Here is a 144,179-nt window from a genome sequence, read left to right as displayed (position 1 = left end):
ACCTCTGCTTTAACTCCACTAGCCCTAAGACTTTTTATTTTATTTTATTTATTTTTATTATCAGTTTCAGGTATATAAAATAACGTAGTGATTAGAGATTTTACACACCTCACAAAGTGATAACCCCAACAAGTCCACTATCCTTCTCATGCCCTACACAGCTATTACAATACCATTGACTATATTCCCTATACTGTACTTTACACTCTGTGACTATGTTTTAAATTATAGTTGACATTCAGTGTTATTTTATACCAGTTTCAGGTGTACAGTATAGTGGTTAGACATTTATATAATTTATGAAGATCCCTGATAAGATCCCATCTGACACTATACATAATTTTTACAATATTAATGACTATGTATGTATCCTATACTATATTTCACATCCCCATGACTATTTTGTAGCTACCAATTTGTACTTACTTATCCCTTCAGCTTTCTCACCCATCCCCCCCCAAAACCCCTCCCTTTTGGCAACCATCACTTTGTTCTCTGTATCCATGTGTCTATTTCTGTTTTGTTTGTTCGTTTATTCTGTTCTTTAGATTCCATACATAAGTGATATCATATGGTTTTTGTCTTTCTCAGTCTGACTTATTTTACTTACCATAATACCCTCTAGGTCCATTCATATTGTTGCAAATGATACAATTTCATTCGTTTTATGGTAGAGTAATACTCCATTGTATATATGTACCAGAATTTCTTTATCCAGTTGTCTATTGATGGGTACTTTGGTTGTTTCCATATCTTGGGTATTGTGAATGGTGCTGCTGTAAACATAGGGGTGCGTATATCTTTTTGAATTAGTATTTTGGATTTCTTGGGATAAATATCCAGGAATGGAATTGCTGGGTCTTAAGGTATTTCTATTTTTAAGTTTTTGAGGAAGCTCCGTACTGTTTTCTATAGTGGCTGCACCAATTTGCAATCCCACCAATAGTGCATGAGGGTTTCCTTTTCTTCACATTCTTGCCTTGTTGATTTATTATACCACCTCTGACATGTGTGAGGTGGTATCTCATTGTTGTTTTTATTTGCGTTTCTGTAATAATTAGTGACATTGAGCATCTTTTCATATGTCTATTGGCCATCTGTATTTCCTCTTTGGAAAAATGTCTATTCAGGTCCTCTGCCCATTTGTTAATTTTTAATAGATTGTTTTGGCTTTTTTTTTTGGTTATGAGCTGTATGAGCTTTTTATAAATTTTGGATATTAACCTCTTATCAGATGTACCTTTGGCAGATATCTTCTCTTATCAGATGTATCAGAATTATCTTTGGCAGGTATCTTCTCCTATTCAGTAGAACGTCTTTCTGTTTTCTTGATGTTTTCCTTTGCTGTGTGTGTGTGTGGGGGGGACCTTTTAAGTTTGGTGTCATCCCATTTGTTTATTTTTTCTTTTGTGTCCCTTGCCCAACGAGATATATTAGTAAAAATATTACTAAGGATAATGTCTAAGAGTTTACTTTCTATATTTTCTTCTATGAGTTTTAAGGTTAAGAGTCTTACATTTAAGTCTTTAGTTCATTTTGAGCATATCCTTGTGTATGGTGCATGAAGGTGGTCCAGTTTAATTTTTTACGTGTCAGTATTCCCAGCACCATTTATTGAATAGACTGTCTTTATTCCAATGTAAATTCTTGCTTCCTTTGTCATAGTTTAATTGACCATGGAATTATTTCTGGGATCTCTGTTCTGTTCCATTGATCTATGTATCTGTTTTTATGCCAACATCGTGCTGTTTTGATTAGTATGGCTTTGTAGTATAATTTGATATCAGGTAGTATAATACCTCCAGCTTTATTTTTCTTTCTCAGGATTTCCATGGCTATTCAGGGTCTTCTATGGTTCCATACAAATTTTAGGATTATTTGTTCTAGTTCTGTAAAAAATGCCATTTGGTATTTGATAGGGAATGCACTGAATCTATAGGTTGCTTTAGGTAGTATGGACATTTTAATTATATTATTTCTTCCTACCCATAAGCATAGTATATGTTTCCATTTATTTGTATCTTTTTTAGTTTCTCCAAGGTCTTACAATTTTCTGAGTACAGGTTTTTTACTTTCTTGCTTAATTTTATTTCTACATATTTAATTTTATTTTTCTTTTGATGCAGTTGTAAATGGGATTGTTTTCTTAATTTCCTTTCTGATAGTTTATTATTGGTATATAAAAATGCAACCAATTTCTGAATGTTAATTTTGTATCCTGCCACTTTACCAATTCATTTTCAGTTCTAATGGTTTTTGGTGGAATCTTTGAGGTTCTTTATATGTACTCATATAGTATCATGTTATCTGCAAATAATGACAATTTTACTTTCTCCTTTTCAATTTGGATGCCTTTTATTTATTTATTTTTCCTTGTCTGGTTTCTGTGGCTAGAACTCCCAGTAGTATGTTGAATAAAAGTGGTGAAAATTATCTTAAGGGAAATGCTTTTAGCTTTTCCCCATTAAGTATGATATTAGCTGTGGATTTGTCATATATGGCCTTTGTTATACTGAGATATGTTTCCTCTGTTCCCACCTTGCTGAGAGTTTTTAATCATAAATCGATGCTGGATATTGTCAAATGCTTTTTCTGCATCTATTGATGTAACCATGTGATTTTTATTTTTCATTTTGTTTATGTAGTGTATCATGTTAATTGATTTGCAGATATTGAACCAACCTTGCATACCAGGAATGAACCCACTTGATTGTGGCTTATGATCTTTTTAATGTATTGCTGAATTCGATTTGCTAATATTGTGTTGAGGATATTTACATCTATGTTCATTAGGTATATCGACTTACAGTTTTTTTTGTTGTTGTTTTGTTTTGTAATGTCTTTGCCTGGTTTTGGAATCAGGATAAAGTTGGTCTCAAGAAAGGATTTTGAGAGCTTTCTATCCTCTTGGATTTTTTGGAATATTTTGAGAAAAATAGGTGTTATTTTTATTTTTTTATTTTTATTGTTTTTTGAATATTTGGAAAAATTCACTTGTGAAGCTAGGACTTTTGTTTGTTGGGAGCTTGTTATTCACTGATTTGATTTCAGTAGGAGTAATCAATTGGTTCAGATTTTCTTTCTTCTTGATTCAACCTTGGAAGATTGTATGTTTCTAGGAATTTATTCATTTCTTCCAGATGTGCAATTTGCTGCTGGTAGTATTTTCTTAATTTTTGTATTGCTCTTGTGTCTGCTGTCATTTCTCCTCTTTCATTTTTGATTTTATTTAATAGGGGCCTATCTCTTTTTTACTTGCTGCATCTAGTTAAAGGTTTGTCAATTTTGTTTATCTTTTCAAAGAAACACCTCTTGGCTCTTGGTTTCATTGATCTTTTGTGGTTCTTTTTTTTTTTTTTTTTTGCTCTATTTTCTTTATTTCTGCTCTGATCTTTATTATTTCCTTCCTTGTACTCACTTTGAACTTTAATGTTGTTCTTTTCCAGTTCCCTTAGGTGTAAAGTTAGACTGTTTCTTCGAGATTTTCGTGTTTCTTTAGGTAGGCCTGCATTGCTATGATTTTCTCTCTTAGGAATGCATTTGCTATATCCCATAGATTTTGGATCATTGTGTTTTCATTTTTGTTTGTCTCATGGTATCTTTTGATGTCATCCTTTATCTCATTGTTTACCCATTCATTATTTAGTAGCATGTTGTTTAGCTTCCATGTGTTTGTATGTTTTCCAGTTTTTTTCTTGTAATTGATTTCTAGTTTCATACCATTGTGATCAGAGAAGACGCTTGGTATGATTTTAATCTTCTTAAATTTATTAAGTCTTATTTTGTGGCCTACCAACTAGTCTGTCTTGGGAAATGTTCCATGTATACTTGAAAAAAATGTATATTCTGCTGCTTTGGGGTGAAATGCTCTAAAAATATTAATTAAATCTATCTGGTGTAATGCATCATTTAAGACTGCTGCTCTTTCTTTGTTGATTTTCTGTCTGGAAGATCTGTCCATTGGTGTCAGTGGGCTGTTAAAGTCCCTTATTGTGATTGTATTACTGTCAGTATCTGCCTTCATGCCAGTCAATGTGTGTTTTATGTATTTAGGTGCTCCTATGTTGGGTGCATACATTTTTACTAGGGTTATGTTCTCTTGTTGGATTGATCCCTTTATCATTATGTAATACACACACACACACACACACACACACACACACACACACACATGTCTTATAGTCTTTGTTTTAAGGTCTATGTTGTACAAGGTAAGTATTGGGACCCCAACTTTTTTCTTGTTGTTGTTTGCATGAAATATCATTTTCTATCCCTTTACTTTCTGTCTATGTGTCTTTTAATTTGAGGTGGGTCTCTTGTAGACAGCATATGTAAAGGTCTTGTTTTCTTATCCATTGAGCTACCCTCTGTCTTTGGATTGTAGCATTTAATCTATTTACATTTAAAGTACATAGCCATTGCCATTTTGTTACTCATATTTTTGATCCTTTTTTTGTCTTTTTGTTTTCCCTCTTCTTCTTCTTAAAGAAATCCCTATAACATTTCTCTTATTTCTGGCTAAGTTATAATGAATTCCTTTAGCTTTTTCTTATCTGGGAAACTCTTTATCCCTCCTTTATTTTTAAATGAAAGTCTTGCTGGGTAAAGTAGTCTGGTTGGAGGCCTTTGGTTTTCAGAACTTTGAATATTTCCGCCACTCTCTTCTGGCCTGCAAAGTTTCTGTTTAGAAATCAGCTTATAGATTTTTGGGAGCTCCCTTGTGACTAACTAGTTGCCTTTCTCTTACTGCTTTTAGGATTCTCTCTTTGTCTTTAAACTTTGACATTTTAATTATAATATGTCTTAGTGTATGCCTGTTTGGGTTCATCTTATTTGGGACTGTCTGTGCTTCCTGAGCTGTATGTCTATTTCCCTCACCAGGATAGGGAAATTTTCAGTTATTGTTTCCTCAGATAGGTTCTCGATCCCTTGCTCCCTCTCCTCCACTTCTGGTATTCCTGTGATGTGAATGTTGTTATGCTTGATGTTATTCCAAAAGTCCCTTAAAATATCTTTGTTTTTGTTGATTGCTTTTTCTTTTTGTTGTTCTGATTGGGTGTTTTCTGTTACATTGTCTTTTAAATCTCTGATTTGATCCTCTGCTTCATCTAATCTGCTACTGATTCCTTCTATTCTTCATTTCAGTTATTGTATTCTTTATTTCACACTGTTTCTTTTTTTGTGGTTTCTGTGTCCTTCTTTATGCTTGCTATCTCTTTGTGGAAGTTCTCACTAAGTTCCTTATACATTCTTATAGTCAGTGTTTTAAACTCTGTCTCTGGTAGGTTGGTTGCCTCCATTTCATTTAGTTCTTTTTCTGGAGGTTTCTCCTGTTTTACTATTTGGGACACATTTCTTTCTTTCTTCATTCTGGCTGCCTCTCTATATTTGCTTCTATGTATTAGGTAAGTCTCCTGTGTCTGTTGGTCTTTGTCAGGTGGCCTTATGTAGTATTTGTCTTATGGGGTCCAGTGGTGCATTCTCCCTAGTCACCCTAGTCACCTGTGTGTGTGTGTTCCAGGAGTGTCCCTTGTGTATGTTGTGTGTATTCTCCTGTTGTAGTTGAGCCTTGCTTGCTTTTGGCACCTCAATAGGTGGGATTGACTCCCAGGCTGACTGGCTCTGCAGATTGACTACGCCCACAGTGTATGATCTGCTGTGTAGGGCTGACCCATCTGAAGGGGATTCACCTCAGTAGGCTCTTGTGCCTATTGAGACCACCTCTTGGGGTGTGCTGCTGGTGAATCTAACTGTGTAGTGCTCTCGTGTCATCTGAAGCTAGCCTCTGGGTATGCTTTTTATAGTGTCTCTGTGCAGGCCAATTTCAGTCTTGTTTGTGACCAGACTAGTGCTAACTCGCAGGAGCCACAAAGCTATATGTAGTTGGTTGCTACCTGTGCTGGACCGGAGGCATGTGGGGCTGGCCTCACTGTGAACTGAGGCTGGCTGTCACCACTATTGGGCCTGGGGCAGCTTAGCAAAGGGTCGAGGGCCCCCTTACCTGCTGGCTGTCTGTAAGTCTCAGCCATTGAAAGAGTCTCCTTATGTGTGTGAACTGGGCTGGTTAACCTGTTGTTGAGGGTGTCCACAGTGATATAGCAAGTAGCTGGGCAGGGTGGCATCCCAGGGATTCACGAGGTGCAGCTGGTAGTTTTCACAAAGTCAATGCAGATTCACCTCCTGCGACAGGTCTGGGCATGTGACCACTTTTCCATATGCCCCAGGGACACCGTGGCCAGCCTACGCTTGCCTCAGGCCCACAGATCCCTGAGATCTGACCAAGAGACCCTGCAGTGCTAGTTATGGTTGACTGCTTGCCACTGAAAGTTCCCCAGGCCATTTTGGGCTGTAAAGGGCTTTTGTAGCTCATGGGGCAGGGTTGGCCACCCAGGAGACCAGAGTGCCAGGGTGATACAGAACTAGCTGAGTGGGGAAGGGACCCAGAGCATTACCAAGGTGGTACATATGTGTGGATTTTACCAGACCAATGCAGTCTCAGATTTGGCTCTTTGGGGAGGGTTCAACATAGAAAAGATGGTGCCCTCTTATAAGCTCCACACATAGGCAGGCTCCACACAGGGACAATGACAGCTGTCCCTCCAGCCCTTGCCTTGAAGACACACAACTCAGTCTTTCCCCATATGTCTCTGGTACCTCTTGAGTTGTCACCTCTCCACCCAAGCCCAGGTGAGTGTTTGCAAGTGAGTGAGTCTATGCATATGCCCTTTAAGAGGACGTCTAGGTTTCTAACCTCCTTCTGTCTTATGGGGATCCTCACGGGGACCAACAGACAGAGTTCTCACTGCTTTTAATTGTGAGACGTTGTGGGGATTCCTCTCCCTGGCACAGGACCACTGGGCTGGGGACCCTACTGGGGGCTGTGGCCCCTCCCTCTACAGGGAGGACTTCACCACTGAGGTATCCCTCCTGGTGTTCAACTACTGCCTATAGGTTTGGGGTCAGCCTGTTTCACATCTCTGCCCCCCTACCAATCTTGATGTGGCATCTTCTTTATATTCTTAGTTATAGGGGTTCTGTATAGCTAGTTTTCAGATGATTCTTGAGCTTGGTTGTTCTATAATTTAGTTGTAATTTTGATGTGATCCTGGCAGGCAGCAGGCACAGTGTTTGCCTAATCAATCATCTTGGAATGCCTCTAGCACTAAGAACTTTAAGAAAGCAAGGTACTCATTTATATGATTTTTATCACCTTTTAAAACGGGAGTAGATAACAATATTTAAGATGAATTGTTATATTAGGATCACCAATTAGCACACTGTGAAAATTAACATCGTTTTGCAATCAAGACCCCTACGTTTCTATCATGTACCTCCCTGTTACCTTCTCCTTGTTCCATCCCTCCCTGCATGGTGCATACACATCTTTGCCCATCTCATCCCTTCATTCTTTTTCATTCTTCCAGTTTTTATTTTAAAGCTTTAGTGATGAAGAATGCGTCTGAATTTGAAGGCTTGCTTTGCAGCTAAGTTTTAGCTGTTTCCTTAGTGACTGTAGGCACTGAGTAAGTGCTCATTAAGTCACACAAAGGACAACTAAATGTTCCAGAATCAGTGATCCTGATTCTCCCTTAGGGAGACTAAATTGACAATGGGATAGAACTTAGATAAGCTCTGCATATGCAGTTCATGAAAGTTCACATGACTGTATTCATCAGAAACAAAACACTTTTAGTAGAATTATCATGAGAAGTAAGCTTTTCAGATTTACAGATTTAAAGTTATATTCTTCAAATATATAGAAGAGCTGCTGTTGTCTAAATTGTGTAACCCCCTCTACGCAATTAATATGTTGGAGGCCTTAACCCCTAATGTGATAGCATTTAGAGATGGAGCTTTTGGGAGATAATTAGATTAGATGAAATAGTGAGTGTAGGGCCTCTATGATTTGATTAGTGACTTTATGTAGAAAGAAGAGGAAGAGACACCAGATATCTCTCTCTACCATGACTGTCTACAAGTCAGAAAGGGGGCTTTCACCAGGAACCCAATATGCCTTGATCTTGGCACCTTGATTTTGAACTTTCCAACTTCCAGGACTGTGAGAAGTTGTCTGTTGTTTAGGCCATCCGGTCTATGGGATTTTGTGATAGTAGCTGGAGCTGACTAAGATAAGAGCATATGAATAAAGAGCTATGGCTGTATAACTTCTAGAGCATTGGATCCCAGTCTGTCGACAGAGGACTGCTGGAGGCCTAGATCTATTCCAAGGGATCTACAAATCCATATGCACCCACACTTTGAAATTATGTTTTACTTTTTGAGTACCTACTAGGTACTCAATAACTGGCATTCAGAGAGTGAGAGGTCGACCACCAGATGATTTTCAATTTTCTCTAAATCAATTATTTCCATTTGGACATTGGGGCTGTGGATAGTGGACCCTGCTGAGTAGACAGTGGTCAAGAGTTGTGTCTACTCTGGTGGCAGGAAGAACAACCTCACTACTTCATCTATCTAATTATTTCCCAAAGGCTCCACCTTCAAATATGTACTATATCACATTAGGGGTTAAGGTCTCCAACTGGGGGGAAGGGGTTACACAATTTAGACAACAGCAGCTCTCCTATATTTGAAGAATATAACTTTAAATCTGTAAATCTGAAAACCTTACTTCTCATGATAATTCTGCTAAAAGAGTTTTGTTTCTGATGAAAATAGTCTTGTGAACTTTTATTAGCTGCATATGCAGAGCTTATCCAAGTTCTATCCTATTGTCAATAATTCGGTTATTTCAGGACACAATTTTAGAAGTTTTTCAGGTTCGAGTATTTTGGATTTGGATTATTGCCATTCTCCAGGTAATTGCCATTCTTCACTCCTCCTGGTGTGTGTAGTCTTGGGGTAGAGTTAATTGGAATCCTGAATGTAAAAATATCACTGTTGGAAATTGAATTTGTTTTCTAAAGTATGAAAAGTAAAATAATTTTTTTACTTTTTTGTAAATAAAATAGAAAGGAAGGAAGGAAGGAAGGAAGGAAGGAAGGAAGGAAGGAAGGAAGGAAGGAAGGAAGGAAGGAAGGAAGAAAGAAAGAAAGAAAGAAAGAAAGAAAGAAAGAAAGAAAGAAAGAAAGAAAGAAAGAAAGAATTACTTCTTCAGCAGATGGCTGAGCCCTTCTCTTTGCAACGCTTACACATGAGTTAATAGGGATAAACTGGACACCATTTTGTTTGCCTTTTCGGTTGTTCTGCATTCTCTCTCAGCAAAACCCAGTACAAAAGAGAAAGCTACACACACACACACACACACACACACACACACCTTTTGCCCCAGCTCTAAACCTAATCTAATTATCTAAACAATTCTCACCCCAGTAAAGTGCTCATGGAATTGTCACACGTGCTCATTCATGACTGAATAGGATTCAAACACATTTGCTACATCTCATAAATTTAGAAACTTCAAGAAATCTCTTGTTTAGAAAATTGACCCATGGGAAGGCCTGAGAAAACTCACTTAGGTTTTTCAGAGATTTTGCCAGCTCTGCACGTAAGTCAAAGACTGCATGACAAACTGATGCTGTATTATTGATGGCCTATATATTTTGCCACTGTTTGGGCCCTGGTTCAGTAGGATGACCACAGAGGTTTTTGAACTCCAACAAAGAAGTGTAAAATGTAGCTTGCAAATTTGTAATTTTCTACAATTAGAAAATAGTGTGTAGTCTACTACTAGAAATGGTATATTTCTAGTCTACAACTAGAAATAGTGTTGGTGGCTGTCATGCTGCTTTTGCTTTTCTACATTTGCCATAGAGGAGAGCCAGACTCTCCTGATGATCTCGTGGTTTGGTCTCATTTTATCTTTCAATACTTCTTTACATTAATTTTCATTTCAATAGCTCCATAAGAATTATGACAGGTCTAAGAACATGAACATTAAAAAAATCCTACACTATCAAGGTTGCATATTTCCTACTGATTAGTGCTTTTCTCTTAATTGAATTATGGATTTTTAATACAAATCCTCCATTTCTCAATAGTAACACATGAGAGAGTCATCCCTTGGTATAGACCAAATGCATTTACAGGTTCTGTCTGGACATATACTGAACTGCTTTGAACTTCAGGCTCTCTGTATTGAAGAGATCTAAAGTGCTTAATAAACACTTCTGTTACAATCTCTTACTTTAGCTCCCTGAGGGGAATAGTAATCTTATCATTGTTAACCTAGTGAAGGGAAATGGAGACATTGAAGGTGAGTGGCTTGCCCAGGGTCAATAAGGACCTCCCTTTCAGACAAGCAAAGTAACCAGGAGATCTAAATCCCAGACTAGGGTTATCTGCAAGTATGTTCTATTTCCAACTGGTTCACAACTAACTACGTGGGGTCTCACTGTTGTGCACTTTTATTATTTCTTAGCACCAAACACTCAAACATATTGATCATTTTATTTTGGCTTCTATAGTGTCTTCATCTCAGTAACTTCTTCATGTTTCATGGAGTGCTCAGGGAAATCTCAGCCAGAGTTTTGAACAATTTATAGATAGTAGACAGTGAATGGTACCTGAGGGCTTTCTTCCCTCTGATTCTCTTCTGAATTTTAGAATGCTGCATGTTCAGAGTAAGTGCTGAACACAAAAAAGGGGATTTTCAGAGTAATTTAGGGCAAGTTGTTACACGTATTTTTTTCTATTAGTACAGATTTTCTTAACCTAACTGGAAATCCAGACTCTTTTTCTGGTCTAAGGCTCTTTGCATGAGTGTAAGAGTTTAGCAGGGAATCTCTACATACAGGAATTCTGAAAGAGGGCATGAACCAAGGAAGTGTCTTTGTCCTGCCATGGACCAGATTACCCAATGCTTGGTATCCTGAGGTTTAGTTGGAAGGAGGCAAATTGGGCTAATGTGGGAGACAGCTCTGAATTATTGGTATGGCCTTCAATTTGTCTCTCTGTGGTTTTCAAATAAGGTCACATTCACAGGTGCCAGGCCTTAGAACTGAAACATGTTTTTTAGGTCGAAACACTGCAACCCCTAACAGTGGCAAAACATAATTCTCACAGAAAGGGTCAGAATAACCAGTAACATAAACTTTCCCCAGAATTTCAAGGAAATGGCAGGTCATGGCTTCAAGAGTGATCATGGGCTTTTTTTTTTTTGTCTCTCTGTGTCCATCCTTGGTCCTGCTAGTTTATATTCTACCTTACAGTCAATGTGATCCTTTTAAAATACAAGCCTTGTTAAGTGATTCTCCTGATTAAATTTTCTTATACCCTGTGTTAGTCAGATTAAAACTAGGTTATGCTGTGGTAGCAAATTTACTGAAAATCTCAGTGGCTTTGTAAAGCAAAGGTTTAAGTTGTGTTCATTTTACACGTTCCCAATGGTTCAGGAGCAGGAAGTGAGTGCTCTGCCTCATAAAGTTACTCAAATGTTCAGGCTGGTGGGGGCTCTGCCATCTGGGTATTGCTGGTAGCTACAGCAAAGATAGGGAGCATATGACGAAGCCACACTACACTTCCATGCTTTGGACCAGAAGTGATATATAGAACTTCTGTCATAGCCCATTGACCAGAACGACTCACATAGAAACCCCCTCCATCCCCTTTAATTTCAAGGTGTGGAAAGTATAATCTTCCATGTGCCCAGATGGTGATGAGAACAGATACTGGTGAGCACTGGTTAATTTTATCACATTCTCCATTGCCCTTGTTAAGAACATTTTTCATAATTTGGTCCTTGCTCTCTGCCTTCCCTCAGCCCCAGACTACACCCCCAGCCATCCTTACTTCTTAAATTCAGTCATACTGAACTTCTTGCAGTTCTCCGAATGTGCTGTGCTATTTCTCACACCTTTGTTTCTACAGATACAATTTCTATTGCCTAAATTCTTTTGCACTCTTTATATTCAGTTCTAGAATTGCTTCCTCTGGGTTTGAAGATTTTTTCGGACCACCCCACCCTTAGCAGGGGTCATTTAGCTATTTTCTTGGTTCCATAACACACTGTACTTAACATCTGTACAGTATTGATAATATGACACTCTAACTGTGTATTGCTCACTTTTCTTCCTATTAGACTGTCAAAAGGTGTCTTGGGAACAGAGATCATGCTTTACTTAAACTTGAGTCTCCAGCATTCAACACTTGGCACATAGTAGGTGTTCAATAAATATTTGTTAAATGAATACATGAATCACAGACCTTGCACCTTTGTTAGTAGGTCAAAACAGAGGATACATTTGGAAGCTGGGAAATTAAAAAAGATTTCTACAAAAAATATAGTAACTTTTTGGATGTCCATATTCAAATAATCACCCTCCTTTTAGAGGAATTTTTATAATTATCTTGGATAAAATTTGTGCTCAAAAAGGATTACATCATCTAAGTGAGGATTTCTTTTTTTCCTTAGGAATAATCTTTCTTTAAACCAGTTTACAATTTTGACATCCTTTACACCTGTGTTTTCTATTTGTATAATTGGAGATATGAATGTAAATTACTCAAGCCCATGATCACTCTTGAAGCCATGACCTGCCATTTCCTAGAAATTCTGGGGAAAGTTTATGTTACTGGTTATTCTGACCCTTTCTGTGAGAATTATGTTTTGCCACTGTTAGGGGTTGCAGTGTTTCTACCTAAAAAACGTTTCAGTTCTAAGCCCTGGCACCGGTGAATGTGACCTTATTTGAAAACAGGGTCTTTGCAGATGTGATCAATTTAAGATGAGGCCATACTGAATTAGGGTAGGCCATTATAAAAAGAGGGGAAGAACGGGCTCCCAGGGAGGATGTCACGTGATGAGGGCAGTGGCGATCGGAGTGGTGAAGCTGTGAGCCGAGGAGTGCCAAGGCCTGATAGTCATCACCAGAAGGTAGGAAACGGCAAAGAATGATTCTCCCCAGTGTCTTAGAGGTTAGTGTGGCACCACTGGCACCTAGGTTTCAGACTTCTAGCCGCCAGAATTATGACAGAATAAGTTTCTGTTGTTTTAAGGCATTCATTTTGTGGTACTTTGTTGTGGCAGTCGTAAGAAACTAGCACAACCTCTTGCTATGTTTTTTTTGTCTATAATATACAGAGTATGTACTTGTATTCAAGTCCAGGCTCGCAAGCTAGCATGCAAAAACAAAGCAAATTTGTGAGACAGTGAATATATATATATATATATATTACCATATATATATTGCCCCCTTCTCCCTCCCCCACAAGAGTCTGTTGTAAATAGACTGGGAAAGAAATGTTTGAAAATAGGGGAAACAATGAAAAAGAAATAACCATTTACAAAATACCCTCATACCTGAGACTGTGATTCTTATCTACATAGCTTTGTTTAAGATAAAGCTGAGGAGAAGGCTGGAATCCTCCTGCTGGATTGACAAGAAGTTCTAGATGACCAGGTGACTAAGTGGCTGAACTATTGCTAGATGTGGACACCCAAGTCTTGTGCTTACTCTTTTATGTGCTTTTCTGTATTTCACAGGCTGGAAAGTTAAACCACCGAGACTGTGGGGTGGAATGGTTGTGATCAGAAACTTTCTATGGCTCCGCTAAAAAAAAAAATCAAAAAAAAAAAAATCTCTACTCCTTCAAGTTTCAGGGCTGGTATAACTAAAATCTGATCTTATGTGTTGCTCAATTACAATAAAATTTCAATTCACAGCCGCACTAGATTTGTTTGTTTGGACACTGGTTGATTAGGAAAGATGGACATTAAACATTGGTATGGGGATGTTTGACTGGATTCAAATGAACCTGGGTAGCCTGAGCAAGCATACTCTGAGCCTCTATTACCATCAGAGGCAGCCCCTCCTTCCTGCCTTTGGGGCTAGTCCTGTATTCATTGAACAAGCTGTGATGACCTCTCCTGAAGCAATTACCTTGAAAGGACATGTCAGCTCTCCATATACAGTATCCCTACCATTCTTCAGTACATTGACAGTCAATTTCAGCATTTTCCAGGAGCATGTACAAAGTGATCCAGAGGAAAAGGCTTACACATGAAACGCATTGCTAACTATTAGCAGAAACCTGGATTATGTTTAAGAATGGGTTCTAATTGTGTTAAACTAGAGAGGAGAGAATATATCTTTATGTAGGGCTAAACTTAAGAATACAGGTAAACTTACGAGAGATTCTGAATTCAGTGTGCTAGCTCAAGGAGACTGGAATTGTTCTAACAATGTGAAATGGCCATCACCTGGTACCTCTGAATTTAGGTGTAGAGGATCACTAGCTGCTCCCAAGCCTCATAATTGCAACAATATGATGGATGGGCCAATGGTCTTAAGTACCATTGTAGTTTAAAAGGTTAAAAATAAATGTAGAAACCTCACCAACCTAATATTTTTACCTGAACTGAGAGTTTTCTGTTTGACCCCAGATATTTTCAGTGGCACATTATGGGAGGCCATCCTGCTGCAGGAAATTAGCTTCAGACAAGTTAAACCCTTATCTTTTCCTTGGTTGATTGACTGAAACCTGAACTCAGTGCAGGTCAACACCAAATAAAGTTGCCTTGACAGATATTCTGTGGAAGAAAGAATGCAAAATTGGAGTGATAAGAGTATTGAAACATATGTACCATTTCACTCATCTTTCTCCTGTGTCTTATGAAAGGGCTCAGAGGAAATTCCCTTCACAAAGGCACTGAGAAATACATTGGTTGAAGGTAGTTTTTCAAAAGGATCCATGAGTCAAGCAGCTGTGGGTGTGAGAACTCTCTCAAATCTGGTATTTGAATAAGGATCTTTGACTCTACATTATGTCAACTCAAGTCAGTTTCCATTCACCAGATCTTAAGATTTTATTTTATTTGTTTTAGTTATAAAGATTAAACAGGACCTTAATAGCCTGCTCATTTGATTCAATGAGGAAACCATGATCAGTTAGTCCCCACAAAGATCCCAGAAGTCAAATCACCATGATAATTATCCTCATTCTGCTCCCTATTGAATTGGCTGAATTCTGTTCCTGTCCCCCAAATTCCTAGTTGAAGCCGTAACCCCCTAGCACCCCAGGATGTGACTATACTTGGAGGTGGGGCCCTTAAAAGGTGCTTAGTTTAAAATTAGGCCTTTAGAGTGTACCCTGATCCAATCTGACTGCTGTACTTATAGGAAGGAATTTGGACACACAGAGAGACGCACTCAATGAATTAATGATTCTGCACTCAATGCCAGTGTGTGGGTTTTTCCTCACACCACCAAGCAATTATGTGACACGAGACGGGTGTCCTACAATTCAGCTCAATTCTGACACTTTCTACTCTGAGATAGCATCAGATTACACAGGTTAAGGGCTCAGTCCCACAAGATCCACTACAGATGCCAATCATAAATCTAGGTTATCAGCTGTACTTTTGACCAACTGGCTATAGATGGGAGGTTCCAAAGATTCCCTCCTTGGGTTTGATTAATTTGCTAGGATTGATTCACAGAACTCAGAGAGAAACATGTAGTTTTTAACTATTGTTTATAATTTTGATTTTATATCTATCTATCTATCTATCTATCTATCTATCTATCTATCTATCTATCTATCATCTATCTATTTATAGAGAAGCCAAAGATAGGGACTATGCAGGATATCATTTCCAACCCTGTCTGACTACCTACAGGGGGCTGGAAAGCTTAAAAACCAGATCTTTCTGCCCCATTTGCTTCTAGGATTTTAGATGCAGGTAAGATTCCACGAATTTGGATTGTAGACACGAGATAGATGCTTCTTTCTGATGCTTCTTGTGGAGGCAGGCAAGATTGTGGAAACATGAGGCAATAGGAGCCAGATTCAAGCTTCTAATTGTCATTCACGGACTTGGGTCTAGAGGCGGGGGTAGAGATAGGTGGATTTAGGGCCTAGTCAGCAGCTTCCTGTGTGTCATGAGGCAGTTGTAGATGCAGTAGCAGCTTCCTGATTCTAGATCGCAGCTCTAGAAGTCAACTTTTGAATTCAGTCATTCTTATACTCATATCCCTCCAGCCCTTCTAAAGATTTTGTGAGCATCTAATTCCTTGCACTAAGTTCCCTTCTGCTTAAAATACCTAGGCTAATTTTAACTTCATGCACAGAATTCTGTGTAAATGGAGGTTTTCTGGATCTATGTTACTGTCTGCATCTTAAACTTTCAGAGGTACTCGAACAATTTTTAACTTCTTGCCTTCACCATACTTTATCCTAGCAAAGAACAAAACAAAACAAATGGAATGTGAAAAGAGGCCCAAAACAACTGTCTTTATTCTGTTTGATGATGCCACAAGTGAGGCAGTTTTATTAGATTAAGGCTTCATCTTTCTTTCTTTCTTTCTTTCTTTCTTTCTTCTTTCTTTCTTTCTTTCTTTCTTTCTTTCTTTCTTTCTTTCTTTCTTTCTTTCTCTTTTTCGTTCTTTCTTTTTTCTTTTTTTGTAGAAATTTAAGGAGATTAAGCCTGAGGTAGCAAAATGTTGAGGGAATAATAATGGCTGTAAAACCGAACACTTGCTGAGTACTTAACATATTCTAGGCATTATACGAAGCATATTACATGCATTAGTTAATGATCACAGCAATTCAGTCAGGTAGGCTCTTGAATTATTCTCTCTTTAAATTTTTATTGTTGTTGTTGTTGAAGAAAACTGAAGCTAAGAGATAATTGAGTGACTTGCTGGGGATCGCACAACTAAGTTGTGGTGCCAGGACTCATCCAGAGAGTCCAATTCCGAAACCTACAATCTAACCACAATACTGTAGTGCTTTAAATTTAGAAAATGGGGACTCCATTCCTACCTCTAACATTTAGCAAATTACTCATCCAGTCTTTACTCAGTCTCCCTTCTGTAGAGATTCTAAAACCCTCCCCAAGTTGCGATAAGAATCCAATGAGCTAGGGTGAATGAAAGCAGTTTGTAGCAGTAAGAGAAGTTAAAATAGTGTTGTTATTGTCACAGTACTGAGTTATCAGATTTTGTTCCCCCAAACAAGCAAGAGAGTGGAAATATTTGAAGATACTGAGAGACTTGGAAAAGAAAGGGATCAATTTTTTAAAAGAAGAACAAGGTCTCTGACTAGAGAGGCTCAGGATAGTAAGGACTCCACTTATCTAGTTGACATCGTTGGCTGCCATTATCCCTGAATGTTTATATAGAGAAGTATAATTGGGCTCTATTAAGTCCTCCTTCTGTTTTCTTGTGCGTTGGGAGACAGAGAGCTGCTCTCTATCTAACTCAGATTTAACATTAACTAGGGCCATATTTTTGGTGGTACCCAAAAAAAGTCGATTAGACTTTCTTAATAGATATTTGTGCCCTGTGGCGTTTCACTCCATTCTGTCCACACCTACTCATGTGGTCTCTGGTCCTCCTTTGTCCTCTCATTTAATTATTATGGTTTATTGTATCTCCTTAGAGATGAAAGTAGTTTTAAATAACAACTTTTGTTTTTGAATGAACCTTCCTCTGTAACTCATTGTAAATGCAAAAGTGGTTAAAAGTGATTTTTAAAAAAATCCTTTTGGTCTCCTGCATACTCATATAGAACGTTTTTAACCTTTGTCGAGAGAAATACTGGAGGCAGAGTTCTGTTATAGTGTGTTCAATGTTTACATGTTCCAATGTGTGTGCCTTTTCTGTAAAGTATGGTATTTGTGTTCCTGGAACGGTTAATGGATCAAATTCACTGCTTTGCAGCTTATACTGGAGAACGGCACAATTCATAGATTTGTGAAAAAACAGAAATTTCTGAAACTTCCATTGCTAGCATGACAGTCTGTATGATATCAAAATCCAGTTATGAAAAGTCTGGCAGTCTATTTTGCAGTCATATTAATGGTTTTACCACTGAAATACGAATGACGAGCTCTTCATGTTTTTTTTTTAAGAAACCAATAATTCGCAAACCTCACAAACAAACCTGTGTGCCATCTCAATCTGTGTTTTTGGCACATATATCCCTAATTTATATTTATGGTTTTAATGGAGTTACAGTTCTTATTGATTCTTCAATTTCATTCCTTAATATAAATTATCTGAAGTCAAATTTTGTCAGAACCAGTTCCTTTCTGATGGCTTCTTGGTGTTACACTGGACAAATAAAACCTCAAAAGGGTATTTTACATGACCCAGTTACTTACCTTTGAATTTTGGGGGCACTTGTTATCATTCTTTTGAGTGTTATCTTTTAACTTTACAGACAAGTTTATTTAAGAAAGTGAGATGAAGAAAGAGAATAGGATAAAGTGCTCTTTAAGATTTTCTTTAACATGTTTTCTAGTCTTATTTGAACCACGATCAAAAGGAGTGGAAGGTCTTAAATCAGAGCCATTTTCATATTTTTTATGGAGAAATACACTTATATTGTTCAATGGAAAAGGTTATTTGTATCTATTAGAAGCCTTGGTAGAATCACTCTTGAGTGTAAATTATATAGCTTTTAGCTTTTAAATGGTAGAAAACAAGTTCAATTTTTGTTAGATGGGCAGGCAAAATGGCAGCCAATTTTCATAAATCACAAAAGAAGAGAACTTTTCCTGTTCATGTGAAATAACTTCAGCCAAAAGCCTGGGTGAGAAAGGAGGCAGATTATTGAATTAAATTTAGGTAGGGTGAGCTGAAGTACTGTATTTTGCCGTGTATAATGCACACCACGTTTTTGGCCCAAACTTTCAAGGAAAACATTTTTCATTTTAATTTCTTAATTCAAATTTTTATTTGTTTACATTTAGGTACTTGTTTTTTGTATTATAAAGGAATTTTAGCATTTATTTTTAAACATATTATGGTATAAGAAATATTATGTAACAAGTAATTACAAAACACAAGAACAGATACAAGGTACAAGAAATTTTATGTACCGGTAACAAATTTGTGATATTTACGCATCATAGAATGCCAAAAACTCTTTGTCATTGCAAGTTTGTCGTAAGTTCAACAAAACCAATTACTATATTTCAGGGTATTATTTTGCATATGGATATCGTTATTGATTTCTAGAATTATACTTTTAGCTCATATAAGCATAAGTAAAAGAATTAAAAACATTTATATAGACAAGGAATTAGTGCTACCCATGTATAATGTGCATCCTATTTTTCCCTCACAAATTTGGGCAAAAAGTGCACATTATACATGGCAAAATATGGTAGTTGAGCAGGAGGATAGGATGGCTCAGGATTAATTGATGAATAAATATGGGGATAGAACAGTAGAATGCAATTACTTGAATGCTATCAGATTTTCCTCTCTTTGTAAAACAGCAGTAATTAATTCTTGTAGTACCTCCTGCCTTGCTTGTTGCAGTGGTCTTGCCCTAACACTTCTGACAGGTGTGAAACATTAAACCCTGTGTCTTGAATGTGAGAGGACAAGTATCACCTTCTCCAAGATGTGCTCAAAGGCCTACTTCCATTTCACCATGAGAGTGAGGGCTGATGGAGGGAAAATGCCACAGAATTTTTATTTTTTCCAAGGAAATTATCTTCTTTCTTCTGGCTTTAACTTAAATTCTTTTTATACGTTTTTAGGAGGCTGAAGTTCTAAAGTTTGCAAAATTGTTTTTCAGTTATCTTTCGTAATTTTTATGTAGTTGCTCTAGCACCTGATTTAGAATGTGGGACTACTTGCCATCTATTATTTCCGAGATATTTTGGGTCTCAGATAAAATAGAAATAGAAACTTGCCCATTTTTAACTTTTAATTTTACCAGTACTTTCATTTCAACACTTTTTTTTTCCCTAATTGTTTTAAGGACATTTTTGTCTTTAAGAATTTTTGTCTTGAAAGTCAAGTATAACTCATTAAAAGCAAGCATCATATTGTTAGAAGAAAATATTCTTTTATAAACCAAACCATTCTTCCTACCCAATTCCACCTTTTATTCTGGCATGTCACTTAGTTCTAAATAAGTAATTTGCAATTGATTAATTTTGGAATGGACAACCCCACCACCAGTTATTACACTGATACAGAGGAAAGGAATCAATGCATATTTCTACAGTTTGAATGCCAACAAAGATCCATTTGGCAATAGAAAAAGAAACAATGAAAATGAATGAGGATAGAAATATATGAGGCATCAAATTTAGCATATCTTTTGCTTCTTGTCTTTTTAGATATGTTTTTCCTTTTTGTTCTTTTTTTAAAATTCCAAATCATTTGACTATTCTAGATTTGTTCTTTACTAAGATATTAGCCATTTTACAGCTGACTTTGCTTTGTCTTTCTACTTGGATTAATTCTTGATTATTTGTGTCAGTTTATTTCTTCTATTTGTATTAACTTCTCTTTGCTGATAAGTCTTTGTTCTCACTCTTACACTGAAAATGAGCTTCGACTAAGAGACCGGTTGAACACGTTTCAGTTGACAGCCTCAGATGTACTTAACATTGCTTTTATCAGTATTTTATAGAGCATATCTATATTTAGTTTCATAATTTGCTTTTGGAAACCTTTCTGTCTATATGTTTTGGACAAAGTCTAAATATGCTGTTTTAATAAGATATTTTTATTATAAATAATACATGCTTATTGTAGAGAATATGGAAAATATATAGAGAAAATAAAACCGGCTATCATATAATCACACAGAGATAACCCCTATTATCATTTTGGTGTATTTTCTTCCAGTCTTTTAATGGGCATGTTTAACAAGAGTATTCATACTGTATGACCTGACTCATTTCTATTTTATTTAATTTTGTAGGTTAGGTTCTAGAATACTGTTAAATGTGATGATTATAGGCATCCTTGTGGGCTTCCTACTTTAATAGGAATGACTTTCTCAAAGCACTCAGTAGAATATTAATAGGTGAAATAAGTGACAACTGTTTTGTGGTCAAGTAAGTTAGAGAAACACAAGGTTAAACAAAATTTATTTTCTTTAACTGCAGGAATTCCCAAGGCCTTAAATATGCCTCTGTATTGTGACATGCAAAAGGAGTGTTTACAGTATTCAAGTTTTCCAAACGTATGTGAGTACAGAATCCTCTATATTTTTCAAAAAACTCTTGTATGAAATACACTTTGGGAAATACTTCTCTTGGGTTTCACTTTTAAGTATGATGTTGTTCCTGGCTTAGAAAGATGATAATAATATATTCTAATAATTCTACCAAATAATACTATTTCTAGTTCATGAAGTTGCTTTAAATTTTTAAAATCAGGAATGAATGAGAATTTTATTAAGTGCATTTTATGGGCATCTATTGCAATGATTATATGAATGGTTTTTCTACTTTGATCTATTTGACATGTTAGTAGATTTCTAAGTATAAATCTAATTTTATTTTACTAGCTTATGCTTTGTAAGCCTCAGTCTCTGTGTATATAAAGTAAAGAGAGTAATGATATCTCCCTCAAAGAGATGTTAAAATTAAATAAGAAAATGCATGTAATGTGCTTAAGTACCATTCCTGGAAAATAGCAAGCTATTATTATGATGAAAATAGCTTTGGCTATAACCCATAAGCTTTGATAAGTAGTTCTCTTAATTTTTTTCTACATGACATATAATTGTTATTTTAATTTGCTCTTTAAGCCAAGAGCTAGGTAGGTGGATGTTTTACATTTTCATTTTGATTAGTTTAAAGAAATTATTAATTTCTTGCTCTATGGCACTGTGACCATTAACTGTGGTTTGAATAGTATTTGCTTTAGAAATTTGAGATTTCTCTATTATGGAGTGATATAATATCAGTTTTTGTGTATGTGTTTTTTTTTGTTTTGTTTTTTTTTAATCATTCGTCTAATACACTAGGAAAGATATCTTCTTTTCTAGGCTACAGAGTTTATAGTTATGGAATTAAAATTATTAGTCGAATTATTTGAATTCCCAATAAGAAATGGTACTTATGAGTGTATGTTTGTCCCAAATTGATTTTGTCTGAAATTATCATTCCAACTTGCTTATTTCCATTTGTCTGCTATTTGTCTTCCTTTCTTTTTTTGACTCCTTGATCTGCCAAAGGTAAGGTATCCCACTACAGTTGTGTTTCTGTCAATTTTTCTTTTAACAGATTGAAGTTTATATTTGACAATATATTATTTAGCACTTCAAGGTTTATGACTGTTGTGTCTTTGTTGTGGATTGTATCTTTTGATCAGCATAAAATATCATTTGGCTTTATTTTTAATTATCATTTAGTTTATCTGATAATTGGTGTTAACTTTTCTGAGATTACTTTGTTGACTGCCAGTTCAAAAAAAGACACTCAAATGGCACATTGTTCAACTGATGATGAGTTTATTACTTACTGCTATATGGAAGAACACCATGTATGAGTTTTGTGGTTTGGTTTAGGATGGGTCTTCAATGCAGAGATTTGAGTAGGATGGTGCCAAGTTTTTGATATTGTAGTTTATGCTTGGTAGGCACAGTAAGGTGAAAGTTTTCAAGCAAATCTTGATGAGTAAACTGTTGTTTGATAACAGAGAAGTTTGTCTTTAAGAAATCTCTTCCCAAGAAGGGGGTTCTTCACCCTAATGCCAAAAGGGAGGCAAGTTGAGCAGTCAGTTGTTTGGATTTTAAGGAGTTCGTGAAGCAGTTACATTACTTTTAACTTTATTTTCCTGGGCAAGAATTTACTGGAATAGTAAAATTGTGCTAATGTAAGACAGTCAATACTTGATCCTATTAAATTTGTGGTTACAGGCTGTTCTCAATTTGATAAATCCTGTCTCTCTTTTAAAAACATTTTACTGTCATTTTATTGTAGGTACATGTCTTAGTAGCAACACATATTTAGATTATGTCTTTTAATTCAGTTTGAGAATCTTTATATTGTAATAAAAAATAAGCTTTTTATACTATACTCAAATATTTTGTAAATCGATCTTTTTTTTGGTCTTTTCTTAGTCTTATAAAATGTGGCTGTTTCTTTTAATTTTATCTTTTCTAGCTGTATTCCTCATCAATGCTAATCTAATCTAAAACAGCCATTTTTAACTGGATACTTGCTACCTTTCATGTGTCTTCTTTCAATGATTATTTTTGATATTTGTATTCAACATTTTATTCCAAATAACAGCCCTTACTTAAATTTAGCTTTGTTAAACTATTCTCAAAGTGCACTGTTTATGTTTTTGTATTCTAACTATCCCATTCTTGAACTCTTAATTTTGACATCTTTAGGAAATTTTTAGGAAGGGTACAGAGAGGTTATATTTTTGAGCTCTGTGTATCTGAGAGTCTTTCTGTTGTTTTTTTAAAAAAAATGTATGCCATTTGGCTGGACCTAATTAATAGGTAACAGTTCTATTTCTTTAATAATTTTATACATATTGCTTCGTTATGTTTCTGTTATGTAATTTTAGAGATGTAAGAGTCCACCTGGTTTTTACTCCTTAGTGAATAATCTGTTTAGTTTTCTCTGCTTTTGCTTAAATTTTTCCTTGATTGTGTTACTTGAAAAAATTGCCTGAATTGTTCTAAAAAAATGGTCTCTTTTTATTATTTTTCTTGGTTTACATTATTTTTCAATTATGTCTTGGTTGTTATTTTGATTCCAAATATTCTTGTTTCTTGGAAATACTCATAATTGCTTTGTTGATTTTAATTCTATTTTTTTCTTTCTAATGTTTCCTCATATCATTTTCATTTTATTTCTTCACTGTCAGTCATGTTCTTTAAAAAGTGTTGGGTAGATTTTTTATTTGGCTAGTATAATTTTGGTTTCCTTGAAACATCTTTTGTTCTTATTTGTCTCCCTTTAAATCTTATTTTGTTGTCTTTGTGTCTCCTCATTTAACTGTCCTTCCATTTTATTGTTTTATTTTCCTTAGATTCATTGACCTTGTTAGCCATTTTTTATTGCATTCTACTGAAAGTACCATGAAGTTTTCTGACATGTTTGATTCCTCAACTAAATCAAGTACACTGCTTTGCTCATTTTCTGAGTCTTCCAAAAAAAATTTCCCTTTCCCAGATTATGTCAACTAAATTTTTTTTTTTAATTTATTTTAAGTGTGTCTTTTCAGGACCCATCAGCTCCAAGTCAGGTAATTGTTTCAATCTAGTTGTGGAGGACACAGCTCACAGTGGCCCATGTGCGGAATGAACTGGCAACCTTGGTGTTAAGAGCACCGTGCTCTAACCAACTGAGCTAATGGCTGCCTCAGATTATATCAATTTTTTAAAGCCACCTCTATCTACCATGTCCCCTCCCCCCAAACATTCAATTTCTTATGAAGAAAAAAATATCAATACTTTCACATACCAACTTGTATTTGGCTTATTTTGGCTTCACTATCTATTTGGGTGGCTGTTGAAAATGTTTCTCAAAGCTATTGGACTTGCCTTCTTTCCTACTTCTAATTCCTGATTCTCTGAAACATTGAAATGACAGAGTTTTTCAACATCAGTGATCAATTACTTTACTTAAAAAGCACACATTTCTCGACTTCAAATCTGTAAATTCTGTGCATGTATATGTGTGTTTGGGAGAATAATGGAGCAGGGCTTGGAAACCTGTATTTAAAAACCAAATTTGATTTGACAAACCTGGAGCAGTTCATGTCTGCTGCAGTGTTGCCACTACAGATCAAGAAAAAAGCACCGTGGTGCTTTCTGTCTGATTGTAGCAGCCAAGATTTAAGGAGAAAACCATGGTAAAACAGAAAAATATGAAGAGAGAATTTTTGCTTCTCAGAAATAACCTTATAATAAGCAAAGAACATGTTTTATTCCAAAAACAATCTAAAATTTGAACTAAAAAAACAGATTTAAGTACTGGTAAGTACTGCAATTAGTACTATATTTTTCTCAGCTCCCACCAACTTGCTTTACTTTTGGAGACTATTCATTTTGCGCAATGCTGGCTTCACAGGAGAGCGACGTGTGCGTTTTCACAGGCCCTATGCTCAGTGGGCCCCATGCTTGGTTTACTTCTCTGTTGTCTCTATTTTGAAATTTTTAATTTTGTCTTTGAACTTGTGTTTTGTAAGTGAAGTTCAATGGGACTCTAGAGCATTACATGAGCAGAGGAGATACGTACAGTATGCACATCTGCAATTCCTCACAGTCGCATTTGTGTATTGCCTTTGTGATGCCCCATTGCATAGAATTCTGGTGGGCTCACAATGTGTGGGATTTTGAAAGACTCAAAATGAGTACCTTTGAAATTGAATGTGTTAATTTCCTATTGCTGCTATCACACATTACCACAATTTAGTGGCTTACACTACACAAATTGATTTTCTTATAGTTCTGGATGTCAGAAGTCTGAAATGTGTCTTATGGGGCTAAAGTCATACATTCTTTTTGGAAGCTGTAGGAAACAATCTATTTCTTTGCCTTTTCTGGCTTCTAGAGGCTGCCTCATTCTTTGCCTCATGGCCACATCCTGTGCTATTTTTACAGCCAGCAGTATAGCATTTTTCAATTTCTTTCTCTGCTTGTATTATCACGTTGCCTTCTCTGACTGATCCGCCTGCCTTCCTTGTATAAGGATTACACTGGGCCGACTTGGCTAATTCAGGATAATCACCCCATCACAAGATCCTTAACTAAATAACATCTACAAAGTCCCCTTGCCATGTGAGGTAACATATGCACAGGTTTTGGGGATTAGGAGGTAGACATCTTGTGGGGTATTATTTAGCCTGCTACACTGAGGATACTATGTTTTCTATTTGAGCTATTAGGTTGGCGCCAAAGTAATTGCGGTTTAGAAGATTAAAAACAAATGCAAAAACAGCAATTACTTTTGCACCAATCTAATAGAACTTGCTACAAACACAGACAAAAAGCCAATGGAGTTTCTAAGAAACACAGGAGACCAAGCAACTCTATCACTTCTTACTCATGTTGCTTCCCTGTACTAGTCAAATGCTTGTGTTCAAAATGATGCCAAGCAGCAAAGAGAAAGAGGGTAGCCTACAGTTTCTCTTACTTTTACTCCTTACTCATCAATAAATTAAAAGTAGTGTATCATAGAATGTGTCTCAAGAATCAAAATAAAAATAGTGGCAGCCTTTCCAATATTATGGTGAAACAGAATACTTATGCATACATTTTTTATTTTTGGTGACTACACATGAGTTAAAGTCTCTTAAGTTTGTGTTTAAAACTGGCACTGTACGATATAAAAATGCACAGTAAAATTCCTGTTAATAATTTAAAATTTTAATTTTCTTTTCTTAGAATGACAGTAAATAGCAACAAATACTAGATTTTGTATGTGTGTGTAAGAGAAAGAGAGAGAGAGGGAAAGAGAAAGAACCATTGAAGAAAGAAAAATATTTTAGTACCTTTAACAGCACTTTTTTCCCTGCTTTCTGAATAAGGGGCTCCAAATTTTCAATTTGCACTGGACTCTGAAACATGTGGCTAGCCAGCCTGATTTCAGGATCAGAGAACTTGTGTTCATCTTCCTTATTTCATACATATGCAGACACACACACCCACACACATGTGCACATAAGTGTATATTTATGTCTATGCGTTTGTGACAGACAAGTTGAGTTGTTTTCCCTAAACTGAAAGGGCATAGTGGTATACTGGTTAAAAGGAGGCAGAAGAAGAGGCAGCAGTACTCTGACGAGGGATCTTTCCTCCTCTTCTCTGCTTCTCTTCACAGTGTCTATTCTGATTTCTTCATATTAGCAAGTTTCACACTTTTTGGTCTTAGGACCCCTTCCCTTTATTATGATAAAATTTATTGAGGATAACAATGAGCATTTCTTCAGGTGTTATAGTTATTGACGTTTATTATAGTTAGAAATGAAAACTAAAAAAATTAAAAAGTGCTTATTGATAAATTCCTTAAAAATAGCATTTTATTCTTAAATAAGAATTGACTATATTTTTCCAAATTAAAAACAAATAACTTGTAAGAAGAGTGGCTTTGCTTTACGTTTCTGCAAATTTATTTAATATTTGGCTTAATAAAAGACATCTAGATTTTCACATCTGCTCCTGCATTTAATCTGTCGTAATATATGTCATGCTGTCCTGGAAAATTTCACAAGAGAGAATCATAGTTGGAAATGCAAGTAACGTATTATAAAAATACTTTTGATTATTTGCATAAGGTTCCTGACCACACTGTGAGAAATGCTACCTTATATCATGCTTTCTCTTGCCACAGGGCCTTTGCATATACTCTTACCTCTGATCAAGGCACTGATTTTCTCTTTTACCAGTTCTTCCTTTCTGAACTTGAAGAGCATTTGCCTAAGGAAGCCTTCTCTCATTTCCTCCAAAAGGTCATATTCTGTTACTTTAGGCTTTTATAAGGCTGGGACCTTCCTGTTTATTTGTCACAGTTCCATGTACGCGTATGTCTGTGTAATTATATTTCTGCCTCTCTCATAAGACTAAAAGTTTCAAGAAATAAGTCTGTGTATAACCTCTGTAACCCCAATCTATAACATAATATCTGGTCCATATAGGTACTGAAAATTGTTGAACAAATAAATGTATTTATGGTAGTAATATGGTAGAGTTACTGTCTATCATAAATTTCAAAACATTACCAATGTTAATTAATAAAACACAGTTTTCTCTCAAGACCAGGACATAGGAAATTATAAGCATTATTCTCTTTGCATCACAACAAAATAAGAAGAAAGGAGGTGATCAAGTTAAAGCACGAAGGATTTGAGTTAAAGGAATTTTTTGATATTTAGTTTTTTCTAAAATTTTAGGATGGCCATTAAGAGTTGGTCAGTCATTGAAATATTTTAGTGATTGGATGCCAAGCATTTGGCTACCTCTAGGTATTATAGAAACTACCTGATGATAGATGGACTGTTACACTGACACTCAGGTGATTAGTTGGTGGACTAATTAAACATCTGCATCTTTTAGTATTGCGCAGAATAGAGGTCTTAGAAGAATCAGTAAATATATCTTGTTTTGGGTTTTTCTGCTGATAATGTTAAGGAGATGATTCCAGTGATTTAAATTTTTTGTGTGTGTGTGAAATCTTATGGGTATAAGAAAATGTCTCTTTTTAGAATCATAAAAAACAAAACAAAACTACAATTGAAAAGATCATATGCATGGTCAATGGGTTGCACGGTTTTGAATTTAGGGTAAACTTTTGTATTCGTTTAAAGAAATAGATGGGTTTCTAGTTTCTTAACCAGAATCTTTGGTGGATTCTATGGCTAATTTGATGTCAAGGTACAGGTCTCCCTCTTTTCTGTTCCTGGGCCCGGTCCAGTGCTTGGACAAATGGTGCTTAGTATGAATGCGTCAATTGATTCTTTAAGTAAACTTCTTTTCTTTACCTAACTTTCTAATAACAGAACTGAATTATTTGTTGTATATAGTAAGAGTGGCTTGAGTAACCTTGGTTATTTAACATTAAGTTTCTAATTTATTTTATTTTATAGGATTATATTAATAATCCTGTTCTCTTATTGTCTATTAGAGATGGAGAAGGAAAAGTCATCTAACTGGCTGAGGAGAAGTTATTAACACTGTCTGTTGAATAGTTCAAGGACATTTTCATTTTTATGTTCCCCACTTATTATACCAATCCAGCAGGCAGTCATCTCCTTTGCCTCCTCAGGTATGAAATGGCAGCTGCTACAGAGACACAGCTTGGTCACTGTTCACACAGTGGAGCAGAAGTTCATCACCATTTGAAAACAATTGGCTGACATTAGCCCAGAGAGTTAATTAAAGGGAAACTGGTTAGACAAGAATTATACTCATTTTTAAAACGTTTGCCTGTATGACTAACGTTGAAATCATTAAGAATAAGAACCGAAAGTTAGATTTCTAAATTCTAACAAATTCTATTTACCTAACTTTTAGATTGGCTTAATCTAAATTTACTTTGTTCCCCTCTTTATAATGCACTTTGCTTTGAAAATGATATTACACTGTTCAATGTCATCTGCTTTTTTACAGTTGTAAGACTTTTTTTTTTTTTAAGTTTTAGCTTCTCATGCCTCTTTAGAATAAATTTTATCTTTCTCCCAAGGCCTACTATCCAAATTCACTGAGTAAAGACCCTGTAAAATCTTCTGTGGGTTTTAAGTTTTTGTAATTTTAAATCCATTGACTAATTTAGTGCCATTGAGTTCTCAATCTTCAGGGGAAATTCTTTTCATTTAATGGTCTTGCTTTCATTGAGATAAAGATATCTATTTTTAAAACACCTTTAATGCCAAATGAAATTGAAATGATTAATTGAATTGTTCTGTATTTCCCTGTACAAAGGATTTTCTAATCCTATACTCTGTCATTTGAGTGTATAGAAAGGACTAGAAAGGAGGTTAGTAGGAATGATCTACATTTTGGAATTAATGTACTTTTTTTTTTTTTGGAAATACAGCATCTATAATTTCAAGGTCAGCTTAGGGAGAAATAATACTGTAAGAACAATATTTTTCCTGTGCACAAAACTTCATGTTTTCTCCCGATTGTTACCTTATTTGATTTTGGAGAGAGAACATTCTGGTATAATACAGTGCAACAGATTTTTGCCCCCGGGGCCTAATTTCCTGAGTTCAAATCTCAACACCATGTTTTCTAACCAAGTGGTTTTGTATGAGTTACTTAGTTCCTAGACGCCTCTTTTCTCATGTCTAATATGATAGTAGTAATACTAACATCTATCTCATTGGATGTTGTGAGGTTGCAGTGAATTGCTTTAAGGATTAAGTACATTTTTTAGAATAGAGCCTGGTCTAGAGTTACACATACATTATCATCATCACCATCATCATCGTTCAAGAACACAGGTTGAAGTATGACCACAATTTACATTCCTTGAACTTCAAATCGTTGTAGAGTTGCGATAGATACTGTTGGATACTCACTCCAACATTAGTTTCCCTTTCTTCCCTGTTAAGTGAATGCTGTTAGCAAAGTACCCTGTCATGGGGATAAATTGAGAGGTGCAAGCCAGTCATGGTTCTTGCAGTTTTAGCCACTGAGATGTAATAGGAAATTTCCTGGGGATTTTCTGGGAAATATTTTCCTCCCTGTTAAGTAATAGAGCTCATTTGTACGCTTCTCTCTTTTCCTGCTTTGGATGTTGTGGTCTGAGAATATGATGCCTACTGGTGTGGCAGCTATCTTGTGATCATGAGGCTACAGGCCTGAATACTCTCAGTTCTTGTTGATATTTTTGAAAACAGGACAACATCTAGACTTGTTAACAATAAATATTTAAAATTTAAGAGATTGTTAGTAAATTTTTCATATCTGTAATTGAAAACAACTGATAGTTTAGCGATGGATTGTTTTGGTTGAAATGTCAGAAACCCAACTCAAACAAGGGAATTTATTCAGGCACTGAGAATAGTTCATTCAGTCAAATGAATTGTTATAAGAACCATGGTAGTTCTAACAACCTCAGAGATGGAAACGAGGACCTTGAATGCCATTGCCCTCTCCATGTCTCCTCTCTGTTTCTTTCTGTCTCATCTCATTTGTTTCTACTGCAGATGAACTTTTTTTCTGGTGGCATTGGTGCTCAATTAGAAAAAAACAAAACAATAAAAATAGCCAAATCTCTCTTAGCTTCTGTTTGAAAAAAGAAAAAGCTAGGAAATAATGCTAATTTGATTTTTGCACCAATTGCTACAGCCAGGAGAGGAGGTTAGATCAGCCCACTGCTTTGACCAGGAGAGTGAAGTGTCTTTCTGGTAGACTAAGTGGGATAATACACATATGCTGGATGGACAATTACCAAGGGACAGGCAGCCACCTTATGTATTTCTAGTATAAAAATTTAATAGTTGTGAAAAAGATTTTCCCTGGGGCTGCTTGGATTATAGTTTGAATTAGTTTGGATACGATGTCTACTGGGGTCATTTCTCATTTTCCTGGACTAGCTTGACCCTGTTTGTATGTGACCAAATGAGAAACTCAGACTCTGGAATGCTGTGAGGGAATGCTCAGGTCGAATTTGCTAATGTGCCTCACATTTTCATTGCATAGAGGCTGCTTGCTCTGTGGGCTACACTGTGCTGAGATTTGAAATGGGCTAACAGTCAGATGACGTATCATGACTTCTTCGGTTCTTGCCAGAGCCTATTAACGCTGGGTCCTGACCCCTTATGAAGAATTCTTCTTCATCTCTCACAAGTGCTTACCAGGAGCCATGTGGCATTCCCTGAGTGCCACTCCATACTGGACATGGCTGCTGGGTCCCTTGCTGCCTGCCGGGGTCCCTGCTGCTGCTAGACACTGCTGCCGCTCCTCAGAACTGCTGTGTCGCGGACACTGCTGATCCATTCTCTCAGCTCTGCTGCCATACTTGGCCAAGTGCTGTGGTTTCTCCCTGCCCATGGCAGCTCCTTCTTTGTCTCCCACTGGGCTCCACTCCCACCGGCAGGCTGAGGGCTCTGAGGTAGCATATGGAAAAGTAGGGGCAATGCCTCTGCCCCCTTTATGTGCTACACTGCTAAGGGTTTTTCCAAACTGCACTATCTTACAGAGGTTTTAATGAAGACCTTGGCTCTTCTTACTTCTTGCCTTATGACCAGCCCTTTTCTCTTCCTTTCCTCTCATACCCCTGTGCATGGCACCTACACTTAAAAGTCATGCATGGAGCTGTGCCAGGGCCAGACATATGACAAACATCAGAATCACCCTCCACCTTTTACTGGAAGAGGGATTTGCTGCTTAGCCTCGTTTGTCCTCTTGACATTTTTTCCTCTTGGGCTGAGTTACCTACCAGGAGTTTCTTCAGTTTTGAATGAAGATTTCTGGCAAGCTTATTCCACCCACCATTTCACCCTGCAGGTGCAGACTTGTCTCAGCTGAGAGGTGGTACCACGAGGCCTGTGGTTTTCAGAGTCTTGGGCTTAAAATATCAGAAACATTTCAGAAAAAGGACCCTGCTATAGGAGCTCCAACTCTATTTTGCCTGAAATAGTAAAATCCAAAATACTCTCACTGCTACTATTTACTATTTCCATTATTTCATAAGTTGAAAAATGTAAAACTTATGACAAAAATGTCATTTTTTAGAAAAAAGTATTCTGTTTCAGAAATATGCATTTGAAAGTATATCTACAGACACATTCAGCAGTATCTAAATCTGACTGCACATCATAATACATAATACCCCTATTCACATAGTTTCTAGACTTTATCCCCAGAGATGTTGATTGGCGACGGGGAGCTACACATTTAAAATCTCCCCAGGTAATTCTAATGCATCCACTCAGATAACATGTGGACTATTTTTCTCTTTTCCTTTCTCCCCCCATGAAGTGGTAAAAAATCCATCACAGATCAGCAATGGTCTGTAGACTGGCTCTTGAGTACCATATGACTCAAATAAAATCTGGAACCCTGGTTAAGAGTTCCCTGAGATGGTAATATGCTTTCTTTCCTCACTAGATGTAAGTACTAAATGGTAAAATGTTACAGGTAGGAAAATTATGTGACTTGATCCAGGTCAAGCATGACAAGTGTTAAGTGATAATGAGGTATCCGTCAACGGCAGCGACTGTTAGAATGTCATGCTGCAAAGGGTGCTAAGGATGAGTCCCAGCCCAGAAGAAATCGGTACCATAATGATTAGCAGTGTCTCTTCAGGATAGGAGAGGAGTGTGGTGGCACATGTGGCATGTACTTGCCGTTGTTAGTCTGGCTCCTTGTAGATGTATGTATAATGTTTGAGAAAATATGAGTGGATTATAATGGTTTTAATTGCTCTAGCATTCTCTTTATTTATGATAGTACAGTAATAGTCGAATTGACACTGTAGTAAAATAATGCCTCAATGCCTGTCATCTCAAAAGTCTTTGTGCATTAAGAAGTCATTTAATGTAGAGCTGAGTTACAATTACTGCACTTCAATTGAGGCCATACTATTGCATTGCATCTGTGCGGACACTAAGGTACGTTACAATTTATTGAATGAATATTTATTGGGCATTTATTACACACCATTTCTAGGCAGTGAGCTTAGGAAGAAAGAATGGAGAGAGTCCTTACCTGAAGGAAACTTTATATATTGGGGGAAGCAGATCTCTAAATAAATGATGATAATAATAAATATGTACAAAGTACTCCAGAAACAATAAAAAGAGGGATTTACTCTGAATTTTAAATGAAGAAGAAAGACAGTTTGTATTTCAATTGAAAGAGTGATAGAAATTAGCAGAGTAAATTATTTAAAAATTGCTTTGTAGGACCTAGAATATATTGCTGAGTGTGGTCATTGAGTCTTTGGGCTACAGAATTTTATAACATCAACTGGATATGACATTTACTTCTTTGAGACAACATATAACTTAATTTTAGTGTCTCGTGGTGTTTACCTTACATTTTATTAGCATAATTGTCAAGAACCATTCCCCTCAATGGATTATAAGCCGAATAGGACAGTATATCTATATAGGACAGTACATCAAAATAGGATGTAGGAGAATGTCCACACGTTAGTCCTAGAATCCTTATGTGTTAACCGTGTGACCTTGGGCAAGGAAATTTAAAAACAATTCTTTATAACTCCTCGTCTGCTAAATAAGAATGATTATAACTACCATAATAGGTGGTTGTGAACATTAAATTGGGTATGTATCTAAAAGTGCGTGGCAATTAGTAAGTACTCAATAAATTTTAACTATTACTAATATTATTATTTGTCTTTGAGCTCTAAATCTGTACCTATATCACAATGGGCTTGCAGTGTTGTTTGAAATTAAGGACCCTTCCTTCACTTTCCTGAATTTCTTCTTCATCAGTCATTCCATCCATCCATTCATCATCCATCTATCCATCCATCCATCCTTCCATCCATCCATCCATCCATCCATCCATCCATCCATCCATCCATCCATCCATCCAGGTTATCTACTATGTGCCTGACACCACTCAAGACTCATATTCCCAAAGAGCTCAAAATCTTTTCTTCTGAGTCTACTTTCATAACTCTTTTGTTTTTCTTTCCAACTCTCTCCCTAGAGTATTTCAGACTAAGTTAACTGTGAAGCTTTACTAGAATAGCTTAGTCCTAGTTTGAAACTCTGCCTTTCTTATTTCTTTAAGGGAGGAGTGTGTATGCATAATTCAATGTTTGTGTCAGAGATGGTGGAGGAATGGAGTAACCTGGTTATTGCTTTCCATTGAACAACTCCCTGGTTTTCTGGAGGGGATACGATTTCACAATTGGTAATATCGCTAGGTCAAAAACTCATTTAAAAACTCTTAGTGTTTCTAGAATATAATTTTGAGTTAAGTGAAAGTACCATATAAACCATCAAGCTCAATCAAATTAATATAATATATTCTTAGGGTCCTGTATCATATCCAGATATATATGCCAATGATTTCAGCATTTGGTACACCTTATGGGTGTATACTTTTAGTGTTCTCTGACTTCATTTATATTAATGTGTTAGATAAAACTTAAATAAGAGAGAAATTAAGAATAAGGTATTATTCATATGAAACATTGTAGCACCACTATTTTTACCTAAATCTTGGGTGTAAAACTTCTTACAGGAAAGACATCTAAGCTTTTCAAATTATATTATATCCATAAATGGAACGGGAGTCTCAAACAGCATTTATCTCTAAGTCTGAGTTATAGCTCACTTCATTGCTCTCTAAACATCACGTTTTCCACTAGAGATGTAGGACATGCTCTTTCAGCTCAGTATTCTGTGGAGCGCAAGTGTGGTGCATTTACATTGGCAGCTCCTTGGGAAGAAAGAAGTTAGCATGGGGAACATTGAAATCGTACAGTACAGGAGGTTTGAAATACAAACGTTGACGTGCTAAGCTTTCAGAAAGTAGTAATTTCCCTGATTTTTATTAGAAAGAGGATATACAAGCATAGCAACAAATGTTAAATCAGCATCTCTCCCTCTTTTCCAGCTTTTATGATCAGTGTTAATGGCAGCTGCTGTCACACAGATTATGGCTGCTTTATTTCAGAGGAGTCTAAGAAGCAGAGCGTAGTATGAGTATTTTATACACATATATTTTTAAAGTCAGCCATTTGGGTTTGCAGGAATGACAAATGATTCCTAGGAGGGCTGAAACGGAGAGGGATGGAGTAAAAGAGGGAAGGAAGTGGGTAAAATAGCATCATTTATTTGATGTAGAAATTTGGATGTTAGTTATAGTCCACATTTGTTAGCCATTTTATTCTAACCTAAATGGTGCCAGAATTATTTTATTGATCAGCTGCCCTGGGATTGGAAAAGCTGCATTCTGACCAGGGCCATGTGATTTTTACTTCCCATTACAAATCAGCATGGGCCTCCAGAGTGTAGTTAGTTTAACTACGTTTGTGATTATTTTGTGAAAGATAAAATCCACTATCTGTCACTTCCCACACCTTCAAGCCCTTATGTGAGGTTTACAAAGTCATAAGAAGGAGATAATCTCTACCATCTTTCTTCTAGTGTATTCTGTATGTTTGATAAGAAGAGCTAATGTGTACAACTATGGTACAAAAAGTACCCACAGCGAACTGTGTCCCTATTGAATAGCAACAGTACTATTAGCTAGAAAGGAAGCTTTCAGGCCGTTTCTGACTTAAAAATATTTTGTAGATGGACAAGATGTAAAAAGAGACATCAACATTCCTGCTCCATTCTCATCGCCCTATTAGAGCTGCAGCCAAAGAAGACATTATGATAATGTTTGAAGGTTTTAGAAAATGTGTTGGTGCAGAAATGGAGGAAAGAAAGAACCACATAGAGGACCTGGCCCTCAGCCTGTATGAGGGAATAGAGTGACCTGGTGATTACTTAGCCTTTATAGCTGCCTTCTGAATTAAACTCTAGACACTCCAAACTTCTTTTGTTCCTTCACTGCCAAGCTGTTAGGATATTTCTTTTGTTCATTTTTTCATTCACTAACAAATATTTAGTAGTTAATATGGACCAGGCATTCTACTAAGTACACTGGTAAGTGAGATGGAAACAGTTTCTGTCCCTACAGAACACAGATGGAGATGACATAATTAGAAATCTAAGTGCTAGACAAACATAGGACAAAAACACCTGATTTCACCCATAGAGATTAGGGAGGGCTTCCTCAATGAAGCAACTTCTAAACTAATCACTAAAGGATGAATAGGAGTTACATTCTAAATCATATGGTTTCATAAGATAATGTATATGAAATAACTTGTAAATTGCAAAGCGCTGTGTAATTATATTTCATTACTGCTCTTCCTATAATCATGTAATTTTGAAATTATCAGGTATCTAAACGTAGCTAAATATATTTGATATATGTCATGGTGGCAGTATTGTTATTGGAGGTGGGAAGCATCTTATTGTTTATATTACATTGTTTTTCCATACCCGGGTAAAACACATCACTTTCTAGAACTAGTGGTCTATAACTGCCTAAATACATGGTCTACTTAGATTTAGGGACTTAGTTAGCTAGACATTTCCCAGGAGGAGGGGTTGGATGGATAAACAGCTTTTATCCTGCAGTGGAGCTAGTGGGTTATGACTACTGCTTGCCTCATTCGTGGTAGATGGTGTAAGTGTGATAAAGAGTCAGAAAACCTGGGTTCTTGTTCCAATGTAGCAACTCAGTAAGCAAAACAAGTCACTTAATTTCATGTGGTCTTATTTCCTCACCTACAAAATGGTGACCCATAAAAGACAATCTAGGATAAACTTTCCAGGGAAGCTTTTTTATTTTAATTACTAATATTGTCCCCATATTATTTATTGGCGCCCACTCTTCTTGATTTTCTACTAAGAATCTCAGTAGAGCTTGAATCACTTGTTTTCTTCCTTAGTCTATGGAGAAAGTTTGTTATTAATCCAAAGGGAGCAGAAGCAAGTCACATGCACATCTAAGTGTATTCATATGGATATGGGTATAGGTGTGCACAGATTGCTAACTTAAAAATATCTTCAGAGTGAAAAATGTCCTGAAAAATGTCAACACACTGTTTTACTGCCTTTGTTTATTTACTTGAACTCATATAGTTTGCCCCAGACTCAGGGAAAACTATTTTTAAAGGTAGCATATATGGGAACATATATAAACTGAAGCTCATATAATGCACTACTGCAAAATTTAATGTGTAGGAATTTTGATGTATGTCAGAGACTAAAATAAAATCACAACTATTTTATACAGTGAGAAACAATGGTAGGCAAATGTCTGTGGAATAGTTTAGCTAATCAGTGGGGATGTTTCGATGTTCTATCCCCATGGTTGAGAGCTTCCTTCTTAAACCTACACTAGTGGCTTGTTTTGTCACTTATTAAACCATCTCAGCTAAGATAGTCCTACAGAGAGTAAATATATATATATGCCTTAAAATAAATCTGTTGTTCATGTTCTATAAACTACAGATATCTTCACAAATGTTGAAACTTTTGACAATAGTTTCTTTTCTGAAGTTTTAGTGGGGACATCACCCAATCACATATTCCACCCCCTGCTCCCCCTAGCCGTGCTCTGCTTCTGTGACCACCAGTCATCACTTTAGGTTTATAAGACAGTGGAACATGTGAAGAACACATCAAGACAGATGCCTAACAAAGGAGCTGGCATGAAAAAGATTTGATTAGTGTTTTCGTGATGAAAGCTAATTTTGGGGCTTTTTCTGTCCTGACGAAGAGAGACTGCTAGATGACATTTATTTTTATTAAAATTGAACAAACAGCAACCTTAGGTTGATGTATAAGCTGTTGATGCTTCTGTGTAAAACAAATAAACAGCAAGTGAGAGAACAGGCTGCAAAAGTAACAGCAAAAATCTTCCATGCCTCTTACTTTCCTGTGACAATCAAACAACAAGCTGATGCCAACCCATGCCTCTCTGGATTTATGAAAATCCTGAGGGAAGGAAAGAAATCACATTTCCCTTCTTCATCGACTCTTGGACTAGTACTATCAAAATTTTTTCTTCTATTTTTACATTATTAATTTTATTTCTATTACTTTTTATTATTGACAAAGGTTATATTGGTAACAGAAATTAAAGGAGTGCTTATGTATTGTTTCGGTAACATGAAACTTCTTTTTTTTTGTACTTTTTCTAGTGGACAAAAAAAGTGTTCTTGGTTACTGATTATTGATTTTTGAGTCAATGTCTTAACACACACACATGCACACACACGCACACACAATACAGAAAACAGAACATTTCCTAGGGCCCAGACTTCTAGGCTCAATGATGCCTCTCACTAGAAGTGTGCCTAAGGTGGGTGTTACACTGAGCTGACCAGATCCCCTTTCCCTGGAGACTGATGGCTCACAAATGCATCCCTCTGCAGAAATGTTCCTGTCTAGGGCAAAGAATGCCCCTTGCCTTTGATCTCACAGGTCCCTGGAGGAAGCCCTTGTCCGATGACCTGTCGGGTGGTAGATGCAAAGGCCCTTTAAAGGTTGGCAACTGGCCTGCCCTTCACTCTGGCTCTAGTCACTGTTGCCTTTGCATTTCTTCCCAAAATATTCTCTTTTCTTTCTGTCTAAATTCTGTCACTCAGAACACACTGAAGTTGGCTCTGTTTCCTCCATGAAGTTTTCTCCGGCAACTTGAGCACACACTGATTTCTTACTTGATTTTATTTTTCCAGTATCCAAATTTCTACATTTGTTTAAATGCTTTCCAATTGACAAACTACACATACGAGGTCTGACAATTAAGTTCAGGAACTTGTTGCAACGATGTTGCGAATCTTTTTTGATATCAGAGGGATTATTCATTATGAATTTGTACCAACTGGACAAACAGTTAACCAAGGTTACTATTTGGAAGTGCTGAAAATGCTGCGTGAAAAAGTTAGACGACCTGAACTTTTCACCAACAATTCATGGCTCTTACATCACAACAATGCACCAGCTCACACGGCACTGTCTATGAGGGAGTTTTTAATCAGTAAACAAATAACTGTGTTGGAAAACCCCCCTACTCACCTGATCTGGCCCCCAATAACTTCTTTCTTTACCCAAAGATAAGGAAATATTGAAAGGAAGACATTTTAATGACATTCAGGACATCAAGGGTAAGATGACAGCTCTGATGGCCATTCCAGAAAAAGAGTTCCAAAATTGCTTTGAAGAATGGACTAGGTGCTGGCATTGGTGCATAGCTTCCCAAGGGGAGTACTTCGAAGGTGACCATAGTGATATTCAGCAATGAGGTATGTAGTACTTTTTCTAGGATGAGTTCCCAAATTGTCATAGCTTCCATGATTGTATCCTCAAGAATGCTCCATGATTTGGTGAAAACAAGTATTATTTCCACTTTACAGTAGAGAAGCCCAAGGGTAAGAAGAATAAGTGATTTGCTTCAGGTCACAGTGCTGGCATATGATGGGGCTGAGATTCCAATCTGTATAAGATAATTCCACACCGAGTGTTCTTGCCACATACACAGTCCCGCCTTCTCAGCATTTCGTGCTGGCTCATTTCAGTTAACGTGCATCAAGGTATTGATTTGAGCTTCATGCTTGCTGCTGTCATTATTTCTCTCCTCTACACCAAGAAAGCAGTCAGGTCTTTAATTTCTTTGACTCAGGATTCTGTAATAGCATCGGTGTTTCAGGTTTGGTAGGAAATTTGTCAGATTCCTAGAAAAATACTTTCACTCAGGTTTTCAAAAGCACAGAGGCTCCACGGGAGGACTGGGTTGGAGGAAAATTAGGTCAAAATATCAGGAGAGGCAGAATTACCTCGGTGAAGTTGGAGAGAGGCTTTGAGAGTTTTAATCAAGACTTGGAATCTTCCAGTTTCCATTAATAGTGAGGACTAGTGTTTTTCCACTGGGGCTTCCTGGGCACAGGCTGGGCTAGAGAATTTTTAATGCTATGCACCAAGGAGTTCTGGTCTTCTTGCCCAGGTTTCACCCAGAATAATGGTGCCATATGAATTAAGGCCTCTTCAGGATTGTTCAGTGCACATATCATTGGTGACCAGTGTGGGCTGAAGATGTGAGAACTGTGTCTTGAATATTTTGGATTGCGTAAGACTCTCAATTTTCGTGTAGCTATAAGAAGGGGTAGTTCCTCCCAACATTACTGACATTTTCATTTCCTGACATGTAGGCAGATGTGGGCTCAGGGCAGATTTATGTAATTTAGAAAAAATGAAGTACTGTGACACGTCTCCCATCTGACCTTTGTGGAGTGATAGTCTCAGACTCACCTCTTTGCAGGCCGTAGTTATTGGTTTTATTGATTGATAGTCCCCTGGATGAGACTGCAGTTTCTCTCGGGTAGGGGTTGTACTGGGATGTTATGTAGTCCTACATTACTTTAGGCAGTTTCTGTAGCCTCAGTCACTAAAACTATGCAATGGGAGTAGTAGGAACTCATTAAAAATAACATAACAGGATGGCCGGATAACTCAGTTGGTTAGAGAATGATGCTCTTAATAACAAAGTTGCCGGTTCAATCCCCACATGGGCCACTGTGAGCTGCATCCTCCACTACTAGATTGAAACAACTACTTGACTTAGAGCTGATGGGTCCTGGAGAAACACACTTAGATAAATACATGAAAAGTTAAAAAAAAACATAACATAACAAAACATTTAAACTGAGTATTCAAATATAGACTAAATTCTGACCTTGGATAAAGAACTAGTTAATCTAAATACTGACTATTCTGTTAAAGTAAAAATATACTTTCTATTTCTTGATTTTTCTGAGCCAGATTGGCCATGTCCTTGAAGGATTCTTCTCTAGTCATAACCAGAATTGCAGGCTTTGTGAATGCACACAACTCTACGCACTGCTGCTCTCATTTCATTTTAAACCCTTTATCCTGCTTTGTGTTCCTGGCCTTGCTTTTTGTTCTTTCTTGCCTAGATTCTGCTATTCTGCCTAACCTCTTGAGATGGATGGCCCAGTTTTGTGGTCTATTTTGGTTTTGTTTTATTCCCTGGACTTTGCTTTTGGATCATCCTTGTCTCCATATCCTGTAGAATTTGGGCCCTTCTGGCCTTGCGAATGGTTCCCAAGATTTCGTTTTGAGTCCTGTATATGTCTTGGAAGGGACATCAAATTAGCATTTGATATTGTGGATTAAACTGGTGGTCACTTCAAGTACATCAAGTAAATAATACACACATACACACAAAATAATTATATTGTGTTAAATATAACATGTTTTATACAAACCTATTGGACATTAGGTGTGCTGTGCATAATAAGGTTTACAAAAGAAAGTCTTGTATTGTGATTTATTTGGTCAGATAGAATTCTAAGCTTAATTTAAAAAATGTAACCAAAATAAAAATGACAACAATAAAAGCTCTATTTTTGGAATTTGACAAGAATAGAGAGGTATCTTATTTCCCTAATTTATTTTGTTTATGTTTCTTTGAATACAGAATTTATTATTGGCCACTCTTATTCTTCAAATTGATTTAATTTTGCATATGGGCCTATGAATGTACTGGTGTGTACTTATATAGCTATAAATAGAGAGATTCTAAAGGATTTAATGAATTCTTATTTTTTGGATAACTGTTAGTAAGTTCTAGGAGGTTCATTATATATTTATCTCATTTAATCCTCACAGTAATCTGGCGTGGTATGTGTTATTATCTCCATTTTATGGGTAAAGGTGAAGCACCTTGACCAATGCAATGCTTAAAGTCAGTAAGAGATTGAGCTTATATTTTAGCTGAACCTCTTAACTCTGAAGTCTGCCCTCTTTCCATTGCACCATTGACAATTCAGTCAGCCCACACAAATCCCAAATCTAGGATAGTGTTTCTCAAAATATGATGTCCAAGGACTATTTGCATCAGAAGCCCATGTGAATATTTATTAAAAATGCAAACACCACTGGCTGATTTGTGACCTATTGCACCAGAATCTCAAATTCCTTGCAGGCAATTCTTTTCTTTCTCCCTCCCTCTGTCCCTCCATTCTTTTCTCTTTCCCTTCCATTTTTCGTCCCCTGCCCCTCCTTCACCTCTTGTGTTCCTTTGGCTAAAATTGTTTATGAGCATTTCATGCTATATTCAATTGATTTTTTTAAAGTTTTTTTTTTTATTAAAACATTTCAAACATACACTAAAGTAGAGAGAATATTATAATGGACTGCCATATATGCTATTAAGACTGAGAATGACCAATATTTTGCCACTCTAGCTTCATCTATATCTCTTTTTATTTTGCTGAGAAATTTTAAAACACGTTGTTTTAAAAAGCAAAAAGATTTTAAAATAAATACCAGGAATTACATCATTTTATTGTTATATACATCAATATGAATTCCTAAAAATTGATCATCTTCTTACATAACTCAGGGCATTATTACATCTAACAAAATTAATAATTCATGTAATAGCCAATGTATATTAAAATTTTCCTTAGTCTAAAAAATGTTGTTTTTGCTTGTTTATTAAAATTAAGATTCAAGCAAGGGCCACACATTACATTTATTTGTAATGTATCTTCAGTTCTCCTATAAACCATTTCTCCAAACACCATAGATCAGGTTTGAATTTTACTTAAATAAAAACATATATATATATATACATTGTCATGCTTAAAAAATATGTTGTTAAATATGCTCCAGTGAATTATAGTCATTACTCTTTGAATATCTTTCTGATACTCAGATTGTCCCATTTTTGAACAATGGAAGCTTTCTTTGGCTGTATTCTGGATCCTTTGGATAAGACTCCATTAATCTTTGATAGAGTCTTTGCTTTCTGTTAACAATAGTATGTTCCAAATTCATCTTGAACATTTCATATCTCAAATCTGGATTCAGCTATTCTTCTAAGGAACTCTGGTTCCTTTTAGTGGAGATGGTGTTTACATACCACAGTTTGACACTAGAGGTACTCATTCAATTACGTTGAAAAGCTGGAAAGATTTAGTTTTGAAAACAAACATCACATATTTATACAGATATTAGCAATTTAATTGTAAAATTGCAATAAATTTATTCAATATATTTTATTTTATACTTGAATCTTTTTTTTTCTTTTACTGAAAATCATGTTTTCCTTCAAAAATTTTTTAAAAATATTTTTTACTGTGGTAAAATACACAAACGCAATTTACCATCTTGAGCATTTTTAAGTATACAGTTCAGTGGTATTAAATAGATGCACAGTGTGCTGCCATCACCACCATCTATCTCCAGAACTATTTTCATTTTGTAAAAATGCGTGTGGTGTGTGTGTGTGCTTTGTCCGATGTTGGTGTTCTATGAGAAAATGTTCAAGATAGTTTTCAAGTGCCAGGGACTGCTTTATTCTTTTGCACTCCAAATGATGCAGAATTTTTCTTTTCAATTTCTGCACAATATAACTTTATTAGTCAGAGTAACAAGTTCTAGGTGCTGTGGCAAACGATCCCCAAATCTCAGTCGTCTAACACGACAGTAGTTTCTCATTCACAGAAAATTCAATATAGATATTCCTTATTTGGCCAATCTTTAGGCTTCATCCATCTTGTGTACCACATATGGCCATCTTCGCCATGTGGCTTCCAAATTTGCCACAGGAGAAGAAGAGACAGTGGAGAGAGCACACCAGATAATTAAATGCTCATTGCTGCAGTGACACCCTTTAGTTTCCTTATATTCTATTGGCCAGGTTTAGTCACATGACCCCACATAGATTTGAGGGGGGTATCAGTGTTCTCCAGAGAAACAGCACCAACTATGTGTGCATATGTGTGTGTGTGTGTGTGTCTGTCTGTCTGTCTGTAGAGGGAAAGAGAGACATCTAAGGAATTGGCTCCCATGATTATAGGGGCTGGCAAAGCTCAAATCTGCAGGCCAATAGGTTAGACACCTGGAGAAGAGCCCATGTTGCAGTTGAAATTTGAAGGTTGTCTGTCTGCTAGCAGAAGTCTCTCCTGCTCATGGGTGGTCAGTCTTTGTTCTACTCAGGACTTCAACTGATTGGATGAGCCCACCCATGTTATGGAGCGCAACCTTCTTTACTCAAAGTCCACCAATATAAATATTAAATTCATCTAAGAAACACCTTCACAGAAACATCCAGAATAGTGTTTGACCAAATATCAGGGTACCATAGCCCAATCAAGTGGACACATGAACTAATCATCACAGGGAGGTATGTGATTTCTGTCTGGACTATTTTCCAAACCCACCTGGCACTGGCAATTTGGAGCATGAGTCTTTGGTTGCCAGCCAGCTTCTTGCCAAAACACTCCTTTCACTAAAAATGTATATTTTAGAAACATGTTTATTCACATAAATTTTAACTCAGTGCAAGCACTTTTATTTAGCAGTTACAATTTTATTTTCGATGGGATCATAGGATGCAGATCGTTATTTCCATTTTACAGATACAAAACAAAACAAAACTAACATACATGATTTTATGTAAGCATACATGGTAAGGAAATGAAAGACCCAAGTCTAGAAGTTCAGTTTTCACTCCTTTTATCCACCACAGGCACAAACACAATAAAGCAAATCAAAGTGAATACAACAAATCATTTCTGGAAATGAAATGTAGAGAGAAAGATTTAGACTTAACATCATCCACTAACAGGGAAATATGTCGATAGCCTTGCATATGTTTAAAAGACGAAAATTAAAATAATTGGCATAATTTCAGTGATTATCATAAGGAATTGCAATACCATGCAGTATTTTGGCTTTCTGTAGTTTGTATGAGGAATGGTTGATCCAAGGTGACAAGGTGGTATGGTGTTTGAATTAATTATATTTAGGGCTTTTAATAATAATTGAGTTCACTAGCGTGAGTCTCAGAAGAGGTGCACAGTTGTGAGCAAACCCCGTGGATCTGCCAGGCTTTCTAAAGTTAGCACTAGCCAATTGCCCACTTCTGAGCTTAAGAGCCAGCGGCAGGATCACACTGATGGTTCCTGCGTTGTTTCTAAGAGACTGCCAAGGCATCACGCAGTCAGCTGAAGCCGGTCTCAGGAAAATCACAAGCTTTATGGCAGTTTCAAACATACATATTATATAGGTTGAATAGTAAAAACACAGTCTGAGTTCACGGTGGTAACTCTTTGTAATTCCTTTAAAAATAGCATATCCCTGGCACACAGGAAGGTAATGCTAGTGAATCTAACACATGCCAGCAGGAGGGGATTTGGTTCAAAATGACCCCATAGGAGATTTTGGAAAATAGCATGTTTAATAATGATGACAGAAATTTAAAACAGTCTCTTCTCATTGTATCAGTGGAAGCAAGGCGAAAGAGAAGGCAATTGACAAAATATTTCTGTGACTGTAGTAGGAAATAGAGGTTGAACAATTAACCCTCTACATCCTGGCATTTGAATTGACAGTTTTGGGGAGAGAAATGAGACAGAGAAACCATGGGCTGACTAAAAGAGTAAAGCAGGTACTAGCTGCTCATAACTGTGAAGGATGCGATGCTTGTTGGATGGATGATTGTGTGTGTGTGTGTGTGTGAACTATAATACTTATTTGATATTTAAAAAAATCCTCTAAATTTCCTCTCTCCCCCTTTTTTTCTATTGATTCATGTTTGTTCTGTATTTATATCTGCTCTTAAGAATGACACAGAAAGGGGACTATGGATAAAGTCAGTTCTTGGGATTTAAAAAAAAAAAGTTTAGGATTATTTGCTTGGTTGCCAAGTTTCACTGATTCAGAACCACTGGTAGTTTCTCTGTCTCTAGCTTTAATTATGTTTGCTGTCAGAGACATAAGCTGCAGGAAAGGACAGGACAACAACTTTATTTTAAGCTGATTGAATATCACTAAATCTCCCTAATTTCTATCAACTCTAGAATTATAGTTCTTCTCTCTAAAAAATACTATACAGTATACTTAAAGTTTTTTAAGTTGTAAAATTACCATTTTATTCTTAAAACATTAGTCAGAGTGGGGCAGAACTATAATAATTAGATGTCATTTTAGAAGTATACATAAAGAAAGTTTACTGTTATGATAGAAAGTCCACAGATTAAAAACCACCGAGGGTGTACAAGAAGTAAAATATGTGTTAAGTGTTTTATTCACATACAATGAAGTGGACTTCATTTAATAACTTCTGTTTAATACTCACAAGGGAATTATTTCCTTATACACAGAAATCCCATTATACTTCAAAGTATTTGACTAAATAAATGATGTGTTATAAAGATAAATTCACACTGCTTAATTTCATTTTGTGATATATGGTTAAGATGCATGTCCATATTATCTGTTCAATATTTTATTGCTTTATTAAGCAAAATATTTAAAGTATGATTGATTTTTATGGCTTTTCGAAAAATTAAACTGTTTTTCTTTAAATTGGATTATATTAGTCATTGATCAAATATAAATTAAACATTGTTTCTGAAAAAAAAAAATCTTATGATCCACTTGGATGCCAGTGAGTATGAAGAATTGTGCACTTGATTTCATAACATTTTTTTGCTATTTGATGGTTTCACTGATGAAGAGGATATTCTCATTCATATTTCCATCACTCCTTTACCCACTGCTCATTCCTGAAGAGGTGCTACTTGATGTTGTTCAAAGGGAATGTCATACAGAAGGATTCAATATCACATCAGAAAATCACTGGGGAAGCTAGCCTGTAAAAAGTAAATATCATATTGTTAATGCAAAGGCCATATTCAAAGAGGAGCAAGAAAGCCAGTGTGGCTTGAATATAATGAGGGGTAGAGTTTGGAATATATAAGGCATTTAGGCTATGATGAGGAGTTTGCAATTTCTTCTGCATAAGTTGAGAAGCGAAAAGTATTGGCAGGTTTTGAGCAAGGGAGGGAAGCGGTTTGATTTTTTTGTTTGTTTTTAGTGTTTACTCTGGCTACTATGTAGAGAACTGCCTGAGGTGAAACAAAAGTGGAAGAAAGGAGAAGCGATAGGAGGCTCCTGGAATAACCAGTGTTGTGAAGGTGGCTATGGGATGAGACATGCTGGATTTGCAATAACTTTTAAAGGTAGAACTGTCAGGACCTGTTGATGGATTAGATGTAGGATGCAAAGACATGAGAACAAACAAGATGACTCCTAGGTTTTGACCTTGAGCAAATATATGGACTGTGTGTTACTAACTATTAATTATAAACCTAGAATAAAAAGTTAACTGACTTAAAATAGTTAAAACATGCAAAATATCACATTGTTCATTTAATACCACTACTTTGAAAAGCCAGATAGGTGTATAATGTATAGTCAACAAATTATCTTGTATTGACATTAAAACCATATCATTGGAACATTTAAGATGAAAAGATTATTTGAGCTCTAAAAGGCCACTATACTTTCTTATAACACTGTTGATGACACAGTTAAGGGAGACTCCTGAGTAGATAGGCAATAGGATTTATTTAGATAACATTATGGTCTCCATTTCTATCATCCATTAGCTTTATATTCTCCTTTTTGGGACTCTTACATAATCAGGCAGTTATACTTCAGATAAGACCTTTTAGCATTTAATTGTTCTCTATCTGGAAGATTCAAGCTAATAGAAAACAGCTTCCTATTGCATCTCAATATTTCAAGCCCGCACTGCACTGAGCCAAAAATGGCAACAAATTTAGAGGCATTGTAAGTGTCCACATCTCCTGTATTCTGAGATAGATCTTATAATAAAAGAGCTAAAATAGAAATGTGATAGGTCTCCAGTGTTTAATTGCAGAATGAACTGGAGTTCTCAATCCCTGAACTGGTTAATTTTCATTTCTGTCCTCTAATTTTACTTTTCAGTAGAATGGTGACACATTCGAGTAATATGGCTGGCACTATGTGTTCTCTTTCGGGCTTTCTCCAGATAATGAAGAACAGGAAATAGCTCATCTGACCCTACATTGTGATAAAGATGATACACACTGCCTTGTAGTCTAAACATTGATGTGCAGAACTGTAATCACATCTGACTGGTAGGCAGACCAGTTGTCTTTTCAATCTCTCCTGTTGTATTGCTGTGTAGTGCTGTCCCAATGACTGATAGAGGGTTTGAAGCTATAAATTCAGGAGAAAGAATCAGTTTTACAACGGAGATGGTACCTTTCTTTTAGAGTAATCCTTATGGGTAAGTAGAGTGGAAAACCACACACATATGAATGGTTCCAGGGTATAGGAAGACAGCCTCAGTGCATTCAAAAATCTCTTTCTTATTCCCTTGAGGATGCCTGAAATTATACAGGTGAAACTGTAGTTTTTAACTTAAGCCTAAGTAAAGATGCAGACATCTTTACTGAATACCATGAATGAATACCATGTTAAGATCAAATGGCCATGAAGCAGGTTTTGAGATAATGGAAAAAAATACAAACCCATCAGACACTTGCAGCTGGGGAAATGGAATTGTTACCAGAGCAGGAGGAAAAGGCACTGAAGAAGAAAAAATTGCCCACATCACAATTTTGCCTTGGATTTACCCTATAATTTTTGTACAAGTAACGCAATGCCCTCTGAGTTTAGTTGTCTATGCATCTGTGGTTTTATGTTGTTGCTTTCTTTAAACTTTATAAAATGTAACCAACAGAAAAAACTATTAGAATATTTACCTGTACTTTCAATTTAGTCTTTCACCAACAATTTATCTGTTTCTGGCATGTTTTCTATTAAGGAGGAGTCCTTCTAAATATAGTAATGTGGTATACCTTACTAGCATTTGACAAAATTGCTACTTGGCTAGTTCTGGCTGTCTTTGCAAAGTTCTTGAACATTGCCACGATGGAATAAAAATACAGGATCACAGAACCACATATATTTTAGATGGCAAATTAAGTTCATTGAACTTTTTCTCCAGACTTATTCTACCACAGAAGCAGCTTGAACTGATGAAACCTGTTGGTTGGGAGACATATATTCTATTTCCTGGCATACAACTTCAATTTCTACACTTCACCTGTTTAACCTTATTTGAAAAATGAAAATAACTGCTACTCCTCCGCTCACACTGATTTTTATAATAATCAAGTAGAGTTTTTAAAAGTTTATGCAAAGTTAGGGGGCAGGGAATTCTAGATTGTCAGACTAAGGAGCTTGGTAGACTTTTTAGCAAACAATGTGATGAAAATTATATATAAAAAAATTAAGGACAATTTTTAAATTGTCCTAAAGGCATACATAGAATGGGAAAACATTCATTCAGGAAAATCTGTTAAATCTCAGTAAGAAAAGAAAGAGTTGTGGCATTTGAGTCATGACTTTCTCCCTTGCACTGGCCCCCATCACACCCCAGCACTGTGTTACGGAAGCTCTGTCCTACGTGTGTACAGCCAAGAAAACAGAGGCTCCCCTTCCTTTTGGCTCCCAGTGTGGGACAAAATTTTTAACCTTGGAGAGCCAGGCTGCCATTTCACTCCTCACAGCCCCATGTTGCAGGTCAGTGCGCTGAGAGGACTGGTTCTCTTTTGCCTCAGCTAGCTAATGCTTAAAGGGCAAGACTTCTACTCTAACCCAATCCTAACATTCTTTGAAAATGCAAAGAACGGTCAAAACAATTTTGAAAAGGAGTATTTACACTTTGTGATTTCAAAATTTGGCACAAAACGACAGTAATCAAGACAATGTGGTTCTGGTATAAGGATAAACATATAGACCAATGGAATAGAATTGAGAATCCAGAAATAAACTCTCACATTTACAGTTAGTTGATTTTTGACAAGAGTGCTAAGACAGTTCAATTGGGGAAAGAGTAATCTTTCAGCATATAGTATTGGGAAAATGAATATCCACATGTAGAAGAAGGAAGTCGGACCCCTACCTCATACCATATATAAAAATTATAGATCAAAATGTAAAAATTAAAGCTATACATATCTTAGGAGAAAAAAAATCTTCATGACCTCATGTTAGGCAATCATTTCTTAAATACAACACAAAAAGCATAAGTGACAAAACAAAAAACAGATAAATTGAACTACACTGAAATTTAAAATTTTTGTGCTGAAAGCAATGCCATCAAAAAAGTGAAAAGAATACACAGAATGGGAGAAAATTTTTGCAAGTCATATACCTGATAAGTGACTTGTATCCTGTATGTGTGTGTGTGTGTGTGTGTGTGTGTGTGTGTAGAACCATATATATATGTGTGTGTGTGTATATATACATATACATATATATGTATATATACACACACACACATATATATATATATATATGAAGGTATATATATATATATACCTTCAGCAACAAAAACTCCCAAAAACCGAATTTAAAAAATGAATATAGATCTGAATAGTCATTTCTCCAAAGAAGACTCATGGCCAGTAAGCACTTGAAATGATGCTCAACATCATTAGTCATTACAGAAATGCAAATCAAAATTCCAGTGAGATAATGCTTCATATTGACTAGGTGACTATAATAAAAAAGACAGACAATTGCAAGTAGTGCTGAGAAAGTGGAGAAATCGGAACACTTATACATTGCTAGTGGGAATGTAAAATGGTGCGTTTCTTTGGAAAACAGTCTGACATTTCCTCAAAATGTTAAGCCCAGAGTTCCCATATGACGCAGCAATTCTATTTTTAAGTATCAATCCAAGAGAAAAGAAAATATGTGTCCATACAAAAAAACCTGTACATGAATGTTCAGAGCAGCATTATTTATAATAGCCAAAGTAGACACAACACAAATGTCCATTCACTGATGAATAGAGAAATAAAATGTGGTATAACCATACAAGGAAATATATTCGGCAGTAAAAAGAAATGAGGTACTGATAACTGACATATTCTATAAAATGGATAAAATATGCTAAGTGAAAAAAGATAGTCACAAAGGACCACATATTGTACGATACTATTTATTTAAAATATCCAGAAAAGGCAGGTTTATAGAGAATGAAAGTAGATTAGTGGTTGCCTAAGGCTGGGGGTAGAGTGGGAGGATATGGCTTTTTTTCAGGAAATAAAATAATCTAAAATTAGATTGTGATGATGGTTGTATAATATAATAAATATAATAAAAATATATCTGTAAATGTAATAAAGACATTGAATTGTACACCATAAATGGACAAATTATGTTTGTTAATTGTAAAAGAATGCTTTTTAAACAAGTAAAAATGCTAGCATTAAAAAATTTATGTAAGATACTTAAGTTTTTAATATCAATGTACTTTTTGATAATTATATTTATCTTACCCACAGGAGAAAAAACAAAAAGCTATTTTTCTTTCAAAAATGTTTTTTGTCTCCATAAAATAATTATAAGTGATTAAGTTATTTAACTGAAGGAAGTTAATTTAAACCTAATAAGTTCTCTCCTTTGGCATAATTCATATTTTAATGAGGAAGCAAAATTCATTTTTATTGTATAGGAATTTTTTTAAAAACTTCTACATCTGTGTAATTTGGTAAAAAACAGATTTTTTTTACCTATGACATTTTAGTGAACAGACTTCTTGACCTTTTTGTTTTTTTGAGAAAATGAGTATGTGGGAATGTAAAATTCCCACTTTTCATGCTATAAGCAGCTTTATTATTTTCAATTCCAAGATTATGTTTTCACAAAGCTCAAATTGACTAAACAGTTGAAAATGAAAATCTAAATTATAATTCTGACTTAATATGATGCTTGCTATTATTGAAATATGTTGAATTCGCAAAGTTTATTGCTTTAAACCTTACCTTTCATTTCCATTCTAAGACCATATACCTATATTTCTTTGTCAGCCACTACTGCCAGGGGAAAGTGTCTTTGAGTATCAACTCAAGAGTAGGTTCTTTGCCAAGCAAGACCAACTGAAAATTTGAAGAGAATGTATGTGATTTAGGTGATTACGTTTTTAATAAAATTTAACAATTAAAATAGTAGATATTAAAAATAAAGGGAATTACCATTTGAAGAAAAATGACCAAAATAAACTACTTTCCATCTGCAAATGTTTTTAATAATCACTGCTTAACTCAATCTGATTTCTCTGCAGTCTAATTAGAACTCACATTGAAATTTTAGCTGTTGAGAAGAAGATTCAGTTTTAAGCTTGCTTAGAGTTTCCACTTTCCTGATTCTTCTGCTATGTCCTGCTGTTCAAAGTAGTCTTTAGAATAACAGATGGCAAACTTTTTCCTATAAAGGCTCAGAGAGTAAATTGTTTTTAGTTTTGTGGGCCATAAGGTTTTGGTGTTAACTACTTAGCTTTGCCTTTGTAGTGTAAAAGTGGCTATAGACAATCTAGAAATGAATGGGCATGGCTATGTTCTAATAAAACTTTATTTACAAAAACAAGTTGGTGGACATATAGAGTTTAATTTTCTTGCAACTCATGAATTTCTCCCTGTTTTAAGTTACACCTTGCTGGAACTTAGCTCTGTCTATCAGGAGAATGATTGATGTCTTTGAATATGGCACAGGAAGGTGACCACATGATGCTGCTCATCCACTTAGGAAAGCTGGCATCATCAATATACAAAAACAAACACTTTTTTGGTGTTCACTAAGGGTAAGGGGATCTCTTATGTCTGGGTTTTCCTTTAGAATGTTCGTTAATCTGTTCTTCATTTTCCGATTCTTAAATAAATTAAAAAACTTTCAACTATTGTAATTTTTTACTTTTGACCAGAATGTTTGTATTTGTGTTTATCTTTTAGGTCTTTAACAATTGACTTTTTCTTGGATTGCCAGATTTAGCAAATCAAAATATAAGATTATCAGTTAAATTTGAATTTTAGATAAACAATAATATTTTATTATAAGTAAATCCCAGGCAGTATTTGGGGCACCCATATGTAAAAATCTGTTGTTTATCTGAAATTAGAATTTAACTGAGCATGCTGTATTTTATAGGGCAACCATAGTTTATCCTCTCTCCCAACACTTTCAAAACATATTCAGAAAATAAATTTTCATTTGCCAACATAAGGGTTTCATCAGAGTTATTTTTTTTTATTACCATTGTTAAACTGTGCTCCAAATGTCCTTCCATCTACTTTTGTGTATTTTGCTAAAGTATTTCTTTCCATAATAATTTCAGACTACCTACTGTAAATAAAGTAAATTGTACATGTTATCCGCCTTCAAGGAGCTTAGCAACTGTTTCCTGGGTAGGCTTTATTTTTTATTTTTATTTCTTAATTATAACTTATTGGGATGACAATGGGTAGTAAAATTACATAGTTTTCAAGTGTACAATTCTGTAATATATGATCTATATATCACATAGTGTGTCCACCACCCAGAGTCAGTTGTCCTTCCATCGCCGTATGTTTGACCCCATTTACCCTCTTCTACCACCCCTTCCCTAACTTTATTTTGTTTCCTGTCTCCTTGCTTTCCTAACGACCCAACTAACCAACCAAATATTCTCTCACTTTATATGTACCGATGTACTACATTTGCTGTTTATTAGTTTACCCACTGTTGTCTCTAGTATTTTACTTTTTCCTATCTAGACAATGATTTGTACCTCACACCTCCTGCATCTAAGACAAAAGCAAGGCATCTATTAATATTTGAAAGTTTTCCAAAATAGTACATGTACATTATTTAAAAAATAAAATAATACTAGTAGGTTAATCTTTAATAATAGTAGTCTTGCCCCATTCTCTGCTCTCCTCTCCTGATTTCTACTTTGAGATTACCGTGTTCACATATTTTTAGTTGATTGGTTATTCTGATAAATGCTCTCTGTTTATATTGCTATTTCTTGATCTATCTTTCTTTCTTTTCTCTCTCTCTCTCTCTCGCTCTCGCTCTCGCTCTCGCTCTCTCGCTCTCGCCAAAATAAGATTATATTTTGACAGCCATTTGAAAGTCATTGAGTAAGAAAAGATCTAAGACTCAATGGATGTAGATTGCAAATTCATATTCTGTCCAATCCCTAACAATGGACTCTGTCTTGCCAAAAAGTTGCTTTTGTTGGTAATTCTGTTTTTAGCTTCCTGGGGAGCTCTTCCCATAAGCCATCTTTCTTCCTTTCTTTCTTTCCTCCTTTCTTCCTTCCTTCCTTCCTTCCTTCCTTCCTTCCTTCCTTCCTTCCTTCCTTCCTTCCTTTCCTTCTTTCCTTCTTTCCTTCTTTCCTTCTTTCCTTCTTTCCTTCTTTCCTTCTTTCCTTCTTTCCTTCTTTCCTTCTTTCCTTCTTTCCTTCTTTCCTTCCTTCCTTCCTTCCTTCTTCTTCCTTCCTCCCTCCCTCCCTCCCTCCCTCCCTCCCTCCCTCCCTCCCTCTCTCTCTCTCTCCCCCCCTCCCCCTCTCCCTCTCCCTCTCCCTCTCCCTCTCTCTTTCTTTCTTTATAGAGTAGAGATTTGTTTTGAGGAAACAGTGTGTGTCTTGGAAATGGGTATTTAAAAAACAAAACAAAGGTAGATCTAATATGTATAACAAAGTGGGGGACTCTGCTAGTGGTGAAGTGGAAAGGTCCTGTAGTATTTCCTTATCATCTTGCTGCAACCAGAAATCCACATGTGGACATGGCATCCAGGAATATGGTCCTGTACAGAGTTGTTCTGTCTTTGCATCGTAAATACTAATCATCAGTTCTACTGTTAAAGCTCGTGCAGCACGCAGCTCCGCCTCTAGACCTCAGTCTTAGAAAGAGGCTCTGTAAACCTTGGCGGTTAATGTTGACAGCAAAGCCATAATTTATTGGAAAGTGGTTTTCATTTTCTTCCCTGTCATTTAAGTCTGTCACACATAATGTCACTAAGTGAATGTCATCTTCTTGTCTGAGAAGATGATTTACTAAGAAGTTTTTGTGACAACTACCTATCATCACTAAAGCCACCCACGAGGTACACTTCCAGCCTTCCACATTGAGCATGGTCGGTAAAGGATTTTACGGAGTTCATGATAAAGGGGACCTCAGCTTTGGTGTCGGTTCCATCACAATGTGTCAAGCAGGTAGCCCTATTACCTGCATGCTTCTGGACCACAATGTGCCAAATGCTGGCATCTTCAGAACCCAGAATGGAGATGGAGCCATTCTTAGGGGAGGTCACCGCAAGCTCTTTGCAGAACATACGGAAGGCTCTTGGGGTCCCACGTGTTGAACAGGCTGACATCTGAGAATTCTGGCTCTTTCTTCCAGAAGTGAGGGGCAGAGGCCGAGGTCCCCTGCAGCCACACTCACCACCCCTTCACAAGTAGTGGAATAGTGGAGGTGCCGCAAGGACAGGGGCAGGCCCAGGCTCAGGTCCAGGGAGATGGTGGCCTCCCCAGCTGTGGGCCGCTCATCCTGATTTTTCAATTTTATATATTATTTATTAGCCTCCTGCTCCTCTTCTTCTTTAATTCAATATAGTTATAACATTTGATTATATTAACATTAAATATTTACATTTTAATAATAACAAATATTATTCACAGATCACTCTAGAATGTTCTATGATTGCATTCATTTTCTTTTGCTGTTTTTGGAGTTAGTGTCTAATGTTTCATGGAGTTAATGTCTAATGTTATAATTTGTTTCATTTTGCTGTATATGTATAGTTAATCTCCACTCTACAGAGAACTTTTCTCAATTTCTTTAAACATAGCAGATATCTCACCAGCTTTATTTTCATCTTGGAGATGTCTTTCTTGGATCATTTTGGTTTATTTCAATATTTTAGTAGGTTTAGATTAGTGGGAGGTGCCTATGAAACACCTGCATGGAGATGTGTAGTAAGCAATTAGAAGGAGCTGAGGAGTGAGGTTTGTTCTCTAGGCAAGTATTTGTTAATTACGAGTATATAAGCTTGGACATAATAGAGGTCATGAGTGTATACGTACTCACCCAGAGAGAAGGTATGGATGAAGAAGAGCTTTTTACACAGAGGAGAAAAATCTAAATGTATACTGACAGTTAAGGAACTGGAAGTAAAATATTTATAAACTAGGCTGAGATGACCTAGGCAAGAATATTAAGGGAAAATCAAGAAAATGCTGGGCAACTTGAAGCTAAGTAAAACAAAGTGGACACCTGTATAAAAATACTGTTAGATGATAAGTTTTGTTATTTTTAGCAGCATGCAAGTCACTGATCAAACTACATTAGGTGTAATTATGAGGGATAGTTAATGTTTGGGTAATTATAAAATAGGAAAGAATTATGATCATAGTTAAATACTAATGAAGAATTAGAAAAGGAAGAGTTTGGAGATACAGGGAGGAGTGGAGAAAATAAACAGAGTGAATGACAAAGAAAAGGATGGTTATTGCTAAAAAAAATCCAGAACTGAAATATATACTATAATGAAAGAAGAAACAGAGGGAAAAGTCATATTATACCACTACACAGAAATAATAGACAACAACAAAAAGGCAAAGAAACAATGGAAACACAGTATTACCAGAAAACTAAAGATAAAATAATAGGAAATCCTCACACATCAATAATTACCCTAAATGTAAATGGACTGAACTCACCAATTAAAAGGCACAGAGTAGCAGATTCGATCAAAAAACTAAACCCAACCATATGCTGTCTCTAAGAGACAAATCTCAGCTACAAGGACAAGCATACACTCAAAGTGAAAGGGTGGAAATTGACACTCCAAGCAAATGGTACCCAGAGAAACTCAGGTGTAGCCATAATGATATCAGATGAAACAGACTTCAGGGTGAAAAAGGTAACAAGAGACAGAGATGGAAACTTCATAATGGTAAAGGGGACTATACAACAAGAAGACATAACAGTCATCAATATTTATGTCCCCAATCAGGGAGCTCCAAAATATACCAAGCAAACTACTAACAGAAATAAAGGGAGAAATTGACCAAAACACAAGTATACTAGGGGACCTAAATACATCATTGACAGCTATGGATAGATCATCCAAACAGAAAATAAATAATGAAATAGCAGCCCTAAATGACACATTAGATGAAATGGACATAATTGACATTTATAGAGAACTTCATCCTAAAACATCAGACTATACATTTTTTTCTAGTGTATATGGAACATTCTCAAGGATAGACCATAAATTGGGACGTAAAACTAGCCTCAGCAAATTTAAAAAGATTGAAATCATACCGAGCATATTCTCTGATCACAAGGTTTTGAAATTGGATATCAACTGCAAAAAGAAAGCAAGAAAAACCACAAATACATGGAGATTAAACAACATATGTTTAAAGAACAATCAGGTAAAAGAAGAAATAAGAGGAGAGATCAAAAGACGCATAGAAACAAATGAGAATGAAAATACATCTTCCAAAATTTTTGGGATGCAGCGAAAGCAGTTTTAAAAGGGAAATTTATATCATTACAGGCCTATCTCAAGAAACAAGAAAATCCCAAATAAATAACATCACATTACATCTTAAAGAACTAGAAAAAGAAGAACGAATGAAACCCAAGGTCAGCAGAAGAAAGGAAATAATAAAAATTAGAGCAGAACTAAATGAAATAGAGAACAAAAAGATAATAGAAAAAAGTAATGAGACGAACTGGTTCTTTGAAAAGATTAACAAAATTGACAAACCTTTGGCTAGACTCACAAAGATAAAAAGAGAGAAGACACTAATAAACAAAATCAGGAATGAAAAAGGGGAAGTTATCACGGATGCCACAGAAATACAAAGGATCATCGAAGAATACTGTGAAGGACTATATGCCACCAAATTCAAAAACCTAGAAGAAATGGACAAGTTCTTAGAAACATATAGCCTTCCTAGGCTGAACCATGAAGAATTGGAAAATCTAAACAGACTGATCACCAGTAATGAAATTGAATCAGTCATCCAAAATCTTCCCAAAAGCAGAAGTCCAGGACCAGATGGTTACACTAGTGCATTCTACCAAACCTTCGGAAGATCTAATACCAATCCTGCTGAAACTCTTCCAAAAAATTGAAGAAGAGACACTACTTCCTAACTCATTTTATGAGGCCAACATTACCCTGATACCAAAACCTGGTAAGGACAATACAAAAAAAAGAAAACTGCAGACCAATATCTCTGATGAGTACAGATGCAAAAATCCTAAACAAAATTCTAGCAAATTGAATGCAACAATGAATTAAAAAGATTATTTATCATGACCAAGTGGGGTTCATCCCAGGGGCACAAGGATGGTACAACATATGCAAATCCATCAATGTGATACATCACATAAACAAAATAAAGGATAAAAATCGTATGATTATATCAATTGATGCAGAAAAAGCAGTTGACAAGGTACAACATCCATTTATGATTAAAACACTTAATAAAATAGGTGTAGAAGGAAAATACCTTAACATAATATATGACAAACCCTCAGCTAATCTCATAAATAATGGTGAAAAACTGAAGCCCTTTGCTCTACATTCAGGAACAAGACAGGTCTGTCCCCTGTCACCTCTGCTTTTCAACATAGTGTTGGAAGTTCTCGCCAGAGCAGTTAGGCAAGAGAAAGAAATAAAAGGCATCCAAATTGGGAATGAAAAAGTTAAATTGTCACTCTTTGAAGATGACATGATGCTATATATAGAAAACCCTAAAGACTCCACCAAAAAGCTATTAGAAACAATCAACGGATATAGTAATGTGGCTGGCTACAAAATCAATGTACAAAAGTCCATTGCATTCCTATATACTAACAATGAAATCTCAGAAAAAGAAATAAAAAAACCAATTCCTTTGCCATTGCAGACAAAATAATAAAATACCTAGGAATAAACTTAACCAAGGATGTGAAAGACCTATGTGCTGAAAACTACAAGACATTTTTAAAAGAAATTGAAGAAGACACGAAGAAATGGAAAGACATTCCATGCTCATGGATTGGAAGAATCAGCATAGTTAAAATAGCCATATTACCCAAAGCAATGTACAGATTTAATGCAATCCCCATCAAAATCCCAATGGCATTTTTAAAAGAAATAGAATAAAAACTCATCAGATTTGTTTGGAACCACAAAAGACCCTGAATAGCTAAAGCAATCTTAAGAAAAAAGAACAATGCTGGATATATCACTCTCCCTGACTTTAGCTTGTACTACAGGGCAATAATAATCAAAACTGCATGGTATTGGCAGAAAAACAGACACGTAGACCAATTGAATAGAATTGAGAACCCAAAAATAAAATCACATAAATATGGACAGACAATTTTTGACAAAGAAGCAAAAAACATACAAATGGAGAAAAGACAGCCTCTTCAATAAATGGTGCTGGGAGAATTGGAAAGCACGTGCAAAAGAAAGAAACTGTACTGCCAACTGTCACCATGTTCCAAAATTAATTCAAAATGGATAAAGGACTTAAGCATAAGATCTGAAGCAATAAACTGCATGGAAGAAAACATAGCTACTAAACTTATGGACTTTGGGTTCAAAGAGCATTTTATGAATTTGACTCCAAAGGCAAGGGAAGTGAAAGCTAAAATAAATGAATGGGACTATATCATACTTAAAAGCTTCTGCACAGCAAACGAAACCATCGACAAAATAAAGAGGCAACCAACTGAATGGGAAAAGATTTTTGCAAACAGTGCCTCCAATAAGGGGCTAATATCCAAAATATACAGGGAACTCATGCAACTCAACAACAAAAAAACAAACAACCCTATTGAAAAATGGGCAGAGGACCTGAAGAGACATTTCTCCAAAGAGGACATACAAATGGCAAATAGACATATGAAAAAATGCTCACCATCACTAATCATCAGAGAAATGCAAATAAAAACCACAATGAGATATCACCTCACCCCAGTTAGAATGACTATCATCAATAAGACAAATAGTAACAAGTGTTGGAGAGGCTGTGGAGAAAAAGGAACCCCCATACACTCTTGGTGGGAATGCAGACTGGTGCAGCTGCTATGGAAGGCAGTGTGGAGGTTCCTCACAAAATTACGAAAAGTATTACCATATGATCCAGCAATCCCTCTTCTGGGTATCTACCCAAAAAATCTGAAAACATTTATCCATCAAGACAAGTGTGCTCCAGTGTTCATTGCAGCTTTATTTATGGTGGCCAAGGCATGGAAACAACCAACATGTCCTTCGAGAGATGAATGGATAAAGAAGTTGTGGTATGTATACACAATGGAATATGATTTGGTGGTAAGAAGAGATGAAATAGGACCGTTTGTGACAACATGGATGGATCTTGAGATTATAATGCTAAGCAATATGAGTCAGACAGAAAAAGCAGAGAACCATATGATTTCACTGATATGTGGTATATGAACCAAAAACAACAAAAGAGCAAGACAAACAAATGAGAAGCAAAAAGTGATAGACACAGACAATAGTTTAGTGGTTACCAGAGGGTAAGGGGGTGGGGGGGTGGTTGATGAGGGTAAAGGGGATCAAATATATGGTCATGGAAGGAGAACTGACTCTGGGTGGTGAACACACGATGACGATGATGTAATACAGAATTGTACACCTGAAATCTATGTAACTTTACTAACAATTGTCATGCCAATAAACTTTAATTAAAAAAAGAAAAAAAGAAAAGGATGGTTATTAATGCTGGTAGCTTTGTCAGTTTGTGGTTAGAAGGCTTTCCTTGTTATCATGTCTATGATAAAAAAAAAAAAAAAAACTAGAATGAGTCAAGTTGAGATTTAGGGCCAATAGGGTAGTTTTGTGAAGAATGAGAAAGTGACTTAAAAGGAACTATTAGTATTTTCAGGGAGTATAGAAGGATCGAGCTGATGTTGATGAGAACTTTTATAGTTGAATCAGTGTATCTAGTTGTAGGTATTTTATAAGATGAAGCTGCAGGGAAGACAGACACTTTTGTTCATCAAAAGTAAGGTTTTATTGGGTGTAGTGAAGAAAGGGAAAATGAAAAGAGGACCCTGAGAATATTGACAGAAGGGTCCAAAATTGTTAGAATTACTAAGGATCAAAATCAATGTGATCGATAGTCATTAAGATTAAAAGAGGTAAAGTAGAAGGGTCAGTATCCTCGGTGTCTTGATGTGGTTGAAGAATTGGAAAACAGGGAATGATTAAATGAATGAAATTGGAGGATAAGAGGTTATGCTCGGAAAGTGAAATGGGTGAATGCATTATTTCAGAGGAGAAACTGAACTAGGTGATGAAAATATGCATGATGCTTATGGAATGTCGAACGGAAGTGGTGTTGAGACAGTGAAATAACTGATTAGATAGATTGGTGAATTGATCTTGTACATGTAAATTAAGAGCATCCAGGTTGATTGTAGGCTATAAAAGAGAACATGAAGTTCCAAGCATTGTATCATCACATGGCATGGTCCTCAAATATGTCTATGGTCTATGAGGAAGAGAGAGGAGATGATAGACCTGGGATCCAGATTCTGAGGCGTATGTAAATGAATAAACAAACACGCTGCTCATGAGAGTGCTCAATTAGCGCTGTTGTGATTCAGGAGTGTATTAATCAGACTAGGCTAGGTTAAGCTGCTGGAACAAACAGAACTAGATCTCAAGAGCTTATATACCAAAAGCTTAACACAGAAAAGTCACTGTCATATTGAGTGACTCTCTAGACAGTTGTCCTCCATGGGGTGTCTCAATATTCCTGAATATTTTCATATTATGCTACCTGCATATCAAGATAAGCTTTCACAAGCACCACAATAAAGGAAGCAAATATAGAGGGTTACATATTGGCTTTTAAATACTTCTCCAAAGAGATGCAGTATCGCTTCTGCCTACATTTCATTGGACACTTTGGTCAATGTCGCTCAAGCAGTAGTTCGCTGTAATCAGAAGTGTCTGGACGCTGATGGTAACTACTTTGAGCACCTCTTATAATTGCAGAGGTCAAACATGACTTGTATTCATCTTTTGTTACCAGTATATATTGAGTATTACAATTTTAATGCAGTTTTCCTTTCTTAAAATGTGTATACATTGTTTTTTTGTATACACATTTCTTCTCCTTGGCACCTCACAGAGGGTGCCAAGGAGAAGAAAATAAGAAATATTGATGAATATTAGTCATGCCTACTTCAAGCGGTATACAAAAATTTCAGTTAAAACATATAATAAAAAATAAATTTATTAAAGAGGTGAAAGATTTTGGGAAGTTATTATGGAATGCAAGTTCTAGCGTGCATAGTAGATGGAATTGGAGAGGAGCAGTGAAAGACTGTGTTATAGGAGATAAGAACTTATCAGATATAGGATGAATGTATGAGAAATATAAATGTTATTGGGGCCTACATTAGGGTGTTGGTTTAGGATTGTAGGAATTAAAGGCAAGAAAGGATCAGCTAGTCATCAGTTTTCTGAAGATCAAATGTTCTGGCTTCTCAAATTTGTGTACTGAGGTTGGTGTCATGAGCTTTAAGGGATGGAGAGATCCATTGCAAATGTTGTAATGCTTAGGAGTTTGAGTGGGAAGTTTTCAGTATAGTTTACAGGAGTGATATAACTGGTAACTCGGCCATTGTTTATTCTCATAATTTAAAAAAAAAATTTCTGATGTTTCAGTTAGAGTTGACATACAATATTAGTTTCAGGTGTACAACAACACAGTGATTAGACATTCAAATAACTTACAGAGTGATCACCCCAGTAAGTCAAGTACCCATCTGACACCATACATAGTTATTACAATATTACAGACTATATTTGCCAAGCTGTACTTTACATCCCTATGACTGTTTTTATAAACAGCAATTTGCACATCTTAATCCCTTCCCATTTTTCACCCATCCCTCAACACTTTTCCAACCTGGCAACCATCAAAATGTTCTCTCTCTCTGTATCTATGAGTTTGTTTCTGTTTTGTTTGTTCATTTATTTTGTTTTTTAAGTTCCACAAGTAAGTGAAATAATATGGTATTTGTCTTTCTCTGTCTGACTTAATTCACTTAGCATAATATCCTATACGTCCATCCATGTTGTTGGATGTAAGATTTCATTCTTTTTTATGGCTAAGTAATATTTCATTATATATATGTACCACATGTTCTTCAGTTATCTTTTGATGGACATTTAGGTTGCTTTTATGTCTTGGCTATTGTAAATAATGCTGCATTGAACATAGGGATGCAGATATCTTTCAAATTAGTGTTTTGGATTTCATTGGATGAATACCCAGAACTGGAATTGCTGGGTCATAGGTAATTCTATTTTTAATTTTTTGAGGAATCTCCATACTGTTTTCCGTAGTGGCTGCACCAATTTTCAATCCCACCAACTGTGCATGAAGGTTCCCTTTTCTCCACATTTTCACCAACATTTGTTGTTTGTTGATTTATTGATAATAGCGGTTTTGTCAGGTGTGAGGTGACATCTCATTGTGGTTTTAATTTGTATTTCTCTGATGATTAGTGACATTGAGCGTCTTTTCATATGTCTATTGGCTATGTGTAAGTCCTCTTTTTAACAATGTCTGTTCAGGTCCTCTACCCATTTTTTAATTGGATCGTGTGTGTGTGTGTGTGTGTGTGTGTTAAGCTGTATAAATTTAAGTTTTGGGTATTAACCATTTATCGGATGTGTCATTGGCAAATCTGTTTTCCCATTCAGTAGGTTGTCTTTTCATTTTGTTGATGATTTCCTTTGCTGTGCAAAATCTTTTTAGTTTGATATAGTCCCATTTGTTTATTTTTCCTTTGTTTCCCTTGCTCGAGGAGATCTATGGAAAAATGATATTACTAAGAGCATTATCAAAGAGTTTGCTGCCTATGTTTTCTTCTAAGAGTTTTATTGTTTCAGGTTTTTATAGTTAAGTCTTTATTACATTTTGAGTTTATTCTTATATGTGGTGTAAGAAGGTGGTCTAGTTTCATTTTTTGCATGTATCTGTCCAGTTTTCCCAACACCATTTATTGAAAAGACTGTTTTTAAGCCATTGTATATTCTTGCCTCCTTTGTGATAAATTAATTGACCATATAGGCATGTGTTTATTTCAGCTCTCTATGCTGTTCCATTGATGTATGTGTTTGTTTTTATGTCAGTACCATGGTATTTTGATAACTATAGCTTTGTAGTATAGTTTGATATTAGGTGGCTTGATAACCTCCAACTTTGTTTTTTTACTCTCAAGATTGCTGTGCCTATTTGAGGTCTTTTGTGATTCCATATAAAATTTAAGATTATTTGTTCTAGTTCTATGAAAAATGCCATTGGTATTTTGATAGGGATTGCATTGAATCTATAGACTGCTTTGAGTAGTATGGACATTTTAATGATGTTAATTCTTCCTATCCATGAACACGGTATATATCCTTCATGATTTTTAACTGACACACATAAGTGTAGGACCAGCCTGTTCTGTGCCTCTGCCCCTCCTACTAATCTTAACCTGACTTCTTCTGTATAACCTTTGTTATAAGAGTTCTATTCAACTAGACTTCAGGTGATTCTCAATGATGTTTTTTCTGTAATGTAGTTGTAATTTTGATGTGGTTGTGGAAGGAGGCGATCACAGCATTTACTTTTTCTGCCATCTTGACCAGAAATCCCATTCTCATAATTTTTCTGGCTTTATTTCTATTCTGTATTTTAAAATTCTCTTTTCATATACATTTAAAAACACACTATCATTCATTTATTTTTACTTCATTATTTTCAAGTTCAGTCTTTCACTTTTATAATTTTTATTTGGACATTAATTTTCTCTATTCTCCATTTTCATTTTTTTTTTATTGTTCTTGTAGATCTTGGTCCTAATTCTTAGAAGAAATTATTTTCTCCCGTTTTCAGTTCTCCTGGGGAAGTTCTATTCTTGAGTAAATGAAGAGCAAAGTATATTGGCAAATCTTAGTTAGATGAGATAAGCAGACATATGAAAATAAAAAGACATGAATCATGTAGGAGAGCCAAATACTAAACGGTTAGAATATAGGATATTACTCTTTTAAATCAATCTAGCCTCAGTTGTAAGCTTTTTGGTTTGAAAATATATTTCATGACAAGTTTATGCTTTAAGAAAAGAAATGTAAGAAAAGTTATATGAGTCATAAATCATGATATTATCAGCTAAGTCCTTGAGAATCAATATTGCCCTACAATTCTAAAGATAATTGTATACGGCCTACCCTACACTTAATTTAGTACTTCAGAATTTCTGTAGTGATTTTCAACTGTGACAATGTGTTGTTTTGAGGCTGTCACTTGTTAAATGTTAAAATAGAGACTATGTGAAAATCAAATGGCTTCTAAACTGTACCAATTTTCAATACGCATTGATAAAAAATAATTTGTTGTAAAATCCATTAGAATAATGGATGCAAATAACTTGTGACACTAATTTCTTTTATATATTCACTTTAGTTTGTTAACCTGTAACCCATTATCAGTCACCCTAATGGTACAACACGTTAAAAAAAACTCCTGCTGATTAGGTATAACATTATGGTTAGCAGTGAAAATGAAGCTCAAAAGGATACAAGGCAGTGTAGTAAAGTGCCTTGTGCTTGTGAAGTGCCTCTATAGCTCACAGAAGTATAGAACTGTTTCCTGCTCAATAGCCTGAAGTCTGTGAATTCAGAAATTTTTTTAAGTTGTGTGCGTGTGTGTGTTATATGCCATTGAGTCAGTGCGAACTTTTGGAGACCCCATGAATGAGTGCTGTCTACAATGTCCTGTCTTCAGCAGCCCTGCTCAGCTTCTCTAGACTCATGTCTATGACTGCTTTTATGGAGTTAAGCCATCTCATATTTGGTTTTCCTCTTTTCCTCCCTCCTTCTATTTCCCCCAGCATTACTGTCTTTTCCAAAGAACCCTGCCTTCTCATGATGTACCTTCTCATGAAATTACAAGGGAAAAAATGGTGGAAATTAATTGAAAAGAAAAATAATTCAGTTGTATTTTCAGATTTGAAACCAACTTAATATTACTGCCTAAATGGAAATGACTAGAATTAATAATTGGTAGCACATCAAATTGGTAAGAGGCTCTTGGAAAAGGGGTAGATAGCTTATAATACATAAACTTCCACCTAAGTACCTCCAAGTGTTTAGGAGTTAGGATACGTGGGTTTCAGTTCTAGCTCTGCCACTGATGAGTTAGGAGACTTGTTGGATCTTCATGTATCACACCAGGGAGCCATGTGATAACTATAGCCTTTCTATCAACACTTTTTGTGCTTTTATTCCAGGTGAAACACACACAGAGCTGGGCTTTCTGCTAGTCAGAGTGATTTGAAAACATATCTGATCATTTTTCTTTCCCTCTCTTTTCCCTTCCCTTTTCTTCTTCCTTACCTTTCCATTTCTTGTTTGATTCTCTAACTTTCTTCTTTTCTTCTAAAAAGATTTATTGAACAAGTATTTTGTGCTAGGCATTGTGCTAGCCTATGAACATTGCATTTGTTTCTGAAGAAAAAGCTTATCATTGAACATTTATGACACCACTTTTAGTTACTTTATTAGGTAGATGGCATCTCTGTCTCTCTCTCTCTCTCTCTCTCTCTCTCTCTCTCTCTCTCTCTCACACACACACACACACACACACACACACACACACTTATGCACAGAAACAGAATTAAAAGCAGAGCCCTGCTGTTTCTACGATGCAATCCCGCATGATTTATGGGAGTATATTATAATAAGAGATTGTTGCTCAGTCTGCAAGGTAAAGGAATTTATGTAGGACTGGCTTCATATTTGGTAGTTAAAACAATGACAAAGAATATCATTAATCATCTTATCTTCATTTGAATAGTCATTAAAGATGCTATCTGAAGTGCCTGCCACATTCCTAGGTGCACAGTGGGACCGGTGACTACACTTAAACACAATTACTCTGTGGCTTATAACTATACACCACGCTGCTCTGACAGCTGCTGCAGAGCCCCACTCAGACATGCAGGGCTTCATCATTAGTTTTAAGCCATGGGGGTTTTGCTATGATGTGCATCGCATTTGTACTCATAAGCTTGTTTATTACTCATAATTCTGTGATTCTACTTTAGGTTCATTATGACTTGGAGAAGTTCTAGAAATTTATGTTATTTATGTGAGATCCAGATTCCCTAAATAGGGAACATTGTTTTAGGTTCAGTTTTGGATACTTATTGACTTCTTAAAAAGGCCTTTACTTTTTTTCCCTTTAAATTATCTTTATATTACTGGAATGTGTTTTGCCCCAGAAGCAGAATTTAGGGACAGTGTTTTGCATTGTGTTTCAATGAAAATGTTATGTTCTACGGACACTTTCCTTTAAACAGTTATGATATTAATATATAATTAACAGAGTTATTGGCAGTTCACCGTACTGTATTCAACCCTGCAAAACTGTATGATTAATTGCACACTGTGTGCTCACTTTTGTGTATCTGGCCAAGTTCCTAGGTGAGTGGCTTCTTGGTTTTGGATACTGTCTTTTGTCTGCTGACTTGGAAAATGGAAGAGATGAAAAAGACCAGGGAGTTTTCTTCTGGGCCCTAGTCTTTTGTCAGGCCCTGTCGCTCTGCGCTGGTCCGGCTTGGAGATCGCCCAAGACATACAGGTTGGGAAGGGATGCAGTAGTGCTTTAACTGATTTCTTGTGGCATGAATGTGAGGACTGGCAAAGCAATCCATGGCTTTGAGAACTTGCCAGCAAACTGTTTGTGAATAAAATACAAATGACACTGAAGATAATAGCATTTCCTAAATGTTTATTATTTCTTTACATATATTCCTTTATTTAACACACATATACCACACATACACAAACCTTGTGACAGATATAGGATCTTGATCTCCATTTTACAGATAAGGCAATTGAGGCACTTGCAGTTTGAACAATTTGACCACAATCAGCATGTAGTAAGTGTTGGCACAGGGATTTGAACACAGGCAGGCAGGGAAAGCTGCAGCAGCTCAGAACATTCTTCAGAGGCACACAGATATCCCTTCCCTGCTCCTTGTTTTCTGACTTCTGTTTTTCTGCTTGTCTGAGTCTATTTTGCAGTCCGGTGCCTGTGTTGCTGCTTCTCTTGTCCTGTGATTTTCTTCTGCCCCATCCATTTTGTGTTGGGTCATATTTCCAGGTCTAACTTCAGGACTAAGACTACTACTTGCCCATTTAACACCTTTGTTTGAATTAGAAAAGATTCCCTTCCTTAAGTCAAAATGTTTCACATGATTTTACAACCTGAAGAGTCCTATGTGACAGCACGGCTGGCTGTGTGCACACATCCACTCTCTTGTCCACTCATGCCTGTGTAACTTCGGTGTACATACCACTAGCATTGCACACGTTCTTGACATCCCCTCTACGACCCACTTCCCAGCCCGTTTTGAAGATTAGGACCTGGGTTCTGAGACCTCACAGGCAGGTGGGGTCTGGCAACAGCTCAGCTATGCCGGAGACTATGTGTATGCATGCACGTGTGCACATGTGTGTGTACATGTGTGTGAGATCTCAAGTGTGCACAGCTTTAAGGGCCAGCGCTTATGCAGGAGGGTTTATTTCCTCTTCCCAAGACTCACTGGAAGCCTCACAATCTCTACTCCTGCTCTCACACATTCACGTACTTCAGCAAGGTGTGGAGAAGGTGGTACGTTTGAGCGGTGCTCTGCTGGAATGTCTACATGCAAACCCTACATGCCCTCCCTTTGGGGAATTTTCCCCGTGTGCAGCCCAGAGGACAACATCTGTGGCCTGCTATTTTTATAGGCTTCAATATCATATACTCTTAAAATGTGATATTGTCATTCTCATCGTTATTGTCATAAGGAATTCAGTTTAGGTAGCAGCTATACATGCACCACATCATGTAATGTCCAAAACAACCCTGTAGCATAGGGGTGATCCTCATTTTACAGATGAGAAGACTGAGGCCCAGAGAGGTGCCATGAGTCTCCCACAGGTACACAACTAGTGAATTGTGGGGCACTGGTTGAGACCCAGGTTAGTTTGACACCAAAGCCTGTGCTTCAAAAACCTGTACAAAGCTGCCTCCCAATAGTATTATTAAAGTAATGTACACAAATAACCATCTAACTTCCGTTTAAATTCTGTTTCCACAAATTCCCAGGAAGATTTTCTTTCTTGTATTTTTTTGTCAGTCTGAGAGATAGCATGACTAGTTCTTCCATTTCCCCAAAATATGTCAGTAGAAATATAGGATGAAGGCAATCATACATTATGAAATAAAAAACAGCAGCTATTATGCTCTGAACATTAACCGCACATTTGAAACCAAGCGATTATGCTTTGTTAGTAAATAGAAACATCTTACTGAGTGTAAAACTTTTAAACTTATGTCTTCCTCATGACAGAATGTCATTGTGACTGGATAACATGTGTTAACTGAAGCTGGACCTCAGAACAATCCCCTTTGCAATTTATCTGTTGCCCATAGTCTCTTCACAATATCTATCACCCTGCTCAGCAGCCTTCAATGACATATTCCACATCATACACAAATGTGCAACCTAAATGTTTTTATTTATTATTATTATATTCGGGTGAGTTATAAAAAATCTCCCACACTCATCTTGTAGTAAGACAAAGAATATCAGCTTTGTCTTAAGTGGGTGCTTTTCCTGTCACCTTTGAATCTTTACATTCTACTCACCTATTCTAGTTTTTCTTTACTAACCCAGATTTGCTTCTAATTGTACCATCAACTAATATTGAAGCCACTCATGTCTTAAACTAAAACCCATTTAAAACCCAGAAGTCCACTTATAATCCAAAGTTATTGAAACAGTAACAAGGAAAAGGGTAAAGCCCAAATTAATCCGATTGATATTTATTGAACACCACATGTATGGTCAAGTGTGCTAAGTATTACCTGAGGAAGAATAAATAAATGAACAGGGGCTGAGGTCAGATGTGGAAGTGCTGACTTCTGTGATTAAGCTCTGGAAGAAACCATAAATCACGGAGGTGATCAGGTGTTTCTAGAAATGGGAGTGTGGCTGGGATCATGTGATTAATGACATTAAGGGATCCTATTCTATGCACTCAGAAAATTAGAACTACAACCTATACAAAATAATCTCTAATGCTGAAATTGAAAAGGGTTATGAGAGTAAGTTGACTGGAAAAGAGGTGATGTAAATGACGACAGCAAACAGAGTGGAGCAAATAGAGATAGAGAAGCTTGTGGTTTAACATTTCCACCACTCTGTCTGGTGCAGGTGTTTTGTTTGGTGGCATGAGTTACCTGATATGAAGTATATGGACTCTGGAGAAATGGTCCTGTCAAACAACACAGCCTGATAAACCAAATGGAGGTATGAGACACTATGATTTTATATTCCACAAATGATGCTTTCATTATTTATGTATTTTTCTAGATATCTCTCTGAGTCATGCAAACCCATAATTTCCAACTAAAGAATTTTTGCCAATCTAAGGACTTTATACTATAAGATAGTTTCAAAACAAGCATATTTTTGTATGCGTTCTAGTCTAGTTATGCCGCAGTATACTTCCCCCCTTTAATAAACATGAAAAATGTACTACTTTGATATTGCATCTTAGTCTTGATATTGCAATTGTAAAGTCAACAGATTATTAGTTAGACCACCCTTTGTTCCAAGTATCTTAGAAGAAATTGAAGTGTAATTTGTAAGAGCTTTCTAGAGCTAACTGCGCCCTCTCCCCAGAAAAGTTTGAGAAGTTGCTACAGAGGAAGAAACTTTCCCCTGCATTGATTAGCTAATATCAACTCCATTATAAATATACATGCTCCTTGACCTTTTAGTTTGTTTTCTAGAAATATAAACTTAGTAGAGCTCCCATACTGTTGCACATGCTGTGAAAGTATTTTGGGGGCACTGGAACGCTAATGGGCATATCAATCTACCCACTTCATTTCAGAGTCCCTGTATGGAGCCTTATTTCTGGCTCTTCTGTGGAGCTGGAAGGAGCTCATGCCAATCAGCAGGCCTGGGGTTTAAGGATTTCTTCATCTGGAGCACTGCAAGCTTAAATGAAGAGCAGGTTAGAGTCTTAGACAAATAAAATGAACACTGAGTGGCTTACAATGTCTTCCCCCTTTGACTTGAAACACAAATCTGCCGGCATTTGTTTGTTTATTTTTTAACAAAGGTGTTAAATAGGCAAGTAGTGGCCTTAGTCCTGAGGTGGCCTGCATTGTTAGACTGTGTGAATATTGATGCAGGCTTGGATAATACAGCTGCTAAGTGAAGAAAACAAAACAAAATCCCAATTTATTTTTTTCCGTAGACTGAAAAGACTAATTTTCATTTGTGTGATCTTGAAGGACTCTCTTAAATATGGTGCTACCAATCAAAATACAAACTGAGAGATAGAATAACAGCATTTAGGAAGACATGTTCATATTCCTTGTACTAAATTTTACTCTGTATGTTCAGCATTGCTGCATAATTATTGCTTCCATGTGCTGACATGCCAGAGTTAGAAACTATGCTATTGTCTTTACACTTTGTATGTATTATCTATAATTCTCACAACAACCCCACAAAGATCTTATTTTCCTAATTTTAACAGAGGAGACAGAACCTAGAGAAGTATAAATTCCAAGTTCAGATTATGATTCTCTACATACTCTTGGTATAATCTTGAGGGAGTTTCTTCACCGATTTGGGCCTCATTTCTTTATCTCTAAAATGTAGATGGAAGTATTATCTACTCACAGATACGTTGAGGAGATGAAATGAGTTAATTATATGAGTAGACAGATGTTTATATATAAAGCCCTTAAACAGTGTTTGACACATAGTAAGCATTATACAATGTTTGCTGTTATTAAAACTCTATAATTGACTATGTTGTCTATTTCCTGAACATCTAAGAATTTTTCTATTTTTAAAATTGCTTTGCATTAGGTACCTGAGATAGCAGAGAATAAAATGAAACAAACAAACAAAAATTCTTGCTCTCATGAAGCTTCCATCCTAATAGGGATGAAGAGTTACTGAGTAAAATACATAGTTCGTTATGTGGTGAAATTTCAAAAGAGAAAAACAAAGCAGTGAAAGGGGACAGAGGGTCAGAATTGGGGGTTTCTGTTTTTTAAATATGGTGATCAGGGAAAACCTTTCTGAGAAGATAACATGTGAACGAACACTATGCATAAGGCAGTGAAGGACTGAGTCGTGCAGATATCTGGAGGAAGCGCATTCCCGGCCATTAGGGCAGAAAGTGCTCATACTCTGATGGGAAGCATACCTGGCAAGTCTGAGGAGCAGCAAGACACCCAGCAGGAGCATAGGGGAGTGAGGTTCTAGGAGAGAAGGGTCAACGGGAGCCGCAGCATGGGATCCCATAAGGCCTGGGAGGCCGCTGGAAAAACGGTGTCTCTTAATCTTGGTGAAAGGGGAGATAGTAGAGATGATTGAGTGGAAGAGTGATCTGACATAAGTTTTTGTAGGATCCCTGTAGCTATGGTATTAAGAATTCTCAGAAAGAAGCAGGGAGACTTGACAGGTCATTGCAATAATCTATGCAAGATTATTAATGTAATGGTGGTGTGGGCCAGAAGAGTAGTGGTGAAGGTATAAAAACTGCTCGGACTCTGGATATATTTTACAGATAGAGTTGGTAGGATTTGGTGTTGGATAGGATAGGATGAAAGCACGTATATGTGTGAGATAGAAGTGTCAAGAGTAACTCAAAGGTTTTTGGCCTGAGCAAATGAAAGAATGGAGCTGTTCTTCACTAAGAAAGACTGTGGTAGAAGTTTTGGGGAGAAGAATCAATTTGGGAGTTCAGATGGAGTATTTTATGCTTGAGATGTCTATTACAAATGCATGTGGAGATGCTGAGTGGCAATTTGAAGTTGAGAGGTGAGGCACTAGCTGGAGATTAAATTTGGGAGTCATCAGCATAGAGGCAATATTTAAAGCCTTGGACGAAATCACCAAGGAGTAGGCATAGAAAGAAAATAGGTGAGGTTCAGGGACCAAGTTCTGAGCTACTCCATTATTAAGAGGTTGGGGAGCTGAAAGAAAATTAGCTCCCAGACTGAAAGAAGTATCTGGTGAGTTGTGAGAAAGTCAGGGGAGTATGGAGTTTTAAAAACCATGTCAAGGAGGAGTAATGAAAGTCATGATGAAATTAGTCTTGATGGTCCCAAGGCCAGACAGACCATCAGTGTTGAGGCAGGACAAAAGGATGGTAATCTTACCTGTGGTTGCAAAGTTTTGGTGTTTTTACTTGACACTAGGCAATGAGGTGTGAAAGACCAAGGGTTAGGCTTGCTTCTAGCACTTAGGGTCCCTCTGGACCCTGCAGATGAAAAGCCTGAGGAGGGCGAGGGTATTTACTTTGAATATGCAGGCCTCCCTGTGTGAGGCTTCCTCTTGGCTCTTGTTGGTAGGAGGAACTCTCCCCTAACCCAATGCCCCATAGTTCCTCAATACTGTTTTTTTTTAAGGCAAAATCTATAGGTCTGAATAAAACATAAGGGATTTAAATAGTAAAGTAATGCTACAGTAGTAGTGATATTGAGTAGTCAGTGTCTCAAGGCTAATGAAGTGTGTGGATCCCAGGAGCTTCTGTTTTGGATTAATTTCTCCTTTGTACTTATTTGATTCATAGCATGGGGCCAGTTCTTTTCCATTTCAATTAAATTGATTTCCATCATTTAAAGATTACCTAAACAAGACAGATAATTTTGAAGATTTAGGGAAACTCTCCATTATTAACGAGGGACTACGAGCTCTCCATTGAAAGTAGAAAGATTTGATTTTACAGGGTAAGATCTTATATTGTATACTCACTTCATAAAATAGCAGTGTTTTTTATGGGTCTCCATAGAGGAGTGACAATAATATCATTTGATTTTTAAAATGGGGTTCATCACTATGTTCCCTGAGAAGAGGTGATAATAACGATAGCAGTTGTTACATGGGTACCATGTGTCAGATATATTGGCTTCTTTATTCTTTAAAATTATTCTGAGACATGGACATTATTAATCCCATTTTACAGATGAGAAAATTTAAGATCAGACAGATTAGTAAATTGCTCAAACAGCTAGCAAATGATAGAAAAAGGATTTAATTCTAAGTCTGTGCTTTTAAACTCTCCTAATATAGCATTCTTTCAACTCTTTCTACCTTGAACTTCGCACTCTAGACAAATCATTCAGGACAGCTTCATGAGTAAGTAGGGTAGATAATTATTTATGCTCCAAAAATTAACTCTACTTCTTCCCATTTCACCATTATAATTCAATCTTTTGGGTCATGATGTTTTAGTCTTTGAAAATCCATTTGTGTTTGAAATGCTATTACTCGTTGGAAGGGTTATTCATTTAGCCATTATTAGCTAACATCTTTATAGTGAAGTATGTAGCACTAATTACCAGTTGCCTGAGTAATGAACATATTCACCCAGGAAAAGATCTGGAGGTTGGAGAGAATTCTTTGGGAAATGTAAGCTGATTCAGAGGTTATAGGCTTGACATTTACCCACTTCACCATTTGATTGAGTCTCCTCTACCAGGTCACAGTAGAGAATTTTATAGCTGGAATGGCTCTTACAAATCAACACTTTAATAATCCTGTTTTGTAGATTACAAAGCATAGCCCCCGGATGATACAGCAGGATGGAGGTAGAGGTAGGATTATAATTCACAGACCACAGCCCTTCCCATGCTAAGGCTGCCATACTAGATTGTTGTCAAGTCATAGCCTTTGAATCTTAATGTACTTCCTCTCCTTCCCTATTTTGTAGTTTCTTTCCTCATTTTCTTCAGGGTTTCTTTGACAGAAGAAGCACTGAACTGCTCTCTAGTTCCAATCCCTCCCCACCTCTTTGTGAGTCCCCAAATTCAAGGCTACTAATATATAAACTTTACTCCAAGAGCAAAAGAGAATAAATTACTGCCACACTTACAGGTCTAGAAAAAAGGATACAAAACTGAATTGCATGATCTTCCTTGAAACAATTCCCAGCGTCAGTATTAGGGATCCTGTCAACAGTAAGAAAGTGCACAAGCAGCAATTCCAGAAATGCTCAGAGACGATTAACTCACAATCAGCCATCTTAAATTCACTGTCTTTCAATAAGAACTCGAACTCTTCTTTGTTCTCATTTTCTGGCAAGGTTTTGATTTTGCAGTATGAAAGGGAAACAATGACTAGATCATCCTGGTGCTAAATATATAGAAAGTCAGCCTTTGCCTTAGAAGCTATATATGGAAGCCTATAAAATCTTTTAACCAAGCCGTATTAATCATCCATGACCAAAAGAATCCTCTGAACACTCTAAATGCCCACATATGATTCTATTAGTTTCCAAACTTGTCCAAATTCTACCAAACAAATCATTGAGTTGACTCCTACAACCAACCACTATTCATCTAATCAAGTTTTTAAATTCTTCTTCATCTACTGTGGATACTAAGCAAGACAAATAAGTAGATTTAATGTCCTTTGAGGTTATGTGGAGTTTGAAACTGTTGATGGGGATTTACCTATGAGTTAGTCGATAGGTCATTTGTCTGGGGAAGTTGTAGCCAGACAGATATTGACCTTTGCATCTACATCCGGTCTTCAACTGTGAGTCCAGCTCAAAATCAGACTGAATAAATTGACAGGGGAGTCAAGCATCCCGTTGCCATTATATATAGGTGGTTGGCCTGTGTAGAGAAGGGAAGGGGAAAGTCTAGATGTGGACTACAGGCGCTTAAAAAAATGCTTGCCACTAACCCTAATTCTTAAAGACATTTCTGAGTATAGAGAAAAGAGAAGATAGGCTTTTTCTTTGTCCCTAGGAAAAAAATTTCATTTTATTCTAATAATGGTAGGAAGGGGTGTCCGTTTCCTCACATGGTTGAGACAGTTATACAAGTGCAGTTCTAGTTGTGTCCATAAGCCCCAATGTTTCTTCTGCTCACGATGATTTTCCATTTCCTTAGGAGAGTATCTAAGCATGATATGGTGGTCAGCTTGTGACATAGGTCCCAATGAACATTCTCCAACCCTGCCTTCCTGGTGTTCATGGTCTTATGTTATCCTCTCTCCTTGAGTGTGTTTGAACCTAGTGACTTGCTTCTAATGAATAAAATGCTGCAAAAGTGATGGATGTCACTTCTATGATTAGATTACAAAAGACTGTGACTTTCATCTTGCTGGCCTTTTCTCTTGCTCTGTCTCTTGCTCTGATGAAGCAAGCTGCCACATTGCCTGTGTGGCAAACACAAGAAAATGAACAACAAGGGAGGCCTCTGGCTAAGAGCTCATGAAAAATTAAGGTCTCAGTCAAACAAGCTTCAAGGATTTGAATCCTGCTAACAACCATGTGAGGAAACTAGGAAGAAGGTTCTTCTCAGTTGAGCCTTGAATTGACTGCAGCCTTGAGATACGCAGTGCCCGAGAAACCAGCTAATCATCTCCGAGATTCTTGAACCACAGAATCTATGTGACAATGAAGGTTGTTTAGAGCAACTGAAGTCTACAACATTGGGGGTGATTTATTATGTAGTAATAGATAACTAATGTACACTGTAATTAGGATTTTAGATTTCTTGTGAAAAATGTGGAAAATAGAGTCTCTCTCAAAATTCACTTTTATTCCTTCATTTAACAAATGAGTATATTGAGCACTCAGTATGAGTATATGCCAGGCTGTTTCAGATGCTGGATGCAGCAGTGTTCACACAGACGCAAATCCTGTAGAGTGGGCATGATCTACTTAATTCTAAAGGAAAACTTTTGTGGTTATCAGTGTTTTCCTAGATAAATTCAGTTTCTCTTTATTCATTCACCAAACCTTTCATGGATGCCATTTCGAGGAAATCAATGATAAACTCACTATGTCATGTGAGAAATAAAAATTAGCAGAAACAAATTATAGTAAGACAGGTATCATTACAAGCAAGAGGTTCTTAATCTGTTATGGCATTCTGCTAGGTGTTCCTGACTTTAGGAACTAAATAGATGTCATTTTCTGAAAGAGAAACTATAAGGAGAAGAAGAGATTTAGGTTTAAAGAGGATGAGTTTGTTTTTTGATCTGTTTGAATTTGGGGACTATCCAGGTGGACATGTCAAGAAGGAATTCAAGAGTAAACTTTTTGGATTGGAGGTAAATACTTGGAAGTCATCAGCATGTAAGTGGCAGTTGAAAGCATAGCCTTCAGGGGCTTGCCCAGGGAACTATATAGAATGTGAAGGAGCACACAACATATTTAAGGAGTAGGCATTGATGCCTGAGAAGTTTGAATATGTAGGAGAATGGACAGGAAGGAGTGTCTTTATAATTACCAGGGGAGAAGAGGATTTCATGAATGGGCAAGGGTAATGTTCAGTTTTCATATTAGTGATTTCAGAGCATGTAAGATAAGGGCTAAGTCCCTTTCATATAGGAGCGGGAAGAGATGGATGCCCTTAGCTGAGAATAGCTTCAATGGGGTGGTGAGGGGAGAAGTGAGAATGGAGTGGTGTGTGAAGCATAGACATGCGTGAAAAGGAATTTGTAAGATGAAGCTTAAAAAGTTGGATGTGATAATTGAAGGTCTTTATAATTAGTTGATGATGGAAGTCTTTCTTATTTTCTATTTGGATGAAAACATGTTTTTTTAGTTGCAGGACAAATAGAATATAACATACATTTTATTTGAATTTCATGTCTTTTTGAAGTTTGATCTAGCTTCAAAATGCAATATTTTGATTGATGCTTATGTTGAATCATTACATTGACATTTAGGAATGGTATTTTGGCATATGAAGGATGCATGGGCTCTAATCCACCTCCCTGAGTCTATGCTAAATAAAGAGTGATAGGAAGAAAACTAGAAGTTGGCCTTTTTATTCATCTTTAACAAACCTGAATTCATCTCTCTAGGCTGACTGAAATAAACACATCTAGAATAGAAGGCAGAAAATTCTTGAAATTGAAAATTTTTGTGAAATTGTGAAAGATTTCTATGTTTTCTTTCTGTAGATGGAATGTAATTGATTGGACAATGGAGGAGTAATGGTGAAGAGAGAAAGTGGATTTTTAAAGTGGATTTTTAAAAATAAAATAAATACCATCATAAGTCTGCTATCACATGACAGAGAACAGAACTTGGGAGTAGTGGAGACAGTGGCCATCTGTACTCACAAACATCTAACCCAGTGTTCTACAACTAGCTGACATCTAATACTTAGATACTAAGTGATTATTTCCATTTTAGGTGTGTTCTTTGGACCTAAATGGGTGGTAATATGTCACCAGAAATTAAGGGAGAAGCCATTTCTATAGAAAGGTTTCAAGGTTGCTCTGTTGGTCTTTCAGGTCCCACATAGGTGAGGTGATACTGCTGACAGTGTCACAATATGAGGACAGTGAGTGGAGAACCTGGTGAATTAGTTTGTCTGTTAAAAATACAGCTTTTTATTTTACATCTGTGTAAACAAGAATGGATTTTCTCCTGAGAACCTCCCCCTCCCACATCCTGCCAGTGAAAACAGACTCAATGATTAGATAATGAAGGACCTTTATCTTTTTGTGCAAGTAGAGAAAGGAACCAATACCATTATGTCTCACGTAGGAAAGGGGAAAGGTGATCATAGTTCTATTAGGTTGGTGCAAAAGTAATTGCAGTTTAAAAGGTTAAAAATAATTGCAAAAACCACAATTACTTTTGCACCAACCTAATAGAAATGTAAATAAACAGAAGAGACTAGCAAATTTTGGAATTAAAGAGTATATAGATTAAATTATTACTAGACAGAAAGGGAAAAATAATATACATCAAAGGATAGATTTTTGACCTTCCACATTTGCTATAAACCCGGCACTTAAATTTTTTTTTTCTTTTTCTAGCTTTTTTTTTTTTTTAATTTATTGGGGTGACAATTGTTAGTAAAATTACATAGATTTCAGGTACAATTCTGTATCATATCATCTATAAATCCTATTGTGTGTTCACCACCCAGAGTCAGTTCTCCTTCCATCACCATATATTTGATCCCCCTTACCCTCATCTCCCACCCCCCAACCCCCTTACCCTCTGGTAACCACTAAATTACATTCCCCAGATTAATTTTCAAACCCCGTGGCCATCTTGTGGTTACTGATTGTTTTCTAATCCCCTCACCTTCCCCCTTACACCCACCCCCTCGCCCATCTAGCAACTCTCAGTTTTTCCTCTATGTCTCCAAAACTGTTTCTGATTAGTTCATTCACTTATTCTTTTCTTTAGATTTCGCATATATGGCACTTAATTTTAATCACACATAGTTTTGTTCTTTTTAAGTTTTTTCCTTCTCCCTATCTCTCTTCCTCCTCCTCCTTCTTTCTTTCTTTCTTTCTTTATTTTGAAGGTAGGGGTGAGAAAGGCACTGGGATACTAGTTCTCAAAATAAAATAAGACAAGAGGGCAGATATAAACTTTTTTGCTTCCATTTCATTTGACAGAAAAGAATAAAAGGTAGTAAAGAAAGGTAATAATTATTGACCCTCAGTATTAACTTTGTTCTCTTGGGTAAGCACATAATTAGGTTGTTCTTTAAAATGCATATTATGTAGTTGGCAGCAGACTCTGGTTCAGATCAGAACTCCTGACGCAGGCAGCTTTTAAAATGCACATCATGTACCAAAGGAAGTCTTCTGGTCTATTGGGTAAATATGTATTAAAGTAATTTTTAAAATACTTATGTACTCAATAGACTGGAAGTGGTCAATGGTTTAATGAATAGTCATGCATTTTTAAACGTGTATTATTATTTATGCACTGACCCAAGTGAGAAAGTCTTTTAAAAATGGCATATTCTTGATGACTGTGTAATTTTGCAGTAAAATCTTAAAAGTGTTTCAGGAGAACAGGAACCAATTTTAAAATTACATTATCTCATCATCCCTTCACCTCATTTTTCCTGCCTGCTCTTTCTCTTATGGGATGTATTCTAATAGGCTCAGTTATGGCCTCCCTGCTGCCCTAATTTCATTTTCATAGATTAAAGCTGATTTATATTTGAATTGCAGTGTTAGTGTAGAATTCATGCTATGTTGATTCATAGTGTCTAGCACATAGTAGGCACACAGTCAATATCTATTTAACGAGGTGTTTTTGTAGTTTGTGTCATTCTTGCAAGCAAACATTAGCCTTGCACCTACTATATGCTAAATGCATGTTGGGTATCAGTCACTAGCACAAATGTAAGTCATCTGCAGGCCAGAAATAGGTCCAAGCTCTATCTACTTCCGGTGTCATTGCTTACCAGCTGCCTCTCTTTTGAGAAAGTAGCTCCCTCTCTCTGCATCAGTTTCCTCATCTACAAAAGGGGAGCAATAGCTCCAGTCTGACAGATTTCTTATAGGGATCGGTTGAAAGGTTGTATGTATTAATACACTACTGAGCAGAGTACCAGATACCCGGTGAGCTCTCAGTCAATGCTTTTTCTCTCTTGGCCTGAGTTCACATGCTGAAATGTGAGAAACAGTTATTTCTAAACAGCAGAGGCTTCCAAACTTCACAGTGCCTTAATCACAAATGTCGAGAATAACATTTTAATAATCCAATAAACAGGCACCATCCTCTGGTGTCAGGAACAGGAACGTTCCATTATTCTCACAGTTTCATTTTGAGACAGGGGCCTCCTCTGGGCACTGACCTCTGTGCATCAACACTTGACTGAGGATCCTAGAATCCTTTGTGCTTGTCTCACCTTCACCTCCCATGGTGACGGCCCCCACCCCCCAACTTGTCCCCAATGTTTGGGTTCTTTCCTTCCCATGATCAAAATCTTGTGGGAGTAGAGGAAGTCAGACTTTAAGTCCCTTCTGAATTTCAGAAAATTCCACAAACAACTAACCCTCCCCAAAGTGAGATGTAAGAACAAACAGCGGTAATGATATCTACCGCATAACAGTAAATAGGGCCTTGAGAATAAGCATTATTAACATGCTCACTGAGCTGCCTCAAATCCTATTTGGAGAGAGGCATGGTATAAATAAATAAACACGCTCCTTGGATCTTTACAGTCGGAGGTTTAGTGAGTCACTTCAATCTTCGAAAGGCATTAAAATTGCTGGTACATAATTGGATTTGTTTTGCTATTAGGAGTAGATCTCCAACTTTTCCCATGTTTGCCACATTCCGGAAGGAGGAGCAGTCTAATCTTGATGGAAATGCCATCCATGATGTGAATCTTGGGGCCTGAAGGACAGGGAAGGAGAACCAGAGGATATAAACTCTTTTGTTCCCTCTTATTCTCACCGAGCGCCTGTTTTCTCAGCAGATGCTGGGTAAATGGACAGGCTAGTAGTTCGAGTGCTCACTGTTGTGTTGGCACAGAGCCTCTCTCCATCACTAAGTTGTTTATGATTTACATTATTCATGATCTTAGACCAGAGGGCTTTGACTTGTCAAGTGAGCTAATTTGAAATAGAAATCTTATGGTACCTACATTTACCCTTTGGAAAAATATTTTTATATGTTTAATCTGGTATGCTGTTTTAAAATATGTTGCATACGGCTGCTTAATGTGGTTATATTTGACTGTTTTTAATAAGAAATTATTATTTTTTAAGCCACCAGCGACTGAAAGCGGTTTTCCCTTCCAAGTGAAAATGGAGAGATAGAGGAGAATTAGAAATCTTTCTGAATGACTATATGAAGGGAAAAAAATCATAATTATCTGGGAAAAGATGATGTTGCATTGGAGAGATCCTTTTAGAGATGAACTTGGGTCCCATCCAAACTTTGGGGGCACAAAGAGAACAACCAAAATGGGTTCCTGGAAGAAAGAATCCAGAGGCCTGAGGGAAAATTCTGTTATTTTGAGGTCAGCTGCTAAGTGGATTTAAAGAGAAAGAGTGATTATAAGTTTAGAAGGATACATCAAGTTCAAGCTCTGGTTTTCCAGTCCAGGGAGCACAATTTAATTAGTGGAAATACAGGTAGTTCAGTTTGGAGATAGCCAGGAGGACACAGCCTGCCCTGTTTGTTAATAGAACAGCTTATCTCTTTCAGAGTAGCTGAGAGAACAGATCTTGGATTAGGTGAAGAGTGCATCACTGCAGCCTTAGACACTGATATAAAAGAAACTTTGCTCAGTGGAACTTCTGAGCTTTTCGGTTCAGGATAAGGAAGAGGTTTCAGAGAGTGCTTCCTGAAAGGTATGAGTTGAGATGGTAAGAAGGAGTTAATATGCATGGCATGAATGTGTTTAAAAATGGGGGCATGGAAAAGGAACTTAAGAGAAGGTTCAAAAAAGATTGTTTTACAAGAAAGGCAGGTGCATGCCAGAGGCAAGGATATTATATGATAAACAGGGATGACCTAGATCCACTCAAAATCCATAATATCAGATAAGAAAGGTGGTTCTGGAATCAAGACCAAGAGGTCATAGATGGCCCTAGGAGACCATGATTCTTAAGATAAATGTGAACAAAATAGCAAAAAGGGAGAGACATATCTGTTAGTGGAATACTGATAGGCATACTTCAACACAACTTGTCGTCTTTAGGGTAAAGCAAAAACTGAATGCACAGTTGGTTGGGAATAAGAGACACCTTGAACACCCTCCTTGGATATTTCTGGAATCAGTATATCTTCTACCCTTTTTATTCATTTCGAGCATCTTATTCATTAGGCAATGCTTTCTCTCCTGGCTTTTGCCTGGTTGTGGAAAGATCAGATTATATGGTAAACAGGGATTTCTCTCTCCTAATTCACGTGAATTAACAATTTCCAACACTTGACAGTTAAAAAAGAAGGAATCTGTTTCTTTTATATCTGAAGGAAGAAATTGTAGCAACAGAAATATTGTCTTCATATGGGTTCATTGACTTGCCAGGTGTGGCCGAATCATTCCTCACCTCTCGGTGGCAGGTATACATTTCTGGCAAGTAGCTTGTCAATTTAGGAATTTTAAGTGATTGAAGTTAAATGTGAGCTACTTGTGTGCTATGGATTCCGCAAAGGATAGTGCAAGTAAAATATTACAATGTATTTCTTGAAGCATAGCATCTAGATTGAGAGAAAACTAGTTTTGATATCCTAGGATCTGAGAGGATTTCCTATGAAGGATTTCATCTGTTCTAGGCATGTCTTTTAAGAGCAGATATAGACAAACTGCAGTGTGTTCAGGGGGCAAGAACAGAATTAGTGAAAGGGATTGAAAACTTTGCCATACAGAAAAAGGTTGAGGAGCTGAAGTTGTCGGGTATGGAAAAGGATGTTTCAGAAGGGAATCTACTTGAAATATTTGAAAGGCCATCCTGGGTGAAATAAATTTGACTTGTTTTAAATAGCTTCGTTGGAAAGGGATGGGACCAATTTCTGGAAATTTTCATGAGACTGATTTTGAAGGCATCTCTTGTACTCTGAACTGTAAAATCAGAGTAGGTTGCTTTGGAAAGTGTGTTCATTGTCACTGAGCATATGGCGGGGTGGGTTTCAATAATATGCTGGACAACTTAATAGGGTGTTGTTAATTAGTTCAAAAACTGAATATGTAGTTGGGCTGGAGAATGGTACATTGTCTTTGCAAACCATGCATGATTAGCAGATTTCTGTAACTGTCACCTAGAGTTTTGAAAAGGTTATTCACATCTAAGTTCAACTCCAGCCCTATTGTATTATCAGAATTATTGTATACATTATTTCTATCGAATTATTTCTATAGTTTGAAGAAACTCCACAGGTAAATTTGCAGGACAATTTGAGTTGGTGGTAGAAGGATACAAAGGAGCATTTTTAAAATGTCGCTCACGTTCTTTTCTCTTACCACAATGCTGAAATACACACACCATTAACTATTTTATCTTTTTTCCCCTCACTTTGGTGGTAAACACTGTGTAATTATGTGTTGACTCCAATTCTTCCCAACAGAAGAATGCGTGTAATGGAACACGTGTAATGGAACATGCATCTAAACAAAGAGGTTTGGATTGAGAAGAAAAAGATCAACTACTCAGATTGTCTAACAGGAAGGAAGTTTATAGATGAAAAATATATCTTGAGGATAAACTTATTTTCTCTATGAAGTGGTTTCCCAGGAAACATGTATTAGAATGATGTGCTTAATTAAGTAAAATGGAGCTGTGCTGACTTTCTGGGTTCTACAATTTATCAACTAATCTAGTGTTTTTCCAACTGACTTTCTTGTGCCATTGGGGCAGAAATGCTGATGCATTTTATTTTCCTCTAATTTATGTATGCTTTCTGCTTTCCCTTCCCCCTTCTGTAAAGATGACTTAGTAAAAAGTGTTTATGTGTGAGAGGAAACAAAATTGTTTAGAATTTTGAACCATAAAGAATCAGAGTGATTTAAGAAACTTGAAAAATTAATAGGAACAGCTTTTATGCACTAAAGGGGACTGTAAATTATACCAAAACTTCTGACATTTAGAACTTTTATAAAATTAGAAAACTTTATAAATCACTATCAATGAGATTACCACATTTAAAGTTAAAAAGGAATCTAGAAATCATCTCCAATGATCATAGTCACCTTTTTTTTTTCCCCCAGAAGACTTTCTTGAAGTAAGAACTTTCTGGTGTAAGTTCCTTATCTCTTGACGTGTGGCATAAACAAGTCATTACCAACTACTTTGACCAGCACTGATATAGTCAATACCCTTTGTTTTATAAATGAGGAAATAAACTGAGATCAGTCTTAGCCTCCAAATCTTTATTCAAATATTAAGCACTTACGAGTTCTGACAATTAAATTCATGAACTTGTTACAATGATGTTGCTAACCTTTTTTGATATCAGAGGGATTATTCATTATGAATTTGTATGAACTGGACAAACAGTTAACCAAGTTTACTATTTGGAAGTGCTGAAAAGGCTGCGTGAAACAGTTAGACAACCTGAACTTTTCGCCAACAATTCATGGTTCTTGCATCACGACAGTGTATCAGGTCGCACGGCACTGTCTGTGAGGGAGTTTTTAGCCAGTAGACAAATAACTGTATTGGAACACCCTTCCTACTCACCTGATCTGGCCCGCAATGACTTCTTTCTTTACCCGAAGATAAAGGAAATATTGAAAGGAAGACATTTTGATGACATTCAGGACATCAAGGGTAATATGACAACAGCTCTGATTGCCATTCCAGAGAAAGAGTTCCAAAATTGTTTTGAAGGCTGGACTAGGTGCTGGCATTGGTGCATAGCTTCCCAAGGGGAGTACTTCGAAGGTGACCATAGTGATATTCAGCAATGAGGTATGTAGCATTTTTTCTAGGATGAGTTTGTGAACTTAATTGTCTGACCTCGTACACACATGCACAGTAGTGGTGGCTTCATAACTAAGTAGAAAAAGGATTATTTAATAAATTCTATTGGGAAATGGAGTTTATCCTTGTAACTAAAAAAAATTAAGATCAAAATTGATTAAAGACCCATACATGAAAGAAAATGTTACACAACTGTTAGAACAAAATTCAGAAAAATATAATTATGACCTTGTATCTGGGAGAGATTTCTTAAACAAGAAACAAATGGATTAATCACAAATAGAGGAAGATTAATGGATTTGATTATAGTAACATTAAAGACTCCTGTTGTTTAACAATGGGTACCATATGTAAACATTAAAAACAAACAACTAGAATAATATGTTTTTAAAATATGTAAATAAAGAGAATTAAAACTTAAAAGTTTAAAGAATCCCTGCAAATCAAGAAGAAAGTACCAGGCAACCCAATATAGAAGTGAATGTAGGGTATGAATGGACAATTCACAGAAAGAAAACTTGAATGGCTAATAATTATATGGGAAAGTGCTCATATTTATTAGTAATCATAAAATTAAAAATTAAAATGAGACATGATTTTGCATATTCATCATAAAAGTAAAACTTAAAAATCAGATAGCTTTCAGGCTACTGCGGACACGAAGGAATAGAAACTCTCATTCACTATTGGAAGCAAAAGATATTGACCAACCATTCAGAGGACCAGCTTGAGTATTTAGCAGAATCAAGTGTGCATAAATTATGGAGCAGTACTGTTCCTTGGTAGATCTCAGAAAAACTCTTAGCTAGGTACCCAAATAAGCCTGGATAAGGATATATACATCAGAGTACTACTTCTAATAGTAAAGAGTTTGAAACAATGGAAATGTCCGATAAGACAATATTACTATATATATACAAAAAATAGAATAATTCATCACAATTAAAAAGAGTGAATTTGATCTACAAATATCAAAATGGATTGATATAATATGCACATGTTTTGTGGAAAAAGTGAGAAGTTAGATGTATAGAACAATACCATTTGGATCAAGTTAATACTCAAGTTCAGGTGCTTAGCATGGGGGAAAAAGGATGGGATATTGCAGTTATTGGAGACAAAGGGAATGAAAATACTTAAAAAAAATGAGGACATTGATTATTGAGAATCACATGCCATCAATTGATAATTTATAAATATGAGGCCTGAAGAAAAGAATGCAAAAACACTCATGGGGCCTACTCTCTATAAGAATTTGTAGACTCTAGCACCTCATTTTGTAAAGGAGTCTTTTTTCTTTTCTCTAACTCCTGCAAAGGCACTCATCATTTGAAGTCTCACTTGAATCAAAGAAATAGAAGAATCACATCCTAGAGGTAATATTGGACTTTACCTTGGAGAAAGGGTATGTAGCTTGAGAGTTTAGAAAACACTCACAGAACCTGAAACAAAAACAAGGACAAAATTCAAGAAGGGACAATAATATTTCAGGCTTAGTTTACAATAACTGGCCTGGATCCAGAAACTTAAAAAAAAAAAAAAAGTGATATGAAATCAAACCTAAATAATTGTGTTAAGACAGTTGCTGATGGAAGTGTGTAGATGGTAAAATAAAGATATTTATGAAGATCAGGGAAACTACCAGTTGGAACAGGGGACTGGCTGGATTATGGAGGAGATAGTTACAAGAGTTGGAGGGAGAGAGAAATACCTGCACAGATCAAAGGAGGTGAATTGGGGAGGGAAGGGTGAAGAAATATTTAAAAATATAACCTATAAAAATAGATAATCTATTTTCGTAAACCCATTCTCAAGCCACTTGGAGCAGGGCTTCTTTTTCTTCTAGCTGGCTTGTTGATTTAGGAAACTCCAGTAAGGAAGTTACTTCTAAGGACTTCGCTATTAACTTTTGTTATCTCTAAACACAGGGTGATCTATGATAAGGGTCACTGCTTCCCCTTGACAAACACTCTCTCCTTGACCAAACTTTAGACAGGATCCTCCAGGCCCTCTTTTTGACTAGGCCCTGACTTGGGCCCTCTCTTCAGTCTGCTGAGTCCAGTTTTAGTAAGAATCCTATTAAGTCCGTTTAGCTGGCATGCTCCCATCCTAGATACCTGATCACCCTGGCCTGATCATTCTTGCCTTCCTCAGGAATACTATTAAGTCAATTTAGCAAGAATTCTTTTACCCTTGATTTCTCCATTGACACTCCTCATTCTGCTCAGTGGCTATAAATCCTCAGCTGACTTTGCTGTATTTGAAGTCAAGCCCAATCTCTCACCCCTACTGTGGTGGACTTAACATCTAACACAGATACGTAGTCTTGAAAAAAGCCTTCCTTACTGTTTTGACAAGGGTCAGAATAATTTTTTCTTTAATATCCTGAAAAAGCTTTAATGATAAATAGTCGTCATGGGAGGAGAAGGTAGGGTGGCTGGGGATTGTAAGAAATAAGGTTATACTGTTCACTGTATGCAGGAGATCTAATAAACCCCCGGGAAGTTCCCCTCTTTAAGAGGAGTCTGTATTAGAGATATATTCCATGACTGTAAGGAAAGGTAAGTCACACCAAATACAGGTGCAGTTATGCCACCTCTGACCACTGGTGGAAGATATATAGGCACAGGGATTTGTGATGGAAGGAATAGTTTCCTCATTTTTTCTGCATCAGGACCATATACTGTCATGTTAGTCTCTGATCACCATGACTTTTTTGTCTCCATATTTACAATGACAATAACTTCTTAAAAGGAAGTAGTTTTTGAGGCAGTTAGGAAGAAGTCCTGCCACTATAGTAATCTCTGGAGGCACCCTTTGACTTTTCCTGTACTGCTGTGGCATGATGACAGGGAACCTGTAAACAAAAGGATGGCAGTGAGAGATTCTGCCTCTTATCATCCTCTCTGATTCAGAATGTTTTGCTGCTCTGGGAGTTGCTTTTTCTTGAGCTCTACCAGTGGAGCAAAGGACTTTGACTCTCCACAGAGGCTGCCCGCCTTCTGGCCAGATGTAATCGCCTAGCCTGTCCATATTGTCCTTTTTCTGGAGGTGAAGATGAAGGTAAACACTTCTTGCTACTGAGTCTGGTTTATGTGATTGATGCTGGGACTTCCAGTTTCCAGGACAAACGATCCATTAGTGGAAATGGGCACGCAGGAAACCTCAGTGCCAGTAAGTTAAGTACCCATCACTGTACTCAGTGAACAGTCTGCTGATCTCAATTGTAGGCAATTAACGGTGATTAGCATGTGTGTGCCTGGTGGGTGGCACAACGAGATTCTTCTCACTGATGAGACAAACTCACAAACGACACAGAGCGATATTGCCGTGAAAATGCAACAGAAAAGCTCAATCACTGTGTGAGAGTCTGACCAAAGGAGGACTCTTGTGAATGTTTTAATTTCTCCTTTTAAACCTCTCATTAACTCTCAAATAACCCTGTAATATGCGGGGAGGGCCGGCTACTCATTTAGAATCAGATGCTTTTTATGCATCCTGAGTTAGAGATATTAGAAAGAGAAGAAAATAAATCCCCACAAAATTGTGCAACCCCGTGGAGCACCGCTATTGCTTACTTATCCTGGTATTTTCTTCCAACCTGGCACGGTGCCTCGTACCTGGGAGACCTCAGTAATTGTTGGTGAAAGTGAATGAAAGCAGGTTTCCTCATTGAACCTACTTATAATCATGTCAGCCTTTTCTTGTCTCGTCTATTTTATTGTTTGCTTTATTTAATTTTTTGAAACCTTTCTCTTCCCTTTTTAAAATCATTAGGACTATATTTGTGATGTGTTTTTTGTATGAGATACACTTGAGAGATTTGTAAAGTAGAAATTAAATGCAAATTTTTATTTCCCTATTGACTTTTATTATAATTTCATAGTGGTATTCTCATCAAAATACTTGGGCTCAAAACCAAGGTGAAGAACAGCTAATATCCATTTGAAATAACTTTATGCTACGGGCCATGCACAATCTCCTTGCAAGAAAATAATCAAATGGACAATTAATTTACATGTTCTTTAAACATCCACCTATTAAATCACATTATACAATTCTTATTTCCTTGGGAGACGTTATGAGACTTGTATATCTTGACTAACCACATGAGCCATACCAGGTTTTCAGAGAAATTCACTAATTGGACAAATCTCAAGGTGAGACTGTTGTAACAAATGTGGGCTATGTCATTCCACTATTGCAGAATGCTCTGTGAAGGGGAGGATTGCTACATGTTTACTAGGAACTCTCCAGTGCCTAGTACAGTGCTTCACATGTGGTAGAGTTGGAAGAATAAATTACTTACTAGGCTGGTGCAAAAGTAATTGCGGTTTTTGCAATTATTTTTAACCTTTTAAACTGTAATCACTTGTGCACCAACCTAATAATTACTTAACATGAAAATAAAATAGGGATACTGTTTCATAAAAAACAAAATATGTCCATTCTTATTATGTCTTCTTTAGAAATTCAGTAATCACTACTTTAAAATCTCATTTAAGTTTGTACATTGCCGCGTAGTAGAAAACAATGTATTACGCCATCAAGTCATTGGAGATGATGCTTTAAGAAGGAACACTGCTCAGTGTATAATTTGAATAGGTAATGCTATGACCTGCAAGTCAACTATGTATCTCGATATCTAAGGCCAAGGGGAGAAAGTGACCTTAATTAAAGCTAACAAGAATCAATGCCTGATGGATGGAAATAATTGTACCCTGTCTCTTTAAAATTCGGGTCAGATTAGCCTTACTTGAATGAAACGATCTCACCTTTGTTCTAACTATATTTTCACCAAGCAGTCATTTGATTAGAAATCTAATTTTTTTGCTATTTTACTTCATTTTTTTAAAACTACTTTACTGAAGTATGATTGACATACAAAAAGGTATATACATTGAGTGTAGACAACTTGATGTGTTTGGAGATAATTATACATTCACGAAATCATCATCATCAGTGCCATGAACTTACCCGTCACCTCCAAAGTTTCTTCCCATTTCCTTTGTTTTTTTGTTTCCTTTAGTGTCAAGAGCTCTTAAGATCTACCTTCTTAGCGAAGTTTCAAGTATACAATAGAGTATTATTAATATTAAAAACAAAATCCAACCGAGTAAATTCGAAGATCTAATTGGCTTTATTAAGTGATTCATCAGTCTGGCAGCATTCCACCTAGCAACTAGCAAGGTGATCTGAGAGGTTATACAAAATGGAAGGTTTTTATAGGAAGAAGGGTGGACCAAGGGAGCTATTAACAAAAGAAAAGAAAGGATTAGTTTTAGACCAAAACATCTTATTTTTGGGTGAAGGGAATGGCAAGTGTTTTTATCATGCAGATTGCCTTTTCTTTCTCTATGGGGGTAGGAGAGGGAGAGGGCCCATGTGACAGATTACCTCATTAACGTTTACCAGAAAATTCCAGACTGGCTGATTAAGATTATATTTCTAGGAAAGTTGAAACAGCAGTTAAGTCAGGTATTAAATCTAGGTTTGGTATCATAAGCTTTAGCACAAGGTACACCATTTTGGGCCTGTGGTTTTCTGTTTAACATTATTCATAGGCCATACGTTGTCCAGTAGAAGTCCAGAACTTCCTTTGCATATCTAATACTTTGTACCCTTTGATTAACACCTCCCCATTTTCCTCTCCTCCTAGCCACTGGCAACCATAGTATTACCCTCTGCTTGCGTTTGTTTGACTATTTCAGGTTCCACAAGTAAGTGAGATCATACAGTATTTGTATTTCTGTGTCTGACTTATTTCACTTAGCATAATGTCCACTAGGTCCATGCAAGTTGTTGCAAATGACAGGATTTCCTTCTTTTTTTAGGCTGAACAATATTTTATTGTATGTATTTACCACAATTTCTTTGTCATGTATTCTTTAATGGACATTTAGGTGTTTTTTTCCCCCCCAAGTCTTTGCTAATGTAAATAATGCTTCAATGAACATGAGAGTGTAGATTTTTATTTGAGATCCTGATTTCAATTGAAGCTATATACCCAGCGGTGGGATTGCTAGATTAAATGGTAATTCTATTTTTAATTTTTTAAGGATCATTCATATTGTTTTCCATCATAGCTGCACCAACGTACATTCCAACTAACAGTGCACAAGGGTTTCCTTTTCTCCACATTCTTGCCAACACTTGTTAATCTTTGTTTTTTAGATAATAGTCATCTTAACAGGTTTGAGGTGATATCTCACTGTGATTTTGATTTGCATTTCCCTGATGATTAGTGACTTTGAGCGCCTTTTCATATACCTGTTAGCCATTTGCATATCTTTGGAGAAATATCTATTCAGGTCCTTTACTTATTTTTTAAATTGGATTATTTGTTTTTTAGCTATTATGCTGTATGAGTTATTTATGAATTTTGGATATTAACCCTGATATTAGCACCTTATCGTATACATATATATGATAAGGTGTTAACATCTACACACACACACACACACACATCTCAGATATATTTCAATTATTTGAAAATCTTATTGTAAATGTAAATCTTACCATTATGTTTTATACATTAGCCAATTTTGAATGTGCTTAGCATTAATCAGTTTTCTAGACATCAGATCATCCCTGACTGAAGTGAATAAAATATAAGGGATTTTGGGGTTTTTTTTGGTATGTACAAAATTGAGGAACAAACATACCAAGATATAATTAATTTATTATTCTGCCCCAAAATTATTCAGAATGGACTATCTTGCCTTTTAACAATTATCCATCTGAACCGTACCAGTAACCCTTGATCATCATTTAATGCAAAATCATTAATGCCTAGACTGTCAAAGTGCAGGTTTTCCATGACTTTCACAAAGCCCTGATTTTGAATAATCTGAGACTAGATTAATGAGGATTAATTTTTTGCCTTTCTTGATGTTCTTTTGACCTTTTCCTATGAATGAATCACTTTAGCCTTTAGCCCTTCTGACTGCTTTTTATAGAAGTTTGCAAATATCTAGTAATGAGGGACTTGAAATTGAACAAAGTGTTCCAGGGCTCTTATTATTGGGGACAATTAGCAACTCCCATCATTATCACCTGAATGACATTTAAATATGAGTAGACCAAAGATTTCTTTTTATGTTCTTTAGAGATGTCTGATTGTTGGGCTGAATAAAAATGGTCAATAATAGTAAAGTTCTTTTTCACTTGCTCCAAACAGATTTTATATCAGTAAACAATAACAAAATAATTAAAAACAAAATGAACTTAATTATCATCGGAGATTTTCTTAATTTTAATTTTTTTCAATTTCATATATATCATGCAGCAGTGTTAACTATGGTCGTCATGTTGTACATTATATTCCTAGTACTTATGTATCTTGTAACTGGAAGTTTGTACCTTTTGATGATTTTCATCCAATTCAATTCCCCTTCTTCCCACCCCCCTGCCTCAGGTAACTGCAGAATTTCCTTGTTTTTCATGGCTGAAATATATATATATATGTTTTATATATATGTATTATATATTACAATATATATTACATAATATATAATATATGTTATATATTATATTATATATATATACACACACACACACACACATATATATACACATATGTGTGTGTGTGTGTGTGTGTGTGTGTGTATGGGACAACCTCTTTATCCATTCATCCATTGATGAATACTTAGGAATTACTGGGTTTTATGGTATCTTTATAAGAAACTACCAAGCTGTTTTCCAAAGTGGCTGTACTGTTTTTCATTCTCCTATTTCCCACAATGGAAATTGTCTTTTGTTTGTTTTTACATTTCTCTTTAATATTTGTGAAGTAAAAGCAGTTACTATTTTCTAGAATTTCATATAAATGAATCATAGAATATATAATCATGTGTCTGCCTTTCTTCATTAACCATGTTTTTAAGATTTATCCTATTGTTACATTTATGAATAGTTCTTTTTTTATTGCTGTGTGATATACCACAATTTATTTATCCATTTCTTGATTGATGGGCATTTGGGTTGTTTTCAGGTTTTAGGTATTTGGTATAATGGAGAATGTTTGTGACCTTTGTCCCCAATTCCTGGTACAGAGATTAAAAAATTCTGGAATTTCTTGTGTGATTGGAGTGTCTTTGTTATGTGAATGAGGTGACTTGTGTTGTGGGGGCGGTACCCAAGATAGCATCAAGATGGTTCTGGTCAGCAATAAGGACTAGGGCATGATTACAGGGTTGGAACTTTTAGCTTCCAACCTTCAAGGACAGGAGTGGGGCTGGAAATTGAGTTCAATCACATGGCCAATATTTAATCACTCATGACAACATGAAACTCCTATAAAAACTCTGGACACTAAGATTTGGTGTAACTTCTGGGTTGGTAAACACATTGATGTGCCTGGAGGGTGATGTTCCCAAATTCCACAGGGAAAGGGCATGGAAACTCCCTGTCTAGGACCCTGCCAGACCTTGCCATTTGTATCTCTTATGTTTAACTGTTCCTGAATTATATTCTTTATAATAAAACTGTACTCATAAGTGAAACACTTTCAATGAACTCTATGAGTTCTCATGCATTAGAGGACCTGGGGAGTTCATAGGAACCTCTGAATTCATCTTCACTTGTCATAATGAAACTGGAGAGCAACCGAGTCCAGGGCTCCTGCTGCCTGCCTCACTAAGCCAATAGACTGACACAGGAGTTGGGCTATTGAGAATAAGCATTTATTTTCAGAGCACCAGTGGTCTGAGAAGGCAGCAGCCGATTAACACCTTGAAAAACTGCCTTAACTTTCTCAGACCGCCTTGGGGTATTTAAGGGAAAATCTTGGTGGTCCCCTAAAGGCTGCGGGTCTGCATGGAGCCTTCCCTCTGGCAACAGGGCATGAGCAACTCAGGAAAAATGGTGGGAGTAGCCTGGAAAGAATGCTAGACCATTGAGATTGTGATCAATATGCCTAAGGGTAGTAATCACTAAGTTTCAGGGTAATTTTCTAAGAGAGGGAAGTGGATGGGACAGGGGACTTACCTAGCTCAAGCCTCAGGGGGATGATCTATTGTTAAGATATAGGTAGGTCAAGGAAAGGTAAGGACCGGATTCAGTGAGACATCCACTATGGGAGTCCCAGCAGGTACCTGCTTCAATAAGTGTGGGTAGCCCCAGGACTTGCAGCTGGTATCTGAAATGAGGGCAATCTTATGGATGACTAAACCCTTAAACCTATGTATGGAGTCTGATTCTAACTCTGGGTATTTAGTGTCAGAATTGCATTTCACTTGTGGCAGAAATAGAGTAAATATTATTAATAAAACTGCTATGAATATTCATATACAAGTCTTTGTGTGGACATAAGTTTTTATTTTTAGTCATGGGATTACTAGGTTGTATGGTTACTTTATAAGAAACTCCCAAATTGTTTTCCTAAATGACTGTACTACTTTGCATATCTCTGGCAATGTTTGAGAATTCTGGTTCCACATCCTTGCAAACCTTTGTTTGGTATTATTAGTCTTTCGAATTTTAGCTGTTCATGTGGTTGTGTAGTGGTATTTCATTGTAGTTTTAAATTTGCATTTCCCTAATTAAACCAAATAAAAATTTTAAATCCACTTTATAAATGATATTTCCATGTGCTGTTTAACTTTTAATCCATCTTATATGTATAAATATAGACATGTTTGTATCTTAAATTAATGGAGAGTTGCTATATTTCATTGTAGTTTTAAATTTGCATTTCTCTAATTAAATCAAATAAAATTTTAAATCCACTTTATAAATGATAGTTCCATGTGCTATTTAATTTTTAATCCATTTTACATGTATAAATATAGACATATGTCTGTATCTTAAATTAATGGAGAGTTGCTATAAAAATATCTTTTCTTCATATTTTGCATTGAAGATGTATTTTAAGGGTATTTCCTCCTCTAAGTTATTCAAAAGCCTTTGAAAATTTCTTTAGCTCTTTTGATTAAGAGCTAAAGAATACGCCACATCATTCCTCTTTTTTATAAAAAGATTTTCTCCTTTCTCGCTCTGCCACCCACTTTCCCCAACTTTAGGAAATAATGCTATTATTTTTTTGGTCATTTCTTCTTTATTTCACAGTGGATTTTTTGATTTGTCTTGTTATTTGTTTGTTATTACATTTCTCTTCAACATTTGTGAAGTGAAAATAAAGTAGGAATATTTTCCTGTGAGTCCCCAAATGATGTAAATGATGTTGGATCTGCCGGCAGTTTCTGGGTGTGGGCCGGGATCCTGTGTCACGAAGCTAAAGAAAGCACACATGAGCCAGGGAGAGGCAAAAAGTTGTAAAGGAAGATAGTTTATTAGAGGCAGGAGAGGAGGTTGCAGCTCCCAGCGGGAGAAGGTCCCGAAAGGGGGTGTCCAGTGACTGAGGCAAAAGCTCTTACTTTTATATTTTCCCTTGCCTGTTTGGGTTGGGGGGCTGGAGCCTTCTAATGGAATTCTTGTATTAGATTCATCCTGTTTGCTGATCCTGAAGGGATTAAGGAACCAACGGATTCCTATCTATGAGATCTGCTCCTTTTTCTGACCAGAAGGGATTTGAGATTATCTATTAACCTCAAGGCGTATTCTCCTATCCCTGTCCTGGAGTGAAGGAGACATTCCAGGACCTGGGGTTTTAGGATATGGTTGCTTGTTTGTTTATTCTACCAGGGACCCCCCTGTCTACCTAGCAACATACTAACTATCCTGTCTCAAAAGTAGTTACTTACTGTTCTTGATTTTCTGCAATTAAAAAAAAGCATTTCTAAGTCACTTTTGCCTAATTAGTTGGTGAATCTGATTCACTACTCTTGGAAACCTAAAGAAAATGCAAGGTAATTTAAATTAGGTTGCATATCACAAACCTGTAGAAAGAGTAACAAATCTGCTGAGAATGATTACTAGTTCCTACAAAATTGTGTTTAGTTTGTCCTTTATTATGTTCATGATTTTTCTTTTCATTTTTCCTTTATTATGTTCATGATTTTTTTCATTTTTATGGACTGAATTTAATATTACATGGTATTTGAGAAATGATGGTAGATAGATGGTTCTACAGTTTTGATATAGTCTGCCACTCATTCTGAGAGTTAGCCCCCCACCATGAGAATCAGAGCAGTAGCCTGTCGTAACCTGTGCAAACTGCTGTAGGAATGTGAGTGGGTATACACTGATGGGCAGGGAAGTGGTAAAGGGTGAAATCATCCTAGAGATTAGAAATTTTAGACCATACATGTGGGAGAGAAGAGAGTAAATGATAAAAAGAAAGTGAAAGCTGATTTAGAGAAATAGTGGTAGAAATATTTAGAAGAAGGAGTAAGTACCTAGTAAAAGAGGGATGTCATATAATAATTAACAGAAAAAGCCTGAGGAAGGACAGAATCTCTCAAGTACTTTTCTTTGTTACAATGGCAAAGGGAGATTCAAAACCAAGACATTCATTGGGAAAAACTCAGGGAAATAATGAGTTAGGATATGAGAGGCTGTGAAGAGTAGAGTCTTAATGTCCAAATCAGGGATTAACTTGTGGCTAGATGGAAAGAAAAAAATCTTAATTTCACAGATACTAAATACACATTTAATGGAAGATTTACTAGAGCTGGAAGTCGAAGGAAGGGGTAACTAGAAGTAGACTTGCAATAGGTGTGAAAGCGTTATTTTGTTAACTGATAAGGAATTCAAGTTAGTAATTCAACTGAATTCAGAATTTTATTAAATAAGTTTTATTTAAATTTAACTTTTACTAAATAAATTAATAATCTCTAACTAATTGGCTGTGTGGATTATGCCACAGTTCAGATTTTGGGGGAGGAGTAAATCAGAAAGGTCATAGTCCTTAAGGTAGAACCTGTAAAGGAAACATGAACAAAATGTTAAACAGCAAGAAAACTGCCAGGTGAAATGTCTCTTTGCAACTAACTTTTGGTCTATATATCATCACACTAATAGGCATCCAATAGTACAAGGGACAAGAGGTAGTAGAAAAAGGACAGAGAAGGATTTTGAGAGAGTTCTGGCTGGATTTTGCTACTAAAATGTGGTATGAAATTGGACAAGATTATCAGTTTGTTCATGTGTAAAAAAGGTTAGTAATAGTCAACCTGAAAAGTGATTGATTATATAGACTGAAAGTGTGTGTGTGTGTGTGTGTGTGTGTGTGTGTATCATAGGGGCTGAGATTTATGTTAAAGTGCCTAGAAAATAATTCAGAAAATGGTTTAACTTTTTTGAATTATGTTCTCCAAACTTACATACTATGCAAATATACACACATATCTGTTTTTTAAAATTTGGATATCACATTAGAGATGACTTATGCATGCATTTTAATTTTTACAAAAAGCATGTATGTTTATTTACAAATACTCTACAAATCTACAAAATTTACAAATATATTTTTGGAAAAAAACCAAAAACATAAGAAGCAAATAAAAATCACTGATATTTTCCCACCTAGAGATAATTATTATTAACATATTGGTGTATATCTCTCTAGTCTGTACTCTATGCATAGAAATGCACAAATGTTTTGTTTGGCTAACTAAATTCGTATTATGTATTCTATTTAGAATGGATCCTGCTTTATTCTCTTAACATTATAAAAGGAACACTTTGGGTAGCTCCACTGATATTTCATGATAGAAGAACATGTTGGGTCTGCTGCTGGGCCAGGGAGTTGACACTTGTCTGAAGAGATTGTGAGCCATCTAGTTAGATGCTAACTTAAACTGTTGGGGAAATTGGCCAGTTTGGGGCCTTCCTCATAGGTTACTTATTTTAAACCAAGGAAAGTTTTTTCAGAAAAAAATGTAAACCGATGGATCTAATCTTCATCTGAGTTTTTGGCCTTATTCTAATTTGTTTCCGATGTTTCTGAAGTTATTGCTGCCTTTAATAACAGCAATTCCAGAGATATGAATAGGAATACCCATTAGGGAAGTGGGTTTGGCCAAATTTCTTGAATGTCACAGCTGGAGAAAAAACTTATTAAAGCAGTCTCATTGATTTTTGCTTGCCAAGTAAAAGAAGAGTATCGTGAAATTCATACTTTCATTCAAATTGAGTGCCTATCGTGTGCAAGTTACTGTGCACTACAGGGGACACAGAGCATAAACCTTCTCCCCAAAAACTCACAGTCTACTGAGGATGATAAGACAGATAGTTCATTACAGTGGAAGGTGATACCTTATATTTGTGTAGTGCCCCAGGAAATAATATCAAAAGGAAACCGTGAATATGAGTAATTTTGAAAATATTTTCTGGGCTTGAATAGAGAGTATTGAGAACTTAAAACTTTAAGTTTCATTTAAAAAATTGAACAGCTTCCATGATATTAAATATCCATTCTCTGTTTTATATTAATAAGTCCAGATATTTAAGTAGAAATTTCATTATGAAATGTAATTTTTACTTATGATGAGATTTTAGAGAGGTGGAAAGTGGCCAGTGAACACTAATTAATGGTTAAGCTATTGTAATGGAATAAAGACAAATTGTTCTGAAACTTTAAAATAATTATAAAGCTGACGCATTGCTGTACTGAAAAGCTGAGCCTAAGTATTGCTCAGTCTTTTTGTTTCCAGTGTCTCTCGAGAAACTGAGAAAAGATCACAAAAAAATGGTCCATTATGCAGCTATATCATTTGAACCCTTTAAAGACAAAGTAATTCTTGATATGGCAGAAATCCATGTGACACCCAGGCTTTCCTTAGTAAAAGCATAAACAAATAGCAGCAATAACATCTTTAAATCACTTTTTCAAGTGCATCTCGGTTGTAGCTTCGACAAATACATGTTACACTACTAACTGTGTAGTCATTGGGGAAAGTATTTCCAGGAGGCAGAACAGGCTCATCAAAGTTCAATTCAGAAAAATACAAAACAAAAGAAAAATAAAATGCACAAACTCCAAATCAATCAATGAGGAATCGAAGAACAACTTTTGGGAAAGGCTATGTGCCAATTTTATTGTCAAGTATGCTTATAAACAAATATGTTTAATATACTGCATGCACTCTTTTTGGTCCTTGATTGTCCATTGTTGCCTAACATAATATTAACGGTGAAAGTGCTGAGAATTTACATGCTTCAATAAAGCTTTGGATTGGAGAGTAGTAAGATGATACCTGTTAACAATGAATATGGCAGTACTAGTACATACCAGCTGGATGTCAGCTCTCAGTGTCTTGTGTTTGTGAGATTTTGCCTGAGGTGGCATTTGCTCTGGAGAATTAGGAGAGATTAGATTAATGGGACACAAATCAAACCTCTCTTTAGCATATAGAGGAACAGTATGTCAGAGGCTCTGGTGACTACATCTTTGCATATGTGCAAAGGAATAGCTTGAAAATAATTTTATTTATTTTGCAAACACTAATTAAATGTCTACATTGTGCTAACCTGGGAGTCCATCTATTAAACTTTACCCATTATATATGCAATTTTATTTAGAATAAATAATAGAGCTGGAAAGAAATTTGAGGGTCATCTAATAAATCCTTTTTATTTTGCAAATGAAGAAACTGAGTTCCAAATTGATTAAGGAACAAATATTTATTGGGCATCTACTATGTGCAAAGCACTTTCTAGGTCCTGGGGATACAGTAGTGAACATGTAAAACATGAGTCCTCCCTTCTCATGGGGTGTATATTTAAGAGCAGAGAGAGTGAAAATAAATAACTAAGAAAACAAGATTTCAGATACTGATGGGAGCCAAGAAAATGAGGAAACTGTGGGATCAATAGAGTGATTGTAGTTGAGGACCGGGCACTTTAGAGTTGGTGTTTAAGGAAGTACATTTGAGGTGACATTTAAACTGTGACCTAAATAAAAAGGAGAAGGCAGGCTTACAAAGATATGAGGCAAAACATTTAAAGGAGAGGAACGGCGACTGTAAAGACTGAAGTCTGCCATGCCGGAAAAACAGAAATAAAGCCAGAGTCACTAGAGTGTATGAGTAACCAGATGAGGTTGAAGAGGTGGGAGGGGCCAGATCACAAAGAGCTTTTGGGTTTTGGTGAGTCGTTTGTTGTTTATTCTAAGTTCTGTGGAAATATCTTTATATTTATACTTACATTTATTGCATATTATAATAGCATATATATGTATACATATACATGGCATGAGAGTGGCAAGATCTGATGTCTATTTTTGAAAGATCATTCTGGTAGAAGGAGAATCACTTAGGCTATTACAGTCAAGTGAAAGTTGATGATATTGTAGACGAAAGTGGTAAATGTGGATTTGAAAGAAGAGGGTGATTATAAGAATATTTTAAATACCAAGAGTGAGGCAAAGAGAGGAATGAGGTTGCCTCCTAGTTTTCTGCTTTATTATCTAGGTTGATGGTGATGCTGGTAAACTGAGATGAGGGCACTGGGGAAAGAATAGGTTGGCTGGGGAAAAAGTCAAGAATTCTGTTCTGGATGCATGAACTATGAGATGCCTGTAAGATATCCTCATAGAGATGCCCAGTGGACTGTCGGGCTATTGGATTATGAGTCTGGAGCTGAATGAGGAGGTCAGTGCTAGAGATAAAAATTTGGGAATCAACTGCATATTGATGTTATTTGAAACCATGGAACAAGATAGGATCTCTTAAGGAGGTAGAACAGATAGAAAAGACTGAGGGCTAAGTCCTGGGGCCCTCCAAAATTAATTTTGAGCAGAGGGAATAGCTAGGAATGAAGACTGAGAAGCAACAGCTACTGAAGTAGAAATTACGTTGGGTGAGGTAATGTCAGGTTACCCAGGTTACCCAACTCTTAGACTAGTCCTGTTTATAGTGCCATGCTGCATGAGTATCTTTTTACTAATTTTTGTTTATGGCTCATTTTATTCCAAAATAAAATGTGGAAAACTGGATCAATCAGTGGCTAAATTTTTAACTTAATCTCTTGCCTGGTGTCATTGCCTGATATGCCTGTTTGATTTTGTTTTGATCATACTTTGGTCATATTTTTCTCATGTATTTGAAACTGTAGATTTCTTTAACTTGGAATGCCTTCTGGTCTATTTTTGATGTGCCTATAAGGTCTGGTGATGGTCAGTCTGGTAATGTTTGGAACCAGGATATTATTTTTTTTCTTGTTCACGCCCTTTCCACTGTAATTATCTCCTTAATAGTATTTCACAGGAGGCAGCAGCTTTGAGTTTCAGTCATTCTCTCTGACATCCAAACCCCAAATCTCAGTGAGAGCTTTATATATCTCTGCCCTTTATTTGTTGCATTGATTGCCAAATCTTGCTGCTTCACTTTATATTTGCAGCTTTTTTTCTCTCCCCCACCACTGCCCTACTCTACCTGAATGACTCTCTATTGAAACACTTTTCCCTGTAAGCAGTCCATCTGTTCCATTTCTGCCTACTGCCACTGTTAACGTGATCCTTTCTGAGGTTCTGGAATTTCCATTCTTACTCTTAAATCCCACGTGGGCTTCTCATTCCCTAAAGAATCAAGTTCACCATTCTTTCCCATGTCAGGTGTTCAAGCTCTGAATGATTTTGTTTTCTCATCCCATTCTACATGTCTGACTTCTTTCACTTTCTCTAGGTTTTCAGAATTCTCTTGTTCACAATTGTTTCAAATTTTTCTTTAACCAGACCCATTCTTTTTAAGAGCCATTAAAAAAACAAGAAAAATAAGACTATTTTTGACATTCATTGCTGAAGTGTAGTTGAATTGCTCATGATACATGTTTAGCATGTTAAATATTTATCTAATAAAGTTAATGTGGAACACATAGTTATTTTACCTTGTGGTCCCTCTAAAAATTTGCTATTCCAAGCCCAGAAGGAACTAATAGAAAATGATCTAATGATGCCCTCCACAGAGGTACAAATAAAAGCCTTGTAAAAGTGTGGGGCTCTGGAATGAGCCAATAGGGTAATGGAAAAATGTTCTCTATTACAAAGTGCCTATTTTTACTTTGACCTTTGATTTTGTTAGAGAGCATTAATATATAGGCAGCAAGATGTTCAAATGAAAATGGGGGAACTGAGTTAGTAAGCACCAGTTGCCATGTGAACAGAGACCTGTTTGTGTTACAGATCTTGGTAAAGATCAAACCAGAAATCGGAGGCTTTGATAACATATGACTGAGCTCAGCTGCTCGTCACCTCTCCCCACAGCTGTGGAGAGTAGTTTGTGACTGCTGCCTAAAATATGCCTCTAATAGGGAGTCCACATGAGAGCCACTGGCTGGGACCAAGGTCAGCCTGGATGGTAATGATGATGATCTGGGTTGATAGAAGAGTTGAGGTGCCAGGTTCCAGCAGGAGTTAATATAACAGATACCAAGGCATTAGAGCAGCCAAGCTTACTGAGATCTCAAACAGATGTGACAGCAGCTGGGGAAAGCTCCAGGAGCAAAACAAGCAGCAGTGGCTTCAAAGACAGCTGAAAGATTCCAGCTTTAGGTCACTGATATTTGGGAAAGTCTCAGAAAGAAGAGCTTTGGACATCTACTTTTTCCTGTCTCTGCCATTACATTTAAAGGGCTTAAAGTTATCTAATTCTGACTATTCCTTATGCTTACACACACCACCTGTTACATCTAAAAGGTATGTATTTACGTGGGCCTGGCATAGGTAATGAATGGTTGGTATTCTCCATAAATATCTGTTGCAGGAAGGAAAGTGGGAGGAAAACTGGTTGGAGGGTAAAACTTACATGTAAATTTCCAGCTAGGTGGTACTCCTATGAGCCAGACTGGCACTGTGAGTAGGTAGTAGCAGACAAAATGAAACGTTTGAGGAAGTAGATCTGTTTCCTTATTTTTCTCCCCAACACCTGTCTGTGAAATGTATACTCTTACATATTCATTCCCATGTGTCATGAATCTTTTCAGGCTTCAAGAATTTCTTATCAAAATGTAAATAACTCTTGTGAGGGAATGTACCTTAACTATATGTTTGATTTACACTTTAATTGACAACTAGCTAAGCATTTCAGAAAGGGACACACACCAGATATCTAGGTAGGTACACTCCAGATTTCAGGAGCAAAATCAATTTCAATCCACACAAAACAGTTAGGAGCTGTTCCTTTCTTCTGTTTAGATAGAGCGAGCACTGACCACGAAAAAAAAAAATCCATTCTCACGTAGTGTCACTATATAAAGTGACGTGTAACCCGATTTCAAGTGGTACATCTGATTCATTCCATAGAAATATTTTTGTCTTAATGCAAAGTGCAATCCATACAAGCAAAAGTACACATATAGTCAAAGATATACATGCAAATGTGTGTATGTGTGTGCATTTCTGTGTGTGTTTTTTCCTTCTGTTTTTTATTTTTTTGATTAAAACTTATTGGGGTGACAATGGATACTAAAATTACATTGGTTTCAAGTATACAATTCTGTAGTACATCATCTATATATCACATTGTGTGTTCACCACCCAGAGTCAGTTTTCCTTCCATCACCATATATTTGATCCCCTTTACCCTCTTCTACTACCTCCCCACTCCCCTCTGGTAAACACTGAACTATTATCTGTATTTGAGTTTTTGTTTCTTTATTTGTTTGTCTTGTTCCTTTGTTGCTTTCAGTTTTATATCCCACATATCAGTGAAGTCATATGGTTTTTGACTTGTTCTGTCTGACTTATTTCACTTACTGTGTGTGTGTATTTGTAATTGGGAAAAAAGTTAAGTTCAGAGGGGTTTCTTTGAGCTTCTTCAGTGCTGACCAATAATTCAAAGAGCTCACCTACAGAGTTCCAGACACTATTATTTACTCATGAAATTAACCTGGAGAATCAGCACTTCCAATGACTTGATGAACTATAAAGCCAGCCTCATTTATCAGACTTATTCTTACCTTCGAATAGCTGTAGAGCTAATATAGTTGTAAAATATTTAGATTTAAAAAATGAATGACAGAATCATATTCCATTTCTAGATGCTAATGTGTCTCTGAAGCAGCATCAGAAAATCTGGTGGGATTTCATTGTCACTATTATTTTTTAAAGGCAGTTTGAGAGTCTGGTGAGATACAGAAATTAATGTGCAGTGAGTATAAATTCAAGTTTCTAATAATTAGCCTCCTGTGGAGCAATTCTTCACCTTCAAGAAATACCCCAATAATCTCCCTGTTATATTGATGAAGGCCAATTGACTAAGGCTTTGAATTGCTTGGAAAAATTCCTTCAGGAATAAAATGATGACACTATGAGAAATGAACAATTTCTATTCATTGTTTTGGCACATGTTCATGATAGTGCTTTGGCAAATCTTTAAACCAGTGCCTAATTTGAGATTTGTTTGCTCTGTGACCCTGTCAGTTGTCTTTCATTGTTTTACCATCATCAGACTCTTGGCTGGCCTAATTTGGATTATTTTTTGGAAATGACTAAGACTGGATTTTGCCCAACTTCTGCCTGAATTTTCCCAATGTTTGTAATTGGCTAGGTGATTTAGGTTGTATTAAAAAAAAAATCTGAGCATATTTGATCAAAACTTTTATAATTCAAGGGAGGTGAGTATCCCAATCAATCAGTTATTCAATATGGACTTTGGTGTGAGTCAGATCTAACTATGAATCCCAACTCCATCACTCACGAGCCGTGGATACTGAACAAGTCATTTAATGTTGGTATACCTCAGTTTCATCATATATACAATGGATAATAACCTCAAGAATCTGTGATGAGCATGAAATGAAATAGTGTATATAATTCTTAGCTAATATTTAACACTTTACAGCACACTAGGTGATAGACTAGAATAGCTCTGTTCAATAGAAATATAATACAAACCATATATTTCGTTTAAAATTTTCCGGTAGCCACATTAAGGAAGTAAAATAGAAACAGATAAAATTAAGTTTAATAATATATTTATGTACTTCACTATGTCCAAATATTTCAACATATAATTGATATGAAAATTATTAAAGAGCTATTTTATATTTTTTTCCTCATTACTAAATCTTCAAAACTCAGTACATTATATAGTTACAGCACACCTCAATTTGAATGCTAAATTTTCAGCACGTAAAGTGAAAAGTAGCCCTGGTAAAACAATAAAGCCGTGTTTAATGAAAACCTATTTTACCTTCTTCAGTTTATAAATTTAATGCATTAAAATTAAATAAAAGTAATAGGTCAGGTTTTCAGTCATAGTAGCCACATTTCAAATGCTTAACGACCACATGTGCCTAGTGGGTAGTCCTATTGGACATGGGCTAGAAAAAACTGGGCACGAGGAGGCAAATGCCAAGACCATGGACTTGTACTTTCGCCTGCTTACTCTCATTAAAGAACCTTAGCTGCCAACTTGTCTATGCTCTACTTTTCCTACTTATGGAGCAAAAAAGAGTGGGCAAAAAGTGCTTGCTTCTTAACCATCTGGGTAAACCAAATATTGAAAGAAATGGCATGAATATTTGAATTTTATGGCAATATTTGTTGCTCAGGCCAGACTTCCTGCCTTGAGAGCTCCTTTCTGGAGGGCAGAAGGAGAGATAATAATGATGCAAGCAAGCTCAATGATCCTGTGTAACCCTACAATCTTAACTGTGCAGAGGGCTACAACACAGACAGAGCCATGAGAAGTGAAGTGAGTCCTGGAATAACCTCAAGTAAGAATGTTATTGTGACTGACTGCACTTGAGAGGCCTAGCTCATCTGCAACGGGTGGTGACTTAAGGCTGGGAGTCCTACAATGAACGCAGGGCGGATTTACAGAAGTGTAGTGATCGAAGGAGCCGCAGTGGGGTACATTTAGTTGTTTAAGAGAGCCTTCTACCACCTAGTGGTGTGGGAAATGCAAATATGTCAAAGGCCTAGTGCCTGCTCTCCTCCATTCAAGGGCAGTCTAGTTGTGATAAGACATAGCAGGGGGAGATTTTAATTATGCCTGAGATAAAAGTGCATCATAGCTTGCAAAAGGTAAAAAAGTAGAATACCGTTAATTACTAAATTAATATCAATAGTAAGGGATGTTGGAGTTCATATAAGAGGAGATCATTTTGGACTGGGTTCATCTAAGAAGGCAGGCGAACCTGAGTTGAGTCTTGAAAAACATTGTTTTCTGGAGTCATAATATAGATTGAGTAAAAGCACTAGGTCAGAACCCTACAAGATTTGTTTGATAGTGTGGAGAATTCAGAAGTGAATAGTTGGAGCCAAAAAGGTGATTGGTCTGTTCATGATCCTTTTTTTCTCTCGACAATGGACACTCCTTGAATGTACGGATTATGAGTGGCAGTGTCAAAGAAAATTGATTTTTTTAGGGATATAACTGTTAGAATGACATATGAGTACAGGATTTTATTGTTTCCTGAGATATTTGGATTTATTATTTAAAAAAATCCTCATTAATAACATGTGAGAAAGACCAGCAGGTGTATTTATCTCAGTTTTTACAGAAAATGATACTGAGGATGAAGTGGTTAAGCTAGTTGCCCAAAGTCACATGAGTAGTGAGTGACACTAGGACTAGAATCATCATATTCAGTCTAGGACTGTCTCCATTATATGTCAGTGTATTTTTAGATGTAGAGCTTCTTAAACATGAGATGTTTCTGAGTGATTCATGCACAATTTGATCTGCTGAATTTGGCTATTGAAAGGGATTATTGGATCTGGATTATCCCTGGGCAGTGCTATCAATATGCAAAGTTGACCGTTGGTGCTCTCACTTCTTTAAGTGTTTCAACCTCTGTCTACCCTCTCAGCAAACCCAAATTTCTAGTGTCCTCATAATGTAACCAGAATGATTAGGACCTCTTACTCCTGGGGCAACAGCCTTACCTCTTGATCTTCTTGCACCAACTTAAAATGTCTGTCTCTTGTCTCTGTTTTTTCCCTACAAGAATCCAACAGTTTGAAGAAGAGGGTGTTAACAGTTGGTTTGTATTAACCTCTGCTAATTTTTTAAACACTTAATTTGTTGCTTTCCTTTATAAAAATGTTTAGACTTTTTTTGATGCTAATGATTAGGACTTTATCATTTCAGAAAGTCTTAGGTATGAGTCAGTAGAAATACATTTGTCCCTCTGTTCCTGCTCAGGATGGTTTCCTTTCTTCCTTGTATGTGCCCATATTATACCACTCACTGAATTCTGTCCAAATTCTAGCCAGCCTGTGTTCAAGCTCCATTCAAGGAGCTTTGCACACATTTGTTTCTAATCCTTTACCCTGCAAGTTAGCTATGACCAGCTGGTATTCATTTTGGTTCAAAGCCCAGGTTTTCCCTCATGTCACCTTGCTCAGTGATGTTTCCAAATGGCAGCTGTTTCAGGGTCTTCTCAGCCTGATTGTTTTAACTCAAAGGGCAACAACCCAGTTGTCAATTCCTACTCCTAATATCTAGCAAAAAGAATATTTTGGAATTAGACAAGTATCCAAATCTAGGTTTTGCCCTTTATTAGCAGGAGGCTTAGAAATTATTGTACTTTTTGTAATTCAACTCAGGTCCCTAATACAATGCCTGGCACAGAGAAAGTATTTGTTACTTGATAAGTGGTTTTACCATCTCTACTGCATAATTACTGTTACTACCACTGTCACCATTACTGTTACCATTGAGGTCATATTCTCTAGATCCTCGGTAGAGGAGGGCTACCCTGATAATCCTCAGTGTTCTCTATTCCTGGGGAGAGAGGACTCATGCTGGGCTCAGAAGGCTTTATAGCCTCGTCATCCTCAAACTTATAGCTAATAGCTTGAATTACTATTATTTATTTATGTACTTATTTATTTATGTAGAGTCCACATATAAGTGAGATCATATGGTATTTGTCTTTGTATGACTTATGTCACTTAGCATAATACCCCCTAGGTCCATCCATGCTCTCACAAGTGACAAGATTTCATTCTTTTTTATTGCTGAATACTATTCCTGTGTGTGTGTGTGTGTGTGTGTGTGTGTGTATGTGTATTAGATCTTCTTTATCCATTCATCTATTGATGGACATCTAGGTTGTGTCCATATCTGGCTACTGGCAATGCTGCAGTGAAAATAGGGATGTATGTATCTTTTTGAATAGTATTTTTGTTTTCTTCAAATAAAAACCCAGAAGTGGAATTGCTGAATTGTATGACAGCTCTATTTTTAATTTTTTGAGGAAACTCCATACTGTTTTCCATAGTGACTACATTAATTTCCAATCCCACTAACAGTGCACGAGAGTTCCCTTTTCTCCACATCCTCGCCAGCACTTGTTTGTTGATTTATTGATGATAACCATTCTTACAGAAGTGAGGTGGTATCTCATTGTGGCTTTAATTTGCATCTCCTTGATGATTAGGGATGTTGAGCACCTTTTCATGTGTCTGTTGGCCCTGTGTATGTCCTGTTTGGAGAAATGTCTATTCAGGTCCTCTGTCCTTTTTTTATTTGAATTGTGTGGGGGTTTTTTTGGTGTTGAGTGGTATCAGTTCTTTATATATTTTGGATATTAACCCCTTATTTGGATCTATCATTTGCAAATACCTCCTCTCATTCAAGAGTGCTGCGCTGACCTTTAAATGTACTCAAAGATAAAGGTGGCACCTGTCACAATCCATCCAAGTTCTTTCATGTGATCATAGGGAATCTTGTGCCTATTAGAGTCCTCAGTTCTGAGCAGCTAATCAAGACCTCTCTGGACTCTTCTGGTCAGCACATACTCAGGCTGAAGAAATCCTCTGCTCACATGCATTCTCACAGCATATTGTAGCTATAGGGAAAACTAATTTGACTCTGTGTTTTCAAAGGCAGTCCTGAAACTTTCATTTATACCTATAGTTTCTCAGTCTTACAATGGGGATGCGATTATCTCTGGTCTTGTAGTGGACTGTACCCTGGAGGACTTTTTCTCCAGCTGCTGAGAGTGCTGCTGTGCTGGGAATGAAGCCGAAGATGATTGCCAGTGCACTGGCACTTGCAGCAGCTGCCTTGCTCCAATTATGTCCCCTTCTCAGGGGCAATTTATGCCCCATATCTGGCCTTAATGGGGGTGCAAAAGTCTCAACCCCTCTGCCCAACTGGAGGTAAATCCTAAGGGTCACCCTAGCTTTAGAGCTTCTGTGATTTTAGCTGAGGTCCTGGAGAGAACATATTGCAGCCCAACCTTTCCCTCTGCCTAGTCCAATTCCTTCCCTTCCCCTCCAGATGTTAACAACTAGAGCACTCCGTTGCAAGTTTCCTGCAGGCTAATCCCTGTCTCAGAGTTTACTACCCAGGAAACCTGAGTGCAGCAACTCTTTATATTTAAGAGTCCTAATTGAATGTGTGGATTATCTTGGATTTTGTGCATTCTGAGTGTACATGTAATGTAGAGAGTTAAGGAGACTTCTACCAGTTCATACAATTTTATGGTGGTTGTAGGAAGAGGACAGGACACTAACATATACAAAGTGATTCAAATAAACTAGAGCTATAGATGACAAGTTCTAAATAAATGAGATTATAACATAATATTCTTCATAGAGTATCTACATCCATTTATGAAATATTCTATGTTGAGTTTATTTTCTTTTGTGTTTATTAATAACACTCGTTATAAAGGAAAAAAAGTAGTAATTTTCCAAATATAAATTGAACTCTCCATGTGTAAATTTGAATCTTTTATTAAATCTTTCAGGGAAATTTTACATTATTTTGTTCCCTAACATTCATATTGAATGTGTTTTCCAGAAAATATGGTGACAAAAGATACCAGAGATCTTGTGCTTTCTCTGTCTCAGCCATGTTAGGGCACAATAAGAATTGTTTTTCACCTTTTTGAGATCTTTAATGGCGAACTGACTTACTGTGAAGGAATAGCCTCATTTGAAAAATCGAAAATTTCTTCATCCAAAATAGAAACTAAACCTCGTTTAATAGGGTTTTAGTTTTAGTTCCTTAATTAAAAAAAAAAGTGTGTTAAATATAATAATCTCTTTCTTAAGAAGGTAATAAGCAACTTGGTGGGCTTTGTTAGCAAAATTTCATTAGTGTAGTATTATTAGTTTTGTGTGAAGGGAATACTCCACTTATTTGAATAACACTAGGGTTATATTTCCTGGAAATATGGACTTTATTATAAATAGCATTATTTGAAATAATTATCCATACAAACAATGTTGCAAATGGGAGTTATGTTCCAAGAGAAACTCACTTTTATTGTACCATAAAATAACATTTTACTTTTTCATTCACTGTGGCAATTACCACACACTCGTTTTTTCTTTAAACCTAAAATTCCATGTCCTTTTCCTTTACTCAGAAAAGCACTACCCCATCTCATTTCTAACAAGTTTCCAAAACATACCTGGATATGAACTCACACCTTGACTTTCCTCTTATTGGATTCAATTAATTCTCTCCATTATTGAATATGGCTAACCTCTATGCTAAGGCACAGGATTTCATCACTCTTACCTCCTCAAGGTCTTTGCTATGGTAGTTAGGCTCCATTTCACCTTCCTTAATTACTTTCTCCTCTCCTGAATAATCAGCACACAAACTTGTTATTATCTCCCATTAAGGAAATTCTCCCTTGACCCATTGTCCTTTTTCAGCTGCTGCCACAGTTCTCTGATCTCCTTTAAAGCAAAAGTCCTTGAAAGAATTTTCTCTACTTGCTTTCTGTACTTCCTAGTTTCCAAATCCCTTTCTACACCATTACAAACAATCTTTTGTCTCCATTGAAACGCCCCTAAAAATGAACATAACCATTGACTTCCTTGTAAAGTCCAGTGATCCATTCTCTGTCCTCTTCCTACTTAAACTCTCAGCAGATTATGACACTGTCAAATGCTTTCTTCTGTTAAATACATGGAACCACACTCTCCTGGGATTTCTTTCTACAGTTCTGCCAGCAATCCCTCAATCTCTTTGTTGACTTTTACTCCTGTATGTGTATTGCCAGAGTTCAGCTATTGGTCTCTTCTTTTCCTAGACTCTCTCCTTGGTGATCTCATTTAGTTCCATAGCTTTAAATACCACCTTTCTACGGATGACTTCCAAATTAGATGTTCATCCTCAACTTTCCCTTTGGTTTTCCCAACATCCAGCCTTTACTTGGATGTCTAATCAGCACCTCAAACTTTATATGTTTGATTAAACTCTTAGTTCCCACCTCATCACTTCTGCTCTCCCTGTCTTATCAGTCTCAGTAAGTGATATCCCCATTCACGGTAGTTTCTGAGGACAAAACTTAGGAGAAAGTCTTCATTTCTCTCTCTTTCTCTCTGTTTTTCTATTTGTTTTAGACATCTAATCTATCAGCAAATCCTGCTAGCCCCACCTGCAAAATATGTGCTAAAGTCCACCACCTCTTATCATTCCACCACTATTAAACTAAGACCATTATTCTTCATTTAGTCTTTTCCAAGAGCCTCCAATCTTGGAAGATTTCACTTTTGTCCCTTCAGTCAATTCTCCACATAGTAGACAGTGATTTTCTTGTAAACATAAATTAGATCAAATAATTCTTTTCCTCAATAAAACCCTTTTATGTCTTTACATTATATTCAGAATAATATCTAAATTCCCCATTGTTCTTGTAATATCTTACATAACCTGTCTCCTATCTGTCTCTCCCACATCATTTCTACCACTCTCTCACTTGCTCATTCTGTTTTAGGTATTCTGGACTTCATGTTCCTCAGACACTCCAAGCTGGTTCTTGCTTCATTGCACTTGCACTTGCTCTGCCCTCTACCTGGAATATTTCCTCCACCTGATCTTCATGCATTGACATCACTTAGGTCTCTGTTGTGGGCTGAATTGTGTTCCCCGATCCCAAATTTATATGTTGAAGCTCTAACCTGCAATGTGATGGTATTTGGAGATGGGACCTTCGGGAAATAATTAACTTTGGATGAAGTCATGAAGGTGGGCTCTTATGATAGATTAGTAACCTTACAAGAAGAGATACCAGAGAGCTTGTTCTCACTCTCTCCCCTCACCATATTAGAACACAGTGAAAAGGTGGCCATCTACAAGCCGGAAAGAGAGCTCTTGTCTGAAACTGACCATGCTGGTACCCTAATTGGATGTCCCACCTCCAAACTGTGAGAAAATAGATTTCTGTAGTTTAAATCTCCTATTTTATGGTATTTTGTTAGAATACTATTTAGATAATGTTTTAAAAATGCACAGAATGATAATCCACTCAGTGTCCATTCATAAAGCTTATATAATTCAGTTCTGATAATACTGTTGGGTCCATTTTCAGCATTCAAGAGTCTATTGAAACTGAAATCTCTTATACCCTAGGGATTCACCTGTGGACATGAAGACCTTGCTCTGGGGAGTTGACTATTCTCCAGGGCTTCAATATGAGTTTATGGATATTTTTAGCACATAAGACCCTATCATGTGAACTCTGGATTTTACCTAAAGAACCAAGACAATGCAATGATATTAGAGCATAAATTTGATGTGTAAATAACAACACAAAATTGATTCAATTGTTAATATTTCTGTGTGAATTATAATGAGAGTATTTTGTGGTCCTATAACTATATGAAAGCATTTCATATTTCTAATTAAAAGCCATATTTAAGCTATCTTTTTTAGTTCAATATGATTATGAAAGTTGTATATTTTCCAAGTATTTCATTAGTAAAATGCAAAATGTTTCAAAGTTTGACTTAAAATTGCTTGCATATGGTGTATTGATAAAGTGAGCATGCATACTAAACATTGAACATTCTGTGTTGAGTTTAGATATAGAACTCCCACAGTCTACCATTCAAACATTTTGGCCTTTGGTTTTCAAAGACCATTTCCAAGAATTTTCCTATGATGGTGGTTTAAAACAAAACTCCAATATTTTTCATTCACTTTCTCAGATCTTGTTTCTCCTTCCTTTATTTATGGTTCTTTTTTATTCATTCATTGCGGTGACTTTAAAAAAAACACACAACAGTTCTCCAATTTGCCAGCCTCCTCTGGAGATCAGCTATAAAAAGCAGTTACATTTTTCTGGACACTTATTAAAGGACAGAAGGAAGCATGGGGAACTTTAGTGGTATTCTAATGGCCATGGAAGTGGGCCTGGGGATAAATGTGAACATTGTTCTCCTAAGACCATATTAATTTGAAAAAAAAAAAAAAACACCTTTATTTTAAACGGAAGAGAGAAGACAGGAATTAAGTTATTAATTGAACTCCTTTTCTGGGACTTAGTTATATCTTTATGAAATTGCATATCACTTGTCTCCCATTTGTAATTATTAGGGGCTCAGAAATGACTCATCAGGTAGCATCCCAAATAGTCTGATAATTACCTTAAATGCAGTCATTTAAAAAAAACCCAATTGTCTGTTTGGGGAGACAATTGCATAACTGGGGTTCTGCAATTATATACTCATTAGAGAGATTCTGCCCTCACTGTAAGAGTCAGAATTTGAACACTGGCCTGGCTATTTAGTAGCAGTATGACATTAGACAAATCTCTTTAGTGCTGTGAAACTCTGTTAGCAAAATGTGATAACACCTCTCTCATTCATTTATTCAACCAACATTTGTTGAGTGTTTACCTACGAGAAGAATAGGTTTGTCGTGAGCATCTAATAACTCAGAACAGCCTAATGCAATGGCTGAAATATGAAAAGTGATATATATTTGCATAATATTGGCATACAAAAATGATCAACATTTTATTACTATCTTATTAAGAGTTATTCTCTGAAATGTACCCAGTTACCTAGCCCAGGGACTCCAGCAGTTCTGAGTACCAAAACTAAAAGTATTCTTCTAGAACATGAACCAACTACTGGCTTGTTGCTAGATACTACTTTTTCTGTTACAGAAATATGCTTATTTTATGTTCATTCCATAGTTTCTTTCTTTTTTGTGGGTGGGGGGACTATTTTAATAACCTTCTAATTTAATTTAACTTTTCTGTAATCCTCTGTATTTTATTTTATACTTTTAAAACCATTGTTCTGAGAAGGCATCCATGATCTTTACCAGACTGCTGAAGGGGTCTACTGCCAAAAGAAAAAAAAAAATGAAATAAAAGAAAATACTGCATAATATGTCTTGCCTAATTTTTAAAATCTCTCTGATTACTCCTTATCAGTTCAATGTTGAAGCTCATATTATATGGCCCACTATCTTTTTTTTTAGGTCCAAAACCACATGTGACTGACATTTTAGTCATTGCATTTTTTTTTCATTTCTTATAATTTTTTATTAAATATAGCTAACGTACAATATTCTATCACTTTCAGGTGTACCCCATAGTTATTTAACATTTATCACAAAGAAGTGATCACCATGATAAGCCCAGCAACGATCTGACACCGTACTATGCTATCACAGTATTACTGACTATATTCCCTATGCTGTATATTACTTCCCCATGACTTATTTGTTTTATACCTGGACATTTGAACCTCTTCTTCACTTCACCTTTTTTCCCCCTATCTAATTTTTTTCAATTACAGTTGAAAGTATTATTTTATACTAATTTCAGGTGTACAGCATAGTGGTTAGACAGTTATATAATTTACAAAGTGATCCCCCTGACTAGCACCCACCAGGAGCTACACATAGTTATTACCAGATTTTTGACTACATTCCCTATGTTTTACTTAGAATCCCCATGACTGTTTTGTAACTACCAATTTGTACTTCTTAATACCTTCCCCTCTTTCACCATGCCCTCCAATGTCCCACAATTCTATTACACAATAAATCTAGAACCCATCTGACACCATACAGTTAATACAATATTATTGACTATATTCCTTATGCTATACCCTACATCCCCATGACTACTATGTAAAAACCAATTTGTACTTCTTAATTCTTTCTCCTTTGTTAACCACCCCTCATCACCCCCCATCTGGCAACCCTCAAAATGTTCTCTGTATCCATGAGTTTGTTTCTGTTGGTTTATTTTGTTCTGTATATTCCACATATAAGTGAAATCACATTGTGTCTGTCTTTCTCTGTCTGACACTGCACTCAACACAATACCTCCCAGGTTCAGCCGTGCTACTGCAGATGGCAAGAACCCATTCCCTTCCATGACCAAGCAATATTCTGTTGTATGTATGTACCACCTCCTCTTTATCCATTCATCCATCGATGGGCACCCAGACTACCTTCACATGTTGGCCAATGTAAACAATGCTGCAATGAACATATGGATGCACATGTCTCTTCGAAGTAGGATTTTGGGTTTGTTCAGATAAATCCAATCCACAGAGGGCTGCCACCTGTGCTGTACTTGGATGTGCCTCAAGAGGCCAAGCCATGAACTGAGGCTGCCTGCTGCTAGTGCTGGTCTTGTGGCTGCTCAGCAAGTGGTATGGGATATGCTAAAGCCAGATGCTGCTGGTTTGAGTTTTGTGAACATCTAAGATATTTTAGGAAAGTCTGAAGCATGAGTTAAGACTGGCCATTTGTGTGGAAGTATTACTGGGTCCTTCTCTGTCTCTTGTTATAGTCTTTGTTTTAAAATTTATTTTGTTTGGTATAAGTATTACTGACCCAGCTTTTTAATTTTTTTCATTGCCATTTTCATGAAATATATCTTTTCTATTCCTTTATTTTCAGTTTGTGTGTGTCTTTTGGTCTGAAGTAAGTCTCTTGTAGGCAGCATATGTAAGAGTTTTGTTTTCTTATCTATTTAGCCAATTCCCTATCTTTTGATTGGAGCATTTAATCCATTTACATTGAAAGTAATTGTTTACAGGTATGTAGTTATTGCCATTTTATTTCATATTTTTGATGTATATTTTTAAATATTATCTTTAAAAAGTCCTTATAATATTCCTTGTATTACTGGTTTGGTGGTGATGAACTCTGTTAGCTTTTTCTTGTCTGGGAAGCTCTGTATTTGTCCTTTGATTCAAAATGATAGCTTTGCTGGGTAGAGTAATCTTGGTTGTAGTTTCTGGTTTTTCATCACTTTGAATATTTCCTGCCAAGCTTTCTGGCTTGCAAAGTTTCTGTTAAAAAATCAGCCGACAGTCTTATGGGAACTTGCTTATAGGTAACTAACTACTTTTCTCAGGCTGTTTTTAAGATTCTCTCTTTGTCTTTAACCTTTGGTATTTTAATTATGACGTGTCTTGGTGTGGGCCTCTTTGGGTTCATCTTGTTTGGGACTCTCTGTGCTTCCTGAGCTTGTATGTCTATTTCCTTTGCCAGATTAGGGAAGTGTTCCATCACTATTTCTTCAAATAGGTTTTCAATTCCTTGGTCTCTCTCTTCTCCCTCTGGAACCCCTATGATGCAAATGTTGGTACACTTGATATTGGCCCAGAGGCCCTTAAACTATCTTCATATTTTTGGGATTCTTTTTTCTTTTGTTGTTCTGTTTGAGTGTTTTCTGCTACCTTGTCTTCTAAATTGCTGATTCAGTTCTCTGCTTCATTTAATCTACTGTTGATTTCCTCTAATATATTCTTTATTTCAGTTATTGTATTCCTAATTTTTGACTGGTTTTTCTTTTGTTTTCTATCTGTATTTTTATGTTTCCTGTCTTTTTCTTAAAGTTTTCACTGAGCTCATCTACTTTTTTTCTAAGTTCTTTGAGCATCCTTAGAAGCAGTGTTTTGAACTCTGCATCTGTTAGATTGCTTGTCTCCATTTTGTTTAGTTCTTGTTCTGGAGCTTTGTTCTGTTCTTTCATTTGGGACATATTTCTCTGTCTCTCCATTTTGGTTGGCTCTCTGTGTTTGTTTCCATGTATTAGGTAGAAGTGCTGTGTCTCCCAGTCTTATTAGAGTGGCCTTATGTACTAGGTGTCTTATGGAGCCCTTGAGCGCAGTCTCCCTGATCACTTGAGCAGGGTGGCTGTAGGTAGTCCTGTGTGTACTTTATGGGTTGTGTGTACCCTCCTGTTGTATTTGAGCCTTGGTTGCTGTTTGCATGTCAATGGGAGGTATTGACCCTTGGGATGATTGGTTTTAATGACTGGCCATGATGATAGTGGAGGAGCTGTTGTGCAGGGGCTTACTCTATGGAGCAGGATTTGCTTTAGCAGGGCTCTGGTGCCTGCCCAGTCAGCCATTTTCGTGTGCTGTCCTTGGAGGTAGCCAGGTGATGCTCCAGCTCAGTCTGAAGCTGACCACTAGGTGTGCCAACCCTGGGGCCTTCTTGGAGGGGTCCTACCACAGACTAAGTTCAGCCACAGCCTTTTCTCTGACCAGGGCCACCTGACATGAGCCACAATGCAATCCACAGATGGCTGCAACCTGTGCTGTACTTGTATGTGCCTCAAGAGGCCAAGTCGTGAACTGAAACTGGCAGCTGCTAGGGCCAGGCTTGAGGCTGCTCAGCAATAGGTATGGGACATGCTAAAGCCAGATGCTGCTGGTTTGAATTTTGTAAACCTTTAAGATATTTTAGGAAAGTCTGCAGCATGAATCAAGACAGGCCATTTGTATGGAAAAGCCCCTGGACGCTCCTTGGGTGGGTTCACAAGTTGGGCTGGGCAGGGTTTCAGGGAATCACCAGGGTCGGGCCAACAAACAGTGTTAGCCAGGATGATGGGACTCAGCTATGGCAGCTTACTGAGTTTGCACGCTTGGAGGTGGGAGGGCTCAACAAAGAAACAATAGCTTCCTCCAGCACCTCTGTCTGAGAGAAAGCTGCCCCTCCAGCTCTCACCCTGATGCCAGACAATTCAGTTCCTTTTTGTATGTCCCTGGCACCTTTCGAGCTGCCGAGCTAGCACTGGAGTTCAGGGCAAGTACACCTGTCAATAAGTCCAAGCATGAGCCATCTTAGAGGATCACCTGGGATTGCAGCCTCCCTCATCTCACTCAGCCACAATGTCCAATGGTTTTCACAGCCAGAAGTTATGGGGACTTCTCTACCCAGTACTGGAACCCTGGCTGGGGAGAATGGTGTGGGGCTTGGACCCCTCATTCCTTTTGGGGGGACCTCTGCAGCTGAGATGTCCCTCCTAATTTTTACTGGTCATACCAAATGTGGGACCAGCTCATTCTGCATCCCTGCCCCTCCTACCAGTCTTGTGGTAGCTTCTTCTGTATGTCCTTAGCTGTAAGCCTTTGGTTCAGCTAGACTTCAGGTGATTCTCAATGATGGTTTCTCTGTAGTTTAGTTGTAATTTTGATGTGGTCATGAGAGAAAGTAAGCACAGCATTTACCTATTTTACCACTTTGACTGGAAATCAGTCCATTCCATATTCACTGTCTCTTATTGAGGAACAGAAGCCCCCAGTAAAGTTAAATTATGGTCTGTCTGGCTTTCTGACTATGAAAAAACCCTCTTTCTTAGCTTCAACCCAATTCTGCTCTTTTTGCTCATTTTATGGTATTGCTAGAGAGAGGTACTGACTACAAGAAGGTAAAAAGTTGGGTATCCTCATTGCTGCAAAAAAGAAAGAACCAACAGCTCAAGAAAAATATGCATAGATTTCTTATAGTTTGCAATTGGTCAAATTTCAGTTGTATAAAATGCTGTGAGTATCCCGTTAAATGTTCAGTTTATTAGCTCCAATGGCTCTTACTAAATGCTCAGTTGACCCTGTAAGGATGAGGAAAGGTTGATTCATAAAATGGAGGCCCTGATACTTTCTGTATCTGATTGTCAGAGCTTAATCTATATGGTACCTTTGCTTTAAGTTGAAATAAAAAAAAATCTTATGCACAGATAACTTCTGCCAAATTATTTTATTTATGATAGTGTTGTAGTAATATGGACAAAATCATTATTTGCTCCATGTAGTTTTTAAAGTGGTAAAATCCGAGGCTTAAGCACTGAGCATGAAACAGGCATAGAATGTATATGTTTAGTTGTTGTCTCTCAATTTTTTTGGATTAATGCTCAAAAACTTCCTAAGTCATTGCCCCATTTCTTCCTTTGAATTAAGTTGGAGTTTTGTCCAAAAGCAATGGTCAAGCTATGTGGATAAAAAGGGATTTATAGATCATCTGAGGATATAATACATCCACATTCCCATTATCTTGTCTATTAGTTGACTCTACTTGATTAATGCTCCCTGAGCAATCTCATGCAATTACCAAGTAGTAATATTTCATAGTTACATACTATGTGGTTCTTATTAGAAATCTTGAAAATTTAACAATTGGTGTTTTAATCACAGGATTGTATTGAGAGATAAGTCTTGGCTATATTATTTTCTCCAAAGTAGCTTACTTAGTGATCCGAGGCTAGACATTTTTGCCCCATTTTTCTCATTTGTAAACCAGGGATAATGCCACATGCCTACTCACAAAGCATGTGGTGAGGATTAATTAGATAAATATCAGCAGAATCCTCTGAGCTTATCCATCCGAGGTATTATTATCATTATCATGCCATTTCACTTGGATCATAAATAAAACTCATAACTGATAAAGACAAAAAAGATTTTGTTGGCTTGCCAAGTCCTACCCCACAACCTCTCTAAGTAGGAGGGCAAGACTGAGTGAGCCCCTTGACAGAAGACATATAATGGATTAAACTGACACTTCACTTGATCATAGCCAAAGGTTTGTGTTAATGAGCTTAATAGTATTTACCTGGTAGGTGTCCAGAACAGCTGTCCTTTTTTTGTTGCAGGTGCCAAAACCAAAGCCAAAGCGAGTCTGGATTTAGCAAATCCAATTACTTCTCAGGATTTGCTCCCTTCCAAGACAGCACTTATCATAATCACTCCTTGATAATAGGCACACTGTTAAGTTGATACTAGATACCCATAACCAGATTCAGGTATCCATTTTTTTTTTCTTTAAAACACTATTTTAACTTTATGTAATAAGGCTTATCAGACATGTTTTACATTTAGGGTGAGAGTTTGGCTTTGATTATGATAACACCAAGCAACTAATTCCAGATTCTCTTGATTTGATAACATCTCGATAAAAATTGCACTTTAATTGTTTCTGAGTTCACGAAGATATTTCTTGATTTTTTTTTTTTTTGTCTGCAGGAGCAAAAAGGGAATTCAGAGGACATCCTAATTAAAAACGAAAATGGTTCATCACATAAGTAGCTTATTATGAGATGTAAAACCACATGAAAAATGAATATAATCTTTCTCAAGCAGGGTAAACTGTGTGTATGTTTTAATAATCCAGAACACCTGGATATTTCACACCCAAATAGAAGGCAGAGAGTGAAAGTGACCTTGTAGTAAGGAAGAATTTTCTATGGAAGTAGGATGCCTGAATGAGCAGACTAACTGGCGACTAAAATTAGAAAATCTTTCCAATCAGCGTGAGGTAGAGAAAGCATATATTGGTGGAATGACTGAAATGACATTGATGGCCAATAGCTCTCAGTCTGCTCACGCACAAGGACGCCTGCTTGGGTACCTTTCTTAAATAATTTATTTCTCTATTTGTTTATTTTTCTTGCAGGGTGAAAGAACAGGGAGGAAATGTGTATTTGGTTTGGAAGTGTGCAAATTCCATTTTAAGCCTTATTTTAGCTAGTTTACATTTTCTGTCATTAGCTATTTTCTTTTCTTCTCTAGGTGACACAGCCTTGTTTTGGTGGATTAGTTAGACAGATGCTTCATCCATAAAAAATGTGTTTGTGTTCCTAAATAAAACTACCTCTGCCTGTTTGTGCAGATGTGATATTTCAGTAATTGATTTGGTTAATTTGCACAAGGTAACACATTTTCAGTACATTCAAAGACTTTCTATATCTTAAAGTCTCAAAGCTTTCTATTTTAAATAATATCATTTTCCTAGATAGTTTGACTCCTGAATTTCCTTTTTCCTTTGCTTCTCCTTGCATTGGCCTCTAACTTTGTAATGTCCATACTTATAGAGATCATATATCCCAGACTTTCAGGAACAGTCCCAATTTCTCCTTGTAGTTTCACAAGTCACTGAAATGTCCTAAGTATCCAAATAACAGATGCTATACTGCCTATCCCATCAATATTCCTGAGTCAAGTGTGTTCTGATTCAGTTTATAAGAAAAATATGGTTTCTGTGCCTGTATAAGGCATGAGTTTGCAAATTTAAGTAAATCTACCCACTTGTAGTTTGGTGAATGCTTTACTTTGGCCACTATGTATGTTTTTACCAACATAAGAATAAGTTTTGTATAGCACTGTCTTCAATTAGGCCTTTACAGTACTGATGACAGTATGACCTAATCTTCTACCCTTCTAATAGTTAATGCTGTGAATATTGAGTGTCTAGGCAGGCACTCTTTTCTTTCTTGGCCATGAAGTGAGTTCCAAGTTCCTAGAATAGAGAGATGTGAGTTCACAAGATGTGAGCTGAACAGTCAGTGCCTTAACATAGTCATCTCAAAGATGATCTTTTTCCTAAAAATACCAGTAATAAAATTTTGAAAGAGAATAAATGCCGTTAAGTTTACATTCCATCTTTTTACAAAGTAAGAGCCATTTGAAAAAGTCATATGCAGCATTTTCCTAGAAATTTTTGTATGCAAAGTTTAGTAATAATCATATTTATTGCCTTTCATTTGATCAAAATAAATATATTATTTTTCTGATGAAGGCTATCAAAAAGGCTGAGCCTGGAGGAAACTCTTTCTAGATAGAATTTGCTGAGAGAAGGCCGGAGAAGCTAGAGATTAGTCATTATTTGGGGAATATGGAGCCATTTTATTTGAACCATTTTATTTTGGGAATACGGACCTCTATCCTCGTATCTATGTCTTCCACCCCATTTTATTCTCTATTTGGCAAACAGCGTGTTATTTTTACGAATCCAGGTAAAGAGAGGACACACTGCTGACACATGAGAACTTTGCTAACTTTGATCTTAATAAACTTTCGTTGCCCTATTTCCATATATCAATTACTGTGTTCTGTTTTGGGAGAATTTGTGAAGAAGACTACTTCCAAAATAATCAAGATGTTCTAGTCATTTTATTGCTGTTTTTGATAATTTTGAATGCCTGGCTCCTGAGACCAGCAAATTAATATATTTTATTTTTTTCATCTCACATAGATTCAACTATCCTAACTTGGACAGAACTGGAAGTTTAGATCAGGAGTAAGGAAAAAGATGATAGATAGGTAGGTAGGTAGGTAGATAGATAGTTAGATAGATAGATAGATAGATAGATAGATAGATAGATAGATAGATAAATAGATAGTGAATGCATGCTAGCTAGCTATGGTGTAAACCTGGATTCCTATCTATAAGATTGTTTTCCATGAAATGGAGGGATTTTGTCTACTATATATTGCATTAATTTATTTATGAAACTCACCCTAGCATATTCTCTTGTTTCCATCTCACCTGGGCTGCCATGTACATTCACATTTCTTTGAATATTTTTGGTTCTTTGATAGCAATTAAAAAGTCCAGCAGCATATTGGTAATGGTAGAAAACAGGTTTAATACCTGGTGAAGTATTTCTGGATAAAATTAGTTCTGCTCAGGATTGCGTATTATTTTCTTATTACATTATTGCCTCACCATTTCTACATGAATCCTCATAACTACATTAAAAATGAATTACCAAGAAAACAAGTCCACCTATTTAAGGAACCATGCTTGTTATAGTTTTACTCTTAAATCCATTTTATGTTCTTGTGGCATTCAACTCTATTCTCTCACACTGGAGAAATCCAAAGTTGGGGAGATGCAGTGGTTAGTATAATTGCATGATTCCAGGTTGAAAAGAAATTAGTCCTCCTCTTCCATGGATTCTCTCTCAGACAGACTGTCTTTATAAAGTAATAATTAATTTGTAGTCCCTGTATTTTGATCAAACTGCCAATCAGAGCTTCTGATCAACATAAATAGTCAAATTGAATAACAGTTTAATTTATTGATTGTCTGTACATACATGTGAGGCAATGAGAAAGTGAAGGTGAAGAAAGTCCTGGTCTTCAAGCTGCCTAGAGTCTAGTGGGAATGATATACATCAATGTGCACTGAGGTCTTGTAATATAATCCCAAAGCAAAGAAAACTCATTTAAGTATAAAGCCATCCTATAGCCTTTTATTAGATAAATATGATTTTCATAAAACTTTTTGAAATTAGGTAAAAACTTTCATGTCTGCTTCTGAGTGAGTCTTACCAGCCCAAATTGTGATGGTAAAAGGCATTCACAGTATTAGGATTAGCGTTCAGAATAATAATGCCACTAAAATGGACTCCTGGCATTTCAGTGATCCTTGTATGTAGCTGAATTAGTATTACATGAAGTAGGTTTACATTATGGGGAAAATACTGGCAAAAGTGTGTTTTTTGTTTGTTTGATTTTTACAGTATTTTATGCGGTGGTGATACAGTGGAAAATGTTAGATTTGTTCCCAATCCGTCAAATGTGCCCAAAACACAAGAGGGTGAAACCACTGTTTTGCAAGAAGAATGCTAGAAGCAATCTCTTTTATGAATGCTGGTTGGCATTTCTGACCTAGGCACGGCCTCAGAGGAGAGTATTCTCCAGTGAATGATGCGGCATGGATGAACAGTGACAATCTGGTATTTATTATGCCCATGTAGATTATAACCCTTCGTATTCTAGGCTCTGATTTTTTCTACGGGTGATACCAGAAGTTTAGGAGGAAGAAGCATGTTGTGTCTCACTCCAAGGCCTCTATTAACATACATGATATGTCTCTCTCCCTCACACAAACACATAAACACGCTACTGAAACACACACACACACACACACACACACACACACACACACACACAAGCCTCCAGTGACTTGGACAATGCTATTTATGGGAGAGGCAGGCTCTGGTTCCTAAATCCTGAGTAATTACTTTATTTCTTGAAGCATGAGATTTGATTACCCATTTAGTATTATGCACACTGCATAATATTTTTGACTATCACTTCATGCAGCTCTTCAAAAACAGTCTTACAATTTGGCTCAAGAAGACCAGTGTTTTGCATAGGCAGAGCAAGTTAGAGGCAAGTTCTGCCAAGAAATGTATAGCGTTTGGGTAAGCCCTGAAGTAGAGGCTGGGCAGACCAGTGTTTTGTAAGGGGAAGGTCTTACAAAGAAGTTTGGAGGTTTGAAAAGATAAGTGAATTTGAAGAGTGAAGTGTGTAGCTACTAATTAAACACAACAAGATAAAATGTATTTCTTAAAGTTACACAGAGGTTGAGTCCCAAACAATGAAAGGGGAACATGGGCTAATTCATTTCCTTTACGTACGATTGAATAATCATAGCTAGTGTCTCGGTGAAAATCTCTTACCATTATGATGCTCTCCTGTGAAATCTGTTTGTGTTCTGGGAATCTGATGTGTAATAAAAATGACCACAAAGGAAGGGAAAAGGACAGGTTAGTGTATAGCACTAGAAAGATCTGGTTTCCCATATGAGGAATTATAAATCTGGTCTCTGTATTATCAGTCTAACAAGACTCAATGCATTAATGACCTTACTGTGAAAGGTTAAATATCACTGATGGAAGACACGTAGGGAATATTTTATAATTTAGGGGAGGATAAAGACTTTTATATGAGATTCCAAAAGCACAAATTCTAGGATGGTAAATGGCTAGATATGGTTATGTTGAAATAAAACATTTTTGCTACGTGAAGGATGCCATAGACAAAATGACTACTTGGGAGACAATATTTGAATTTTGTAAAATCAAGAAGGGATCAATTTCTAGAATATAAAGTGAATTAAAAAAAAAGACAGGAAATCAAATAGAACAATAGGCAAAGGGTATGAGTTGGCAATTTAGATAAAGAAAGAAAAGCCTGATTTTCCAATGAGTATGTAAATACTCCAAGAAGACACAGTGAGATACACTTTTGCACATTCAGATTAGTTATGATTAAAAGGGAACATGCACCAAAGTTTGTGAAAATATGGGAGACTATTACCTTTATGCTCAGCTGATGAGGATGTAAATGGTCTTTTTTTTTTTTTTTTCTTTTGGGAAGCAGACTGCCAGTCCTTAGTGAAATTAAGAATATGAGTGCCGTAGGACCTTTCCACCTCCATAAATCTATGCCAGGAAAATTTTTCACGGCTCACTAAGGAAACATGTTTAGGGGTTTTCCTTAGGCCATATTTGTGGTAGTGGGAAATGAAGGCAAAGTAAGTTTCTAGCACTAGTAGGGTGACTAAGTAAGGCATAGTAAGGAAAAGCCACAGAACATTAGAAACAATGAACTAGATATACATACAAATCTCAAATATATTGACAAAGCAAAGATAAGGAGCAGACAAGAGTCACAGCATAATGCCAGTTGTATGAATTAATGCACGACACAGAAATCCATTTCTGAATTTGTGGTTTATAATAAGACATATATATTTGGTCTTTGTCTTCAGCTCCTGGCCAGAGCGCCTAAAACCTTTGAGGTTTCCTAAGTGATAAAGGTGCTGGGAGCATCTTTTGTTCTAACTTTCAGTTTTTAAATATTTAAAAAATTTTTTTTCTTTGTCTTTTTAATTAAAATTTATTGGGGTAAATAACAATGGATAGTAAAATCACATAGGTTTCAGGTGTACAATTCTGTAATACATCATCTATGTATCACATTGTGTGTTCACAACCCAGAGTCAGTTCTCCTTACATCACCATACATTTGATCCCATTTACCCTCATCTACCTCCCCACTTCCCCCTTACCATCTGGTAACTACTAAACTATTGTCTGTGTCTATGAGTTTTTGTTTCTTTGTCCTGTTTTTTTGTTGCTTTCAGTTTTATATCTCACATAACAGTGAAATCATATGGTTCTTGACTTTTTCTGTGTGACTTATTTTGCTTAGCTTAATAGTCTCAAGATCCATCCATGTTGTCACAAATGGCACTATTTCATCTTTTCTTATGGCAGAGTAGTATTCTATTGTGTATATGTACCACATCTTCTTTATTCATCTATCGAAGGACACTTTCATTGTTTCCATGTCATGACCACCATAAATAAAGCTGCAATGAACATCGGAGCACATATATCTTTAAGGATAAATGTTTTCAGATGTTTTGGGTATATAATATTATATTAGTTTCAGGTGTACAATATAGTGATTAAACATGTAACTTACAAAGTCATCATCCTGATAAGTCTAGTACCCACCTGGGTACTAATATTTGACTATATTCCCTATGCTGCATTTTACATCCCCATGACTGTTTTTATAACTGACAATTTGTTCTTCTTAATCCCTTCACCTTTTTTCCTCATTCCCCCAATAACCCTCCCATCTGGCAACCATCAGTTTGTTCTCTGTATCTATGAGTTTGTTTCTGTTTTGTTTATTCATTTATTTTGGGTTTTAGATTCCACATCTGCAAGGTGAGGGTATTTTTCAGAATTATCATGGTTATTTTTAGAAGTTTATTCTTCCATATTAATTACAAAATTTGCAAATTAGGACTGCCACATTTCACAAGTCCAAAGGGCACTATTCATGTAAAATACAAACTGCAACAATGTCGTCTGTGATGAATTCCTTTAAACTTTATAAATATTTTGACTGCATTTGCCATTGAATGTGTAAGCTAATTTGGCAAATCTTCACATATTTGTAATGTTATTATAGGCTTCATGTAACTATGTACTTATATTTACTCTATAAAACTACACATTTTTGTTTGTTCTCTTCACTGCTGTAACACTAAAACCTAGATTAGAATCTGACATAGCAGGAACTCAATAAATAATTGCTGAATGAACAAATAAAGTTTTCTATTCATTCATTCATTCATTCATTCATTCATTCATTCATTCATTCATGTGTATGGTATAGTTCTCCACCGACTTTGGTATTTTAGATTGTCAATTAAATGTCACTTAATGATGTTTACAAGTTTTCCAGAATGGCTTTGTAAAGCTTTTATTAGGCTAATTCCTAGATACTCTACAGATTTTACTGTTATTGTGACCGATGTATACAACTTATGATGTATTTCTACAATATACCATTGGACTCATTTAGATATTCCTTTATATAGAATTTTTGTGAATGTACTCACAAATGGGAATAATCAACATGGTTAATTTCTTGAATTTCTATCTAATTTTGTATATATGTTATACTGGTCTTATAAGAACGAGGGGCAGCTTTGTCTCTATTTCTATTCTCTAGGACAAATTATAGAAGCTGTATATTTTTGTGTGTTCATTGGATGGTTCGTAAAAACTGCCTGAGTAAACTGTCTGGGTGATGACTTCATTTGGAGTGAAGTTTTTATTATTTGTGATGGTTTTTCTATTGCAGTTTTCTGGTTTTTACTGGCCAATTATGCCAATGAACAGATGCATTTACAATTTAAAAAATCTGCTTTATAAGTAGTGGGCTTCCCCCTCTCATTCTGTATGTATGTATGTATGTATGTATGTATGTATGTATGTATGTGTGTATGTATGTGTGTATTTATTGATGAATCTTACTAGAGAATTGCCTACTATTAGTTGTCTTTAAAAATAGATTTAGTTTTGTTAATCCTTTCTTACTTCTTTTCCTATTTCATTGATTTCTACCCTATGCCAGAAGCCTGAGTCACTACCCTGAGTCTTTTAGCTTCCAAGAAGAAGACTGACTTGCAGCCCAAGCAAGTGCAGTTTACCACCCCCACCCCAAACCCCACCCACGCTTTGACTTTGGGTGGTCCTGACTCTGCAGCCTTTGGGTCAGAGCTTGGTCCCCTATATTTGGCTGGACTCTGGGGTGAGGCACCTCTATACTGTGACTCTGACTGGGGCATTGGGGGAGGAGTTGACAAGGATTGGGGTTAGCTTGACAGGTGGCATGTGCCAGATTCCTTAAGGATGAGTCTGGGATGAGGGGCTTCTGGTGCTTGCAGCACACTGGTGTTTCTCAGCCAGGACACACTTGCTACTCCTGTAGATCTCGCAAGATCCCATTAGACTGGGCTCTCTCTGGGAAGAGTGGTCATGGCAGCAGTGTCTTGGTCCTGATTCCACTATCCTCCTAGCCACTCCTGACACTCTGAGTGAATTCCAATCCATCCTCTCCCTGCTCTTCTTTCTGGAACTGTACTTACTCCTCTTTACACACCCAAAGCCACGAAAAACACCCTGAGGGCTCCAGCTGGTTCCCTGTTTGTCTTCCTGGGAAATCCCACACTCTACCTACCTATATCAGGCCTCAGGTACAACCTCCCTCTATGGTCTGTGAATTGCATGAATGTAGAAGCAAGTGGTGTTTGGAGAGCATCTACTCAGGTCTGCAGGAAGAGGAGGGAGAGGATGGCTAGAGAGTGGCAGTGCAAGGGAGGCCAAAGCTGACAGCACTGGGTATTCTAAGGTGAACTCCCTCCCATTCAGGTCCTCTGCTGGCCTGACACACCTTATTTTCTGATTTCAGAACAGAACTGCTTGTGTTTAGGTTGCAATGGCCTTGGATCTTGGCAGGTATGGGACTGAGGCCTCAGGGTTCAAAAGAGTGGTTCATTTGTTAGAATGATGAACCTACATTGATACATCATTATCACCTGAACTCTATAGTCTGCATTAGAGTTCACTCTTGGTATTGTACATTCTGTGGGTTTGGACAAATGTATAATGACAGGTATCCATCATTGTAGTATCGTACAGAGTATGTTCACAACCCTAAAAATTATCTGTGCTGCACCTATACATCCCTCTTAAACCTCAGCCCCTGACAACCACTGAACTTTTTACTGTGTCGATAGTTTTGCCTTTTCCAAAAACATTATATAGTTGGATTCATACCGTATGTAACTTGTTAAGATTGGCTTTTTTCACTTAGTGATATACATTTAAGTTTCCTCCATGCATTTGCATTGCTTGATAGCTCATTTTTCTTTGGCACTGAATAATATTCCATGTCCGGTTGTACCACAGTTTATCCATTCACCTACTGAAGAACATCTTGGTTGCTTCCAAGTTTTGGCAATTATGAGTAAAGCTGCTACAACCATCCCTGAACAGGATTTTCTGTGGACATAAATTTTCATCTTCTTTGGGTAAATACCATGGAACACAATTGCTGCATCATATGGTAATACTATGTTTAGTTTTATAAGAAACAATCTTCCAAATTGACCATACCATTTTGCATTCTCTCCGCAATGAATAAGAGTTCCTGTTGTTCTACATTCTCCTCAGCTTTTGGTGTTGTCAATATTCAGATTTTTGTCATTCTAATAAGTGTGTAGTGATATCTTATTTTAATTTGCATTTTCCTGATAATATGATGTGGCGCTTCTTTTCATATGCCCATTTGCCATTTGTGTATACAGTGGTACGTCGGTTTTCGAACGTAATCCGTGAGTTCTGAAACGTTGGAAAACAGCTGACAGCGAGGCCTCAGGATCTTGCACTCAGCGGTAGCCACGTGACTTGTTCGACTTCTGAGTCGTGTTCGAAAACCTGAGCATTTACTTCCGGGTTTATGGTGTTCGTAAACCAAAATGTTCGTTTGAAAACCGAGGTACCACTGTATTCTGGTAAGGTCTTTGGCTCATTTCAATTGGGTTATTTGTTTTCTTGTTAAGTTTTAAGAGTTCTCTGTATATTTTGGATAACAGTCCTTTATCAGATGTGTCTTTTGCAGATATTTCTCCCAGTCTGTGGCTTCTCTTTTCATATTCTTTGCAGTGTCTTTCACAGAGCAGAAGTTTTTAATTTTAACAAAATCCAGCTTATCAATTATTTCTTTCATGCATTATGCCTTTGGTGTCATGTCTAAAACCCCATACCCAATCTAGGTTTTCTCCTATTTTATCTTCTAAGAGTTTTATAGTTTTGCATTTTACCTTTAGGCCTATTATCAATTTTAAGTTAATTTTAGTGAAGAGTATAGGGCCTGTGTCTAGATTCATTTGTTTTCACATGTGGATGTCCTGTCGTTCCAGCACCACTTTTGAAAAAAATTGTCTTTTCTTCAGTGTTTTTCTGTTGCTTCTTTGTCAAAGATCAGTTGACTGTATTCATGTGGGTCTGTTTCTGAGCTCTCTATTTTGTTCCATTTATCTAATTGTCTTGATTATTGTAGGTTTATAGTAATCTTGTAGTTAGGTAGTGTCAGCCTTCTAACTTTTTCTCCTTAAATATTGTGTTAACGATTCTGGATCTTTTGCCTTTCCATATAAACTTTTGACTCTGTTTGTCAATATCCACAAAATAATTTGCTGACATTTTGATTGGGATTGCATTGAATCTACAGATATAGTTGAGAAGAACTAACATCTTGACAATTTTGAGTCTTCCTGTCCATGAACATGGAATATCCTTCCATTTATTTAGTTCTTTGTTTTTCCTCATCAGAGTCTTATAGTTTTACTCATATAGATCATGTACATATTTTGTTAGATTTAGACCTAAGTATTTCATTTTTTGTGTGCTAATGTAAGTGGTATTGTGTTTTTAATTTCAAATTCCGCTCGTCATTGCTGCTATACAGGAAAATGATTGACTTTTGTATGTTAACCTTGTATCCTTCATCCTTGCTGTAATTGCTTATAAGTTCCAGTATTTTGTTGATTCTTTCAGATTTTCTACATGGATGATCATGCTCTCTGCAAACAAAGACAGTTTTATTTTTTCCTACCCAATTTGTATACCTTTTATTTCCTTTTGTTTTCTTAATTGCATTAGCTAGTACTTCCATTATGTTGAAAAGGAGTGGTGAGAGAGGACATTCTTGCCTTATTTTTGATCTTAGTGGGAAAGCTCCAAGTTTCCCACCACTAAGTACTCCTATGATGTTAGCTGTAGGGGTTTTGTAGATATTCTTTATAAAGTTGAGGAATTTTCCTGCTATTCCTAGTTTACTGAGAGTTTTCATCATGAGTGGGTATTGGATTTTTGTCAAATGTTTTTTTCTGTGTCTATTTATATGAGCATGCTATTTTTCTTTTTTAGCCTGTTGATGTGATAGGTTACATTAATTGATTTTTGAGTGTTGAACCAGTTTTGCATACTTGGGATAAGTCCCAATTGGTCGCAGGGTATAATACTTTTTATACATTATTGGATTCAATTTACTAATATTTTGTTGAGGAGTTTTTGTATCTCTGTTCATGAGAAATATTTATCTGTAGTTTTCTATTTTTGTAATGTCTTTCTTTGATTTTGATATTACAATAATTCTTGCTTCATCAGATTATCTTTTTAAATCTGATTTATGATGGATTTCTGAGCATATTCTGTATGTGTAAAAAGAAGGTACATTCTATGTCTACTAGTCATATATTTTTTGATATGTCATGTTATTAAGTCAGATTAGTTAAAATGTAATTCTAATCTTCTGTGTCCTTTTTTCTTTGATTAATCCATCAGTTTTTAGATAGATGTGTTAGAATCTCTGCTAGAACTAAAGATTTTTATTTCCTGGTAATTATTTCAGCTTTTGTTTACATAATTTGAGATCCTATTATTGGGAGTGAATATTCATGATTATTATATATTATTAGTATGCTGTTACTTTTTCTGATGTGAAGTTCTCATCTTTATTTTTTATAGGACTTTTTTATCTTAAATTATACTTTGGCTGGTGTGTATTACTTACTATATATTTTAATCCCTTTGTTTTACATCTTTTTTTGTCTATTTCTTAATATTTAGATCTCTAAAATAGCATATTATTGGATTTATTTGTAAAAATTCTTTTTGAGAGTTTATGTCTCAAAGGGTGAGTTTAACTCAATTCACTTATTGTAATTAATGTAAGTAAAGACTTATTTCTAAAACTTTATTTTGTGTTCATACTTTATTTCTTTCCTTTCTCACTTTTGATAGGGGATAAAATTTTCTTTGTTCAAACTTTATTTATGTTTTGGCTCCTTTGTTGGAAAGGCTGCGTTCTGTTTTTGTCTACTTTCTTCCACCAAATAAGACCCATAGTTGTACGTATTTTTCTTATTAATATAAAGCAAAAACCTCAATTCACTTTCATTTTTAATTCTTTCTCACTCCCTAACTTCCCTCAGTCATTCCCAATCTTTATTCTGATTCATAATCTGGACGGTTTGGTGCAGAGAAAGGGATCTGTCACAAGTGCATTCTAGAGTGAACAATTTAATTGACTTTAGTGCAGTTATTTTGTGAGTGACATTATTGGAATGGGTAACAGTTCATTATACACATGCTGTTGTCACTCTCCTGATTTTTTTCTCCCCTACTTCCCTCTTCTTTTCTACTTCTCACTCTCTCGGTCCTAGATATTCTCCAGAAGCTCAAAAGACTTCCATTTCTGTTGGACAGACATGTATTCCCTTACTGTTGAAACTTTCCTTCAGCTAATAGTACTCAGCCTCTTGGGGAAGACCTTCTATTCTTATCATAAATCAACACATTTTTCCTAAAAAATATTTCTTTTTAAAAGGACCTGTGTTGCCATCTGGGAAAATAATGGAATAGTCTCATTTTTATTCTATAAGACAATTTTTATGTGTAATGAGGAGGAGTATGATAGGGGAAGAAAGTCTATTTAAATATTTGCATTATGGATCAATAGAAATTTGGAAAGAGAAGAATTTTAACAAACAAATTGGTGATGGTTTGTAGGACTTTTTTTTTTTTTAGCAGTGAGAAATTCTTTTACGTGCAATTTGGTTTAACTAAAATGTATTCTATAGTAGAGAAGATGATGCATATTTGAGGTGTACTGTTAATGCCTTGACAGACAAGAGACTCTTTAGGAAACAACCTCCTAAAGGTTGTTTCCTTATCTCAGATAGATTGCAATAAACAATCTGGGAAGGAGAGAGAATGGTTAAAGCAGAAGAAAGCAACAGTGGATCTCTTATTTATGGTTGTGGCACTCAAGTAACTTACACTCTCTATTTCTGCATAAAATCTCCTGTTGAACTTAACTCTTAAAGTTTCTAAGACTTCAACTAATTACAAGAAATGATAGGATAGTTACTTGCTGGTAAAGTGCTTTGAGATCTTTAAATAAAAAGTGTTCAGTGTGTGAGGTTAGAACTTTATTTTAAAGAGAAACTTTTGGTGGTAGCTTTATCCTTTTTTTTTTTTTTTATTATAATTTTGTTTTTCAGAAACATCAGGGCCCTTTTGTGGATTGCTTCTATCTTTATGGAATTCTGGCTTTTAAGGAGCACCCAGGTAGCTTTTGGAAACAAAATGATAACAAACGCAACATGCAGTCACTTCTTTGTTGTATGGCTTTTTTTTGAAACTTTCTAGCTTTTTATCTTTATGTGTTCCTTTTTGTCTGACATTTCTGCATTCAACATTCGTGACTAGTTGCAATAAGGCTATTATAAGATGGATGGAGGAGGAGATGACAGGAATACAGACAATTCAAGTTTTTCATTTCCTTTGTAGCCAGAGTTTTAATAGTTCTCTAAATCTGTATTTATGTTCTTTTTAAAAGAATGTAGATAGGAGTCTTCCTTCCTATTTCATTCCCAAACTGTTTTTCATGATCCCTATTTTTACAATATTAATGTTTCTTTATTGCAAAGATAAGAGAAAGAGAAACAGATTCACTTATATTGAATGACCTAACTTAGCACATGCTCAAAGGCTTCAGGGTGTCACCTGCTCTAGAGGGCAAGGTAATTGTACTCCTAGGCTTTCTTTTTATAACTCAATGAGCAGCAGCACCCTGTGGAACAAGTATTCAAAAAAGAGCTTTTCTGTTGGGTAGTTTAATCATTTCCAAATTGGGTATATCCTGCTGTAGAATTGAAAATGGGGCTTGAAGCAGAAATTTTAAATGGGTAAAATATTTTCCTAGAAAGTCAATGCTGATTCCATGAGAATGAACTTTGATAGGTTATACATTTATTTTTAAAAAATAATCCTGTTGCTCACTCTGATTTTTTCAGAATTAATATAAAAATGATGTTTTAGCACAAAGACACTACAATTAAAAATTAACTTCCATAAATAGGTGGTGAGTCAATTTTATTCCTTCCTTGGTAACATGTTTTTCATCTTTGAGGAGGTACTTGCAAATTATTGGGGTGTGACACAGTATGTATAGCAAAGTTACAATCATGTGGCGTATATGTAGCAATTATTTTACCATATTGCTGCTGAGATTCCAGTATATTCTAGAACTGAATCCACTCAAATTACAGCATTGTAATTTAATCCCTGGTTCTTAAACTGTTCCAAAAAAATTATTTAGGAAGACTGAACGTATAGAGCTAAAGCCACATGTGATTGTGTGTGTTCCTTCAGCCTCAGGTCTCACTTCAGTATTTCTTTATTTCTTCGGTAATTAGAGATCTAAGGCAAACATATCAAATTAAACTATAATTACACAATATGTAGTGAAAAACATTGTTTTCAGCCATGCTGACTTCTAAATGGAAAATGGATTCTTGCCTCATGTTAGAGTTAGACATATTGTATTCATTTCTAGGCCATACCTAGCTATGTTCTCTTCTCCGAATATTACATGCTGCCTCTTATTTCCATGCCTTTGCACTTACAGATTTATTTGCCTCAAACACCATTCTTTGACTTCTCCACAGGACTAACTAACTGTTATTACTTCTGTAGTTTAACCATCATTGCCAGGCAACATTAGGTGCTCTCCTTGGTGCTTTCAAAGATCTCTGTGTTTGCTGCTATCCTATAGCACTTACCACTCTGAATCACAATTGTCTCTGCCACGGCTTCTGAGCTCAGGGAGGACCACTTTATATCTCTATCACCTAACACACAGAAGATACTCAAATGCTACTGAATGCAAAAATGTCCACCACGCAGCAGCTTAACCTTTTGTTTCCTTGACTCTGCCCCCAAAGAAAGGAGAGTCTGTAAGACGTATCCTTTCAGGGACTTTGTTAAACCTTTGTGTTTGCACCTTATGCCACCCTGTTTGGTCCCAGAAAGATGACTGGACAGTCAATGATGAGTAAGATTCCTCACGGAATTAACAACTCAAGCCAGGCTCAGTCGACTTTATGGGGACCAACAGGAGAACTCACAGGGTTCACAGAGGAGGGCACAGCCCCCCACCTTCCTCAGGCTAAGGAAAGCCTCAGCCTCTGTGGCTGCATTCCTTCCTAAAACCTGCAAGGGAAGTGATTCAGTGAGGTGCTCTCCATCTATTCATATGCATATAGGTTTTGTCCCTTGGAGAAGTTGAGACTTACCTTCCAGCTGCTTGCAGGCAAGGGTGATTGACTTAAATTGGTTTCCTATTATGATGTATAGGATTCACAGATCTTGAGATTGACAAGCTTTATCTCCTTTACTTCCCCACCAAACTAATAAAAGCTGATTCAGGGCTTCCAGTCCTTGAGACTGGGGGTCCCTTGGCCTTCGCCCTTAAACTCTATTCATGACTACTGTCTTTTCTTAATCCTGCACCGCCCTCCTTGCTCCTCACAACTCTTGTCTCGCGGGAGGTGACACAAGAAGAGATTTTCTCCTGATGTAGTAGATATTCCAACATGACATATTTCAACATGACATATTTCTTTCACTCTTGTCCAGTTAAAGAGCTTTTTAAACACTGTCATACCCTAAAGGGTTTGTATATAGCTTTTCTTAACAACTTTTGAAAAAAGAAATAAATGAATTGGAAATACTCTTTGCCAGTATTACCTCAGAAATTTCAGGTATTATTGTACTTCATTTTACCCTGAATTTTTTGTGTCATCCTAATGGTATCCATACTTGAACATGTTTTTCAGGTTTATTGAGGTGTAATTGACAAATAAAATTGGAAGTTATTTAAAGTGTACATCATGGTGATTTCATATATGTACATATTGTGAAAGGATCCCCACTGTCTAGTTAATTAACACATTCATCACCACATAGTATTTATCTTTAATTTGTACTTTTTTTGGTGAGAACATTAAAGTTCTGCTTTCTTAGCCAATTTCAATGATATAATACAGTGTTATCAATTATAGCAAATCATGTTTTACATTAGATTCGCAGCCTTTATTTATCTTATAGCTGAAAGTTGGTACCCTTTTACCAACCTCTTTCTACTTGCTCCACCCTCCAGCCCCTGGCAACCACTTTTCTATTCTGTTTCTAAGGGTTTGGCTTTTTAAAATAATTCACATATAAGTGATAACCGTGCAGTATTTGTCTTTCTCTATCTTGATTATTTCACTTATAATACCCTTGCAGGGTTTCCTTCTTTGTCATGACCGAATAATATTCCATTATTATATATACACAACATTTTTTTGTATTTTTTAAATTAAATTTATTAGGGTGATATTGGTTAATAAAATTATATAGGTTTCAAATGTATAATTCTTATTGCTTGTGTGTTCACCACCCAGAGTCAATTCTCCTTCCATCACCATATATTTGACCCCCTTTATCCTTTTTCTACCTTATTCCCCACCCCATCTCCCCTTCGCTGTGGTAACCACTAAACTGTTGTCTGTGTTGATGAATATTTGCTTGTTTGTTTGTCTTGTTCATTTGTTCCTTTCAGTTTTATATCCCACAGATGTGTGAAATCACATGGTTCTCTACTTTTTCTTTCTGACTTATTTCACTTAGCGTGATAATCTCAAGATCCATCCATGTTGTCACAAATGGCAGTATTTCCTCTTTTCCTATGGCAGAGTAGTATTCCATTGTATATGTGTACCACATCTTCTTTATCCATTCATCTATTGAAGAATAACTCTTCAGTTGTTTCTATGCCTTGGCCACCATGAATAATGCTGCAATTAACATAGGGGTACATATATCTTTACGGATAAATGTTTTCAGATTTTTGGGGACAAATATCCAGAAGAGAGCTTGCTGAGTCATATGGTAATTCTATTCTTAATTGTTTGAAGAGCCTCCATACTGTTTTCTATAGTGGCCACATATCTTCTTTATGCTTTTATCCAGTGGTGGATACTTAGATTATTTCCATTTCTTGTCTATTGTAAATAATGCTGCAATGAACATGGGAGTGCAGATATATCTTTGATATCCTGTTTTTGTTTTCTTTGGACAAATACCTAGAAGTAGGATTGCTGGATCATATAATAGTTCTATTATTAATTTTTTGAGAAACTTCCATACTGTTTTCCATAGTGGCTGCATTAATTTACATTTCCACCAACAGTGCACATGAGTTCCTTTTTCTCCATATCCTCACCAACACTTGTTAGCTTGTGTCGTTTTGATGGTAACCATTCTAACAGGTGTGGGGTGATAGCTCAGCAGGGTTTTGATTTGCATTTTCCTGATGATTAGTGATGTTGGACACCTTTTCATATACCTCTTGGTCATTTGTAGTCTTTTTGGAAAAATGTCTATTTGTTTCTTCTGCCCATATTGTACATACTTGAACATTTTAATAATTCAATTTCTTATTTGCTTTATTTTAAAATACTACTGCAATAGTCATAAATTGAGTATCAATACTACCACATAAAGTATGATTACTGAAAACAGATTGTTTATTTTCAGTTCATTTTGTCCTTAGAATATATTGTTCCAAGAATGTACAGTCAAATTTCTTTGCTTTAATGTATTCAGGAAGGGTTCCTCCCATTCTGATTTGTCATGAAGTGTATATATGTATAGGTACATTTGTTTAATTTTGCTTTAAAAATTTTAGATTGCTTTTTCTATTTAGTTTTTTTAAATATAATTATGTACATCATGTCAAAATCAAATCTATCCACTAAAGTATATTTAGCTCCACCTTCTATCCATGATCACCTCACCCTGTTTCTTTTTTCTCTTATAGGTAACTGTTTTCCTACATCTAATATTACTTTGTTCTATTTTTATAACTGCTTTCTGCTACATCAGATTAATCTTATTATTTTTTAAATCTTTAAAAATATGCTTGTCCTTATTTTATATTTTTTCATATTTATGTTACATTTACTTTGATCCCAGTTAATTTGCTCTATTTGTTTTTCTATCATTGCAACTATCCCTCTCTTGTGGTATCCAGCCCCCATCTGCTCCAGCTTCATTTTCCTTTCTACACTGTGTCGCAATAACCTTCTATGTACCTAGGGATTCCTCAAGATCTTTGTTTTTTCAAATTGTTATGCTTTTCTTTTATTTATGTGACATATCTAGAATTCAGCTAAGGGAAGGAAGTGGTCACCCAGTAAGTCTACCATCAACCTTTAGGAGTCTCAAGTCAGTTATTTTATTGTTACCTTTTATTTATTTAATTTTTGAGGGCTGGTAACTCTTTATTGCTGTAACCACAGGTTTAATAGAGGGCAGCTCCCCATGGTCCAATCAGTTATTTTTAATATTTTCAAATACTAGGACCCCTAGCAGACTATTTGAATATTATCAACACTTAAAGGTGAATGGAATTCATTTCTTTAGAAATAAATGACAGAAATTATTTAAAATTATCCAACTTTAGTATACATACAAACAGGAAAAACAACCAGTTGTATTCTACTGAAGAGCTTGCTTTATTATTCTGTTATGATTTTATAAAATTAATGTATTTTCCCTTTGCATTTTATATTATCTTTTCTTGCATGGTATATAGTCTTGCATTTTAAAGTGTATAGTATGTTTAATTATCAGCATCAGCATGGACTTTGGAATAATACAGACTTGAATTAAATTGTAAGTCTACACTGGCAAACTCTGTGACTGGGGGTCCTTTACAAAAAAATCTCTGATTTATAGGGATTTTATCAGCTTAGTGCTTGTCACTTAGAAGTGCTCAATAAAAATTGGCTTTGCGTGATGATGATGATGATTAATGATGTCTATGATGGTAAAGATGACAGTGATGATGAGGCTACACATCTATTTTCTATGCACCTTCAGTTATAATAAAAGATAATAAGTAAAGATGACTAAGTAGTGGATATGTATGAAGTATCAGGACTATGTCAATTTAATAAAATTAGACAAACGGTACAGTATATGTCCTTTTATCTTAAATAAGAGCCTGATGTGAACAATTTTGTTCTAACAATATCATAATTTAAACTAAAAAAAATATTTAAATAATTTGTACTAATTTAGATTTTAAAGAACACAATAATAAGTTTTTGGGAAGTTTGTCTTTTGATTTAAGCAAAAGTGCTTATATTTAAAAAAGTATTCTGACTCAATTTTAATTTAATTTATTTTAATTTAATTTTCATTTCATTTAATAGATAATAACTCTTTATTTAAAATGGTGAGCTATGTCACTCACTCTGTGCTCCAGCAATGGGGCAGCAGCTTGAAAGGAACCAGGGACAAACGGAGTAACTGAAATGTTTGGCTTTAGGATGAGGACAGGAGGGGCAGCTTTCTGCCAGACAGAAGTGCTGGCAGAAGCCACAGTTAGTTTGTTGAGCCCTTCCCTCTCCCAGCATGCATAGTTAGGTGGATGCTATATCTGAGTCTCCATCAACCTAGGGAACACCACTTACCCTGCTCTCACCAGACCCCATCCCACCCAAATTGTGGGGCCACCCAAGCTGCTTCCAGTGGCTTTTCCATACAAATGGCCTGTCTTGGCTCATGCTGCAGACTTTCCTAAAATCTCTCAAAGGTTCACAAATCCCAAGCAAGCAGCATCTGGCCTCAGCATGACCTGTACCTCTTGGTAAGCAGCCCCAAGTCCAGCAGCTGGCCTCAGTTCACAGTTTAGGCTCTCTCAGGCACCTCCAAGCCCAACACATCTGGCAGCCATCTGCAGATTGCTTTGTGGCTCAATCCAGGGGACCGCAGGGCCAGCACATCCAGTGGCCGGCTTCTGACAGAGCCAGAGCACCACCCATCTACCTCCGCAGATGACACTCCCAAAGGGCAGACTGGAAAGGCACCAGAGACCCACTAAAGCAAATCCTGCTCCACAAAGTCAGCCCCTGCACAACAGCTCCTTCACTGTAGTCACAGCCAGTCCTCACAACTAACCATCAGAGGGTCAGTCCCTGCCATTGACATGCAAACAGCAACCAAGGCTCAGCGGCGACAAGATTACATACAACCCACACAAGGTACATATCTGCAACACCCTGCTCAAGTGACCAGGGAGACTGTGCCCGTAGGCCCCACAGGGCACCCAGTATATAATAAGGCCACTCTACTAACACTGAGAGACATAGCAGCTCTACCTAATATATAGAATCAAACACAGGGAGGCAGCCAAAACAGGGAGACAGAGAAACGTGTCCCAAATGAAAGAACAGCACAAAGAACTAAGAACAAGAACTAAATAAAATGGAGACAAGCAATGTACCATATGCAGAGTTCAAAACACCAGTTACAAGGATGCTCCATGAATTTAGGAGAAGAGTAGATGAACTCAGTGAGAACTTTACCAAAGAGACAGGAAACATAAAAATGGAGTTAGAAAACATAAAAAGAACCAGTCAGAAATAAAGAATGCAATAACTGAAATGAAGAATACGTTAGAGAGTATCAACAGTAGATTAAATGAAGCATAGGATTGAATCAGAAATTTAGAAGACAAGGTATCAGAAAACACTCAAACAGAAGAGCAAAAAGAAAAAAGAATCCCCCCAAAATGAGGATATTTAAGGGGCTTCTGGGACAACATCAAGCATACCAACATTCACATCATAGGGGTAGAAGAAGGAGAAGGAGAAGAAGAAGAAGAAGAGGAAGAAGAGGAAGAAGAGGAAGAAGAAGAGGAAGAAGAGGAAGAAGAGGAAGAGGAGGAAGAAGAAAGAGAGCAAGGAATTGAAAACCAACTTGAAGAAATAATACAGAAAACTTCCCTAACCTGGAGAAAGAAATAGACATACAAGCTCAGGAAGCACAGATAACCCCAAACAAGATGAACCCAAAGAGGCCCACACCAAGACATATCATAATTAAAATGCCAAAGTTTAAAGATAAAGATCTTAAAAGCAGCAAGAAAAAAGCAGTTAGTTACCTACAAGCAATCTCCCATAATACTGTCAGCTGATTTCTCAATAGAAACTTTACAAATGATTGGCATGGAATATTCAAAGTGATGAAATACTAGGACCTACAACCAAGATTACTATATCTAGCAAAACTATCATTTAGAATGAAAGGACAGATAAGGAGTATTCCACACAAGAAAATGCTGAAAGAGTCCATCACTACCAAACCAGTATTACAAGAAATGTTAAAAGGATTTCTTTAAGAAGGAGAAGGAGGAGGAGGAGGAAGAGGAGGAGGAGGAGAAGAAAGCGACCAAAAATATGAATTATAAAGTGGCAATAACTACATATGTATCAACCATTATTTTAAATGTAAATGGATTAAATGCTCCAATCAAAAGACATAAGGTGACTGAATAGATAAGAAAACAAGACCCTTATATATATATTGCCTACAGGAGACTCACTTCAGATAGAAGACACACAAAGATTGACAGTAAAGAAATGGCAAAAGGTATTTCATGAAAATGGAAAAGAAAAGGACAAATCTGGAGTAGCAATATTTATATCTGACAAAGTAGACTTTAAAAGAAAGGCTATAACAAGAGACTAAGAATGACCCAGCAATCCCACTTCTAGGTATCTTTCTGAAGAAACCCAAAACACTACTTTGAAGGGACAGGTGCATCCATATGTTCATTGCAGCATTACTTGCAATAGCCAAGATATGGAAGCAACCTGGGTGTCCATCAATGAATGAATGGATAATGATGAGCTGGTACATATATACAATGTAATATTACTCAGCCATAAAAAAGAATAAAATCTTGTCATCTGCAACAACATGGATGGACCTAGAGGGTATTATACTGTGTGAAGTAAGTCAGACAGAGACAAATGCCATATGATTTCACATATACGTATATGTGGAATCTAAAGAAGAAAATAAACAAACCAAACAGAAATAAACTTGTAGATACAGAGAACGTTTTTATGGTTGCCAGATGGGAGGGGGTTGGGGAGATGTAGGAGAAAGAGGAAGGGATTAAGAAGTACAAATTGGTAGTTTACAAAGTAGTCATAAGGATATAAAATATATAAGGAATATAGTCAATAATATTGTAATAACTATGTATGGTGTCAGATGGGTAGTAGATTTATTGGGATGATCACCTCGTAAATTGTATAAATGTCTAATCAGTATGTTGTACACCTGAAACTAATATAATATTGTATGTCAAGTATATTTGAAAAAAATTTTTTAAATGAAAAAAAAAAACAGAAAAATAAAATGTGAGCTATGTTTTAACCTTAATTTTGAATTTCTTTGTGAGCTTCCTGTTCACATATTTTGCACATTTATATCTTGCAAATATTTATAATGTATACTACAGAGTTTGGGAAGGAATTAATCACTTCAAATTTTACTGGAGTGAAATCTCTACCATCATGTTAAAAGGCTTTTAATTGTTATTTAACAGAATTCATGCTTGGTGGGATTTGGAATTTTTGAAATCCCCATTCCAGTGAATCTCCATTCTCCAAGTTTTTCAACATGTGTCCATTTGCCTGTATTAATTTAAACAAGAGATAGTAGAACAGAGTAGGACAGGGCCTAAGGAAGAATGACTAATGGAGTGATGCTCTGAGTGCCGCTCACTTGGTCCACATGTGGTTTGGGGATGTGGACTTTCCTGCTTCTTAGGCTGCAATTTGTGTAGGTGAACTATTGGAAAGAGAAAATATAAATGTTATTTTTTGATTAAGATTTAAAATTTCTGTTAGCAAAAATTGATTACCCTGCATTATAAAGTATAAATCCTGCTGTCGAGAACTACCATGTTTCCCCGAAAATAAGACTGGGTCTTATATTAAGTTTTGCTCCCAAAGATGATCAGAGCTTATGTTCGGGGGATGTCATCCTGAAAAATCATACTAGGGCTTATTTTTTGGTTAGGTCTTATTTTCGGGGAAACACGGTATTATACTTCTCTTTAAGACTAAGTTCCCTTAAAATAGTTCCAAATATCTGGAGTTAATCCGATATGCTTCAATTGTGCTATATTTATATGTAGATTTAAACAAAACATGCCTCCTCTATATTTTCCACATGATTTTGAACAGAGCTGATAAATTCTTTCACTCATTTACTCCACACACATTTATTAAACACTATGTGCAGGTATGTGCACATGAAAATCAGAATTCCCTTAAGACAACTTAAAATCAATTTTTCAGAGATCTGAAATGGTTCCAGTGCTTTCTTTTTAGTGTACTAAGACGCTTCATTCTACACTACACATAAAACTACTGCCTATGGCTGAACAGTTATTTAGCACTGTCTTTTTTTCTCCCAGTGGCAACCACAGGTTTGGGCTGTTTCATCCAATCTACTTATGAGCAGCAGTGGGAATTTCCCTAATGAGGTACAGGGGTAGAATTCATGGCCATGGATGGCGCAAAGGCATTTGCTCTGTAGGACTGATGTTAATACTGTGTTCCAACCAAGTGAGCTAGACAATCTCAGACTTTGAAAAGAAGCTCTTTGATGAGAAGTGGAGCAAACTCAACACATTTTACTAATTTCAACAATTTCTACAGTGTTCAACAACCAACAATTTCAAGGTCAACCAGGAAATAACTGTATTTGTCTTGTAGCTACTAAAGAGAGTTTGTACTTAGGAGGGAGTATTGTTTTAATTTTGGGGGTGTTTTATATGTTTTGTGTTTTCTCAAAGCAAATATGCTAAGAATTTGAAATGAGCCATCATCATTGCTGATAAACATGCCCCCGGACCTGACCTGGCTATGCAAATAAAGTCCATTCTCCGCAGTGATCAGGAGCAGCAACATCTGACTGGGAAGGTGGCTAGCTGCATTAACAGCCTGTACAATCTAATTCTCCCTTCTGCAAATGTTGATTAAGCTGAAAGAGGATCCTTTGCAAAGCTAATTCAATAGCACCGGCTCCTCTCCCAAAAGGCTAGAGGATGATCTCACTATCTCATGAGGCCATTAGCTTTCTCTGCAGCAAAACTCGCCATCTGGCTCTGACTCCATTGATTGGATGGGAGCTTTTCTAGCACACTCACTGTTTTAGTGGTGAGTATGAGAGGTAGAAACTGGGAGGGGCAGCTGGACAACATGCGATCTCTGTTATCTCTTGGGGGAGCCAGGTGAACTCTGAGCACTGTGCTGATAGCAGCAGGATGCCTGGCACTGATTGTCTATTGTCCAGCATTAGTCACAGATGACTTTGCCATTTATGATCAAAATGGCATGGTGGACAGATTAAAAACACACACACAAAAAAAACAAAAAAAAACAAAAAAACACTCCAACTCTTCTTTATAACCCTGCAATGTTTGACTTTAATCCTGTTATTAGACAGCTGATCTAGGAAAGTCACTGAAGCCTTGCTTTTATTAGCAATGGCTAAAGCATTTTCCAAATAACAATCAGCTTATGCCTTGAATCAAGTCTGAGTTTTTTTCTGCTAATGTTCTCTATGTCAGGTCTGATGATGCTCCCTGTTTTAGCATCTCTTAGCATTAACGAGTTAGAATTCTGACTGAATTGTTGGGAACAAGGGGCAAAATTGAGTATTGTGTTGCGTTTGTTGAATTCCACTCAGGATTAATTGCTGCTAATTATAGAACTGCTTTTGGTGCAGTTCTGTCCAGTCCTATATCTGAACACGAGGGAGGGAAGACATTGGGAGGCTCCAGAAAATGTAAGACTCTAACAAAACAGCTGATCAAAACTCACATGCAAGACTGAAAATTTGTTCTTTCACTATCATTTTATTTTATTTTTTTTAAAGATTCTGGTTCAATAACAGAACAGAATCAGTAGTAAAAGCAATAGCAACAGTCTTCAATATCTGAGAGAGGATGGTACGGCCACTGTTGGATGGACTGGTTAAGTATTATTTCTGAAACAAATAAAAAGTG

General features: G+C 36.4%; 1 pseudogene; it reads right to left on the bottom strand.

The window, feature by feature from the left end:
• Positions 1 to 30,972: 30,972 nt before the first annotated feature.
• LOC117022065 (protein N-terminal asparagine amidohydrolase-like) lies at positions 30,973 to 108,575 on the bottom strand (annotated as a pseudogene).
• Between the last annotated feature and the right edge of the window lie 35,604 nt (positions 108,576 to 144,179).

This window comes from Rhinolophus ferrumequinum, chromosome 5, assembly GCF_004115265.2.
Source record: "Rhinolophus ferrumequinum isolate MPI-CBG mRhiFer1 chromosome 5, mRhiFer1_v1.p, whole genome shotgun sequence".
Taxonomy (NCBI): domain Eukaryota; kingdom Metazoa; phylum Chordata; class Mammalia; order Chiroptera; family Rhinolophidae; genus Rhinolophus; species Rhinolophus ferrumequinum.
The sequence above is the reverse complement of the archived record's forward strand: the minus strand, read 5'-3'. Positions and strand labels throughout refer to the sequence as shown.